Source organism: Coturnix japonica, chromosome 8, assembly GCF_054131305.1.
Source record: "Coturnix japonica strain WE chromosome 8, WE-NBRP24, whole genome shotgun sequence".
In the NCBI taxonomy this organism is placed as follows: Eukaryota; Metazoa; Chordata; class Aves; order Galliformes; family Phasianidae; genus Coturnix; species Coturnix japonica.
Window position 1 is genome coordinate 2,844,677 of NC_140670.1, and position 115,218 is coordinate 2,959,894.

Consider the following 115,218-nt stretch of genomic DNA (forward strand, 5'->3'; position numbering starts at 1 on the left):
CCCTCCTCCCTTGCCTTTCAGAAATGTCATCGCCTCTGCCCACACTGACAGCCTGTGGTAGCTTGGTCAGCACCCTAAACACGACAGCAGTACTTGATAGATACCCCAAACTGGTCATGAACCAATTCATCTGGTACATCCCTGAACAGGCAGGAAAGTCTCACTGGGTTGGGATGAGCCACTCACTCCATGAGTGATCTTGTCCCTTCTTAAACAGTCACCAAACACACATGCGTGGAAGAACACCTTTACTGTCACAGAGTGATGGAGCACTGGAACAGGCAGTCCAGAGAGGTGTGGAGTCTCCTCTACAGATACTTAAGGCCTGTGTGGATGCTCACCTGTGCGACCTGCTGTAGGGAACCTGCCTTAGCAAGGGGGTTAGACTCCATGATCTCTGGAATTTCCTTCCAACCCTGACAATTCCATGATTCTTCACTGTATTTCTCCATTATCTGTGGAACACACTTTTCCCAGCTGCGATGCTACGAAGAAGTGATATATACATAACCAGTTTTCCCTGTTAGATTTCACATAGCAATCTTTACCTTAGGATTTTTATTTTCCAATTCATCTGCAGCTTTGCAAATAACCCATTATGACTGAGGGGAAAAGAAAAACTCATTCTGTTTACCCTCTCTCACCATAAACACAGCTGAAGAGACCAGCTTTTTAATTACCTAGGAAGAGAGTCAGTAGAAAGTCCCAACCTCCTTAACAGGATCCTCAGGCTCCAAACTCATTATCAGATTGCTTTCCATCTGTAAGAGTCAGCAATTTAAATTCCCCCCAGTGTTATAACCACCACAGTCATCACTGCACCACAGCTCAGCAAAGTTTTACAGCACTACAGACCCGTAAGCACTACAGCCCAATGCCAAACCTGCCGCAAAACATCGTGCTGCACTGGGAAGCTCAATCTGCTTGTTGGAACAATCTTTAAATAGCATTAAGAGGCAGACAGCGTTTCTTCCAACTCATGCTACAGCAATGCCGGGGGTTGTAGAGGATCCTGAGGAGAGCACAGTATGCACTTTCTAAGCCATCCTGTAACTGGCTTGTAAGTTAGAAGCCCAACTCTCTAACGGAATAAAAAGGGCTGAAAAAAAGCAACAGAAACAACGTACATTTTTGAAACTATCGCTTAAAATATATTGTTGTTTGTTTTTTTCTCCATAGCAATTAATCCTCCCGATATGCAAAACATTTTAAGTACATCCTACTTGATTTAAAACAGCCTGAAATGGGGCAAATTCAGGTTCTAATATTATCTTCACAAAAGAGAAAAAAAATATTCCCATGTGCTTCTGTCACACAAACTTTAAAGCAGAATGTAAAACAGAAGTTATAATAAAAACATGTTTGGATCAGACTTTCTCGAACGATCAGCTCCCACCAGGTGAGTTTCACGTGTTGATACGGTTTGGCTGGACTTCAGAAACTGCTTCAGGGTACCAAACACTCGTTAAACTGGCCAGGGTTCTTAGATACCGATCAGGGGTCCAGGCCATCTTGAAAATCTGCCCCTTATTAGATTCAATAATCACTCTTCCTGAATGACAGCAAAGGGAAATTCACTATAAATTATTCTGAAAACCTGAAAGGTTATTTCCCAGCATGATAATTGCTGTGTTTCCATTTCTGTTAATGACATCTAAGAACTGGAAACAGAAGCGGTGGTGGAGGATTAAGTAATTATGGAGTATTAGATGCATTTGAAAAGCAGGGTCACAGAAAAGAGAAGGGGAAAAGAGCGAAGCGTGCTGTGGGCTGCTCATCAGCAGGAAAGCTATAAAATATCACCCTGATTCACAGCTTGCAGCTTGTAAAGGAGAAAGACTCACAGCACAGACCAGCTATTCTCTACTGTCCCCACTCTGGAGAGCTGCAGCTTTTATGGGTAAGTAAAGCTTTTGTTAACTATAGATAGATACGATCTCTAAAACATGATTAATTTTCTTTGTCATATAGGAATTGCAAATACATGTGCTAGAAATAGCAAACTAATTTAGGGTCATTTAAATATAGAAGTGCAGCTCGACAATAAATGCAGTGCTATAGGTGACCTGAAATCTTGTGTGTTCTATTTCAAACAATGCTTTGCACTTAAAGTCACATGAAAACTAAGGTTTGTTTAAACAGCACCAGAAAATCATGAGGCGGGTGATGAAAAACAAAAAAGGAACTGGAAAATTATGAGTTCTTATGAATGTAAGTATTTGGAGGGGAACTAAAATGTGTCATTCTCTATTGACAGTACAATGCATACCAAAGCAAACCTGGTCACAAGCCTCTTATTCCACTCTGTCAAGCAGTACTGAAAAAATAGATGTGTTTACGTGGTCAGACTATGAATGATTCTCTATGACTCAACTGTTAACCTAGATACAGTCTGAGTGTAAGCCTTTAAATATAATCATTGCAAGTAAAATGAATGACATTCAGGTTGAATTTAAAACACAGCTCTGAGATTTCAGTTTTCGTTGCTCTTCAGTCATCAAAAAGTACCAGGTAACTGGATCAAAGGGTTCAAGCCTTCCACACTCACTCACATGGTGGCACCTTACTCCACAATTAGATCCCATGACATCAGCGGAACTAATCTTAGTATTACTCAACATGTTTAAAGGTGAAATAATCTGCCTCTAAGTGGAGTATGACAACTGAGCAGCTTTCGATAATAACCATCTTCCTAGGCAATTAAGTAATTGGTCAACTGCAGTTAAAATCTCAGTGGTTCTGGGACACTGATCAAAGTCCCACCAACGTCCAGGCAAGGCTGACTTCTGTGCAGCCAATTTCAAACCATTCATACAACTGTAGGTAAACATATTTTAGTTTAAAACAAGAACAATTATCTAAATCAAAAGTGTTAGGACAGACAGCCATATCCACCTACATGCCTTTAAAATCTGACCCTTCTTGTTGCACTGGTAACAAGCAGTCTACTGTTGCACTGGTAACAAGCAAATTACTTTATAGGAACCAATCAAGCGATCTACAAATAAGCAGATTTTGCTGAGCAACTTGGGGTTTGGAGCAGAGGTCTGAAATTCAGGGCATGCATTACAGCAATGTGTTACTTGCATTAAGCACAAATAGGTTTTTAAGGCCATATTTTTTAAAAAGCATTATACCTTGGAATGCTCCTTTTTCATTATGGGGTATCTTACACTGCAAAAAAGAAAATGCCATCTTCTGTTACTAACTGGGAAAGAAACACTCCTAGCATATCCATCACACAATCAACCTCAAGCTTATCTTGCAAGGGTCTCCTTCACATCTCCATGTACAGCGGGGCCAGGTTCACGTAAGGGTTCACATTGCAATACTGAGTACTCCAAAAGCTTCAGATGATGCCCACAGGAAAAAGCTGACACAATTTACACAAGTTGCCACTTCTGTCTTTTTTTAATTCTGAGAACCTCTGAGACTGATAAGAAACTGTGGTAACTGCACTGTAGGACTCATTAGGTGCAACTCTGACCTTCCTGAGCAATGAGGAGAAAAGAGTTTCCTCTAACAATGGGATTTCGCAAGTCTTGGTGGAAGCCCATAGGCAACCAGCAAGGATGCACCAGGTGCAAATAAAGGATGAGGTGCAGGCAGTGGAGTGTGGGATCTTATTGTCCTGCACTTGTTTAGGTAGAGCCCATGCAGAGAAGCCCAATACTTGCATTTGCTTTGCTCCCAGCATATGCTCAGATGGCTCCCAGACTACTCAGTTTCCTGACTGGCCCCCCAGTGCTCCCACTATAGGCTTTTAACTAGACCCTGTGTGACCACACTGTATTCACTGCAGTGATACTTTCTAGCTTTAACTGCACCCCAACATGATCCAGCAATGCTCATATGCCAACCAAAACATCCACAGCCAAGCAGGTGGCTCTGAGACCAGTCCCAGCGGACACCTGGCCCATGTGCATTGCCAAGCCATGGAAGAAACTCTTCTACAAGTAGGGTAGGCAGGCAGCTGGAAGGCAGGGATGGCAAACCTTCTAAAATGCTCAGCCCTCCCGTCCAAAGTCACCTCCAGCACTGGCCAGAATCTTTACTCATGTCTACACATGTTGGGGTCTGAATAATACTGACTATTTGCCGCTGCTGTGCATCCGTGGTCTCTAACTCCACTTGCACCCCCAAAAGACTATATAGCAGGAATGGTTGTGAGCTGAGCTGATGCTTTGATATCGGTGCAAAGGCTTGTTTATTCACAGCTGTTCTTTTACCCAGCTGGAAGGGAAAAAAAAAGACTTGCAGGAGTTGTCAGCCAAAGGAAATTAGTGTTTTCTCTGCTGTGAAGTCTAATTGGTTTTTCCTCTACTGACAGCTCTTCAAGCTAAATTTAGGGAGCCAGGGAAATTAGACTGAATGCTATTTGGCTGAGATTATGGCCTACTTCCCATACACGTGTCGTGACCAACAGAAAGGGCTCCTTTAATTCACTTTGTGCTGCAAGACTACAGATGTGAACAAACAGCAAGCCCATAATGTAAAGTTAAGCCACTTAAGATTTATAGATACTGTGACCAACAGTACCTTTAGAGCCCAAAATCACTCATAACCAATTCAGAGAGCCAGGTTTCAGGGAGCTAGCAAGACAGAGCTGGAACTACATTCATTTCCATAAATGAAATCAGTCAATTTATATTCAGCTGTCACCATTTGTCCTATTACTTCTCAGCTCATACTGCTGCCGAGTCAACATGTAGATTTGTCAGCTCTGACAACTCAGCTCACATTTGACAGTATTTGGTGAAATCAGCACCTCCTAGAACTGAGCAACTAAGGAAAAAGCTGCATTTGGATTTAAACCAGCAAGCTTTCTGACCTTGTTTACAAAGAAAAATCTGAGAATGTGACCCAGGTGAAATATTTTTAGATGTATCAGTCACTGCTTTTTAGCTGCACTGCTCACCACTTTTGAGCGTAGTATATTTGCTCCCGCTCCTGCAAGTCTGACTAGTAAACCTGCACGCTAGCATTCCATGCCTGCTTTGTGTAAGGGGTCAGGATACTTGGAAGCTCGGGCTCAAGATTAGCTTACAAAGCCATCATAACAAGCAGACCTACTCTGTGAGCACTGTGTGACACAATTCAATTGTCAGGAATATTAAAAAGGCCATCTTTGTGCACAACTTCCAACATTTTTATTCTTTTGCATTCCAAGTAAATTTTCTTCCTGTTTTCCAGTCCTCAAAATAGGAATAAGTTTAGCAGACCTCAACTAAGAAGCTTTTCATACTGTGGGTCATCCCTTCGGCACATATGTTCGCCCTGACTGCACTTGGCTGGCTTTCTTCTGACTTACCTCACTGAGCTGTTTCAGGTTATCCTAGGATAAACATATTCTCCCTCTTAGCTGTTTTCAGACAGGGTTCTGAAGCCATTCTTCCTGATGGCTCCACAGTGCACAGCATCGGCCAGTAGGAGAGGTTACCAGCCCCTTGCCAGCTTCAGGCCACCCTCCCACGCTTCCTGCACTCCCTCCTGGGTAAAATTCCAAGAACTTTTCTTCCCTAGAAAGAAAGGTTGGATTTTTTCCTGTACAACTTCATTTCACAGTCAGTTGTCATTTCCCTCCACAACAATATATCATATTTGTTACCATGCACTGGCAGCTTTGTACTTCAGACACTGCACTGCGAAATTCTATGCTTTGTCTGTGTAATGTGCACGTAAATCATGCAACATTCATTCCTACATCTCTACTATAGACACTTTCAAGTTCTTCATTCAGGTTTTCCTTAAGTTAGAAACTACACTTCCTGGACAGACCATAGGCCCAACAGCAGATGAATAAAAGCAAACCCCTCAGATTAAAGGCTGAGTGGTAGTAATCAACAGCTTTCAGAGAGACAGAGAAATAGTTCAAGGCCAGCTGATGCTTTAGACGATACTGTAGACACACCAGCACTGCAATAAACCCCCTTCCGCCCCTCATCCCCTTGCAACGCTCTTTTGTCTAAGAGATTTGTGTTCAGGTGTTAAAAATCCAACACTCCAGACATTGCAACAAGACGCTGACCCACTTGTGTTCATTATCATGTTTTTTCCACTTTACTGCTAGGTGTTCATGCTATTCTTCACCTTAAGAAAAAAAAATTGGCTTCTTTCAGACAATCAAGGCTTGTGCCTGACCCAAATAGCTGTATTTAATGATGAAAACTGTATCTTCGGGGATTTCAATCAAGGCTGCTAAGGAGGATTTGGGCTTCTTGCTGTTAGGACTGGTCAGAAGGAGAGATTTATATTTCCAGTTCACAGCAGCACTCCTGCCCTCTAGCATAACCTGCACTAGTACATCCATTCCTACTCCTTTCATTCCTCTGGAGGATTGCTTAGGGATATAAGGGCAAGAAGGAAGGCTACGTGTGTCAGCTACAAAACTGCCCCGGCTCAATTAATTTTGAGGACTCTCGAGTGTCATCCCAAATGACACTTAGCTTACAGCCCCATGCTGCCACACACGCACTGGATCACACATTCAGCCCAGTTCAGCTTAATTAAAGCGAGGGCATTCCAGTCAACACCCACTGAGAGAACTGCAAATTAAAATGCTGCCTCAAGCTTCAAAATACTTAAAAAATCCTTTTTCTCCCTTTTCTTTCATCTATGCTAGTTTTAATAAAGCCAACGTGTCCACAATGCCAAAACTATTATCTATCCATAGACATTTCCTTCCAAGTAAATTCATATGGAAAACAAAAGCAGAGACTCAAAGCAATCCTTAAAATTTGCTTTCATTGCAAATTATTTATGACTACAAAATAGACCTGAGTAACCTAACACAAAATTATATAGAGAAATAAGAGTTGAAAAAAAGGCAGGTGAGGAGTTGCTCATAATTGTCAACCTTTGGATGCTGGTTTTAGATTCCCTCCCCAGCAGTGAGAGACAAATGCTATCTTCTATCATGGCTTCTCATGGAGAGACAGATAGAGACAAACCTTATGGGGAAGCAATCTTACCCTGCGTTTACAAGTCTGAAGAGATGGAGAGTTTGTTCCTCCCATACATTATGCATCAAGGAAAGAGGGTCTGACTGGAAATAATGTTAGTCAGTCTAATCCCTAAATGCTTGTACACCATTCCACTGCTGAAGAAATGCAAAACCCTTTCCTCAAACTGAACTGCAACTTCCTTGTTCTTGCCCCTCTTTTCCATACTTAACGGCAGTAGCTTTTCCTTCCCTCAGTTACAGCAAAATTGCTACGAAGGTACAGCTGCACTACTCACTGTGGGCAGTAAAGCAAATATTTGACCTCATGTACTCTATTTGCTGTTAAACACACTTCCCACTCCTTAGAGACTTCCTCATCTCCAATTAACATATCCTGTTTCTTTATCAAGTCAAAATAATATAACACTGACAGATAAAGAGACATGGAGCTCAACTTCTACTGCTACTTCTGTGTGATATACATTTACATTTATGGGAGATGTTGCATCTCCCACAGACCAGGCATTAATTTAATTGCTTCAGGAAAGACTTTCTAAGAAGTCACTGAGCAAAAATGGAGGTTTAAAGCTACATAATTTTTCAGGTAACCAGGAATGCAATTAAGTTTTCATTTCTTAATTATTCAACTGCTAGAGATACCCAACTGCTATTTAGTGGCTTTATTACTTGAAATCTCCATTTCTTCAGGACTCCTCTTGTGCCTTTCAGCTGCTCTTAACCTGCAGAGCTCTAGCAGCTTATTAACATCGACTCCTAGCTCGTATCTCTTACACTGGATACCATTTTAGTTCACCACAGAAGCTCATGTTCTCTGCACCAATGATAAAGTATATTTCCCCCCCTCCCCTCCCCTCCCCCCCCAAAAAAAAACCAAAACAACACAATTAAGAGGTCAAATGATGTCCTAAACAGAAGGAAAAGAGTGAAGCTCCCCCTCTCTCAAACCAGACTTACTGGGTGGAACTCACCACTGTTCTATATTCTGGCAGCAAAAGGTTGAATAAGTTTAAGCTAAAGACACTCGTGAGTTTTTTTCATTAATTATCTATTACCAGAGATAGACTGCATCGGGTGAAATGGACTCTTGCTGTACAAAATTACAAGGTCTTTATGTTAAAAGAAAAAGCCATTAACTTACTGCACAGAACTGAATAATAATCAAACCCAGTGGAAAAAATCTTCTATAATGTGTAGGTTGATCCAAAAGTAATTCCTCCTCTTAATTTCCATGGAAACAACAGATAGAAAAAGTACAATTAACACCATTTGATACGGCAAATTCTCAGATAGAAAACACAACTCTTCAGCACAGTCACTGCCACTAGCTAGGCATTTTTGACAGCAAGGAACAAAAGTCTGCATGCTGCGCTCATACAGAACCTGCATCAGCAGAAGTGACCCACTGTCATCACTATTGAAACGCACCACCCACCACCTCACTGTGCTCTCAGGCACTGTTTGGTCTCCATGTATGCTGTTGATGAATTGCCAGCGGGTGCCATTTTTTCCGCATGGAGGAATTCAAGGACATGCTTTTGTTTCACACACACTTCCACGTCAGACACCATTCTGTCAGACTGCCCCTCTGCTGCCATCTGTCACACAGCAACAACATGTAATATTGGCAGTAAGGTTCAGCCTTGACTGCCATACCACCAAGACCTGCCTTTGACAACGTGCACCAACATAATCACATAGGAGGTATTACTTTTGGAGCATTCTTTCTACATTGAAGGTAAGCAGCTAAAAAACTATTTGAACATATTAAATAACTGCAGTAGTAAGACATACACAGATGGCTAGGCATGTCATGGGAGTAAGTTACTTCAGATCCACTGAATCAAGCTGGCGTGTACAGACTTTACACTGCTCATGCTTCAGAGACAAATACTGCTAACCATTACAGAATAAGGTCCATCTACACTAGGATTAAAAAAAAAAAATAATAAAATAAAAAAAAAAAAAAGTAGAAGATAACGCCTACATATGTGACAAGCTATAAAAAGAGGGAAAAAAAACCCAACATATCCCCCCGCTAAAGCAGGTACCCTACAACAGATTAAACAGGTAGGCATCCAGGCAGGTCTTGAATATCTCCATGGAAGAAGACTCCAAAACCTCTCTGGGCAACCATCACCAAGTGCTCCATCACCCTTACCACAAAAAAGTTCTTCTGCATGTTAGCATGGAAATTCTTATGCTCAAATGTTAGGCCATAACTTCTAGTCCTCTGGATACACACCACTGAGAAGAGCCTGGCCCAACCCATTTGCCTCTCATCTCCCTTTAGATATTTATAAACATTCATCAAATCCCCTCTCAGCTTCTCCACAGGCTGACAGCCTCAGGTTACTCAGCCTTTCCTCATATGGAAAATGCTCCAGGCCCTCCATCATCTTTGTGACTCTCTGCTGGACTCCTTCTAGGAGATCCCTGTCTGTTTAGAACTGGGGAGCCCAGAACTGGATAAATGTGGCCTCACCAGGGCAAAACAGAGGGGAAGGATCACCTCCTTCGACCTGCTGGCCAGGATACCATTGGCATTTTTAGCCATAAGGGTGCACTGCTGGTTTACGGCAAACCTGTCATCCACCACGACCCTTCTCCTCAGAGCTCCTCCAGCAGGTCATCCCCCCTACCCTGTACTGATGCATGTAGTTATTCCTTCCCAGACGCAAGACTCTACAATTGCTCTTCTTACACCTCATCAGGTTTCTTTCTGTCTAACTCTCCAGTCTGTCCAGGTCTTATTGAATGGTAGCACAGCCTTCAGGTGTATCAGCCAAACCTCCCAGCTTGGTGTCACTGACAAACTTGCTGAGGATGGACTCTAACTCTTCATCCCACTGTCCATGTCACCCATAAAGATGTTAAAGTGCACCATCCTCAAAACAGACCCTCCAGGACACCACTAATCATTTCTCTCCACCTGGAGATTCCTCCTTTCTCACTAATTGAGGACTTCCCAAGTCAAATTTGTTTTGGGAACTGACTTAGCAGTCTGTCAGGGAACGTGAAGAGCTCACACCAGACCTCATAGCTCTAACACCATAGCAGAGGCCAGATAAAATTGCATGGATGCATTATGTTTTCTGCATTATTTTTTTTTTTCTCCATGATCAAAAAGCCAGTTCACACAGCAAAAGCATGAGTCCTATGCCTCTATTCAGTATCTGGTGCACTGATCTGTGTGAAGTAAACTAGACCATCAACTCAGAGGAAAAAAAGAAGCATAAGAAAAAAACAAAACAAAACACACCTTTTGTATTTCAGCCTCCAGAGACATTCAGATCCTACAGGTCATTGGCAATAAAGCAAGATTAGTGCTTTTCAAATCAGAGCTGGAGTGCATTTCCCCCCAGTGCAACCCAACATCAGCTAAGTCTGATCAATAGCATTTTAATGAAAAATGTCTATTCAAGAGAAGGAAGTGATTCCTCAAGAACACACATTTATTCTCCTGAAACCCTTCCCCAGAGATAATGTGGGCAAGCTCCCAGGGCCAGCCAGCCCAGCCAACCTTCTTCAGCCCACTGCCAGCTGGGGAAGAGGATTTGCAAAACTGAAACAAATTGTTCTCTTCTGCCTCAAGTTCCACAGTGTCAACATTCGGTTCCAGCAGGGGATGAAATGAAATGTCAGCAAGCCAGAATTTTCCACAGAACAGAAATACCCTTTTCTGGCCAGTTGTAGTTACAGCCTTCATGTGTGCTGCTATTATTGCCTCCCCACAGAACATCTGTGCTTCACAGCATCTGCCTCCTAATTCCACTTATGAACTAGAAGGCAATGAGAAAAGTGGAACCCTTCTCATGTTGATGAAACAAGGTTTGATATGTAGCATACAATATGAGGAAACTCTGAAAGCGTGAGGAGGCTTATTATTTAAGACTGCAAATAGTTAAATATGGCCTCCTGCAAGACTCCTATGAAAAAAAGCTACTGCGTATGGTACTGATTTTAACACACAACAGACAAACCAGATGGGTTATCTTTCAAGGACTTTGTCTGTCATCACGCACAAGGTGTCACTCTGTTGATCTGTTCTCTACAGGAATAACAAAGCACCTGGGTTTCTAATTACCATTATTCCAACCTAATGAGTGACAAGTGAGGTAGACTGTACCCTGCTATTTGTAAAACCACCCCTCACGTCAGAGATTTGGTTGACTTCTCATTTTTCTAAGTAACTTAGCTCCACTCAAAATTTAGTTGAAAATATCATTATTGCTCTCACTGGATGAATATTAGAACTTAAATATATCACCTCTTGCTAATGCATTCTGTGTCTTGATAAGGAGCAACTCATGCATTTCAGTAGACCACTTACTGTCACAGGGACCAGATTCATTTCATGCTGCGTTGTAGCCTCCTACTCAACAGAGATCCAGTTTAACACAAAAGCTGACTGAACTGTTAGGTTGCCCAGGTGGTATTACTTGATTTTATAAGAAAATGGCTTTCTATACATACTTGATTCACACAAAAACCTTTAATCAGCAAATGGTAGCAGCAGAAGCCAACTGTAACTGAAACCAGCAATTAACATGAATTTATAAAGTAGTTCAAAAGAAATGATACTTCTTGTACAGACATAAATTGTAGGTGTTTTTAAGTCACCAATGAAAAGGCAACTAACCCAAATACACCATTCCTTTAAAAAAACACACTGATCTCCCATCAGCTTTATGGCTGTATTGCCTTTTGCACACAACTTCGAAAAGGCCAAGAAAAGACAGAAAGATAGTTACCTTCAACTACAGCACCTTTCCAAGAGACATAAACACCTGTAGCCCCAGTTACTTACTCAGAATAACAATTATGAATTACCTTCCCCCACACAGATTTTTAACCTGATGAATGCAATCATTTTTCTGGAGATGGCAACTGTAAAGCTCAGGAAACTAAAACTGTTCAGAAACAACTGCTTTTAATTGAGCCGAAAGAATTTTACATCTCCAGGGATAACAAAAACATTCAGTAATGTTCCAGTTCCCTTCCCTTTCATTCCACCTCTTTTTCCAACAACTCAAGACGCTTCCGGCTCCTCAAAACAAGTCTGTTTCTACCTGTATTAAATCCACAAATCGTAATGAGAAACAAAACAAAAATCTTGCGTTAATTAATAAATGCATTGAGGAGATAGAGAATAGTGAACCTATTAAAAAAAAAAAAAAGATGGATTATTCACGCTATGAGTGCACTGAAGAATCTCCAACCCAAGTGTCACAATTCACCTCTTTCAGTTTGCAAGTCACTGTTTTATTAAAGCTGCTTCAAAAACAATGTCTCCTATTTTATGATGTTGGCCCACAACACCAAAGGCAGACATTGTTGGGATGGCAGTACATGTTGACCCTTCCTCCCAGAGTTTCATTACGTGTTGTTGTGTGACAGATGGCAGCCAAAATGCAGTAAGACAAAACCACATCTGACATGGAAGGTCACAGGAAGCAAAGGTGCGGCACTGAATTCATCCATGCATGAGAGATAGTATCCATTAATATTTAGAACTTTGCTGAACGTTTCTGGAGACCAAACAGTGGGTGTGAATACAGTGAGGCAGTGGGTGGTGCATTTCAAAGCAGTGGTGGCTGTGATTCAGATACAGATACGTGTTATTTTAATAAGCACAGGATGCAGGCTCTTGCCCATGGCTGGTGAAAATGCATGATTAAGGGTGGTGACTTTGTTAAAGGAAAACTGTTTTGTAGCATGTGCTATACCAGCAGTGTTGTCTTTCTATCTGATTTGCTTAGGGGAAAAATAAAATAAAATAAAATAAAATAAAATAAAATAAAATAAAATAAAATAAAATAAAATAAAATAAAATAAAATAAAATAAAATAAAATAAAATAAAATAAAATAAAATAAAATAAAATATGAGGCATTACTTTCGGAGCAGACAACTTACCGTAGTCCTGTTAACATTTACTTCTTAAGTAAATTCAGTGCTTCAGCTACTGGTTTTCCAGTGTAATTCCTCACATTAATTTCAACACATCAAGATCCTTTCGTTTCCAAGGAGTATTTAGAGAAATCTTCAGATTGGAAGGGCAGAAGACTATTCAGAAGTCATTAAAATAAATGGTAGCAAGTTGTTAGGACTGGATGTTGCGCCCTAGAATTTATAAGGAACTAAAAAATGAATTGTCAAATCATTAACTGTGATGTTCAGGATGGGATTTAAATCAACTGCAGAACTACTGAGCTCAAAAGCAAGAAGTGGCATGAATGTACAAAAGCACAAGGAATGGGGGAATTTATAGAAGTCTGATCTATCATCTCCTTGTGCAGAAAAGTACAGAAAAGCACAAAAACTACTCAAAAACATTAAAAGAGAGACTATATGCCAATTGCTCAACTTCCCTCTCTACACATTTTTAAGGAGGTGGTACAAAGATGAGTAGAGGAGATGCTGTTAACAATGCCTTTTCATCCCTACAAACCTTCCAATAAGGTCTCTCTCTCTCACCAAAGCTACCTTTGTATCTGAGATGTAAGCTGGTGAGGCCCAAAAGGTAGAATAAATATTGTTCTTACAACAGAAAGCCAATTATTAATAGAAGAAATTTCCATCATTATATGCAATAGAAGTTCATACAAATGTGGTAAGTAACCGATATAAATAGTAGGTAAGTTTTTGAAGCTCAAGGTTGCCAGTAACCAATGGAGATCTTGCGTTATTTTATGTCTGCTGCTGACCGCTATCAGAGAAATATATATAGTCAGTTGAACTGCAAGTGCTATTGTTATTATAACAAGATATTTTGAGGTGACACATTGGACTCTTCTGTGTCTCTCTCCCCCCTGCCCCAAACTGTGCCATTTATTATATATAAATTGATTTTGCCGGATGTAATCTTTGCATGCTGATGCTTGCATGAGAACTACATGTTATCTAAGAAGTGGAACAAGAACCTTGCCCACACACCTTTGGGTGAAATGAGTTATTTAAGGAGCACATTTAGGACATAAGCTTATAGTCATCCATAATAACTGAAATGTACTCCAAATATATTTTCATGCTGGCTCAGCACTTCTCCATCCTGTTCTGTTTAGAAAACCTGAGTCATCATCTGGACTACCTTGAACTCTGTGGAGATGACCTCGAAGCTGAAGAACAGATCACTGAAAGTTTAAATGGGATTCTCCAGGCTCTGACTGAAGACAGCTAAGTGTCACTCCTCATCACTTTATCTGTTGACTCAATATGAAAGCATTCATTAGAGCTTTTCATCTTTGCGATAGCCTGTATTACAAGCAATTGCCACTTGAACTATAGATCTTTCCAGTACATTTTGTTGTTTTCCTCTCTTTCAGCCTACTCTCTGAACTGTGACCTAATCAAGTCATGAAAATACTTTAAGCTGCAAAGAAATTCCAAATTTAGTGTTCAACTTATTACAAAACAAGCTCTCCTAGGATTAGAACTGGAGTGATCCTATCAGAATATACGCTTAATAGAAACTGACTACTGTGAAACATTAAGCTCTGATAGATATGGGTGCAGAACACACTGACCTCCAGAACATATTTCCAAGAGTTAATTAATGTGAATTTATAAGTAACAGATCTGGAAGAAAAATATTAAGTTGCTCCAATTGTGCAAATTACTTTATCTCTTAAATACAACGGGCTTCTCAGAAAAGAAAATCCATAACTTGTGCAATATAAAAAAGCTGTAACAGACTTAAAATGCAGTGAATTCATTACTGAACATATTTCAGTTTACCGCTAGTTATGCAGCACAGCAATCATTACGTAGATGACCAAAAAATGACTTCCAGAAGTAATTTTCATATGAACAAGCACAAAGGTTGATGTTCCTGAAAGATTATACAGATGACTTATTCAAATACAGTCAAAAATTCCCATAAATTAGAGCAAAACAGAATTGAGTCTATTCATTTCATCACCCTGCTAATAACACCAGTCATTTGTTTTTTGTACATCTGTTCATTCCTTCCTTAGACTTCCAGGGAAAAGAAAGGCTCCAGAAAACTATAAGTAAAAAAAACCCACCATAGACAAAATAGGCAGGAAAGAAATTATATTTGAATTCTATTTATTTCAGCGAAGGTGACAGAGGAAGCTTTGTCTGTCCCTTCACTCTTAATGAAGAATCCATTCACCATCAGCTCACTAAGAACCCAAATATGAAAAGCCCGGTGGTAGTAACCGCTTTTCACACGTCTCCGATCTCATCGTGCCTTCCATTCTGACACACCATCAGCTCACTAACGCTATTGCACAGAACTGCACAAAAAGATGGAACGAACCTGCTCAACCTAAAGGCCTCTTCAACATACCACAAATCTTATCTGCAGAGTCAAACTCAGCACTTGAGAGGCTAAGAATTGGGACAGCCAAGGGGGTAATGGCTTGTTAACTGAGATCAATTTATTGTATCCTTCAGTGAAGAAGGTAGCTTTACCTGTCAGCATCCACGTGGCAGCAGTCCTTCCTCCTTCCAAGTACAGGGACTTGACCAGTGGCCACGCTGGCATGGCCACACGCATCACACAGCATGCATCAACACCTCTCAGCTCACAGAAAACAAGTTCAAAAAATCTGAAGAATAAATACAGCATCAGCGTCTTTAAATATTTCAGAGGCATTTCAGGTGATGAGATGTGAATTTTCACAGGCATTCACAAATCATCATGGTCTTTCCTCATTAACCAGACTTCCTAAATGATTTTATTTGCGTCCAGATTAAAAGGTCTCCAGTGATATCCATGGACTGTTCAGTACTAAAGAGGATTTATTCCTCTAAGCAAGATACGTAAATTATTTGTGTATCTGTACTAGACCACATCTGTAGTTATGTCAAATGCTTGCAATATTATTCAGCATATTTTTAACATAGACAGATGTGCTCAGCATTCCAGGCCAAGAAAAGCACAGCAGCCAAATTCAGCAAAGATATTAATAATGCTAAGAAAAACTTCATGTACTGAATAGTATTTGATTGAGCAAATAAAGTAGGTAACCACAGCTATAACATACCTTGACAGTGACAGTTATGACAACTTGCACACACTAAGTCAGACCTGAACTCTCCTGTATTTATATGAGTTCCTAAGATGACTTAGCTCTGCTAAGAAAGCTTATTAACTTTTTGTTAAATTATTAAGTAATGATGATGCAAGTACATTTCCATATTATACTACTCCTTTATGTAACCACTTCAGAAGAAAACATTTCTAAAAAACTAATCCTAGCACCCCTTTATCTTTTATAAACAGGAAAATTAATAGGGACGTTATTCAGTGGTCTCCCAGGGATAGTTGGTTGAAAACCAATTAATTGACTGATCTACATCTCAAAACTACATCAGTGTGTCCGGGTTGCATAATAGTCACATTGTATGTGTAGCAGTCAAAGCAAAATAATGAGATGTACAGAAATGGATGGCACTGCAGTTTTATACAACTAATTACCGCTTCCTGTAGACCTTCTACAGTGATACAACTTCTCCCATATCTAAAGCGATCAAAGTCTGTTTGACCTAGGAAATATAGTATCTGCTCTAAAAGAGAAGCACATTAGATGGGGTCCTTCAGTAGGTTGCTACCTATGGTATCAGAAAGATTCTAATTCTCATATCAAGAAAGCTCATCAGCCACTTCATTGGTCAGACAGAAAGTCATCCATCACACACATACTGACAACAGAGGAAAAAACTCAATTTCATTTATGTTGTCTAGGGTCTGGGCTAAGACTTCCACCACTCAGACAAGAATTAAGTAATTAGTTTTTACTCTCCTTAGGAGAAAATCCTTAAGGACTCTGCATATTTTTCAGGTATGACAAACCTGCATTGATTTGAATGCTCTGGTGAATGGCTATTTACTACTTTTAAGGACAACTAGCCATGCTTTTGATGCAAAAAGCCTAATGGAACTGGCTGTTCTAATTGCTGGTCTAATAAAAGATAATGTGCATACCTACAAAATTAATGGCTAGGCCACGTATCAGGAATAGAATCTTAATCCACGACTTCCTATGTCTTACGCAAGCATCTTTTTATAGACAGAGAAGATGAAAATGCTTTCCTCTTTGCTTTGCCACCTGTGCTTCAATTCAGCACAAAACAGAATAATCAGCTGGATAGACACTGCAATTTAAGCAGACGGGCATTCCCATATATTTAGACTGGGGCAGACTAAGCACCTTGTTAAATCAAAACCTTGGCTCCCAAAGATATCCTCTCACGACTCCAGGAAACCAAGCAAAGCGTAAGCAGTTCCAAATCTATAACAAGTATTGTAAGCACTCTTATTGTTACAGAGCACAGAACCTTGAGCCTAATCAAAGAGAGCGGGATCTTCCTAACACTGGCAAAAATCCTGAAAAGCAAACCGCGATGTGCAGTAAAAGCAGCCCAGGTGCTTTCAGAGATAGCTAAGAATGGTAAGTTCCATTTTAGCACATACGTTACTGCAAGGCACAATACAGCATGTTAGCTGTGCTTTTCCACTGCTTCATTTAATGCTTGCCAGTTATTGGTCTAGCAATTACAATTCTTTTATTGGCAAAAACTACAGTCCCTCTCCTTTAACAATGCAGATGAAATGAAGAAACCATGTATTGAAGCAGATTTGGTTCTGACGTTGATACCTTTTCTGGAAAGCACAGACCAAGAAATGTTGCTTCACGCTGGGAGGGCTATTGGTCGTATCTGTTATGATAACCGTAAGTATGTACTTCAGAGAACCCTGTTTTTCCTATCTATTATTAAGAATGACAGGCTACAATTTTTTTACAAGACCGGAGCATGCCATATACTTCAACCTCCTCTTACACAGCTCACATATTGCCAGGCTGAATGCACCCCAAACAACTCATCAACTCTAAGTCTACCCATCTATTTTGACTGCATGGTGATACATTTTTGTCAGACCACAGACTGAATGCTCCTGATCTTCAATCAAACAGTAACAGATTCATAATATATCTTAATTAGATTTGTAGAACTGCCTTGAAGCCAAATCCTGAAGGTCACTGACTTCACCCAACGCAGTGTTTACAAGACAAAGCATTTCTTTAGAAGTGTGTCACTGTGAAAAACTAACAATGACATATCTACTTCCTCATTAAAGAGCATTCGTTGAATACTGAAAACCTCTGTGATGTAAAGCTTTCCATACAGTCAGTATACCAGCTAGCCTGCTGATCTAGAAGTTGATACTCTTTTCATTTAGTAGCTTTACCATGTAGCTTTACCTAGAAAACCACAGCTATGACTCCTGTTCTGTTACTATGAAATATAAACACATATATATGCATGTATATACACTGGTATATATATGCTACTGGTAAAGCATCTTGTTTCACAAAAGGCTTTGTCTTCCTCAGAAATAATTATCACTAACAAAGAGCAGGTGTGTCCCTGCCCCTCAAGATGAAAGAAGCAAATTGATCATACAGCACAGCCTCCTACTCCCTGAAAGAATTAATCCAATAAGTGGTCCTCACTCAATTTTAGGATAGTTATGAAGAAACAAGTCCATCAGAACTCACACCACAAGCTGTGGTACTAATCAGTATACTCATTCAACCACTTACACATTCAACCTATTTTTTTAACTACTCAGGTCCAAGTAAAACAGGGAGGCCTAGCAGAACTGTCCACAACCACTATTTTCCATGCACACATATTAGCCTGAACTCATGACATGAAAGCTGCCTGAAATCTTGCAGTGCAAGAATGAACTGGATTATCATGCTAGAAAGCAACTCAGTTGGATCCTCTTTACTTAATTAATTGGTATCTAATTAACCACCTTTAACTTCTGTACTTGCTATTACCAGGTGACCTTCAGGAAGAGCTGGTGAGGGTAGGAGTCATCCCATCACTGGTCCGAATATTGACCGATCATGCAGAGAGTGAACCACTTGTCCACGTAGACCTATTGGCCTTATGCAATCTTGCAGACCTTGGTAAGGAAATGCTTTTGCATCTTGCAGGAAACACCATCTGTGCACCATCGCTATCTCTCCTTTTAAGGGCAGAATGCCCACATAACTGGGAAGAGTTTTGTTTTGTTGGGCATTTGTTTGCTTCTTACCTTACACAAAGTAGTGACGGAGGAGAAAGATCAAACAGAAGTTACGTCGCTTTCTATTTGGTCTGATTCTACAGTTTCAACTGCTGCTTCCTACCTATAGTGGGAGATGCACAGAAGGGAGTTCAGTATTATACAGTCATGCCATCCTCCTGTCAGGTCTTTGCTTTCTGGATCTATTATATTACTTAATTGCATATTCCATTCAAATGCATTCTATGTCTATCATAAAGGAGCTTTGAAACGTTTGATTTTTGTTAACACATACCTTGCAGAAGTTTAGGAACTTATCCAGATTAAAATCATTCAACATAATCAAGGAAGAAAATATACTGCTAAATCAAACTGCCATGTGGCAAGAACCATTTTGATAAATGAAATAATCATATTATAGATTGATTTATAAGGGTAAGCAGAACTATGGTTAGGGTTAATTTTACAGCTATTATAAATCTTATCTACAGAAATAAAACAAAAACAGCATAAAGAAAGAAAAACAAATAAAAGAAGGTATGAACAAATGAGAATACAACAGTTTAGCTGTTGCCATGCTATCCAAAGTGATATAATCTAAAAGAAAAGATGAAAGGCTTTCGAAATCCAAGTCATTACTATCATTTCTGATTATAGGAAGACAACTTCAACATTTTATCATACATAGATTAAATTCCAATTCTGATTTTCTCACATGCACAGATACAGCTAAAGAAGCTCTAAGCAAGACAAAGGTCGCTGAACAGCTGGTGAAACAACTGAGAAGAGCAGAGAACCACGAGAGGTTAGAAATCATCTTTGAGGTCCTTCAAGCACTTGCAGAAAATGGTAAGGCTTCTATAGGTTTGGTGAAAGGAGGAGTGAAAGTGGTGCTTAGCTTCAGATCCCAGTTTGCTGCAGGATCTTACCAATGGAAATCAGTAACCCTTTCAGCAGAAATAAGCCAAAAAGATTAAGACTTGGAAGTTTAATAGTTAAGATAACCAAAAAATGCAGGTGAGAGCAGTCATTTCCACTCTACTGTGGCTAAGTATGAAGAGAATATCACTTCACAACAGAAAAACAGACTAAATTCTTTTCACTGACAAACTTTAACGCAGTCTGATAGCAATAGGACAAGGAGGAAAAGTTTTTAACTAAAAGAGAGGAGATGTAGATAAGGGATTAGGAGATCTTTCACTCAGATTGTGGTGAGACATTGAAACAGAGAAGCTGTGGGCACCCTATCCCCAAAGACATTCAAGGCCTGGTTGGATGGGGTGCTGGGCAGCCTGACCTGTTAAGTGGCAACCAGCCCACAGCAGGAGGTTGGAACTGGATGGGGGCTTTTAAACGGCATTCCAACCCCAGCCATCCAGTGATTCTACGATGATAAGCATTCAAAGGTATCTGTGGTGTCATCCCAGCACCAACATGTCTATTAAAAACAAAATAAGAAACAACCAACAGGAAAAGATCACAACTAGAGAGAGACAAGCTTAAGTCAAAGGATTTATCTTTCTAGTTTGAGACACTTGAGAAATGACCCAAATGACCCAATTCTTAGGGTGCTTTTCTGACACCTGCAGATGCTCTGAAAGTTCAGCTGGTGGAAGCAGGTGTGCAAGAGGTCCTGTCTGACATCCTGCTGAGGCTCCAGGGCAGTTCACAAGCTGAAGACACGTGCGTTGTGAAGGCTACATCCGATCTCATCGTCTCTCTGCTTCTTGGAGGTGAAACACACAGACAACTCACACAGTCCAGATACTTTAAAGAGCATCACCAAATCCCATTGGAATAGGAGTTGCCATCTGCTCATTTGCTTCCATTTCATTAACAGGGGCACATCTGCAACTTGTTTTGTAATTGCAATGCAATATTAAAGCATCACCTTATTCTTATTTAAAGCAGTTGAATGCTCACATTTCTATGTTTCTGTTCAAGTGTCACCCATATGCTGCCTCGAGCCATCTAATGCTACTGTGACTGCTTCTGTGCAGAAAATGAATGCAGGTAGAATTCCAGGCCATTGCAGCTGTACCCAAGGCTGGTCGGTCCACAAGTAGCTTCTAACACTGCTTTGCCTAACAGATTGCTTTAAATTTAAAGCCAATAGTCAAATTAAAACATTTGTGTGACCCACAGCTACTCCTTTTTTCCCCTCACTACTTCAAGCCCACGTATACACTTCAAGCATTTGGATTAACAAATCAAGGTAAAAATTTCTTTGTAATATAAACAGTGCATCTGTGAAGCAGAAAAAAACCCACCATCATTCCAGACCATACACACAGCTGACTTAGATTTTTTTTTGGCTACCTACAAACAGGCATAAGACGTACTTGATGTCTTCCATTGATTATGCCTCAGTTAAGTCCCTCGCTAATGGATGAGGCATTCTCTCTCAATGCTGGAACGTTCCTCATATCCAAACATGCAGATACCAAGTCAGGACCATCTGGTTATTGCCAGTTTTACACAAACAATGGTAAGGCTGATTGCTCTCTGCCCATCATACCTAAAAAGCCACTGTTTGTGACTAGAAAGATGAGAAACACTGTTAGATTTCATTTGCTGCATGCCTCTTAAACAATAACTTGCTTTTCTGCAGACTGGAGGCTTCAATACTTTTAATTAACAGAAGCTAGATGTTGAAATAATCTAAGGAACAATGGTCAAAAATAGGGAGATTGGGGTGCAAACATAAGTACTTAGTTTTACCTAAATCCCATATTAACAGAGGTGAGACTTTAGAACTGTTTCATAGTAAATTCATTTGTTAAAAAAAAAACACAGACAAAAATCAAGCAAGTGGTTTAGATTGCAAGTTCTTTTGGGGGAGGTGGGAGAGGATTACTCAGACGGATCAGGGGAAGATATACAGCAGTCTCAACCGAAGTCACCTTTATCTTCCATGCTTTCCTATTTTAGAGAGCTTTGAGCCTGAATACCATGCAGAGAGAAACAGAGAAACTCTTATGGACTCCTGGGAGGCCTTATTGCGCTGTATCAGTCAGATAATGTTTTCTTTCCATTCCTCTGCCACTGACAGCTGCCGTACTGGGATCAAATAGGGTTCAAACAAAAAGGAGCCTTTTCAGTACTGCTTGACTTTCTCCATTAATTTAATTATCATAAAGGATTCCCTCAGATCTCTGAATGCTCAGCAAGATAGCAAGCTTTAGAAAAAAATCTGTGACTGCCATGTGTGTTTCTCCCTACTTCTCTGCTACATCCTTCCTATACATCCTTAATCAGCCATTGTGTGTGGCTGACTATGAAGCCCTCTGTGCCTTTCAGCTCACTATCTTCCATTTGCTCAGCTGAATGGCTTGCTTTGTCACTCCCTTGTCCTCCTCCATCTCTCCCACAACCCCAGCAGATATTTCTTGGGGAAAAAGTGAATAATCCTTTCCAGATCCCAGTTTGTGCCAACAGTGTATGCAAAGCTTTAATCTATGAAAAGAAATCCCATGGAAACCCAATCTCAGATTCAAATGACTTGAAGGCAGTAAAAAATTACACCTTTTGCAGCAATCAAGGCAGTTGTTCCTAGCAACTTCAACCACTGAATGAGCCATTAAATTCTGCTATTATCCAAGCAAAAATCCATGAGAGACGGAACCATCAAAGCAAGGCAGTCACTACTGGGTTCTGCCTACCTGTACTTCACTACAAGAGCAAAAAGACGCTCAGCCATTCATTGATTTGAAAGGTTGGGGAAGTTAAGTGAAGGTTAGTCTGTATGGAAGCTAATGCATTTTTTGCCTATAGAATTCTGTGAGACTAAAACAGTCTAATTTCAGAGATCTTATTCCTAAAGAGGGCTAGGCAACTTTTCCTTTATACTGTAATCTCTTAAGATCAGGACCAGGCAAGAGAATGTGTTTTTACTCGTGGTTCTTCAAAGATCATTTTTACACAACATAGGCATCAAACTGTAATTAAAAACATTTTGCACGAGTAAAATTTGAAGTGCTTCTCTGACTAACAGTTTACTCATGAAAGTATCTACTTACATTCAAATACTTTACATTTTTCTTGAGCACACAGAAAATTCAGGGAGAAAAACATACCAGCAGCTGAAATGCAACAGCAGAAAAAACGCTAAAAGAAGAGTGGTGTTGGTTCAAAAGAGAACATGGAGTAGTTTCTACTATTTTGGGTTCAAAACAGCATTCAGACCAGCACAAGGGCTAAAAACTGTGTCCATTTAAGCAGTAAACACAAAAAAGAATTAGATCTTAGTATATCTTAGGCACGCATCTAGCAACATAAGAATGAACATAATCTACTTCTGGCCAAATATGTACTAAGACAGCATTAGCTCCATAGGTAATTCATTACCCCATGTGAAGATGTGATCTTCCTGAGTAGCACTGACAATTTTTTGCCATCTTTCAACAAAAAGCGTTCATACAGTGAGGACAGAGCAATAAAAGAACATTGACTGGCGTCAAGAAGATGCTTGCAATGTGATTAACTACACAGAATAATCAAATAGAGAAAAATATCTGCTGAACGGCATCTTCAAAACACTCCGTTCAGAAAAGACATGGAGGGTAGCAATTTCCTTCAGCTCTTTAAGAGAGCACAAAAACATATCATATCAAAGGGAGCTAAAGAACTTGTGATAATGAAAGGGCTGTCATCTCTGCAGAGCGAGTTCTCAAAGAGACAATACTGACATACAGATACTCACAAAGTACTGTGGAGCACACACTGCACAAAGTCATGGCTCTTTGGAAAGTACAAACCCACTCTTTCTCCAGCTCTGAACACATGAGAACTCTCTAAAATCAAGAGCTTTTTTTCTACTTTCATGAGCACAACAAAGACTTACTTCTCAAGCCACGTCGTAGTAGAGGGTGTATCTCATCATCAGTTCACAAGCAGCTTACATCCACTTTTCTCTTCAAATAGTTGAAGCTTGTAAAAACTACTGCCAAAAGCTTCTGTCTCAATCTTTTCACAAAGTTAGAAGAGCCCAGACAAAGACTCCCTGAATTCTCAGTTTATATTGTATAATTTCCATCACTGATTCTCATCTCTCACACCTGCCCGGTCTCTTCTCTTTCCTTAGATGGCAACTGTGTTCGAATGGTACAGGTGGGAGTCATACATCAGCTTCTGGATCTTTTGGAGAAACACGTGGAGAGCGAAGACATCTCTGTTCAACATGCAGCACTCAGTGCACTTCGAAACCTTGCTATCCCAGGTACAGTTTGCAGACAACTGATTTACTCTGATTCTTTGTAAAGCCAGGTCATTTAACGGAGATCTATGCAGATGACTTGGACAGAACAAGTCCAGTCCTATGTATTCTGAAGGACAATTGATTTTTTTCCCCCCTGCTGAAAGATTTCACATAGCTCATCAGGAGTTTCCAGATATACAAGGGATCTAAATATAATACAGTCTGATCTCACTGTCAGCTGCTAAAGTGATTTCATATTAAAAGCATAGAGATTAAAGACAAAAATGCCTAACAACGCCTGTAACTTCACCCTATGTTACGTATTACAAGCTGCCTCACCTCTCTTGGCAGATATTATTGTTATAAATTTGTTCTTCTACAAAGGCCATATCCGCTGAAAACATTGTGTGTTTGAGAGTTTTAGAACTCCACTCTCACAATCTTTAATAAATAAACCAGAAAATTGTGTTACCTCTAATCTCAAAACGGCAGGTTAATAACAAACAGAACAGCCCCCACATCACAGGCCTTGCACTGATGCAGAGCACTTCTCAGAAGAACATGACACCAACATTATTTTCTGAAAATAAAAGCATGGAGTTATCTGCCCATTTTATTATGTAAACTAGCCAGCATGCTTAGTTTAGTAAACATTTCTATGTATAGTCACTTCTTCGAATAAACAAGAGCCCCACAACATACTACTTGCTAGTTGGCTTCCGCTGCTTTCATGTTGGGATATACCTTTGTTTCTTCCCTCAGACACCTCTTCAGAACTTCACCTATTTATTTCAACCTGCTTTTGATATACTCTCAAGTAGCTTAGTTTGGCCTAACACTGCAGCATGATAGCCAGCCACGTCTGCCTATTTAGTCTTCTAATAAACTTATTTTATGCAATAAACCTTTCCCTACTTCTGCATGTATTCCTCTGTAAAGCGGTTTTCCAACATTTGTGTAGGCATAGAGGGGAAGTCTTACGTTAATTCAGACAGTTATCTTAAAACTATAAAATATGTCATTATGCTCTAGTAACTGGAATCTGTTTACCACTGAAACAGAAAGGCTACTAAGAACAAGTTATTCAAGTGTCTGCTTCTCAGCTTGCCCAGCTGAGAAGAAAGACAGAACACATATCTTCCTGATTTCACTGCTGCCTACATCTCATGCAAGGCATGTGTAAGACTGGAGGAGAACTGCTCTGGAGGAAGCAGCTTAGGTAGCACAGTTAAGAAGCATTAGGACTCTTTCCAGACAAGCTTCTGATTATTACCAGGGATTACTGCACTAACAAGGGGCAAAGACAAGATTTCAGAGAGGAAAGAAACAAAGGCATGGACAACAGAGGATCAGTGAGCTCAAATGAAGGAAACATCATACGCAAGAAATAAGGCTAGCAAGTCATTTTTGCCACTCAGTTTAGTTAACATAAGCGACAACAGGAAAAGCCTTGATCATGCAAGCGGGAGAGTGGATAGAAATCTATGACAAGAAACACAAAGAAAAACAAGAGCATTCTGTTTATCGTCTGTTTTTTACTGTATTCTGGGCAGGGTCGAGATCAAAAGATCCCCAAAGTCCTCCAACAGCAATTTCTTGAAAGCTTTTAGCTCAAAACACAGACCTAAATAGTCGGTCTGCCCTGACTTTATCTCCAACTTTCCTACCAAGTTGGACCTTTCTGCTGAAAGCATCATGGAACACTAGATTAAGAACAATGATAATATTATGTTGTAATTGTATTTTCAGATGTTTGTATAATGACTTAACTTCCCATTAATTCCTTTTTATTCACCAATTCCATTCATTAGTTGTAAACAAGGTTCAAATGCTGGAGGAAGGCGTGGCAGAACGGATTCAGGCACTCCTACGGTCAGAGATGCCTCCCGTGCAGTTCAAACTTCTTGGAACACTACGAATGTTAGCAGATGGCCAAGGTAGGGAACTGCTAATGTTTACTGATGTCAACTCTACATTCTTCTCCTTCCTGTGTCCCATAGGGTGTATACAGGGAGAAAACAGGCTCATCATCCAGCTAACCTAATTCCATAATTCCACTCCCTCTGGTGAGGTTCCCACGGAGACCACTGTTGAGGGCCGAAGAAGCCTTCCCATACCACTCTCAACCAACCTCAATAAATGAGAATTGTAACAAATACAACAATCTGTAGTAGTGAGAAATGCCAAAGGCCTAAAAGAAAATGTTTTCTTCATTTTCTTAGTCGAATATACACATATATAAAAACAAGCTGCTGCAGCTTTTTATAATAGAAGTACAAGAGCGGTCTGAAGCCACCAAAGAAGCTGCTCTAGAACACTGATCAATTTAGTTATCAAGGTAAGATAAAGCATTCATTAGTTTGCACCAATTCCAGCCCTTTTGAAGAGCTGCTTCCTCTTCATTTTCAACACAGCAACACATACAGGAGCTCAGCCTCTTCTTAGGTTCTGTAGGAAGTCAATGAAATGTCATTTCTCTGAAGTTGCATCTTGACTGTGAGAGGGGAGACCATTTATCTTTTTTAACCAAGTCCTAAGAATAATACAGATCTACATTATTAAATATTATATTATATATTAGTACTATTTTTTAAACTTAATGCTATTTACAAGCCCTAGTAAAAAAACATTTGGCACAAAGCTTCAGAATATGAAGCAGTACTGATACCATAATGAGTAGGACAAGATATGGAAGATTACTCAGTGTTTACCCATTTACGTCTATGAGCATACACTTCTCCCACCTTTAATTACTTTCTATTTTGTTTACCCAAGAGCAAACGGTGCCCTTAATTAACTCAGTCTGAGACACTTATGAATACGCATCTACTAACAAGTCCACACTAAATTAGTTAATTGCCTTATCTACGGTAAATTAATTACTGACAATCGTTGGGCATGCTGAGGCCTACAAAATAGAATAGAAAAGGGAAGTTTCTTTCCAGCTACAGAAAAATGCACTTCAAGGTGTCAGCTTTGTTACACTAAAAAGAACATAGCCATAATCTTTGCTTCAGAGCTGCAGAAGAATTTGTATACTTCGCTACACGGTGAAAGGACTTGCAGCTGAAATTATATGCACAGTTTATTGAAGTTTGGCCTTTTGTAAGCCAAGAGGTCCTTCTGTTCCTGTTAACGATGACTAATTGGTTTTTGTCTCAAGAAGATCTATCACTGGTAGACATCAGGAAATCCCTGACAAACTGGGTCAAGACCCCTTCTTTGAACAAACCTCTTACACCAGTTTCATTTGCCACCCTCTTACCTTTGTCAGCTTTCTCAACTAAACTGGATTACCGTGATCTGCTCAGACTAACATATAACATCTGACCTAGAAACAAAGCCTTTCCATTACTAGAGTTAATCATACAACATGCCACTTAGTTCAAAACAAACCTGTGCGTAATGGGGAAAGCTCAGAACAACCAATTTAAAGTCAAATATTAAATTCCTCAATCACAAGCAATAAAACCAGACACTTAAATTTGAACTATAAACTATAAGCACAAAGTATTCTTGAAAATAGAATACACCAAACGTAAGCATCAGTCCTAAGACTAGTATGTGTATTAAACTACATTAAGACTCAAATGGAACTGTATTAGATTGATGAAATACTGAAATGGAACCTTCAGCACTAATAAGGTTTCCTTTGCTACTGAACTTCAAGAGTTTGCGGTTTCGGTTGTTTGTTTTTTTTTTATTGGCACAAGCCTTAGCTCATAAGCTTCAAGAACTCCTCCAGTAAGTTTTTTCCAAGCATCAATCATACAGATTAATGCTTCTGGGCAGCCCTGAGACATGGCTGCCAAAACATAGGGAAAAGTAAATTAACAAGTTCCTCCAAACTTACGACAAGTTTTAGTGATGTCTAATACACAGTTCAACAACTCGAGAGTGTAACTAGAGACACGCTGCAATTCTGTATTAAGCCTAGGACTTTCCACATGATACCAACCATAATCGTCACCATTACTTAGAACAGTGAAATGGCAAAAACAGATTCCAAAAAGCTTGTGATGACATTCCTACAGGGCTCAAAGGGCAAACACAAGAAACAAAGAGAAACAGACAGCCCACATAATAAGTTTTCAATCGAGTACCTTAAGATTGGCTTTCTAAGATGGGAATTGATCATTTTAAGCCCTGCATCAGCACGCTATGAAAAGGTTATCTTTGCAAGAACAGCTTGATTTATGTTTTTACCTGCAAGAGGAAGGAGTTCTAGAACAACTGACATTCCATAAGCAAAGATGTCCAAGATCATTCAAGTCCAATGCTTTAGTTACAGCTTAAACCACAAGATGGAGCTTAGTATCCTTTGTAAATTTGGCATTCCTATTTCTGGGACAAAGACTGAGATTTTAAATGTCTGCTGCTGTTGTTTGTCTCTTCAGCTGATGCGGCTGAAATCTTGGGCCAAGACCCCATGCTGCTCAACAGACTGGTGCAGTGGTGTGACGTCAGTGACCACACTGACATTTGTGGAGAAGCAAATCGGCTCCTGGCATCGATCTTGCGTCACAACAGATCCCAAGTATGAGAGCTATTGGTTTCAACCTTGTCTTTCATACATTTGTTAAAGCTTGTCCATGTAGCTAGGAGTAAAATATTGAATGATATGTACAATTATATACTTAAAAAACATCCATTTTTTTAGTTCAACGTATCTCCAGTCAGCATCTGTACCAACTGGACAGATAGGAGCAAATAAGCAATGCACTGCATAGTTAGAAATCATGAACACAATGCTAATGACTGTCACTTGTTGACTTCTACCCTGATTAAATTAAGTCTTGACAGATGTTAAGTAGGTGACACCATTCTATTTACATAAACAAATTGTTTCAAATATCTATTTTAAATGGTGAAGATAAGCCAGTTATTTCCTGCACATCTTTCACAAGTTCCAGACAGCTTACTTGTCTATTGAAAAGACAAATCCAGTGTGAGCTGTATCTGCTGGCAAAATAGAACAAGCTTCTCTTCCTTGTAAATCACAGTATTATACACTGACATCCAAATGTGCTTTACTGTAAAGCTGTGGAAAAGAAAGTACAGACTAACTGCATAGGCTTTGAGTATAAATCAAACCACTACAAGTCTGAAGGCTTGAGAGAAAAATCCTAATAGATTTAAATTGAAACTCTTAGAGACCAAGCAAAGATACTTACGCACACATGTCCTCCCTACATACTTCCATATACCAAGATTTCAAGTTAGAGAAGCCTTAAGCAGACATGCACAACCAGTGCTGAAGAGTTCTCTAGTCTTATGATACATTCATTTTAATATCATCAGCTCATACTACAAAACATCTCCATCTCTTTGGAGACAGAAGAGTGCAACCTCTCTCCCCTTCCCATTCTAATCACAGCCCTGTGTCCTTTCACCTTTGCTCTAACAGGAAGTGGTCAAAGCAGTGCAGGAGGCACAAGGAGTGAAGCACCTGGTTTCCATGACCATGAGTGAACATCCTGCCATGCAGAACGAGGCTCTGAATGCCCTGGCAATAGCATCTGCTATTGATTTAGGTAGTGTTCTCCTAAAGTATTAATCTGTGCAGAAACCTAATTTTATTAAGCAACATTCTAGCTTTAGATTTTACTTGCAAGTAAAATAGATAGAACTCATCAGATAAAGCAGTTCCTCCACCTAGAAAATGACTAAGAACAGAATTCAGGAATTGTCTAGATTTTATTTTTTATTTTCCGCTGAATATAGAATTAAATAGTCAAATAATCAGGTTGTGTGGACAGGCACAACCTACTGAGTATCATCCTTTGTTAAAAACCCTATGAAAAACAAAGAAGAATACAGAAAGTAATGAGTAAAGGCCTAAGTGAAGACAGTTATACAGGGGGTGGTTACGGGCTTGAATGATCACTGAAACCTGTAAAAGGATGAAAATTTTCAGAAGATAGTTATCTGAATGCAGGAGTACAGGAAAAAGGCTCTGCATAATCTGAACATCAAAAACTGAAGAACTATAAATTCTGTGTAACTATTAGCAAGCTCAATTTTTTGAGAGACTGAACACGATAACTTCACAGGTTTACCCTGTATGATTGATCATATTTGAAAAATTGGGCTCTATGACAACAAAAATAGCCACCACAAACTTACATATATGTAAAGAAACTTAAGGCCAACTAAATTTAGAATTTTCTATACCAACAAGAAAAGCAAGATAGTAAAGAACCCATCTTCATGCTTAGTCTATCTCTAAGCATCTCCAACTCAATTTAATATATTATGTTGTCCTATAGAATCTATAGCATAAAGTTTCCATCGTCCAGCATGATGCCAGAGAAAAAATTCTACAGATCACACACACATTCCCCATAAAAGACAACGTGCTCTAGACATCTTAGTTTATGTAACTTGCTCCTATACGAAGCCAGTTAGTAGTCTTTTTTAGGAAACAGCAAGCATCTTCACATCCTATCATTTTATCACATAACAGCTCAGGTATTTGATCTCTTATTTTTCAGAAACCCTTGAAGAATCTTTCAAGGAATCCCAGCTAGTACAAAACTTACACAAACTTCTACAAGATGATAATACAAGTGCCGAGGTGAAATATAATTCAATGACTCTTTTGTGCAGTCTTCTTAATTCAGGTAACTTCATTTTAAGTAATCTTGTGATGCAAGGATGGGTGTTGACGATGAAAACATTTGTTGTTTCTGAAATGTACTTTCCTTGTGACGTTGCAATCAGTGAACAGTGAAGGATAAAGAGGTTCATTCTTCACTGAGCGCTAAAAATCCCACTCGTGGTTTTATTTCATGATAAACTGATTAAGCCATTAATTAAGCTAAAAAAAAGAGAACAGCTTTATTCCACTGTTTTTGACATAACCTATTCCTGAATAAGCAAAACCAGAGCCTTAGAATAAATTCACTGTGCACCAGTATCTGGCAGACTCAGGCCCTGCCTATATCATAAGATTTTGGTGTTCAAAGAAGGATGGCGTTAGCATCACTTCCCACAAGTCAACATACCTTTATTCTGCCAACACTGCAGGCAAACCAGAGGTTGAGATAAAACAGCATCTTTCTATCGGCCCTCGCTTGAACATACAAGAAATCTCATTAAAACAGATAAAGGGTATGATTTCAGTTTCTCTCTATCCACAGTCAGGGAAGATTTAAAAGGCTTCCAAGCAAGATAAAACTGATCCTGGAAGCATGGCGTCAACTGAAAACAATCATCTTGAAACCAGGAGTCTAAAGATCTCGTGCTACACTTTACTATGCCTCTATGTATAAATTATGGAAACTGAAAGCAGTTACCGTGCTTAGGCAAAGATCTGCCACAAGATGAGCTGCTTGTGGTCCTGGCATTGCCCTGTCCTTGGCAGACAAGCTGAATTTTGCAAAGCATTCATATTTCCCTGTAGTCACACATGGCTCAGGGCTATGTACCTGGATCTTTCAGTGTGACTATGCATCATTCACACAACAGATCTGAACTGCGAGGCTTTTTTCCAGAGATGCATTTCACTAACACTTTACAGACTTACCTGTAACAGTAAGAATTGTGTCTTACCAATATAAAAGGGCTAACAAGGCATACAGGCAAAGCCAATTGAATTATAGCCTGTATTATATTTTCAAAACACTTTTCTGCTGTTTAAGCTGTTCTTGGAAGAGAAAAACTGAGGAAAGCACTTTCAAAGGGCTACAAGATACCAATTGAGAAGAAGGTTTTTAATTAATGTTGGGAAAAACTGATTGGCTGCAAAGGTGGTCAAACACCTTCCTAGCAAGGCAGCTGATGGCCTGTGCCTGTGTTCAAGTGACATTTTGACAATGCCCTAAGTAATAGCATGCCTTAACTTTCCAACTCAATCATTTGTGAACGTCCATTCCAAGTGAACAATTCTATGCTAAAGCAGCTCATTTTTAAAAAGCAAATACTCCAAATTCATATGTTGCAACAGTTGGGAACCACTAATGCACATGGCTAAGTTAGCATTTGTTCTCCCATACAGGCCACCTGAGACAAGAAATAGAAGATAACAAGATCAAAGAAACACTTGAACAGCTCTGCAGTCACAGCAATGCAGATGTGGTCAAGGAAGCTCTTCTAACACTGCAGATTTTGAAAGGAGAGTCACCCTACTAGCCCCTTTCCTCTACAGAGCAATTCTGTGCTTCTGCTGAAGCAGATGCAATAAAATGCCAGCTCCGCCAATGCCACCTTGCATTTGTCATTCTGCTGCACGGATGCTATTAAAGACTAGGTACAACCCCTGCTTTTAAAACTGCACAAACAAAGATTTGGCCGAGATCTCTATTACTGCTATTCTTCACTGAGCTACCAACACATGCAGTAGGATAAATTCCATCAAACAAGAGTGTTTGTAAACATGATGTGAAAACAAGCAGGCAATTACCACTTCTGTATTTTAAGCTGCTTCATTTTCCCAACTCAGAGTCACACAATTTTTATTTGAATTATTTCAAAACCACTGTGATTTGAAAATGATTATAAAAATCTAAATCTTGGATGACACAACCCAAAACAATAAAGATTTAGTTTAGATGTGAGCCACTGATTAAACAAAGCAAAGGGCTAATTGGTACCAACTCAGCTCCTGCACACTGTGAGTATAACTGTGTACCCTGTTGTTAACTGGAAATCTCACAACCATCCAGAAGGCTGTACCTTCAAACCAAACCCCTCTCCTCTTCCTCCTTTTAATTTCTACATTAGAAATCATTTGAGCTTGTAGCTGCTAATATAACAAGCTTCACTGCTAAGCGCCTGAGGTCACCAGGTCATCCTGTGGTCAGAGATATGGTTGTTATAACCTGGAATTACATGCAGTCCAAACAGTACTTGGACAAGACTCAAATTAAATCCCAAGGAGGCTGTGGATGCCCCATCCCTGGAAGCATTCAAGGCCAGGTTGGATGTGGCTCTGGGCAGCCTGGTCTGGCGGTTGGTGACCCTGCACATAGCAGGGGTTTGAAAAGAGATGATCGCTGCGGTCCTTTTCAACCCAGGCCATTCTATGATGCTATGTTTTATGGGTTAAAGCACACAGCCATAAGGGCATCCTATAACTTTCCAGTGTCAAAATACAACAGTTTCAGCCAAGCTGAACATCAGAATGAGGTACGGACCTGTGTCTAAACCAGGCATTAAGATGGAATATATCAGGATTATTACAAGCTTTTTATATCTTCTATATACACACACCCCTCAAGTAGCCACACACAGGTTGCTGTTTTTAACAGAAGTGATCCAGCCTTAACATTCTACAGTATTTATCCTAGATGTATGAATGACAAAGCCATTATCTATTGGCTAAATGTTTCTGATACTTTGAAAATTCAAAGCATGTTTTTGTCTTATCGTATTCAAGTCAAAATAATCAACATAGATACACCAAAATATTAAGTAAACATTATGTTTAGACTTACTAGGTTACTTCCCTTCTGTACTCAGTAATCACAGGATCATTGCTCAGGCAGAACAAACAAGACTGTAAGTCACTGAGTGATACCTGGACTAGTGGCAGCCACAGTACAACCATCAGTTTCCATCTTAACATATGTCTGCAAATTGCATCACTGTTTCTCTGCAAACTGACTTTCAACTTATTGTTTTTTTGCATGGGTTTCTATTAGGAATGAAGAGAAAAGCACACAAGTTACCCATTATTCAGTCAAGACTGAATAAAAAAAAAAAGAAAGAAAGAAAGAAAAAAAATCAAGAATTAAGCTGATTAAAAAAAAACATATGCAAGTATTAGCACTCCTTACCCCCACAGAAGAAAATAGCAGTAGTGACTGCAAGCAATAAATGTTAGAAACCAAATTCCAGCAGTACAAAACATTTATTTTATTTAATCAAATGTAAGGCTTGAGGAAAAAATAATATTTATATATACCAAAAGTCACTCAGAAAAGCCATCTCAGAAGAGACAGAACCTCTCCTTCCACGGGATAAACATTCAAGCTGCAAGAAAACCCATAGGCATTATGGGAATGAAGAGGAAAGGGTAGAATGGAGAGACAAAAAGCAAGGCAATGCTATTTATAAACTAAGTGCCACATGAACCTCAATGTACTTGATGTACAAATCTATCCACGTGGCACTGCACAAGAGTTAATAGAAATAAAGACCCCTTGGAAAGTAATGTTCAGACTTTGAAGAGGTGACCGAAGCTCTCTCGGTCACTGCACTCTTATCTGTGCTCGTATTCATCCTCCTTTTTGTACACAAACCAACTGCGTTCAAACACACATAAGAAACAAGAGCAGTTGCACTGTCAGAACAAATTGAGAAATAAATACATTGCTTCACAGAAACATACTGTGCTCATTTCTGATAAATAAAAGTGATCACACATTGAAAAGTTCCCTTTGCTCAGTCCAGTTGTACAAGTCTGATCTCGTATGTGAAACCTTCATTAAATACCTTGTTTTCGTTGTAGTGTTTGTGGAGTCGTTCCAAATGCAACCAATAAAATCTCAACATCAACAATTTATCAAACCTCTTCTTGCCAAACTGTTGATTTGCTTCTCCTCCAGGGATTCAAAGCAGGCTCACACCCAACTTCTTATTCTGACAAGACTTGTTTGAACCATAAACTCAACTGTTAGGCATGAAGTCACTGTGGGTCCATATAAAAGGTGCTAAATAAAACTTTTAAGTACAAAATGGTAAGAAAGTATTCCAAGTCTGAAATTACAGTAGCCACATGTACCACCACCAAAGGGTGTACTTCAAATCACTTAGAACGTAAAACAGCCTACAGCCACGGGATTGTAAAAATTTTACTCCATAAATGCAGAGAAGTCTATCCACTGTGAAAAAAGAAGTGTTCATGAACGTAAAGAGCCTCAGATACATTGACTGAACTTGCCCTCCTGAATTCAGTTCTAAAAGATCCCAAAGAGTAATGATACAAAGCTGGTGTTAACATGGCCAAGGCCACTATGTACAAACTGTGTTAGGACAACACTGATACAAACCCAAAAACTGAAGAACCAAAAGAAGCCAAGTATCCATTTGTCTTCAGGCATCTTGGCAAGATATGCAGACAGGGAGATTCTGATTGATGGTGCAGGCCCTTGGTAGCAGCTAACTTCAGTGCATGAACTCCATTCTGATCTCACTGAAGACACAGTGAACTCTTGAAACAACCTCCCAGCGCTATGTGCTTTGTATCCAAAAAATGACCAAGTGAAATGTACTCCCATGACTCCATTTTCAACACGATGTTTACAAACAGAAAGCTACAACAGGAAGGATCCTTCTCTGATTTTACATACATCAGATTATTACACAGAATAAAGCAAGCTGGTTGACAAGGTGTTGTAATAGTTTTGAGCACCAGAGTTAAAAGCAAAGGTTACTCAACACTGCTTTGATGCTTGCAAAGAGGCAGTAAATGCAGCAAACATTTGGCTGCTCCTAATGAATTACATTCAACAAACGGGTAATAAAGACCACAATTTCAAGGCTCTGCAGAAGAAATGCATCTTGCTTCATCTCCCTTCATTGATCTACTGCTATTTTTCCCTTGTTGCATAAGGAAGCTAAAAAAGTATCACGGTGCACTTGAACAGATTTTACTTTCAGGTTTTTCAGACGAATAATGGTGGACTGTTCTCTGTACTAAGGAAATCAGCCATCCTTAGACAAGCTTCCTTTTCTTCTTCTGTCTCAATCACTGGCTGGAAAAAGAACTAACAAAGCTGCACTGAAATACACATGAGAAGCACAGCATTGCCTGTGAAGTGTTTCATGGGCTGAAGAGCTAGAAGGACATCTGGACAACTGACACAAAGCTTCTTACTGCAAGTCAGCTTCTGCCAGTAAAACGTTCATTAACACATGCACAATACGAAAATGGAAATGAAAGATTTAGGAGTCTGGTTTCCTTAGAAGGTCATGTACTTTGGAAATACAACAATCAAGTCCTTCACACAGACTGCACGTAGTAAAAAATCGTTAGAAAAATATATACTTCTCTAAAATTTACACTCTCAGGCACTGTAAAAAAAAACAAAAACAAACACACAACAACCTGCTCTCCCTGAAAAAATGGGTGCCACTGGAAGCAGTAAACAATAACAGTTAGACAGCCTACTGTAAAACCAACAACTACCTCCTAGAAGTTTCCATCCATATACATCCATCTTTGATAGATTAAAATAGTACGCCAGGCATGGCCGCGCTTTTGCAGCCACTGCAGTCCTAATCCAAAGACTTTCAGAGAATACTGGGCATCTTACTGAGCTCCAGATCAACCACCAGGAAAAAAGGATGGTAAGAAGAGTTCAGGTTTCTTCTGGTAAAAGCAAAAACAATAAAAACCCACAGAAGTTGCTCAAGCAGAAATAATTAAATTTGATATCATAACAAAAATCTGTGAAGAAATGGTTCTTGCCAGCACACTGTGATTGGCCTTTGAACCATGTATTAGAATACCAACTGAATTGATGATTTAGTAACTTCATAGAAGATTCATAAAAAAATTCAAAAGCTAGTGTTCTTCTAAATGCATACTTTCTGATTTAAAAAAAAAACAAACAGACTTCAGTAGTGATTAATGCTGAATCTGAATGTTTTCATCAACTTCAATACTAGCAATAAAGGGCTTCTAATGATCAGCAAAGCAAATGTGAAAGAAACCAGAAGAAAGGAAAACAAATCCAAAGCTAGCATTAGCATGCCTGCTAACTACTGGAACAAACAGCACTCGCCAATTTCTGTGGGCAGCGCTTAAAAAATAGCACTGAACAATAAAAAGCTACACATTTTTAAAGAGTTGTTTTTTTTTTTCTTTTTCTTTTTCTATAAATAAAGACTATTTACATTTTTTCCAGACAGGAAACGTCATTAGGGATTCACATTCCCTTGCCTGAAATGGAGATTGCTAACATATAATGCTATCGAGTCAAACTTTTCCCCTCATGCATTTTCATAACTGCTTGGGTTACTCAAGCTATCCGATGCTGAGCACAAGTTTCTGCTTCTGAGACTTCTACATCATTCTCAGTCAAACATATCACCTATTTCTGCACAACCGAGAACAAAAGAACTAGAAAATTCATCACATGTTGTTCAGTTTCCAATGCCATGATGATTATAGTCATTGGTCATCTTGCCCAGCTGACCGCATGAGTCTGCTGTAGAGATTAAAATAGCCTCAATATCCTTAAGAGATCAGTAGGCCTTCTGAAGAGATTACAACACTGAAAGTGATGACAGTTCGGAGTAAAATCAGAATGATCTTCGTTGTCATTCTTCACGGAAGGAGCTTCATTTCTCCTTCCTACACATTTAAAATCAGTTCTTCCAGCTTGGGAAACTCCATTTCTTCCTCATCAGAGTTCAATTCTGACGCACTGAGGTGTCTCATTAGAAAAAAGGCAGACAGATGCGCTGGAGATTCTTTTTTGTACCAGCTTGTAGCAAAACTCATGAGCAGGTAAGATCCACATAAGGCATTCAATACCAGGAGTATTTCATGGTCTGCGCATTTCTTTCCACTTTCATGTCTGATCAAGAATAGTAAGACATACTTTTTGCAACGCACGTTTGATTTTATATTCAGAAGGCATTGCCTGCCTTTACAGCTTCAATATCAGAAATCAATGTCCTGGCTAGGAAAATTCCAAAAATCTAAAAAGAAAAAAAGAACAAAACAAAACAAAGAAAAACAAATGTGAAATGTAATACACGCTATGTACCAGTCTGCAAGTAGACTCTGAGACACAGAGCCTATTACCATTATTCATCATTGCAGAATGAGAACCAGCTCATGTGTGCAGTGCACTTCACTCAACACAACTACTCTATTGTGATTAACAATGCATTGATAAGGCATTTGCAGGCTCAGAAACCATTTCGTAGCCAGGATCGTCTGTTACAGCATGGCTACTGCTAAACAGTAATGAAGCAACAGAATTTAGTGGAAGATGTAACTGACGAGAAAAAGATGACTTCATGTAATGGTTAAGAAGTGCTCAAAATAATATTCAATCTCTACATGTCCAACAGCTGGAAGGAATTAACTTAGCCAAGTTTAGTTGGGTCTCACAACATTCAGGTTTAGCAACAGGTAAATTTCAAGTATGTCAAATCATTCCATAACTTTGGTTAATCCAGTCAGTTTTCTGATTTGTTCTTTTAGTAGTTATGGAATGTGCAATTACCTGTACTGAAGTTAAACTCTTGTCTAACAACAACTAGAGAAGTAAGAGATCATTGGGACATTTATCAACTTGGAAAATACCATTCATTTAAGTTTCCTGGGAAACTTCCCTTTAAAAATCGTAGAACAATTCATACCTCAGCAAATATCCTGAACCATTCTTAGAAAAATAACAACATATTTTGGTGAAGTTTTGGAAAAGCGAGAAGGTTTGTTTTGGAAGCAGACATTATGTCTAACCTTCAGTCCCGCTATGAAATAACTTAATGCACAAGACAGATCCCATTTGAAAATTGTAACATGAAGGCAGTGTCACAGACTCTCAATATGAATAAGAACACCATCGAATTCAACACACTGTCAAAAGGTAACACATCATACCTTAAACATCCTAACTAATGGGAGTACTCTCAGGTCAGGATTGCTCTATAAGGGCACGGAAAGATATACAGATATAGATACCTATGAAATATCAGTATTTTTATGGGTGGAAAAAGGTATTTTGCTAGAATTATACTCGAATTTTCAGTTAAATGGAAAACATTTTGTAGCAGATTCACAACTTTGTTAAGTCCCACTGAAGTGAAGTGGAAAGCAATTAAGTACAAACAACTGACACCGTGAAAGCGACATCTACCCTGAAACTAATTTGATACACTCTACTGAGAATTTTGATTCATTTTCTTTGTTGCAGCAAGGTTGCATAAGGTACTGTGAGAAGTCTGAGGAAGTCTATCTAGTTCTGCCAATACAACATTTGCAACTTCTTCACCAGCTTCCCCGCTCTTCTATTCTTGATCAGCATGCTATGTATTTGTTCGGGATACTCAAATATGCTGAAAGGCAGCCATAGCATAAGAAATAAAATTGGGTTTTAAGTATTTTTTTTTTCATATTTGCAATAGAAGGCCATAGCAATGTTGAACAGATTACCTGATCTCCTCTCTCTTCTGATATATTGAACTATTAAAATTAAATCAATTTTACACAAAAATAGAATAGTATGTTCTTATGTTAGTACACAGTAAAACACATAATTATAATGTATCATCGTATATGTATTATTGTCTATTTAATATGACCTTCATTTCTTTGAGTATAGTTTTGGCATAAGGAAATCAACTGACCTCAACTTCAACTTAAGTCTCTACAAACGCTTTCTTACCCTGCTGTCTCACCTTAAAAAAAGAAAACCATAACAAAAACAACTAACCTGTAGCAGTGAGATAGCTATGAAGACACCTGCAACAACGTAGATATTCCGGGGCAACCAAGCTTCCAGAGCAACAATACAACCTTTGATGAAAATCTGATCATCCCACTGACTCTTGCTCTGAACGAGAAGAATTCAATAACATTAACTTCTCTGCTCAAGTTTTCTGTTACAGTCAGTTACATGTGAAGAGATACAGTAAAAGTGACGCAATAATATTATAAACCGAATTACAAAAATACACAGAGATGCCCAAATTAACTCAAAGGATGTCAGGACAACAATATTAGTATCTCCCCACAAATCCTATTACTAGAATACTTCAGAATCAGTAGAGAGTGGAATTCAGAATTAGAATAACAGAACTAATAACAGACATTCAAAACGGAAGTCACATCCCCTTTTTAAATGGGATTTTGTTATGTTTTTCTACTTTCTGAGCTCTGAATAGAAGAAAAACTCTACCATTCTCTACTAGTAGCAGCATGTAGGGCTGTCTGTGCTGACTTGAGTATCAGCAATTACCATTTTTATTAATAACATCTCTGTAGAGAGCAGGACAGACAGAAAGATTCCAGCACCATACCTTTTTTCTGACATCATAGCCACACTGTGTATTCACAACTTTTTGCTGAAAAACAAGGAATGAATATATATCAATTGAATTCTACTTGTTTCTTTTCACAGTAAAAGTTAATAGTAAAGCAGCAAAACACTGGAAGGGTGTAACATGCAAGTGGACAGAATGTAAACTGGGAAGTAAGCACCCTCCACTAGAATTTCCAGCTTCTCCCATTGGTTTTAGCAAGGACTACTGAACATGACATTTAACAGCTGTACTGACAGCCTTCAGATAAAACATCTGTACTTCCAATATCATTTTATCTCTTCCACATAACACCTAAACACTGAGACAACAAAGGTACTACGATGATTTATTTACTTGTGTAGTAGAAAAGAGTATTCCTTACAATCCTACCATTTCACGTGGCTATCCTCTTTAGTGAATAGTGACTAGCTACCTGAGTGCCTTCATAGTTGATAAATCAGTCTCAGGTGACTAAGCTACAAGATAAAACTACCGTAGACAAAAAGAAACGCTCCGTTGTAAATCTCAAAACAACACCACTAACACCTTCCAGATTCCAATTCCACAAAACCCAACAATGGTATTAAGCTTCAAAGATGCTTCTTTTATGATACTTCTGTTTGTCTTCCACATGAGACTAGTAAAACCTACTGACTACACAACTACATAACTATTTACACAATACGTAGTAAATTATATCATAATGCTTGGAGGAGCAAGTCAAATTAAAGAAGCTTATGCCTAACTACGTCTCTTTCAATGCAACACCAGCAAGAGGAAAGGCCACAGTGCAATAGCACTATCCTGAAGTAGAATAAGGGAAGAGTAACCCGAGAATCTGAACTTGGAAAAGTTTCCTGACAAAAATCTTTCCATGGCCGATTCCAAGACAATCAAAAGCTTTAGCATAACCTACCCATGATTATCTCCTTTATGTGAGGACTGCTGAGTTGACCTAAGCCACAAGTACTACCAAGCATTAGTGAGCACCTATCTCTTTCTGCTTCCATTGAAGGGATCAGATTCCTAAAGGTTAATAAGCAGATCCAACCAATGAGTACCTAAGAATTGCCAAAAGCAAAGAATTAACTCACTTCAAACTCAGTTTGTGCATGAGCACTTTACCAGTTCTGACAGGCACAAAGCAAACAAAGTTACTCCTACTAGTCAGGCAGAGGGGTGCTGTACAGCAACTCTAAGATGGGGCAAATGTGCTGCTTTGACAGTAGATGACAAGAGTTTATGAAATCAAGGCCTTTGGAATAAAACAACGTCAATAGCCAACATTCACAGACTTCAACGACATAAAAACAGCTGTTCTATCCTCTGGAAAGGATAAAGTAGAAACAAAATTAATATTAAAATAATAACAAAATTAATATATATTTCTTATATATTCAGAAGACTTATTTAAGCCCCAGGCATCATAACATATTCAGGAAGTACTTCCTCTCATAACTCTTTAATAAGATAATGATATTAAACAAGGAAACAACTTACAGCAGGATCGGGTATACAACAGGAGAATGGAACACCACATTTTTCACGACTTTTGCTTTCACTGCTGCAGTTGAAGTATATGTTGAAATCCCAGTCATCCGGACCTTGGGCACCACAGCAGTGGTTCTGGAAGACATAAACAAACACTTGCTATTGAGGAGATATTTTATAGATAATGTATCCATCGAATAGCTCTTTGGAATAATATTCAGTCAACTCCGAATGGCAGTAAGGAATCAATGGCAATGCAAGAGTATAAATAGAATAATCAACACAGCGTCTCTATGAAACAAACAAACAAAAAACCATTTGGCACAATGTTCTTGGAAATAGTTGCTAACAAGACTAGAAGCATCATAAAAATTGTCACTTGAAATGTCATTGTCCAACGTAATCCACATCAACCAAATCCAAAAGAAATACGAGAAAGAACTATTTCTTTAAGTTTGCGATTTGATTTCTAAGTCTTCACGAATCAACGAGTTTTTCCCCATTTACTCAGAAAAATGGATCAAAATGTTTGTGAATACACTTACCGTCTTCTAAATTTTCATACCCATGTGAGTTAAATGACAGAGCCTTATTCATCTGAAGGACAGACAGCTCTGTAATAGTCTCACAATAAGTTCCTTGACCTAAACAGCATAACGCAAATCCCATAATTACAGATCAGGAAAATCCAAACATTTCAAAAAGCTTCCAAGTTCTGGAACGGGTAAAAGTTGGTTTCCAATTGAGTTATGCTTCACAGTTCATTGACTTGTGTCATAATTTGCGTACTTGAAATGTGTTACTACACATTTTCCTAGTACCTCTTGAAGTTTCCTACTCTCTTAAGACATTGCTAGCATCTCTACCATCTTTCCTCTGCTCCTACTCATCCATTATCCTGTACTGACTTATCTGTGAGACTGCCAAAACTTGGATGAGTCAGTAAATGGATTCAGAATTTAATCAAATGATGACAGGTAAGTGTTAACGCAGAAGACTACTGACACCTAGTTTTCACTGTAAATATGATAAATAAGACAAGAACAGTGTAGTCATATTGGAAAAAAAATCACAAAGAAAAAGTGATTTTATACCACGCATATTTACAGTGAAGTGAGCAAAACAGATTAACTTCTGGTTTTCTAATCCCCCCACTTCTTTGTGCGTCTGCACCCCTGTAAAATGTCACAGAAAACTGTGTTTTGAGGCTACGAAGTCGCTTCCAGGCCTGAAAATAACATAATTAGCCAGGGCAAAGAGTTGCCTACAAATAGCTCTCTGGCACCTCAACCACAGGCCACGACTCGCTAACAAGATGGATGTCAGTGAGGCACATAAACATACTGTTGCACCTTGCTGTTCAACTCCTGAAGAACTATGCCTAGGAACCAGTATTGCGTACCTTGTCTATTTCCTCAGTGCTTTCAGATACAGGTTAGTAACAGGCTGACTTAAAGATTTTTCTGCTCTTAGATTTTTTCAGTTTTCTTAGTTAAGTACTGTTAGTGCAATCAATTAATGAGGCTAGCATATCCCCTTCACAATGCTTAGCCTTCTCTTTTTTGTTGGATATTAGGTAGGTGGTGCCTGCGTGCACCTGGGGTGGAGTCAGGGAGGTCACGAGTGTCTGCCAGGGGCAGTCACCTGTACACCTATATAGGGTTTGTTGCAAGGCATTAAACTTGTACTTTTGGCGTTACGCACTGTGTGTGAGTCCCGTCTGTTCCCCGTGCGTGGAGGCACGGTACAGTCACTAGGCAGCCTTGATTTGTCGCTGGATTGGGAGGCAACATTTTTATTGGAAAAGTACTTAGCTGAAGTTTAACCATAGATTAGCTTAACACATGAGCCTGGTTGAATGTTGGAAGCGGCCAGGAGAAGCATCACATTCCAAGAAGGTGCCCTTAGTACCTAACCCCAAAAAAAGCACTACTGAAAACCATCCAGGCAGCTCAAGTCAGAAGACTGTTTGACATACCACGTTAACACATGCAAGACAAAAATGACTAAATATATACAGCTGCTGGTAATATACAAGAGTCCATACTAGTGTACAGACTAAAAACATGTTTTGCTATCCAAGTGAGCTGCTAACACAGATTTTAAAGAATGATCTCCTAAAATAAGTAAGACAGACAAAAAAGCAACATTCCTTTACATGAGAAACAAATTAGAGAAGAAACAACAATTATTACCTCTTTGTGAAGTACTTCCTTAATTTCTCTCCATATATGCAGGCATAAATTAAACATCAGAAGAATCACCCTCACTGACTGTTTTTTGAGCATGACTGCAAGTGAACATGACCGAAAGCCAGCAAGCCCTTAGCAGCACAGCTCTTGCCATCTCTTCTCCTAACAATTAAGTAATTTAGGACAAAAAGAGCATACAACTATTTCAGGCTTCTTTGAGTACCTACGGAATAGCTTTCCACAGTTAAAAATCTTTTTTGCTTTAAGATGTGATGCTTCTCGTAAGTGATAGCCAGCATGGCTTCATCAAGGGCAGGTCCTGCCTGGAATAATCGCACAAGTGGACAAGGGAAGAACCACTGATGTCATCTGTCTGGCCTCTAGTAAGGCCTTTGACACAGTCCCCCATAATAGTAATAGTAATAGTCTCGTGCGGGTTGGAAGGGACCTTAGAGATCATCGAGTCCAACCCCCAGGATTCGAGCCTCTGTGTAGCAGAGCGGCACTTCTACCACTTGCGCTGCAGAGGGGATTCGAACCCCGGGCCCTGGTGTTGCAAGGCGGCGTTCCTACCACTTGCGCCACCGGGGCACACACAATATCCTTCTCTCCCAATTGGAAAGACACATATTTGATGGGTAGACTGTTAGATGTATGAAGAAATGGTTGCAAGATTTTACCCAGAGAGAGATGATCAATGGCTTAATGTTCAGACAAAGATCAGTGAGGAACCGTCGTCCCTCAGAAGTCAGTACTAAGACTGGTGATCTTAAACACCTTCATTAATGCCACTGAGTGGGATTGAGTGCATCCTCATCACGTTTATAGATGACACTAAGCTGTGTGGTGCTGTCAACACACCTGAGGGATGGGATGCCATTCAGAGACACCCAGACAGGTTGAGCAGTGAGCCCAGGCGAACCTTGCGAGGCTCAACAAAACCAAGTGCAAGGCCTTGCACCCAAGTCAAAGGCAAACCCCAGTACAGGCCAAAAAATTTAAAGATGGAGCACAGCCCTGCAGAAAAGGACCTGGGGGTATCTATGAATGGTAATAGCTGGACCTAAGCCCGCAACGTGCCCTTGTAGCCCAGAAAAGCAACTTGACCCTGGGCTGCATCAAAAGAAGTGTGGTCAGCAGGTTGAGGGAGGTGATCCTGCCCCTCTACTCTGCACAGGTGAGACCTCACCTGGAGTACTCTGCATCCAGATATGGAGTCCTACATACAGAAACTATGTGGATCTATAAGACCACATCCCACAAGAACCACGTAGAAGAGAAAGTTTCTGGAAAACCTGATAGCAGCCTTTCAGTATTTAAAGGGGGCGCTATAAGAAAGAATAGTTCAGACTCTTTAGCAGAGTCTGCTGCAAAAGGACATGGGGAAACAACTTTAAATTCAAAGAGGAGAGTTTAAAATTGGACACAAGGAAGAAGGTTTTTGTTTGTCTGTTTAAACAGTAAGAGTAGTGAGGCACTGGAACAGGTTGCCCAGGGAGGTGGTAGAAACCCTGGCCTCAGACACATTCAAGGTCAGGCTGGCCCAGGCTCTAAGCAACCTGAATGAGATGCAGATCTGGAGTTGAACTTGAGTATCTTAAAGGCTCTTTCCAACTCAAAAAGGTTCTACAATTGTATAAAGACAAAAGGCCCTCTACTGTAACTCCATGAAAGAACGCAGCATCTCCTAAAGAAGTGCAGACAACTAAGTTCTTGTTTTACTGCATAATGATTTTTTATTATTTTGTACTTTTGTTTTAAGATCGAGTTACTTCGCTCGCTTTTAACTGGACGTGGTGCAACACTGATCAGAACAAGGAGCAAAAATCAAGACATCTGCAGTTAGAACACCACTGTATCTCTGATGTCTCACATACCTAATGCTCTCAATAAACAGCAGAACAGCAAACCTATCCAATGGCACTACTAGCTAAAGTCGTGACAAATCTGTAACACAACTGAGGGAAACTGCCTTAACTACATATTCTCCTAGAAAACAAAAGAAAAGCGACAGGTAATGAACTTACAATTTTCTGTAGCGAATCAATGAGGTTCTGGAGGTCAATATCATCTCGGTAGGACTTAATGTTATTCTCAAAGAACTCCTTGACTTTGTCCCTCACCCAGTCCTGGAACAAGACAGCCAGAACTGCCACTGCCAGCTCCAACAGAAATATGAACACGATTGTTCCACAGAACTGTAAAAGAAAAAGTCATGAATTAGAAGGTATTTATCCCCTTTGAATGCATCCTTATTCTATTAGGAAAAGACTAAGACATGCTAAATCTCTTGCTCAGTATAGATACCATAAAAAGAATGGACTAAGTGAGAATTTAATGCAAAACTAACAAACAAACACCCTAGAAATAAGGTTATCTTTTCATTTTGGTTGTGTGAAGTCAAGAGTGAAAATAAGCACTAATCCACAGTCATTACACATGGCAGTTGAATTATTATTACATAAGAAGCTGCAAAACACAAGGCTTTGTGGGCTCGTCTCATTTGTATTTGCTCTTGTGCCCTGTTTAACTGTTTCTAATTTTCAAGAAAGGAAATCTCAATACAAAAACATGTTTCAGATTATTTATGTTAGTCACATAAGCCCCCAGTTTGTGCCCACTAAAACCTTAGAAGAGATTAAGCTCTTCAACAATTTTGTTTGCCCAAAGCCACAACATGATCTCCCTTCACTAACTTCCAGCTATGTTTCAGAACATCATTTCATGCTTTTATATATCAAATATGTTACAATCTGAAATACATAAAAACATGGATGTGCTAGCACAACGAATGAAAAAAAGCAAGAAACATTCCCTAGGGGCAGGAGTAAAACACTTAGGTTTAAATCTTTTATACTGTCCCTTAAAAAAGTTTGTCAGGGACTGAGTTCACCATACGCACTGAAATAAACCAAATATCAAGAATTACTTTTTCCTTCACCCATGGTTTCACACTTCCACATACACCTTGATTCACATGTATGACAATGTTACTCACAAATTTCAGCAGGCAGATGTTTTCTCTCAAGGCTCCCACACAACCAGCAAATCCCAAAGTAAACATCACGACTCCCACGACTAAGACAAGCACCACTGGATCAAGACCATGAAGACCAGTCACCTTCGTTAGGTCAGATAACACACCCTGGAAAACAGAATGACAGAAACATGATCACTACAGTCATTTCTTATTTCATATTTGTCATTGTGTTGATTTTTACAAGACTCCAAATTCATTGGCTGCAAATCCTTGAGCTTGCAAACTGAGAAGCACTTGGAAAGGTTTGATCACAGAAGGGCTGTTGATGAGATGGGTTTTCTTTATTGCACAAAGTACTAACACAAAGTCAAAGACATAAATTCTCTTAATAAGTAATGTAGCGCAGCCTAAACGTTTCAGACTATGTCTATTTGTCAAACAAGCTTCCACCAGGTGGTGCCAAAAGCTCAATGCTCTGAGCATCCTCATAATTTGGAGACAACAGAACTAACAATTGATATTAATTTAAAATGTATCTACCAGGAAAAGAGCAAAGTCATCAAGTAAAATAATACCTTTCCAACCTTGAAGCTTGGGTGGTAGAAACAAAGAACACTAACCATGTGGAAAGGTATGGGTGATGCCAGGTAGAACTTCCAAGTCTACATTAATGTACGATAATACAATGAATTCATCACCCTCTCAAGATTATTTCACACAAATAGCATTTATACCAGCTACTATTAAAATCTCATCAAATATATGACACAATATTTTCAAGTCATGTGCAAGAAAAATGAGATGTAGATGTGAAAAAAAACCAATAGACTAACAGCTGAAACTGTTTAAGTTAACAAGAATACTCTGTAGGGACATTGAAGCAGCCTTGCATGGTCTGAATGTATCCTCACAGGCTGAATGTTTTAAATAAACACATTCCCTTTAAAAGAGGAAAACAATGAAAATCCCCTTTGTTTGATTTATAAGATATATATGCTCGCACTAACTACATTTAGCATAAGATATTGAATAGACTTCTGAAGGCTTACAGTTTGTAGAGGTAGTCCAACAAAGTACTTCAAATCCTCATTGTGCTATTCAGCTATTTGTACTAGAGGCAAATGCAAAGAAAATACATTCCAAGAGGACCTTTCCAAGGTATTCCCTCACTCTGTATCTGCATACTTAGCTAACAAAAATCGCATAGTGGACATAAAGCATTAAAAGAAAAAGTTAACACTGAAAAACTTCATCAGCTGATGAAAAGATTCTGGCTAACAGTATTCTCGTGATAGTCATGATATATTCTCACGATACATATGAGTTGATCTTCTTCCACAACACGTTCCACAACAAATCTTGTCAGAGCCATTAATTTGGTTATAGCAAGACAGCAGAGATGTGGTGTTCCTGTTCTGTTTGTTTTTAGATCAAAACTGACTGAAGGGACAAAAACCATAATTGAACAGCAGAATTCAGTATTGCCTTGCCACTGCTGGTGACTAAGAGTTGAAATAGCCTATTAAAAAGTGGTCACGGTTTAGAGATTACCCATCATTTGAAAAGTCCTGGGAAGCAAAGACTTCTAGTTAGTATAATCAGCAACATTATTATCCTTAGGAACTGTGAAGCCTCAAAGCTAACTATCATATCTGTCTACTGTTGAAATGGAGTCCCACCTAATCAATCACATCCATGCCTCAGAAGTGCTTGTCTCAGATGTCATGAACAGGGAAGACGTGTCAAGACTAAGCGTCTTCATGCAAGCAATAAGAAATGAAACTAATCACAGTATAAACAGGATGCCAAATGTTTCAGAGCCGTTTCCAGCTTCCCACATCCAAACTCAAGTTTTTCTCAGAGGTCTTTTGGAAGAAAACTTCCTCTGATCAAAGCACACTGTGAAAAAAAGGAGACAGGAACTAGGGTCTATTATTCACCCTGGGTTCAAGACAATCTCTTCAAGTTCACATTTGAAATTTACACTGTTCTCTTGTTAGAGTGGAGTTTCTTGGTCTAATAAAAATACACATAGTACAAAATCCTGAAGGAAGTCAGTCAGTCAATAAGCAGTTCAATTCAAGGGACTATCTTCATCCCACCTTACTCACCAAAGGACGCTTCTGCCAGTGACAACTGAAGGATGGTATTAAGACTCTCCCTCTCCCCCCACCAATAATTAGGCATTTAAAATATCACTAATGAGCAAATAAATGCCATTGAATTGGACTTGGGGAATTGTTTTTTGTTTGAAGACATAAGGGAAATTCTTTCAATAAGCAGGTAGCTCTACGTTCTCTTCATCCCTGCCCCAGATAAAGCCTCCAGAGTAAACAACATAGTTGGAATAATCTTCTTCCCCAACCACTGGCCACACAAGTGCTAAGACAGCCCAGTAGGTGGATGGCTGCCTCTGACCTGAAGGTATGCTGCTGATATTCAGTTTAATAACAGACAGGAAGCCAGGATTTTTACTCCCAAACCTGCTTTCTACACAGTGAGCCCCCATCTATCTTGTACTGATTCCAGAGGTTGCTCCATCTCAGGGGCAGGATTTCAAACTAACAGAAAAAATGCTTTAATGAGGTTCCTATGAGTCAACTTCTCCAGGCTCTGAAAGTCACTATAACAGCCCTGCTTTGAAGAAGACTGCTTTTTCTCCATTGGTGAGGCTAGGCTGACCAGCCTCTAGTTAACCAGACAGACACTCATGTGTCCTTCCTGAAATGGTTTAAAGACAAACAAATGAACAAATTGATGGCTCAGGCTTATCTTGCTTCTAATAACAGAATCCTATAGTCATACTCATTTTCTCTTCATAACTTCTGCAAATATCCCTCAGGCTACATGCTAACATCAACCCAGCTTTTATGGATGTAAACTTAAAACATTATGCAACAACTTTTATGTGACCATTTGAAATAACAAGAGCCACTTAAGAGTTCATAAGCATAGCCCAATTAGATTTAAAAAATAAAAAGGCTGCATTTGACTCATAAACCTGATAATGAATACCAGGGTGGCTAGCTTCTATTTTTTATTTGCAACTTCCAATACTTGACAACATGTTCCTTTCGATATGTTATCAGCTCAAAGAGATACACAGCATTTACCTCCAGATAAAAAGAATACTCAGGAGTCAATCTGAAGTCATAATGGAAAAGATGATGACAAAAAAAGCCAACACATTAAAGAAGTTAAAGAGATCCACGTATTTGGCCCTACACTAAGAGACAGGATGTTTAAAACTCTTCCGTACTGCATTCAGTTTCCCCTTGGGTTCATCACTGCAGCTTTTAGAATGTTTTTCTTTTACTTCCCTTCTATTGTTCGCTGAAGCTTATCTGTAAACAGACAGGTCCACACAGACACATACATCCACTATTGCTAAAGAACAGCACTAATATCTAAGGGTCCACACAGGGCAACTGACGTGAAAAAGTAATGTACAGATTTCAAGAGCCATTCAGAAGTTTAAGAAGACAGGAAAAGCTTTCAAGTTCTTAGTTGTAGAACAGACAGTAGAAACAGTTCAGGCAAAATTCAAGAAATAAAGACAGGAAAAGTCAACAATTATAGCAACGCTTTCATTTTCAGTAATGTTAGTGTACCATAAAGGTCATTTGGCAAACTGAGCTAGTCATTTCCAACCGCAGAGATCATATGTGCTTCATACAACAGCTGGAAGCAGAGGAGAGTGTATGAACATTACAGAATACAAATGCAAGGCACGTTGGACACCTTCTGAACACAACTTCCATAAAGGATTAGAAAGAAAGTTTCTTTTATAGTGGGAGATAAACACCATTTGCGCATGGAGTTAAGCTACTTCCTAAACATCTGTGATACCACTAACCTAGATGAGATTAGGAAAAGGGAGGAGAGTAAGCCTCAGCATTTAAATAATCATAAGACACCCCCACTTCTTAAATGCTAATAAATCCCAGAACCTTACTATGTGGTCAGTTTACTGATGCAAAGGCTCTATGGAAACATTACACAACGTTGGCAATGAAAATGTACCCACTCAGTAACATGCCAATTAAAAAGTAGATATGTCTGACAGCCACCGTCACTTCTTCCTTACTGCCTACATTCAAATGCAAGCCATGCTCACCATGGGACAAACTAGTCATTTCCACACCTATAAGGCCTCTTGTAAGACATGAATTACACAGATACCTGCCCACAGCCCTCCCTCCATTGAGGAAGTTACTCAGCTAAAAGAAACTTCAGCAAAACAAAAGGAAGAATTACCGCGTTGGACCATGCTCCCCCATTTTCTTCCTCTCTATGGTCACATAATCAAGTCTGTAACACCACAGGAAGTTAAGTGGACAACAGATGGTCTTAAAATGAAAACGCTACATAAAGATGATCTTGCAGACGCACACTAATTTTTTCTTATTACAAAGAACTTTATTGTCCCTTCCAAATGCTCATTATCTTCCCCAATCCTTTTATTAGAATTAAGTACATGTTTAGATGAAAAGCTTTCAAATAAGAGACAACCCATAAGGACTGTACATAAAGATTAAATGTGCTCTTTAATTCTCTGAAACCCAGCTCTTCCAAATCCACAAAGCCTAAACTTAAAGGGCCTCAGCCTTATACCCAATGACAGGCAAGAATAAAACAAGCGCTACCTTCCATTAAGAAGACTTGACTGCACCATCAGAGCTCAGGTTCACAATTAAACCTCACTACTTCCAGAGAAAATCAACTGTTTTACTGGGGCAGTAGAGGGCAGCCATCAAACAATGCAATATAATTTTATCCTTACCTTTTCACTCCATGCCCACAGTCCAGCTGCAAGGAATGCCATGCCAGCTAGCTAAAGCAAAGAAGGAAAAAAAAAAAAAATAAAGAGAAAAAATAAATTAGATTTAGTTATCAGTGAGAAAATGCATTCTCAAACACTTAGCCAGTAGCACTATGATTGAGTAAATATTGTCCGCTGTCCCGGATAACAGTAATGGAACATTCCTCCTCACGAGTCAAGCTCATTCAAAGAGGATCTACACCACTTTTATTCTATTCAATTTCTGCATTGTAAGAACTACTTTTAGCAGTACTTAAAACTTCATTACTTATATTTATTTCACTAGTTCACTTTCAAGCTATTACCTACTACCAACCCCAGACAGTAGCCAAGATTAACTTCTCATAACTTAAGTGGCAAGGTTCAGATGAGTTTCTTCCCTAATTAGATACAACTTCTCTTCTAACACTTCACCTTTTTTAACTCCTCTAAATTTAGCGAGTCTGTCTTCTAACTTTCGATATGCAGCAAACACAACGGACAACAGACAAACTCCACACCAATTCGAATACCAGCATATTAAATACTTCTCAACTGCATTCATACGAAGTATGAGACCCTCTGCCTTCCTTCCCACCTTCTGTTGCTTCCCTCCCACCCACCCAAGCCCACATACACATGGAAAAGTCAATTTCAACACTCCAAAAAACCCTCAAACAGGGATCCTTCCTTCCAGGAAATGCAGCGCCTTCCAATAAACGGGCATTAGAGGCAATTCCCTGCAGCGCAGGCAAGAAGCAAAAATGAGACTTTGTTGCATTCACCCAAGGAAATAGGTGTAGATTGGAAGTGTTGCTGGGTTCCTGGTCTTCAGGCTTTGAAACTGCACTCAGACAAAGCCAGAAGGGCTACAACTGTCATTCCTGCCACTAAACCAAAATCACTTGGGCAATGAAAGAGCTGTGCCCACGCATGCACTATGTCATATGTTGGCACTTAAGAAGAGAGGTGAACTAACCAAATCCACCACTAATACAGGAAGAGTTACAAATAAGCAAAGTAGCACTAAGCAGGTTAAATTCCTTTATGTTGTTTAACAAGTGTCCTTTTCAGACTGGCTGTCTTTCATTATAACTACCATCCTAATTCAACTGGAATAGGTGCTTATCTATCGCTTAAAGTATATTCTGATCCGCTTGCTTCTTTTTCATCTTTCAAGCTCTTATTTCTTTATACAGAATGTTCAGTTCCACAAACCACTATTTTTGCAAAATTATTTCTGTCAGCACCTATGCAAATTAGTTGCAAGAAAAGTTGAGTTTACTGGCAAAAAAATAACCTCTGCAGATTCTAAATAGATAAATCTAAAACAGAAACATCAGTCTTCAAGACTGTTCAGCTCCCTTTGGATGCTACTTCTGTGGTGTCAACTGCATCCTCAGTTGGTGCCCTCTGCAAACTTGCTCAATCTCTTAAGCTATTTCACTGATAAATATGTTGAAAAGCATTGATTCCAAGACAGACCAGTTCCTCAGCGTAAGCAGTGCCTGCCCCAAAGCAGTGGGATTCCTTACACTATGCTAAGAGGATCGCCCTATGAACTGAGACATGGTACCAGCCTTGCCATTTCAGGTGTTCCTAGAATGCAACCCAAGTAGCAAAAGCTAAGCCCAATACTAATCTGGTTCTTTTACTTCTCAAAACTGAGCTTGGAAAAGTATTCCAGAACTTATGAGAATTTTTGCCCATCATCATTATGTTCAAGGCAAAACCACTAGCCTCCTACAGTAGGAGTCAAAATCGCTTTTTTTTCCCCCCTGTCACTAAAAACCCTTAAGAAGCACAGAAGCTAGAAGCTATTTTACTCTCTCCTATCAATTTGAGATGGTGAACTTGCATACAGCCTGGAAGGTTTTGGCAGACAACACATGCAATCCTTCACTTAAATAGGCACATCCTAGCTGTGGTATAACTCTTGGACTACCTTGAAAGCTTCAACTAGAGACAGAAAAGCAAACAAAGTAGATAGGTGACTGAAGTGCTTCCTTTTAGTCCATAGGTTTTATAAAGCAGAAGCTGAAGGCTCAGATCAGAGCAGAACTGTACAACACAGGGCACTGTCATGCTCCACCCATCCCGCTGACTACTCCGGGGCTTTCACAGCATGATTAACCCGACTGCAAAATGAATCAGCATAGAAAGGTGCCAGAACCAAGCCCTTGCTCTGATGTTATCGCAACTTCTTAATTTCATTACACCAGATGAAGCTATCAAAGTGGGAGGACAAGAGAGGTAGACCCAAAAAGCCACTCTGAAACTCAACACAAGATCCAGTCTTTCTGTACAGGTGATTTCACTTCTCAGCGCTCACTGCAGGATGCTGTCCTGATGGTTTCATTACTGCCTCCTCACTGCTCATTAAATGAGTATACCTGGAGTATAGTCATTTATAAGTAAATGAGTATACCTACCTTGGTCTTACTAGTATGATTTAAAGGTAAGAAAACAAAGGAAATGCACATTAAAATTGTGCCTAAGACAAGCCTTCCCGTAACCTCCTTTTCATTTCTTACAAGGAAAAGCCAAGCACAAAGAACAGAAAAATGACTCTGCAAGTTAGTCATACACAACTACGTTTATCAGAGATCAGTTTCCTAAGGTTTTCATCAATTTTCCTAAAGGTTTCACAGCACCCTCAGTTCTCCTTCGACATCTATCTTTTTTTACTTAGTTACGCACAGCACTGATTTGTTCAGTTGAAGAAACATTAGACTAGTCATTTCGACCAGCTTGATACATCACAGGCTCTTGAACCACTGTGTCAGTCAGAAGTCACGCATTTGCTTATAGGAGCGTCTACTCTCCCACTCAACTTTTTTACATATCCTGTTCTACAACCAAAGCTGTTTTACCAAAAGCGTTGTAATTACACCACATCAGCATGGTAACTTCTCAGCAGAAGCCTCAGACCATACACTGGGTGAGCTACCGCGACTATTAACACTCACTCAGAAAACGAGCTCTCAGTCAAAAAACTCAGCCAAAACCTACAAATGGTATCTCAAGCTCTCCTCAGTATTCCCAAATGTCTAACAAAGAACCTTTATGAGAAAGAAAAATTTCTGGACCTTCATCAGTAACTTTGAAGGATTATAAAGAATACATAAAATTAAATGAGAAGTAACAACTATTCCAGGAATTCAAAGAAAACAGGAGGAAAAAACATGAATTATCATGAAATTGCAGAGAATGCCATTGATAGTCTATCCAAGACACAAAAACAGTATTTGTTTTGAGCACTGTTTACCTAACAAGCAGTACTTTGTGATGCATTCACTAGAAAGGCAGAGTAACAACAAGTAATTCTGTTCATTTCTTCACATATCCCCCACGCTATCCGCTTTGGAGCATCCACTCAGTAATGATTTCCCTGAAAATCGGAGCTATAAAGAATACTGCCAAATAAGGCTCCTTATCACACTACATATCGTTATAGGTACACAGGAGTCATAATAGACAAAGAAGGAAAAAACAAGTACAGAGTCATCCGAGGACCTGAGTTATGATGCATGGTAATTGTAACCATTAAAATAGCAACCCTTAAATGCTAGGGGAGGGAGAAAATAGCACTGATGTTCTACAAACTCTGGCTGTATAGCAATACTGTGGCCAATTAACATTCCCTGGAAAAACAGCTCTGCACAAACATATACCCGTTAGCTTAAAGCAACAGGATCAGGCTAAAACAGTTCAATAGTAAGCAGGAGGTGGTGACAACAGCAAAAGATTCTGTGGTACTTAACAGCATCCAGACACTGCTGTCTCAGTTTTTCCTCAGCTCTCTAACAATTTCAGGCTGACTGAGGACAGCAGAAAAGGAGCTCATGAGCTTTCTGGCTCTCCACTTGGAGCAGTGGTCCCCTACACATACATAGCATCTTGCTTTGAACAGCAAACAGAGCCAGATGATTTCCGTAAGTTCGACGTTTTTCTATCATTCTCTCTCAACTTAGCTTTGCCCATCACTCATGCATTTTCCAAAGAGACTATTCTTTACCTTGCACACTGCAAAAGCAGTCAAAAGACACAGGAACGCTAATCCAGTTTATCAGAGCATCACGTGGGTTAATCAAGCAAAATACCAAGTCAATGTTAACAAACACAAATAAGAACCTACAGCCTGCAGCTTACATTCAGACTTACATTTCTTTTGGCTGAAGTTAATACAGATTTAGGTTATAATTATCTAAACCTTAAACTTACAGCCTAGGAAAATGAGTTGACTTAATGAATAGTGACAGTGAACAAAAAGAATTAATGCAGTCTTTACAGATCTCAGACAGCCAGGATCAAGGAAATCAATTTTTACTTTCAACTTACACAAGCTGTTCCAACAGCACACCATTCTTTCATTATTACTATCTGACCCTTCTGGCTTGGAAAAAAAAAAAAAACCTTAAGTATTTCAAAGAAGCCATCCAGACTACAGATGGATGTCAACTCTGAATAAGAACATTAACCCAAGCTTCTAGCATTGTGCCATCAAGTTGGCACATCTGCTCTTCATCATAACTACCTACGCCTTTCCACGAATTCAACTTCCATTACCTCAGACACGAACTCCTCATGTTTGACCCACAAGTTCTGAGAAGAATTATCAGGTTTAACTGATCGGTACCTTTGCCTTCACCTCCCTTCAAATCAACATTAATTATTTCTAATGCACTCCTATGCATTTATCTTTGAATAGACATCTCTCCTGAAGTAGCTGGGTACTTCAGTCATCTTGATCATCGTATTCATCTAAATCCACACCTGATATTGCACTCCCTTCTAGTTCAGGAAAGCAAAGATACGCCTACTTGACAGGCATGCTACTCCCTAACTTTTTCAAGGCAAGTAGAGGCAGTTTTGTTGCCCTTGGAGCACAGCCTTCAGGACTTTGACTACACTGAAATTCCTGACAAGACTCCAATGTAACACCAGCTGTTGACACATTTATATGCTGCACACATTGAAGTAATGCTCCAAAACTAGGATTGAAGAAGACCTAAGGATACATTCAAAGACAATTTAAAAGGGAAGCAACCTAACATAGCACTTCAGTGCACTTAACAGCAAACAAAACATTTCCCCACACACCACCTGTGTCTAGGGCTCTCCATCATTAAAAAGATTTCACCAGCAACAGCTGAAACTATGTTCTTTCAACAATGTCTTAAAGCAGCTCTTGCCTTTTCTCATTAAAATAAATAAACAAATACTCTGCTTCACTCATTTACCTTCACCCACAAGGTAGGATAGGAGGAAGGGGCAAGGAAGACTAAGATGGGGGGAGTTATTATCCAAATCATCTTCAAGAGAAATCAATCTCTCATATGGGCTAGGCTTCCACCCTTACAAGACATACACTACAGATCATTCTCCTGGTTTCAATTAATGATTTTAATCTGTTCTTGAACAAACATGGAGGAAACTAAAGAAAACAAAGCACTCCCAAACTATTCCAATCTGGACCTTTTGTACTCACCCAGAAGACAATGTTGTAGCTGAAGAGCAGATATTTGTACCAGCAGCTGACTTCTGCATTAGAATATCGGTAATAGTGCATCTTCTATAACGCAGCGTCTGCAGACAAGAAGAAATCAAAATAAACAATGAAAAAATTTTAAGAATAAAAGATGATTTTTCTCCTGCTCTTTCACTCTGTGAAGAACAACCTGTACCGTACATTGTTCAGGAACTTACAGACTTCTGCTTCCCTCAAACTCCTTCTAAGTATTTGTTGCTTAATAACCTTATCTTCTTTAAGCACACTTACAGAAACATCCAAGAAGGAAACCAGCTAAGCAACCAGCCTAATATCTGCATCAGCAACTTCACATTCATCAACCTTGTCACTCCCTCAAAGCCACTGCATTTACATGGACAGCTACTTGGACTTCTGCAGAAATCTAAACACACACCAACAACCCAGCTAACAGGATGTTCCAAGCACTTATCTGCAAAATCTCAGCGTCTATACTACTAAATGCAACAGGCACTCAGACTTCTCTGTACTTAAACGTTTCTTTACCAAAACAGCACACGGTAAAAGGATATATTTTCAAGAATAAAAGCAACACAATTAAGCAGCTCATCTGCTCCACAGAGTTCTGCTTTCACGCTCCTTAGTGTACACTGGAGAGATAAGGCTGAATCACAGTTGTTGCTCAAACACTTCGGAGAACTGAGGCTTTTCAGAGCACTGTAAGTAACCCACCTCTGCAGACAGGCCACGTACAGAAAACAGAGGGCAAGCTCTTAATATGAAAGCTAAAGCTGTAAAGATGTAAAGACAAAGCATGCACCAACCCAGCCAAGTTTCAGAGGACTGACTGCACAACATGTACTGTCCACAACAGACAGCAAGCAGCAGCTCCACATTTCAGTCCTCCACGCGCTGTTTTCTTCCCTTACAATGTTTGGGAAGCACCTGCAACAAAAGCAGAGAGTTTTCCCAACATGTCCTATTTAACAGATTTCAAGGACTAAGTTGACCTGGGCATTCACAGGTTAGCTACAGCAATGAGAAGGGAAACTTGCTTCTTTCAGACGGCCACCTGTAGTTGAATGTATAAAAACTCCACTGAAAGAGAAAGGACAGATCTACAGACAGACATTTTCAGCCCAAAAGACTTCAGACAGAGATCTCAAGTAGGTTTCAGTTTTCATTCTAGAGGCCTCCCAATGCCAGCTTGGATCTCCCCCTTCATAGTCCAGACACATACGCTTCCTCAACAAAAAATACTGGAAGGCCATATGACTTGGTGCACCAAATATGACTGAAAGACTTAAAATTTCTGTTTTTTCCAAGCTAATATGGATTAAACTTAAAAAAAAAAAAAAAAACGGGGGGGGGGGGTTCTCAGAACTTGGTGACATTCAATTTTTGTGCTAAATGCCATGGGTCAAAAACAAAAAAACAACATAGATGATGTGCACCACTACCAGAAGTAGCTGCACTGAGCACAGGTGCCACAGCGCTGGTTCGTCAGGCCTTTAGCCAGCCAACATCCACACCAGAGACAAGTGAGAGCACACACAGCCAGCATGTGCTACAGTTCAGGTGTGAGACATTCACAGACTTGAATCCTGCTTTTATGACATCAGTTCTGTCTTGAGAAAGCTACAGAGCTTCTGTACCAGTATCTAAGGAAGGGTGCTTCCTTAAGATAAAACTGATGCCACTAATCCCAGTTCCTACTTCTTCCCTAAATCAATGCTGCATTCACAGTATCAGCCAGCCCTCACATCTTATCAACAGGGCAGGATGCAAGGAAACAGATGCCTATGTTCCACATGCTATGACACTCAGAGACTCCACACATTCTTCAGGACAATTAGCAGCCACACCTTCAAAAGCCTGCTATTGGTTTTGCTACCATTAGTAAGAAGTTAGAGGCACAAACACAGAAGAGGAAGGGCATTTTGTTAGCACTACATTTTGATATCAATACGTAAAGGACTACTGGACAAACACTATTAACCAGAAACCTTGCTTAAACACTGCTAGGAGAAACTGAGAAAATGCCACAAGAAACGGAGTAAATTTGAGGTAAAGCCAAAACAGAAACATTTTCCCCTTCAGTAGCTCCTGAAGAGACAGTGGCTGCACACTATGAACTATTTCACTGGTTTCAGAGAAACAACAGAGTCAGCAGCAAGATGAAAGGAGCTACTGGACCTTCTTACAGAAAGAAAACCAGCAAAATATCTCATGGCAGAGCCTGGATATGCATCACTAACACCTGAGCTTGGTATTTCCACAGTACAAAAGTTTCATCTCATTTAGTTTTAACCAGATACTGAAAACAAGTTTTGCCTTCTGAGGTTCACCCTGAAACTAATGTTAATGCTCACACTTCACTGATAACAAACTAAAAACTGTACAAACACCATGCCACACCAAGTATGCACAGCCTTTCTGTTTTAACAATGGAAGTCCTACTTTATGGCAGCGTGGGCCATGATTGGCCACGACTTCTTAAGAAGTAATCCAGGCATTCACGTAAGCCGAGTTTTGCAAGACATGTTCCCAAGACGTAGACAGTTCTGCTTCCTCATGCCCTGCTGCAGCTTCACAGCCATTTTCAGCCCACCCAGTTTCACAGACCACATTTAGCAATCTTACACTCGCAAGATGAAGTGAAGAAAATTGGTTTGAATACCACTTTACTGGCATTCTTTTCTAAACCTGTAGCTAAAGAAGGAACAAGTGTTTAATTTTCCCAGCTTGAACTCATCTCCAGCGCATACAGCTAAGTCTCTAACTCCAAGTGGCAATTTACATTTCAACAACCAAGGTTCACGCAACTCTCTAAGTCAGCAAGTCTGGTGGACACAGGGAAGGGAGGGAAAAGATTCTAGGAAACAACAGCAGCCTCTCAATATGCAGCACAACAACTACCAGTACAAACAAGTTCATCTGTCACAGGCACGGCAAGGCCTCCACTGTTGCTTGTCTTTACTCCCCTAAGAAAATGAGAATCTTGCAAGGGACGAAAGCTGCAACCTTAAGCTGCACATAGTACAACTAAGAAATGTTACTTTTGCTGCTGCAGGTGGCATTCAGCCAGCAAAGTGCCTCACACCCATTTCGTAAATACTGGGGTCTGCTAGACAGACCTCAAAAACACAGTCTGAGGTAGAAAGGAAAGCAAACAATTTCAGGAACCAAAATACAGAGACTGAAGTACTGCTTTTTGTTGGGTTGCCCTCTCTGACATCAGTTCAAAAGCTCACCAATTGCTCAAATTTCAACTTCAAAGAAAGTAGTAAGGAACAACAGCATCGGAAGTGTTCTTACTGATAAGCACCTTAGCCTGCTTAAGTCATCAACTGAACCAACAGCTTGCGCCAAATATATTTCTCCTCACTTCCCCATACAACTGGCAGGAGGACCCAGCCAACATCAGCCACAGGACTGCTGCACAACTACCAAACACTTAGAAGCTTATTGTAGCACAAAGGCAGCACTCATTGGTACCTTTCTCTGCTGTATTTCTTACAAAGCAAGTCATGTTGTCTCAGCTGACAGTCATCACCCACTCACAACAAAACCAATTGCTCAAAGTTACACAGAGCTCAGCTGCTTTGGTAGAATTTATAACTTATTGTTTAGAGCTTTCATGAGGAAAACGTGTTGTTTAAGAGACTGCTGCCATTTCAAAAACATTTCTATACCTACCAATTTCACTTTTAGGTTTCAAACACAACAGCAGTGATACTGACTCTACAGATTAACTATTATCAAAACAGCTGTGATTTATTAATCTCACCTGGATACATAAGGAAATCCTCAAAGATAAAGTGTCAATCTAGAACTGGACCAACTGGAACACACATCTCTAAATCCAAGCCCACAAACTTTGGAACATCAAGAAGCATTGGCTTCACTGGGAAGACCTAAGCCAATATTCATGCTTGGCAATTTATGCCAGCATTGCCACTGTGTGAAGTCCCTTGCCCTGTCCTCTCCTAAAATCCACAGCCGTTCATCAGCATATGGGAACAATCATACATCGAACCATTAAGCAAACATTCAAATCAATCCTGCAACATACTGTGAAATACGCTAAGAGTGCGGCGTTAAGTCTTCTGATTCATCTTGCCAGATCACACTAATGGCAGCAGTGGACAAGGCTGGGAGCCCAGAGCTGTGCCAGCTTATCCAGGGTGTTCAAGGAAACGCGGTACCACTGTGATGTGTGCCTACACCAGCATTGTAGGCACAATGTTAACATGCTGAAGCAGACAAAGCAAGGGGACAGGGGACAAAACTAAGACAAAAAAATTCACTTCGTAAGCCAGTGGCTGTCCCACATCAATCATCAAACCAAAGCATTAAGCCCACATGAAGATGATGAAGCAAATGAACAGAAACAAGAATAGAGCACAGAGGATTGAAGAGAACTTAACAATGCAATAAGAGATGCACTGGGACCTGCTCCTTTGTTTGCATCTGCCTACTCGATGCCATTCTGCTATCGACGCCAACTCCATACTGAAGGCATCAGTTGACTGATTTGAAATACTGTCATTGGAAATTAAAAAAAGCATTTTTCTTTCGGAGGAGTTCCATCAATAGAGTTTGGGATTCTCTATTAATTAGTTTTGTGTGTCAAACTGAAAGATGGACATAGCCCCGACCTGGACCTTCTTAGCTCCAGCCCAGATTTTCTTAGTAGTTCTCGTTTCAGATAGCACTAAAAGGCACATGTAGGCCGCTCTTCCCTCATCCCAGAGATAAGCTGACCACAGTCACAATGTTCAGTAGAACATTCAGTAGGGCATCAACTCTTCACATACAAAGACTGAGCCCGGAGGACAAGGAAAAGAACGGACAGGACTTCAAGCTCTTACAACTTATCTGTTCCCAAAATCAGAGACAGTAACACTTGTTATGATTCAGAATGCTCTACAAGAATGTGTCATCTTCATTTCTGTAACATTCTATCCCAGGAACTCTTACAGAGGTCCCTAAAGAAGCAGAAGTTTGTCTTAATGAAATAAGGGTACAGTAATTTCACTTCAACTGCAATCCAGAAGAGCAGAATCATGTTTGCTCATTGTTAGGGGAAATGTGAAGATTGCTCAACGAAATGGTTGCTTTCATTGTTTAAATCTGAAAGATTCCAGATGCACGATGGACACTGTGAATATGTTACCTCTATCATGCTAGAGAAATAATGGCTGGTAACAACCTTCTGAAATTAATGGGAAACATGACTAAAACCAGACAGATTTCTTAAAGCATTACCCTGAAGGCTTTTATATCTGTACTGTGCTGAAGATTCCAAGCCCTCAAACTGTTTGAAGAATGTTAGTAACACAATTTGCTCCAACACAAACTCTACAAGACGATCCTTAGATCAGAAACAATTTGCCAGCTCACACTGGTGGCACTGTCATGTCTTCTACCTGGACTTGTGCAAAGCCTTCCATGTGGCCATGCACCACAGCCTTATCTCCAAACCGAGGCTGGTCACAAATGATATTCCCAATGAGTTCCACCTTGGGACCTGTGCTCTTTAACATCTTAATGACACAGTACAACTGAGTGTGCTCTCAGTATGTTTGCAGATGACAGTAAGCTCAGAGGTGCAGCTGACATCACAGAAGGAAGAGACGCCACCCAAAGGGCCCTAGATAGGCTCAAGAAGCAGGTCTAGGTCTAAGAGAACTTTGTGAAGTTCAACAAAGCCAAGTGCAAGTCGTTATAGTTTGGTCAAGGCAACCCCAGAGATGCTGAAAGACTGAAAGGAGAACTCACTGAGAGCAGCCCTGAGGGGAAATACTCAGGGGTCCTGACGGATGAAAAACTGGACATGAGCCATCAGCACAAGCTTGCAGCTAGGTAGGCCAACTGCATCATGGCCAGCATTAAAAGAGAGGTGAAAGCAGAGTAAGGGAGGGTACTGTCACTTTCTACTCTTCCTCTTTAAACAGTACTTAACACCTGTATTCCATTACATTTTGTTGCTGTGTGGTAGATGGCAGCGGAGGAGCAGCCTGCCAAAAGGGTGCTTGACATGGAAATGCACAGGAAGGAAAGGTGTGGAAATGAATTCCTCAACACAGGAAAAAAATGACCCCAACACTTGCTGAACAACTATGGAGACCAAAACAGTGGACATCAGCACAGTGAGCAGTGCATTACAGCAGTGGCAACAGCAGGGCACCAGCAGTGGCGCAGATTTCTATAGGCATGGCACATAGGCTTTTGTTCAGTGCTGGTGAAAACCCATAACTGATGGCAGAAACTACACTAAAAAACATTGTTTTGTAGCTGAGAATTTGGTCTCTCACATAGTACTACTGTATTCTGTGCATCTAGTGTAACTTCCATGGAAAAAAAATGCATTCACCAGGCAGCCCACGGAAGCGCCATTCACTGTCCCTGGAAGCTTCCAAGGAAGATGCAGATGTGGCACTCAGGGACGTGGTGGTGATGGGCTGATGGCTGACCCTGATCACAGGAAGACAGATCTTACAAAAGACTAATAAAGAAACACGACCAAGTTTTTCTTTCAGTTGAATGTCTGATTACAACTCCATACATCCCATTTGAAAATGCGTATGTAAAGTAATTAAGTCAAATGAAAATGGTGGCGTGAGTATATAAAAAAAAGAGGGTGACTTCTCTAGAAATCTAGAAACTTGTTCTCAAATTCCTTTACCAAAATGGAAAGCAATGAAGCACAGATTTTACTGTTTACAGGTCTGAGTTCAGTCAACACATCAAAGTACATGAGATTATTTTCCGTAACTTGAGCTGGTTTGCTGGGTTGTCTTCAGCAGCTACACCAAATATGTTGACAAGGGATAAAGAAAATGACTTGATTATCATTTTCACAGCTTCTTATGAATCAAGAGATTTAGCTGTGCCTTTCAGTGGCACCAAGCAGCCATTTATTCAGTGACATTACATTTATTATCAAGATCTCCAATGAAAATGGCAAGTTGAGCCTTATCTGTAGTGCCAGCACTTTCAGCTATTGTCAAAGCACAACATTTGCAATACACGGGGAGGCGGGGGAATGGTTTTCTGCATATTCGTTCTTCATTTTTAAACCAGGGTACATTGCATCTACCACGCTTTCCAAATGCTGCTTAATAAACTCACCATCAGGAAATGGTTTTGATTTTCTTTTCTTTTTTTCTGCAATCAGATTTGCAACTATGTCACAAGCTTTCCTAACAGTCCATTTGAGTTCTAACTTATCACCACAAAAGATTTCGTTGAGATGACAACCATTTTTTTTCTGTTCTATCTTGTCTTTACAAAGCATTCCACAATGCGCCTGATTTAGCAGCGTGCTTTTACAGTTGGAAAAGATAGGATCTGCAATCTTTGAGAACTGATACAGTTTACTCACAACACGAGCATAGAGTCATACTGTTTGTCTTGACAAAGAGTACTCATCTGCCTATTTCTAACTGGACACCCTTCCTTGACCTGGGATTTTTCCTTTTCTGGGTTCTGCTTTTATCTGAGACACCAAGAGGTAGGTTGTAATACCAGCATTTGCAACCACTGCATTATTCTCCAGTAGAACAGTAGAAAAGGGAAGCTGTTTGGCTCTGTATTAGTATTAAAGAATGGCACACAGGAAGAATACAAGATATAAAGCCTTTACTGATCCTGCCTTCTAAAGCAATACAGAATAACCCCTGTCCCTGCAAGTTAAAAATCACACTGACTACACTAAGAAAAATAAAGTCAACACTACACACTTAGTGCAGTTCAATGAGTGTCTCCTTAATCCCTTGGAAATGCTTGGAATCATGTTTCATGACTATGAGAAGCTTTCATTGAAGCTATTACATTTTCCCCTAATTAGAAGGTTACCTACACGTAGTAACTTATTTAGTAGAGACACAAACCACAAGCTATATTTGCCTTTTTTCCTTCACAGAAAACTCAGATAGTGTCCAACAGAAGTGTGTCAGTCATGCTCACCAGGAGCTGATTCACTTCAGGGAGCAAAGCCTGTTAGAACAAGCAGCTGACCAGAACTCCTCAGCTACTTCCTACTGCCTCTCTTGAGAGCAGACACACATCCACTCGCTATATATAACATGAACAGCAGCAGGGCAAAACTTCTAGTCCCAGATTGAAGTCATTACGCAATTGGATTTATTTTTTTTACTTGCCTTGCAATAGAAAGTATTGGAATTCTCATCAAAACAAGTGTTTAAGAATCCAGGAATTACAGTTTGGGCAATCTAGAAAGAAGGACGTGGTGAGGGACCCTGTCAAAGGTTTTGCAGAGGTTCAGGTAGATGACATCCATCACCCTTCCCCTGTCCACCAAAGCCATCACTCCACCACAGAAGGCCTCCCCCATGTATTTTTTTCCACAGAGACAAACAGGAGGTTGATTACAGTAATGCACGCTGAAAGAATGACTAACGTATAATTTGTTTGGTCGCTGTTCTATTGCCTTTTTTTGCTTAAGCGTCCCTCGCTTTGGGTACAACATGTAGTCTGTCTGTACTTGCATGACCTTTTTTAGGCTTTATGCTGAATGTCTCAATCAATTTAAACAAGATAAAAGTATCCCCATTAAAAGTAACAAGTGTGTTGAACAGCAAAGTTACTTACCTGCAAAACTAATTATGGTCACCATTTGTTCTGCTTTAACAATGCTGTGTCCACATCACAGACATGACACAGAGCAGCATCCATAAGAGATTCAATCCTGCCCTTCACACCCCCTCACCTCCCTTAAGTACCAGGACTTGTGTCATTCCTAAACCATCCCTCCCCACACACCACAAAAATCAACTTATGGGGGTGGTTAAAAAAAATACTTTAGAACCTGTATTGTGTTTGGAGTCCTCATGCAAAGCCTGTCCCCCATTGCAGCCCTGACCAACACCCAGGAGCACCTCGCTCTACGTGCGGGTAAAGCGAACCTTGAGCCCACAGGCCACAGGAGAAAATAGCTCTTTGTGGCTGCATAGACAGCTCAGACATGGTATGACAACCACGCTTCCTACCAACTGACTTCCTAGAAATAAAAAAAAGGCACTTGTTCGACTTGCAGAAAAAGGAGCAGCACGCAAACCTCCAACACACAACACTGGATAACATTAGAGAAGGGACAAAAGAGCACTCATGGAACACCTCCCACACCCACCCACTAGCAGCTCTATGGGAGACTACCTGTCTGGGCTCAAAGAGGTAGAAAACGGTGAAGGCTTCAGGAGATGCAGCAGGTAGGTTTGTGCAGCACCCTGCCCACACTACCACAAGGTGAGGAGAAAGAAACCAGCTGCTCTCGGCTTCAAAACACTCCAGTCCTTCCTCCAGTTCCAGCTATCAGACAGGGTCATGAAAAACCTTCAATTGTTTTGCTGGAACACTCACATCCTCCCCAGGGGAAAGAGGAAAAACGAGCTGTCCACCTCACACAGGGCACACCAACAACAACACAGTGCAGCCAATCACAGCAGTGTGGACCAGGCAGCAATGCTGTATGCAAACATGTTGGGCTCTGTGACAGCAACCAGCAGAGGCACCAGGAGAACCCACAGGCACCAAGGTGGGACAAAAACAGTCCCATCTGCACCTTTAAACAGAGGAGAAAAATAACTGTGGGGATAGAAAAAACTTCGTAACACAGGAAACTGCCATTGTAACACACTGACAGTGTTACACTGGCTACACAAGCAGCGCAGCCCAGAAGGGGAAGAAAAAGCAAACAAACCAGAGCTCAAAGACACCTTCCCTGCCCATTCGTCCCAGATTAACAAATCTTACAGCTGAACTCCCTCCTGCTCTGCAGAATCAGACCACTGCTATGACCACACTGTCAAAACAGCCCACATAATCTCAGCATGCTGCTACACATTTTGCAGCCCCCTCACTGTCTTCTGCATGTCCTCTGGCTAACTGCCTACCCATTCGTTTCCAATCACCCCACTTTTTAAGTGAACCTTCTTCCTCTCCAGGCTGGCCATGCACTTATTAGATGAACTTAATGGGCAGGAAAGAAAGCTATTCTCTCTCTCTCTTTTTTTTAATCCTTTATTAAATTCAGTTTTCTATCACTGCATGTCCTTCTCATATAACACTAATAACATTTAATAACAAATGACAGAGAGGAAAAGAGCATCAAGAGAATCAGCTCCATATCCCAACCACCAGAAGCTTGCTCTCATGTCACATTTTGGTTGCTCACATCTCTGATGCCTTTCTTCAGAAGGAAGTTACTTGAGGCTACTCCATTTATCCTCTACTCAAGAGGTTCCCAGATGTCAACATTCATGCAGCAGCACTGGTTTTATACCCCAAAGCAAGAGCAGACAGCTCTTGCTAAGCAGAACAAAAGTCTGCCTTTCAGAAATACTCACACAGCATCCAGCTGCCTCTGAACACCATACCTCAGCCTGCTTCCTGCAGCTGCATCTTACCAGAGAGAAAGAGATATCAAGCATTTGGTCTTTAAGGAACACAACAGAAGCCTTTAAAACAGTGAAGAGATTACTGGAAAGGGACTCAGAGCCACAGTGATACGTGAGGTTTTACACACTACTAAGCTGTCTGAAAAAACTAAGGAAAAAAAAAAAAAAAGAAAGAAAGGAAGAAAAAGAACAGCCCACAAAATTGATCCAAAAGCTCACCAGCATCCTCAGAAAACGCCTGAACTTATTAGGGCCAAAGGAAGAGACCCAGCTCCCTTGGTGAGCTTCAGTACAGGTCTTCAGAGGGACAACCATCAGCTCAGTGATCCTGACTGAGAGTGCACAGCTCATGCCAAAACCAGGACAACACTTAACACTTGTATGTACTACACCCTTCACCTTGACAAAGGCTGCCCTAAAGCTTTCTCACAGCTTTTGTACAGACTTAAGACAATGACGCAGAAACAGTTCTCAGGAAGAAAAACATGTAAGCAGACACTCTGAGTGGAAATTCACTCATCATATCTAAGTCTCACTACAAGGAAAGAGAAAAAAACTACCGTTCTCTTGCTCCCCAAAAGGACAAGAGACAGGAAACACTAAAGGAAAAGCAAGTGCTGGTGCCCCATCACCAACAGGTGCTGAGGCAACATTTGAACCACACAGGAAAACAAACTATTTTCTACATCCTGCAAAGAGGCCCGAGTATGGATGCATTTCCTCACATACTCTGCCTATTAGATTTTCCACCACTCTAAGCTCTCTGCACCATATAAGAACAGAAGTGTGAAAAACCACGCAGAACAACAGCTCTGTTTCCTCAAAGACAGGCTTCATTTCCAAGAGTCAGGTCAGACCTGTAAGCACGGCCATTCCAACCAGTGCTTTCAGCTGCTAACGGCAGCATCTCTTATCCTGACAGCTTCTGAGGATCACTACTTACCACAAGTCAAATCTGCTGCTGTCATTCTCACCTGTATCACACAAACCAGAATTAACAATGATTTTTCATCTCACTGGCCATACTGAAGTTTTACTCAGGCATCCAGTGAAGCTCACTTAGAAAGCAAAAGAATTAAAATACAAGACCTGCAATCACAATTAATACTGTTTCAAAATGAAGCTGTGCAAAGCCAGAACGTTTTAGGTTTTTTTCCCCTCCATTTCCATTAAAGTAATTTTATGAGACCCCAATTATTAAACTTAAATCCATACATAACAAACCTTGACCAGCTTCACTCCAGTCGAGTGAAGTACGAGTACAAGTCAGAGGGACAAGGAGAAAGATGCTGTTCAGAACTAAGGACTGTAAAGCTGCACAGGTCCCCTCAAGCAAGCTAATAACAACACCTCTAGCAGAGCCCTAAGCTTTAGGGCTTTTAACACTAGGCAAAGAAGACGCCTGCTTTGGATTCTTTTAGTTGCTGCTCCCACAGCAACTTTCTGCAATACCTGCTCCAAACTAAATACTTGTTTGGGTGTTTATTTCCTTATTTCAGCAAAAAAACCTTCACAGAGGGACACAACAATCATGGTTCCCTCATGCATTTTGTGGACTACAGCCTCTCCTCTCAAGACCTCTCTTTCAAACCCCACCCCTCCCCTCCTCTCCTCTCCCAACCTCTATTCTCCTCTCCTCTCACTACCTCTCCTCTCCTCACTTAAAGAGAGGATCTCTAAAAGCAGCTTTGACAATAGCTCTGGGAACTCCACTTCCCCCCCCACACACACAGGAATGGAATTTCTAATCTAACAGTGAGATTAGAACAAGAACACCATTTATTCATGTTCAGCATTGCTCAAACCACACCTAATACACAATGAGAAACTTGTCCAGTTGACACTGTTACTCTTCTCACAAGTCTGTCAGTGCAACACCCACTTAATGCTAACAAATGACTTGCAGCTACACAGCAGAACTTCATAAACCAGACCATACACCAAACAAGTGCCCTCATCTGACTGAATTTCAGAGCTAAAGAGAGAGAATTGACGATCATCATACACACCGTGCCTACATCTGGCAAAAGATAGCTCAAAGCGTAACATATTTCAGTTATGCAAGAACTTATCTGACAGCTACATCGCTCCTAACACAGCACTCACAAGATATTTTCTTCTAAGGGGACAGGGAGGGAAGGAAAGAGGTTTGAAACAGGAAAGCACTGTAAGATAAATTACTTCACACTGCACTAAATGCCAAGTAAGACTTGTACTAATGCCCAAAGATAAGAATTGAGGCTCCTTCTGATTTCATCTCCTCACTTTACCAGGGGAGTAGAGACAACACTTGAACACAGAAGATCCCAACTACACCAGTTTACACTGAGTAAAGATCATACAGAACACAGACTAGACAAAGAATATCAGCTTTCAGTGACTTAGATTTAGTTCTAGATCCCATCCTCTAGCAAGGCCTTGCCAACCAAAGAGTAAAGCCACTGACTAATTCAAGCAATAGCAAAAAGTAACCAACACGCACATTGTCTTTCAGCAAATGCAATTCCAAACTTGGGATGTTACTTCTAAAATCTGCTGTTTTCATGGTAGTGTAATTTTGATCATAAAAATCTACTAAAAATAAACAACTTCACCACGCTCATATTCACATGTTCAACTCCTTATCCCCAAGCACTGCCTTCCTGTGTCAAAGACGAGTGGAGAAAGAGTCCCATTCAACACAGGTGACCTGAAATAGTTTAAGAAACACACAAAAGCTACAAAATAGCTTCCCCCCATAGCTTATTTCTACTTCACACCAATCCATATCCCAGAAATCCTGCTTGACCTCCCTTCCACACAAAACCTCTGCCAAGAAGATAAGTGCTGCTATCTCCAATCATCATCCCTACCTCACTTATCTACTGTCTCACAAATACGTTGTTAGCATAAAGTTGCTCAGAAAGTCACGTGCTTCACTCACTGATAAAGGAAAGAAAATCATCACCCCACTGAGCCCCTTATCAGCAAGATACGGGGCATATCTTCTCATCCCCCATGGGCTTGCGCTTTGTCCAAGGGGTCACAAGTGTTATGACCTTTGGGGAAAGGTGGAAACCAAAACGAAACACAACACTGGAAAAATCTGATAGTGCCAAATCACAGAATTATCTGGATTGAAAAAGACCACAATGTTCATCCAGTTCCAACCCCCTGCTGTGTGTAGGGCCAACCAGCAGACCAGGCTGCCCAGAGCCACATCCAGCCTGGCCCTGAATGCCTGCAGGGATCCCCGCCTCCTTGGGCAACCTGTTCAGTGCGTCACCACCCTCTGAGTGAAAAACTTCCTCCTAATGCCTAACCTAAACCTCCCGTCTCAGTTTAAAACCACTTCCCCTTATCCTGTCACTATCCAAATATCTTAAAACACCCTCCCCAACACCTGCTATGGAAGGAAAACCCAACAAAAATAATGTACATGCTCACACTGCTCAAATGATGACTCAGAAAGGTTATAAACGGAGCTAAGAAGTATACATGAGGTGCACTCGGCTATATGCTTAGCAGCTGCAGGCAGATACTCCGAAAGCACACAGTTGTAGCATATACAGAGAAGAAAGATCAGTACGGAAGTCAAGCAGGCAGCACAGCATGGGTTTTGCTTTCTATATAGCGCTCAACCAGCCCGGCTCGGAGCCTCTCCCTCGAACGGCAGGTAACTGCCCTACACCGGTTCTCTCGCACCGGGGCGGCCGGAACACGGCAGCAGTGACCTTGAGGCCGCCCGGCTCAGCACCGACCCGGCCCCAACCGCAGCCCCGCGGACACCTGCGAGGCCCGGCCCCGCTCACAGCAGCCCGCCCGCACCGACAGCCCCGTGCGTCCCAAGGGAACCCAGCGGTACGGGAAGTAGTGGCAGCGCTCCTGAACCCCCCGCCCCGCGCACGCCCGGGGAAATGGCTGCCCGCTCCCGGAGGCGGAGGAACCGCGCTCTCGAGACACAAAATGCCGGAATTCTAAGGCAAAACAGGGAAAGGGCGGCGGCCACGGAACACGGCGCTGCCCCGGCCGGGACTCGGACTCACCCGGGCGGCAACCGCTCGCCAAGTTTCAGCAAGTTATAAGGAGAACGAGGGGACGCTCAGCACGCTCCGGATTCCCTCCGCCGCCTCCGCTAGTCCATGAGCACAGCCGAGCCGCCAACAGCACGCAGCCCTACGACCACCCGCACCCCGCGAAGCTCCAACTCCCCGCGAGCAGCCGGGCGCCGAGCAGCGCGGAAATGCACCGCCAGGCCACGCCTCGCGCCCGGGCACGCAGCCGCTCACACAAAGGAGCCGCACAGCTGCACGTTCACCGCCCACCTCAGCGCTGCCCCCGGCTCCCTGACCTCCACAGCCGGCCCTGCGCTGCCGAGAGCCCCCGGGGCCGGGCGGGGCGCTGAGTTCCGGCAGCCCCACCCCGGAGCGGAGAACGGCCTGTCCGCAGCCCTCGTGCGCGCCTCAGCTGGCGGAAACCCGTGCTTAGCTTAACTATGGCTGTTATTAGTGCTTCCAACGGGTTTTTGGCTGAGGTAACTGTGCTCACACCCTACAGAGATACGGTTCAGGTCGCGGGTGGCAGCTGACAGGGTGGGTAGCTGAGCAGCCTCGCTTCCTCCGCAGTCTTGCAGACTTTCATAGCGAGAACGAGCATAAAACAATTCCAAGGTAACCTCCAAGGCACAACCTGAGTGTTTCCTAGAAAACCTGGAGATGAAGGGAGAAAATCAATAAATAACAGTCTAAATTGCACTTTGAGCCTCCAAGTAAACCAGGGTTTTCACATCTCAGGTGAGGCCCTCGTAAGGTCTGTGTGAGGGGAGGAAGTGGCTGCCTCATGGTTTCTCACTGTGCACTGAGCACACAGCTGAAGCAATCACCCCCTGGGCTTTGTGAGCCTGTCCTCTAGTGCAGCCCTTCCTGGGCAACACAGCTGCTTATCTCAGCTTTTCCACACTCTGTCTGCATTTTCCATCCTTTCCTCCCAAATTATGAGAGATAAGGCACTTCTGACCTCCATATCACTCCCACATAGATGAAAAACACTAAGGCCTGCTTTGTAAAAGGGCTTCAGGAAGTGAGCTGGATGTGATGGAGGGCATGTGCTGAATAACAGCCGGAAAGCTGAGGACGGGGACGGGAAGGAAAGGCTTTCCTCTGCAGCAGCTCTTTATACCCCAGCTTCTAGCTTAGCTCCTGACTTCCACACACTTCTGCTGTTCTCTTCTTCAACAGGTTTCATCTGTGAACGTCTTAGTTGCCAACACTCTGACTGCTGGCTTAAGCCAAAGGTAGGAAAGGCTGAGCACCTTGAGAGCCTTGGCTAGGCCCAGCTGCCCTGGCCTTCAGGTATATCACGTTTGGGAATGGATAAATACTTTTCTAATTCTGCAGATTCACCTACAGAATGTTGCATGACAGTGGCTTCACTGTTGCTTTGCAGACCTACCCAAGCTTGCTCGAGGATGCTTAGGCTAGAAAGCAGAGTAAAACTGAATTGGCTGGTAAAGCTGAAAGAAGATGCTTGAAGAAGGATGTAAGGTGGAATGATACAAAGATGATGACACAAAGATATTCAAAAGGTTGTTTATAGAGGAAAGCTCACTGATATGGATGCCTTCACTGGGAAATGCTGATGCAATCTCCACCAGGGAGTGATCTCCAAGAGACGCTGCCTTAGTGGTGGTCAGCCCTTAAATGAGGTCTAGGGGAGGTGGAGTCAAGCTCCACCCCTTCCAGGAGTACAGCTAAATTACCTTCACCTGTGCTCCCTCAGCTGACCTGACACTTGCCTCAGCTGATTAATCAGAGCATACCCCAAAATTAATGCATTAGGAGTAGCTGGTGGAAAATGGTAAGACCAGAGCTATTCACCAGTTCCACTGTATCTGATCGGCTTTAGCATGACCAGCGTCTGCAATTTGCAGTGGAATCTATTTCTGTTTTTATCGGAGATCATTTATCCAGCGTATAAAACTACAGAGGGTCGGACCAAACTGGCGGCTTCATTTCATTCACCATTCCGCCACAGCGCCCTCTGCTGGTACCAGCTGGTATTGCAGCTGCCTACTCCTGCACCACCGAGATGCCATTTGCGCACCGGCGGTAACTAGAATTAATATTACTAAAACATGAAACGTTGGTGAAGATTACAACGAGTCAGTTAATAATCCATCCCCTCCGCACTCATTTAGAAACATTTATACGCCGCAAACCCCATCATAGCTTTCCTTTATCATTTTAAGAAGGTTAAAAGGTCCGTACAAGGAAAAAGACTGCAGAATAAATGTCTTTCCTTACAGCTTTCTTCTAGACTAATCCGGACCAACAGAGCCCTGTTGCTGGCGTCTTTGTTATGCAAATCTTCTACTGCAGAAAAAAATCGAGTCTTCTGCTGACCTTCACTTCGGCTTAGGGAAGCAGTGACACCCAGCGGCTAGGGAATAAAAAGAGCTTTCTCGTTCTCTTATTTCTTACACAGCGCATCTCAGGAAACACATCAGGGGGAAAAAAAATGGCAGGGATCCTTCGGCGTTCCCTTCTGGTTGTGCATATTTGCATATGGCACCCGTTACGGGCAGCCTGACAGCCTGGGAACGGATACCCCAGCAGGGAAAATAAAATGCAGAACAGGAAACAAACAGAAAACACCCTATGAGGCAGCTCATGGTTCTCATGCATTTAAAAGGACACCGCAGACAGGAAACATCATTGGTATTTTTCAAGTATTACAAAGGCCTTTTAGTCAGTAAAAAGCACTTTCCTGTATCACACCTCGGGCCCTGGCTTCACAAAATATTCCTTCTTAAAAAGGTTTTTTTTTCCTAACCTTATTTCTCTACCAAAGACAAATGAAAAAATGAATGGCAGGCCTTTGAAGAAACAAGGGCAAGGTGACTGAAAAGGAATAGCTAGAGGGGAGCCTCCTTGTTCAGTATTTTCATTTATTAGTGTTCCCAGCATCAGAGGCAACAGAGAGTTCCTTTGTGAAGTCCTATTCGGTGCACTAACTTAGTGCTCTTGTGTTCAATGAACAAAACATCAAAGCATTAGATATGAGTAAGGAACTGGGCCAGCAGAGGTAGCTGTTGACGCAACAAAACCAACTACCATTATAAATAGTTTTGTCAGTGAAGACATATAGAAGAAAACATTCTTAAACCAGGTATGCAGACCTTGTACAGTAGCTGCCACTGGGAATTCACCTGCGATTGAATGGCTCCTCCCTCGCTTTCTGCCCCTTGGATTTCCTTGAGACTGCCCTTTTCATAGCCTTACTAACTGCTCCTATCTTCCCACCTCTCCATTTGTACTCTGTCAACGTGGAGTTCAGAAAGAATGAAGCAACCCCAAATAAACCTGAAGCTGGCTTATTAAAAGAAGTTTATTGAGTACTGATTCTTCCCAGCATTTGCAGACATCATTTGTACTTTCTGTGTCTCCAAATTTACACTGACCTCTGAAAGGAGGAGAAAGTTAAAGGATTTTTACACTTGAGTAGATGTACATACCTTCCAAATCCAGAAGCGCGCTGTTTACACTAACTGTTGCTGTTAACAGTGACAAAAGGCACGTTCCCATATCTGGAGGTCTCATGTGATTGCTGTACGTGTGCCTTGGCTGATGCCGATGGAGCAAAGAGAACTTGCAGTCTCTGTCAGCATTTTAATAATGATCTCCATCCAAGGGACTTCATGTGTCTTACTAGAAACATTTCTGTGCTAAAGGGTATGCTTTGCCATGTTATAGCATTAACGATGTACATAGTTAACAGCCATTATACTTTGGCTAGATGTCCTAAATGCTAGACCTAGCAGTTTCCTGACTATTTCCAGGACCACAAAACAATAGCCTTTTTGTTGGAACACCAGCAGGGCTGCAAAACAGTGGCATCCATCTCATAACGGAGGACCTTTTGGGGTCAGACTGAAAGAACCATGGGCAAACTCTGCCACAGAGGGTGAGATTCAATTGCACGGCCAACAAAACTTAAAGCACATTTAGCAAGTTCTAAAGTACTTGACATTATCTTATGTTTCTCAGAATGTATCTGTCTTCCAGCCCATACTCCAAGGACTGCTTATGTATTTCACATTTCATGTTTATGTAAAATGTGTAAACACAGTGGAACAAGGCCTGAAATCCAGATCTCTCTGAGCTCAGTACCTTCTTGCCTGTCTTCTGGCAGTATCTCTGTGAAAGACAAAGCCTACCAGTTCCCACTGCAAGGAAAGCATAACTCAAAACTTAACAAAAGTTGTGATACAGAAGTCTGCTCCTGTTGTTTGTTCCTATTAGAAGCATCTTGAAAGGTAAAAAACAGGAGCTCCCAGCCATTTCTTCCACCATCTCTTTTGCATTTCCTACCACCTGCACTCCAAAGTGACAATATGCCTATTGAAGACAACTGTTAGGCAAGCACTCATGCTATGGAGTACTCCCTTTGAGCAATGACAAGCCTTCAGATACAATTCTTACTTCCTGAGGCAAACTCTTGGCAGTTGGTCTGGCTGCTCTGAACTCCAGCAGAGCCCATCTCCACTCTGTCACTCAGTGTCTCAATTTTTAGGCACCATCACAAGCATCAGGTACTAAAAAAACTAAGAACCTCATACGAATGCTTTTTGCTCCTAACCTCAACACCTTTATTCGACACCAGGGCACTTATTTTATCCAAGCTCCTCAACTAACCAAGACAGTCAGCCTACCTGAGAACATGCACATAAAACTAACTAAATTCTGTGAGACAAATGTGGTAGAAGACACAGACGAATGCAGATTTTGTCCCCAGATCTTCACTGCTAGTGCTGTATTAGGCAACAGCAAACAATAAACTCTGAAGGGTGCGTATAGTTAAAATTAGGTCAGTTTGGCATTCTTTTAAGTCAGGATTTTACCCATAATGATGCAATTATGCAATTGCAAAATTTGTGCAATTGATTTTATACATAACAATACCAATCCTTAGTGTTTGTGTAGTTTAGGCTTTTAGTTTTGATACAGTCAGCATCAGGCATGACCACACATACAAGGTAGGCAAAAGCACACACAGAAACAGGCTTATTACCAAAGTTTCAGAGCTACAAAGAACCCCTGTCCTCAGTATCAATGATGCAGCGAAGTTTGATACATTTTAAGGTCAGAAGAGAGTAGAATGACAAGAGTTGTATCCTGCCAGGACAAAACATTAATTAGTTAATTCTTCTGCTATCTCAATAAGTTTTAGCCCACATTTTTTTTCTCCTCCCCCCCCCCCCCCCCAAGGTTATCTAATACATATACCAGCTAATTAAGGATATCCTGTGACACTTGATTCAGCACATTTGGAAAATCCACGCTGTCCTGTTCACGCTTCAATCTAAGTACATATAGACATGATTATGTATGGTAATGGCTCCTATGGATCATACTGTGGAACACTACATCTATTGCTAGATGCCATTTCTACTGTAGTACTCAAACTGAGATGGAAACTCTACATAATCTGTTTCTTCATACTGTTACCCATTTTTTAGAAAAACAAACACAAAATGGAACTTGCTTTCCTATCACAGTCATCTTCTGGAGTGAACACTAGACGTCTTCTATCTTCTTTGCAGGCCATCACACAACGAGCTGGCATTTTCAGAGCCTTTAATTAACAAGAAACTTACTTGTGTAGATGTAGCAGTACTTAAAAATGCAGCAGAATGCCTTGAATGCAGAATCTCTGACTAATCTAGACTAACAGGATTTAATCAGGACTGACTAATCTAGATCGACAAGATGAAGGACCTGAGGGAATGGCATGAAGCTGCACCAGGGGAGGCTCAAGTTGCTTCTGGGAAGCAGTTCTTCACCAAGAGGGTGGTCACAAACTGGAACGGGCTCCCAGGGCAGTGATCACGGCACCAAACTGCTGGAGATCAAGAAGCGTTTGGATGATGCCCTCAGACTTAGGGTTTGAATTTTGGGTGGTTCTGTATAGAGCCAGGAATTGGACTTGATGATCTCTTAGAAATACAGACGTATTTATGCAGTCAGGAAAAAAAAAAAAGTGAAGACATATCATCTACATAAAATTTTATTACCCTTCAACCTTAGGCTAACACTCAGTTTCTCCAGGTTTAAAAGGTTTTGCTCCCCTAGGTAGACAGGATTTCAACTGACTGTCTCTGACTGAAAACATCCAGGCTACGTCAGACTTTAGACCCAGCCTTTCATTAATACAGTCAGACACAAAAAGTCAGCTGAAATTCTGACCACCTAAAAGACAGCAAAGCCATAAAAAAATCCAGGAGGGTTTTCATCAGTATTACATTTGAAAAGAGAATCTTTCCTCGGCACTGGTCACTAAGTAGTTAAAAAGCAATTAAATTGCACATTCAAGAAACAGATGTGTTCTACACTGCAATCTGCCATCAGAAAAACGTGCAACTATTCTTCAGCTTCCGAAGCCTGAGGCTTTATCTTCTTGGCAGCTTCAAGGACAGATGGAAGGCTGACTTTGTCACCAAATTCTTTCTCGCGATGCTCCAATAGAACACCCTATATAAAACACACACACACAAAAGTCATACACTAATCCCAGGCTGCTCAGAGGAGATCAGCTGATAAGCAACTGAGTAATTCCAAAGGAGAAGCCTGCAGGTAGGTTTGTAGTTACCTGTCTTCCCGCTCCAATCACATATACTCCTCCCAGGGTGAACCCTTCTCCTTCCAGGTTACCACTAAAACCATTTTTCCAAGCACGGAAGAAATTTAGCCAGACTCCGATGCGGAAGAAGCCCGACAGCATCATTTTTCGCTTGCGTGGGCCGTAGAAGCTTCTCTGCAATGAAACAGAAAATATCTCAGCAAACAGAAAAGGACTTCTCCTCCCAGGTTAAATTCAGGAAACATTACAACCCTGTACCCTTTTCTGCCAAACAGAAAAGCCAAACAGGCAGAGCTGTAAAGAAATTGCACCTCAACTAATTTCTAACTCACTACATGGCCATTTACTTCCACACAGCCAACTATGATTACTGCCACCCTTCACGTGTCTTTTCAAATATGATCCACAGCTATTTAATGATCTACATGACCATCAACATTGTTGAGAACAAAGAGTGCTTTGTGATAAGTGCCTTTTATTTCATTTTGGAACTATGGTAATAAAACTGCTGGTCGAAGGGGTGCTGAAGTCCTAAAATTTCATCAGCCATTTTTTTTGCTTAAAAATCAACGTGTTTACTCTAAACAGCCAGAGTGGGGATGGTAAATAAAAGCATCTTTTCTTTGATTCCGAATATTAGGCATTCTTTTTCTTCCAGAAGCCAAACGCTTTCTAAATGTGTCCTCTGTGTTAGCAAATAAGCAGATCTGTAGTTTCATAGGACATCAGACTGTCTACACACTTTATCTATGTACTGGGACAAGCCACAATGTAATTCAGGCTGTATATGCTGAACTAATTGTCTTCTACCTTCAGACTTTGATTCATGCATTGTTAACAGCAGCAAGTCACAAGGACAGTGAAGAAAAGAATAAATATGAACAGGCTGTATAAAATGAAGCGGAGGGGAAAAAAAAATCCTCCAGGAACATGCTATCAGTGCATACCACAGGGCAGTCTGTAAGCTGTGCAGGATATAGGTAGAAAAGCAAAGCCAATTAACTGCTTCAACTAACAATGTTTCTAAACCCCTTATCATTTGGAACACATTTTATCTATACCATACAGGCTCTTCAAAGAGGACATCCATACGCTCGCTATTATAGGGGAAAAAAAAGGAAAAGAACACCGACTTCATGATACCTTTTCATCCAGAAAGATTTCTCCTTTGAAATAATGCTGAAAATCCTCCACTTCGGTCCCTATCTTCTCTTTCACAACAGCATAGAGAGGAACACCCAGCTGGGACAGCTGAGGTTTCAGAGAGGAAAGCTCAGAAGCCTCCTAAGGAACAGAAAAATAGGTACATTTCAGGTGATAGATGGAAGTTAAAAAGCTTCACCTTGAATTCTGGAGGATCTGAAACACGTTAAAGATCCACTCATAGGCCAGTCTTTGTTATGTTCACTGAAATTTTATTCACTAAGCAAGAAAGAAAACTTTTGGAGCATTCACTGGAAAAAATAATAATAATATCTTGGAGAAAACACAGCGTTAATTCAAAGTTTTATGTGTTTGCTTTGCTTCTGACAGAGCTTCAACTATTTTTTTTAAGCATCTATCGGACAGTGAAAAGGTTCAGCCTGCACATCGCTTAGCTTTTCCAGGCCTGAATATCACAACGTTTCTTTTTCCCCAAAAAGAAACACACCATAATGATGCCAGCCATTGTGTGAAGCACCTGAGAGCTCAATGCAGGAACATCGTATCAGTCTACAGTAAGTAATGGAGTGAACACGCTCTCCCCTCCTTAGATTTCCCAGTGAAAACGAACAAGGAATTTCTTCATACACTTCCAGTAGCTCAGAAGCAATATTGCTTTATTGCTTTTTGTGGTGTATAAATACATATGGTATCATCACTCATCTGCTTGCCTTTTTGTTCTGCTGAAGAAACCCCTGTTCCTACAGCTCATACAGAGGTGGTCTCCAAGGCTTCTCCAATTGAGATAATTCATTTTTATTGGGCCTCAAAAGAAATCTACACTTGTTACAAAAAAAAGCAAGGGTGGGGGGGCTGGAGGGGACATGTGCTTGAACACCCTCAGTCAGCTAAGTGATATGCCTTAACTCCAAGGTCTGCAGGTTATGTTATCCAGAATTTAGGGGCTGTAAGTACATAGACAGGGCAAACAGACAAAAGACATGAGAGAAAGATATCAGTAGCTGAAAGGGTAAGTGTGGCACTCCACTAATGACTCGATCTTCTTGAGATGAAATGAAAAGGATGAATCAGCATCAAAAGGAAACAGTGAGTAGGAAAGTGTGAGACTCAAAACATCATTGTTTGGGCTTGTCTCACCTTTCTCTTTATTGATCAGAAATATCTACTAATTACTTTCTGTTTTTCTTTGAACAAACTGCCTTATTGTTCTTCCTAACAACAACTATGGAGAGGTGAGAGGGATGGCTAATAGCCCTTTTAAGTGGATATTTTTAATACCATTCAGAACTCAAATAATCAAGAAAACAAAACAAGTTTGTACTGGGAATTAACAGCCTACGTGTCTGAGAAATGATGTTCCCATCTAGAACAAAAGACTCCTCTGTAACATAAGTTCTGAGTTCAGAAATCTGATGGATTTCTGCCAGTCCAATCTTTGATTGCTTTTGACCAGGGAGTACCTGGCTCAATGAGATTTATTTTGGACATAGGGAACATGACTAGCTCCTGGGACTCATTATTAACTGAGTTTTGGGTAGTCTCCATTTCTAATTACTGTCTGCTAGATCTCTGGCAGATGTAAAAATGAAGCATTAATCTCCTTCAGAAGGAAAATACTCAAGACACAATCTGTATAAACCTGCTGCAAGGAAAACCAAAACTAATATATTGTTATCCAGTAACCAGTTAGTGCTAGGATCATGTCTTCCAGACACTTCAGGTGTATATGATAACTCCTGTTCACCTCTTCCCTTTATTCAATGTGAATCTACACAAGCAAAGCTTAACTCTTCCTAATTAGCCCCCGAACTCAGCAAGTACCTCTCTGCACAAAAATCATCCAGGTCTTCGCACAGCCATGATCACTGCACCATTCCTCTGCCACAATTCACCTGCTTTGAATTTTCTTGGTTCTGTTTAGACAGGAAAAACAGCATCAACAATAATATCAGCCATCCTTAGCTACCATGGTTAATCCTTTAAGGAGCTACTCAAAGCATTGCAGAGAATTCCACATGCAAATACAATTATAAACCTACAATTCAGACAAGTTTTCCATGTGTAAAAGAGTATTATTTGCTTTACTGATTTTATTCCATTTTATTCCTGTGTCTTCACATACACTGAAAATTATACACATCAACTGTATTACAATTTGAAATAGACCTTCCAGAAACACCAGCTGAAGTTGGTTTTCCTTCACCAGAATCATCTGCTATCGAGGACACTCAACTACTTCCTCTAACTAGGAAAGACTAAGAGAAACTCTTTAGACACCTCACGTGGTCTGCATGAAATCTTGTATCCCCTACAGATAATCTTTGACGAAGGAAAATTTAACCTTCTACGCGCACTTCACTGTTCTTCAGCATTTCCCAGCCTTGGTCATACAGAGGTCCTTTCCTTAGACCGCAGACCAAAGAACAATAGCTCAAACATCCAGAATCTTACCTGATCCCAAAGTTTTTAGCTCTATCCCCTCCAAAAAGTCCAGTGTTGCTTTTTCTGGCTTAGGCAAAAATAAGTCAGTGTTGGCGAGGACAATCCCTGTTATGGCTGCACCAACGGCTCCGAGACCAACCGACCACATGCCCATTGTGAACATCCCAAAGTCCGGTAGCAAGGACATTTCTGGAAAGAGAAAGAAAAAAATCAGCTCTAGCACTGAATACTGATGATACCACACCAGGAGGAACTGGTAATCTTTCCTGTTCCCTACAGCTCAATGTTAGAACCAAAGCAAACACAGAGCCAAGGTCAGAAGAGCTCAGCAGTCATTCCTACAGAAAGAACTATGTAGACTTGCAACTCATTTCAAACCAACATGCCCTGGACAGCACCTTCTGCATGCTGACCAACTACCACTTACAACCACAGATCACATCTGGAACTAACAACCTGACTTCACACCCACTGATCAGAACAGATAACGCTCCAGTGGAAGCCATTACATATGCTGGCTCACATCTTAAAAGCACTAACTGCTTATTGTTATCAGTGACTCTGGTTTCATGGCAGTTTCATGACCCAGTAGTCATGCTCCCTGCTGAGGACTCCAATACCCCATCCTGACCTTTGCATATGTTTCACAAGACTGGGGAGGGCTGACAGCCACCTTCCAGAGAGGGGAGAAGGAAGCTTAGCCCAGGACAAAACTCAAGATCCAGCTGTGAGCAAGAACTGGTACAAAAGTCACTGAGTTTTAGCAGGGTGAAAAGTCACTGCTCATTTACATCACAGCAGTTCGGTGTTACAAAATTTCATCAGTCATTCAACTTTAGTTTGACTCTATGTATTGCGTGAAACATTTCCAACAGCCATCTGCAAGACCCCATTCCCTGATCCGCTCTCTTGGTGACTAGTGCTGCCTGTATATACAGCTCGATGCAGAAAAGATTTCTTTTTCCCCTATAAACATAGGAAAAATGTTACTGTTTTGAACTGTGACTGGCAACAGACCAGAAACACACACCATGTTTGCTGTAGAGATAAATGGCAGCTATAATTCCTAAAGCATAAAGCAGGAGTTGGTCCCACTTTTTGGGTCAGACACAATACCCAGAATTTTCCAGGAGAAAATGTCTATTTCCACCCTAAGAACTAGTTCCAGAAAGCCTCTGACCATCAAACACAATGAACTGCCTGCCTACCTGTAGAGATGGTTAGAAAAACACTGAAGAGATCTTATTTCCCCTTGTAGCACCATATAACACCATACTTGGTGCTGAGGAAGACAGGACCACAGTACCTAGAAACACGAGAAACCCAGACCTGAGATAGGCTGGGATTTCAGATGATAAGCCTAAGCAGGAAACAAGGGCAGTTTACACAAACATAGTGCAGATAAGTGAACCTAATTTCATGGCTTATTTTTAACACAGGGAAACTTTCCTTGTCCTTATCTGCTTTGTCTACATACTTTTTCAAGTGCATAAAATCATACTTGTAAGGACAACTTTTGATTTGTGCATCCAACTCGTATCAGAGACTATCCTGACCCCAGCTCTTAGTGCAACCAAAACACAATTCAAAGTGTCGCCCTGATGCTCCATCTGCATGGCACACCAAAAGGCCACAGCCCCTCTCTGCTCCCTCCCAGACTCTGCAGATCCAGATATAGTTTCCAGACTTGTCTGGTGGAGATATTCTTCTCGTAACTCTTAGTTACAAGAAGGGACGGTGATAAAACCAAGCTGTATTCCCTCGTGCATTTCATTTGTGTACAGAAGGGCTGCCAAGTTTGTGACAACTACTAAACAAGCAACTTCCCGCATAGCTTTTCTTTTTATCAGCATTATCATCAGTGTTGGCACCATTAGCACTGCCAAAAGCCAGCTTCCCTCCACTATTTCACATCCACCCAGCTGTAGCCCCGATATAGAGATCATGATCTCAGCCAACACACCTCTTCAATCGAACGGTGCTCCTCGGGCTCAGCTAACTGAACGAGATACTCATCCAGACGCGTGACCCTTCGCTATTTGAACAAACAGGGAGATGGAAGAAGCGGCCCGGCACAGCAGCACCGACTTGCCTCCCCTACCAACCAACACCGCAACCCTCCACCACCCCAAACGCGCCGCCCATCCATCCTCTGCGACCACCCGCAGCCAGCACGGGGCACCCGAACGGCTCCAACGCCCGCGGGCGCTCACTCACCCGAAGCAGCCCGCAGAGCCCCGGGCAGCAGCCGGAGCCGGCGCAGCGCAGCGCAGCGCAGTGCGGGACGGGCGGGCAGCGCCGGGCTCAGCCCCGCCGCCTCCTCGGAGCGATGCGCTCCGCGGCGGCACGACAGCGGTGACGCCACAAGGGCTGTCCAATCCCCGGCCAGCCGCGCTTAACGCTTCCATCGCTCCGCTCCCGGGACGCTGAGAACGCAGCTGCGCTCAGGTTTGTTTTTAGAGCCACGCAGTTTTACAATAAGCGTCTTTCTTCTGTATCAGCCCCTTCTACTTCTAACAGCGCCGCTCCGCACGTCCAAACAACATTAACAACCGTGGCAACAACGAAGGAGACACAGCTAACAGCCCTTCGCTGAACAGCCTCCCTTTCTCAGAGCTATCAGGGCTCTCTCCAGCCCTCAAAGCCTCCACGAGTGCTGGAGCACTATGCTCAGCAGAGAGAAGCCAAAGAAAAAACTACCTTTATTTTTTTTTGGTGTGGTTTTGTGGTGGCAGTCAGAGATTCCCAAGATACCAGCGAGTCGTTTTCTGGTCTGTCAGTACTTAGCTAACCCAAATTTCAACAAGCCAAGTCTCAGCCCTGCTGTCAGAGCTGGTTGATGGTCTTCACCTCGTGTCAAGAAGACCAATTGAAACACGGTTCTCTCGATGTCTCATTTCCCTGCCACCCACAAGTGGAGAAGAAATGGGTCATTAAGAGGATAGCTATCCTTAAACATTTATTTTAGCTGCATAAACATGACCTGCTGCAGCTGTGTCAAAAAACACTGGAAAATTTGTGTATTCCAGTTATCAGTCATGGCAGCACACACATTTACTTGCATACTTTTCCTAAGAACAAGGAGGAGTGGAAACACTCAGCCAGCGCTGCAACATCACCTCTCATCTCTGAAGGGGTAGATAACAGCAGGACAAGGGGAAATGGTTCTAAGTTGAAGGAGGGAAGACTGAGCTTGGGTGTCAAGGGAAAGTTCTTTACTATGAGAGTGGTGAGGTGCTGAAACAGCTGCCCAGAGAGGCTGTGGATGCCCCGTCCACCCCTAGAGGTGTTCAAAGCCAGGTTGGGGTCCTGGGCTGGTATTCGATATGGAGGTTGGTGGCCCTGCCTGTGGTGGGTTTGAGGTTGGAGATTGGTGATTCCTTGAGGTCCCTTCCAACCCAGGCCAGTCTGTGATTCTGTAATCTCTCTTCTCACAAGCTGGTTCTGACCACTGCTGCTTCATCCCTTCTCTTCCCTCCCATCCTGAGCCTAATCGTCTTTCCCAGAGCTTTGTCACAACTTGCATATCCCAAACACAGGTCTGAGCTGATTACTTTTTATGAGACATACCGCCAGAAGTGAGTCACCAGATTACAAATATCTCAGTAATTAGCTCCTTTTAAAGAAAATTTACAACTCACAATAACCCAGTGACAAGCTCATCAGGATTTGATGAGCTTTTAAATACCTTTAGGGATTGCAAAATACACCGACCTATCCAACTCCAAAAGCAGCCCTGCTTTAAGCAAGGGTTGAACCAGAGGTCCCTGCCAACCTGCATTGTCCTTTAAAGGCCAAATTCAACACACACAGCACCCTCCTAACGTTCTGAAGGTATGAATTTAGGTGTGTTTTTTTTTTTTATAATCTCAGTGACTCTTTTTCTTTCTTTCACTGCAAAGACCCTGCTACAAATCACTCCCCAGATCAAAAGCAACAGCCATCTTTCCAGGTTTCTTCCCAACCTGCACATTTCACTGCTCTACTCAGATGGGTTGGGTTTTAAGTCTAAGTTGTATCAAGCAAGAGAACCATCCTCCTTCCTTGGAAAGGAAGACCACCATCAGGCCATGTAATCTGCCCCCTTTGGAGACCGCTCTCAAGACATGCCACATCTCGACTACTCTGTCCTTTCAAGCAGCTCTTACACTTGGAAGAGCTTCCAATTTTCCACCTTCTAGCGGTATTCAGAGGGAATGGGCTGCTCAATACTGTGCCTAGGAGAACTCCAAACTCTGCTCAGCCAGCACGTACAGCTGCTGTGCAGGTGGAACAAAGCACTGAAGCACAGAACTGCAACAAGTGCTTATGTGCAGACATTACAGACTGAGCTCACAGCTGGGTCTGCTGGGGTCCGCAGTTACAAAGCCAAGCACTGCAGAGGTCTGCATAGGAGCAGAAAGTAGGGGAACACCAATAGATTCACAATGGAGCCAACCTGTGCTCAGCAAAACACAGCAAACACATCATTCTCTCCTGGTTGAACCCTGCAGGAACTGCATAACCGAGCTCAAATTAAGACTTGTTTCACCCACCCACCCAGCCCACCCCCACTTTTATTTTTGCTTTCCTTGTACTTCAGTTTCCACATTCCTCATATCACACTGTTCCAACAGCAGATCACTGCTAAAAGCACAAACACAGGATAATCAATACAAGTTTCTATCCCACCCAGCAGGGCAGCAGCAGCACAAGGCTCCGGGCAGACCCCCATTCAGAACCCAACGCCAGCTTCTGCTTCCTGCCCCCGGCTATAAAGAGCCCAGCGGTCGCTGCACTCGGAGCAGCACAAGGGGCACTCAGCGGCTTTCCGAGGCTGGGCAGCCCGAGCGCCCCGGGCAGCGCACCAAGGCGCTGGGAACAGCGCTAAGAACAAAGCACAGGATCCCTTTGTCTCTCGCTGCACCTACTCATGCACAGTCTCAACGACGCAACACAGCAGGGATCAGACCAAACATTACACCGCAAGGACAAGCAAATCAGCCCCGCAGGCGCAACCTCCCGCAGGGCAGCACCGATGAGACAGCAAGGTCAGAGGGCCGCGGTGGCCGCGTCCCGCGGGGTACGGCCGGGCTGACAGCCGGCACCACCCGCACCGCTCGCCTCGGCCCCGCCGCCGGACGCCCGCACCGCCGCCCTGGGCCGCCCCCGGCCCCGCACTCACGCAGCCGCCGCCGCTCCGTGCCGCCGCCTGGCACCGCCCCCGGTCGCCCAGGGGCCACGTGCTTCGGGGTTCGCCCTCCTCAGGCCGCCAGCGAAAGCGAGGAGAGCTCCGTCTCCATCCCTAATCCCTTCTTATCCTCGTTAGGACTTTAATAGCTTGTGACGAACCAACGGGAAAGCCCCAAATGTGTACTGTATAAATACGTTTAAGGCAGAGAGGAAAAAAAAAAACCAAAAAAAAAAACCCATGAGCAAAGTCCAAGAATGCAGTGACCTTATCATTCCAGCAGTTTGATTAACGGGGCACTTAAAATGCTTGCATATACATTGCATTCAAGAACGTACTTGCCCAGATAAGCCTGCCAATAACATGTCACAACAGCATCTAATGAGCAAGCTGCTCCTCAGTCGCTCGTGGTCACCGGGCAGCTCTCCAGTCAGCAGCTCTATAAGGGACTATCTCCTCATGGCTCCAGTACTGGCAGCCATTTACCAAAAAGTAAAGAGGAAAAGCATTAGGCCCCGGATCATGCTGTGTCTGAAGGGTGCTGCACTGTTTGTATGCAAGGCAGCCCTGGACAGCAGCATCACAGGAACAGAACGGCCTGGGTTGAAAAGAACTATAATGACCATCCAGCTCCAACCCCCTGCTGTGTGCAGGGTCACCAACCAGCAGCCCAGGCCCAAAGCCACATCCAGCCTGGCCTTGGATGCCTGCAGGGATGGGGCATCCACAGCCTCCTTGGGCAGCCTGTTCCAGTGCGTCACCACGCTCTGGGTGAAAAACTTCTTCCAAAGATCCAACCTAACCCTCCACCTGTAATGGTTTAGTTTGTCCATACAGACCTTATATGCACATTGTTCCCGTTCAACAAGAAGACAATAAAATCCCTAATATAAAATAACATTACACAGAGTGACAGGCACCAACAACGTCTAGTTCCTGAGAATTGAATGACGATTTTTAAAACCACACTGAGTTCTCCTCTTCCTGCTTTCATAATCAGATGGCATAGGAGTGTCACAGAATCACAGACTGGCCTGAGTTGGAAGGGACCTCAAGGATAATGAAGCTCCAACACCCCTCCACAGACAGGGCCACCAACCTCCACATTTAACACCAGCCCAGGCTGCCCAGGGCCCCATCCAACCTGGCCTTGAACACCTCCAAGGATGGATGGGAACCCACAGCCTCTCTAGGCAGCTGTTCCAGCACCACCCCGTTCTCCTAGTAAAGAAACAGCAGAATTAAGAGTGTAGTTCTGCCAACTGTCCATCAGCCAATTAAATCTCCCCAGCATGCCAGCACATAAGCCACCTTGGCATGCACTGTATCAGTATCTATGCTAAAACATGACCGTAGCATTACAAAATGTTCAATTTATGCACAGAATGACAGAGCTCTGTGTTACTTCAGAAGTTAATTATTTGTTTCTTGTTGGATCATGCTTCTATAGATCAGCTTTAGATGAAGGGTGTTCCAAGACAAAGGGCTTACATAACGCCTGTCTTTTTTACCAAGAAATAGAGGATCTCAGGAGCAACGTGGCAACACAGTGGTAGGCTAGGGCAGAATCTAGGGCCCACCTCTGTAGAGGGATTTACAGGTTAATTAAGTTTGGACTAATTAAGATGCACATGTACAAACATATGGTCTATAAAGGTTTGAACTTTTCACCTCTGTCCTTCTGAGTGCCTATTTACACAGACGCAGAGCGACCAAGTTTTCAGACAGAGCAGGCAGAAGTCATCTTGTTTGGAGGCTGTACAGTCTGGAAACAAAAACACCCATCTGTTTATAGACAGAGTGGACACAGGCTTATCTCAAGTTAAAGCAGGGCACTGTAGTCAATGAATAAAGCAAAGGACCTACAGGTATTCAGAAATGTTTTACCCAGATGAGCAGTTCACAGTGAAAGATGAGGCAGAGATTGGTGCAACACCAGCCATCTGGTCAAGAACATGAATTACTAAGTCTTGATGGATATACAGATATTTACACAAATCTCTTTCTGGCAATAGCTTAATAAACATCCTGAATCACAGAAGAGCCTATCAGTTCCTGTAATACAACAGGTATCTTTTGGAAAGAGCTGATGAGGTCATCAGTCCTTCTATGTGTTCCTCAGTCCAGCATCTTGATGCCAGATGGGCTTTGCTTTGAGCCCCATTTTCTATCACCTTTCTTCCATAGGAAGTTTTCTTCAAGGTATCTGATGTTTTACCACCCATCCTCTATTTTCTATTCATTTTTTACTGTTTTGGCTCCAGCTGACTTTATGAATACTAATACTCTCTAGGGGTGTCTTCCTAAATGAATGTTAATGTGTCAAACACAGGCTCAGAAGCAAGAGATAAAGGAATCAGCTCCCACAAAAGCAGGCACTCATAGGTACAAGTAGGAACATACAATCAATTCATTAAGTCTGGCACTGTAAAGCACACAGTTGAAAGTCAAATACAGTAATAAGGAATTAAGGAATTTAGGACAGAGAAAAGTAATACACCATCTCAAGAGATGCCAGCTCACCTACTAAGTTCATAATGCTAAGTTCACCTATTAAGGAAATAAACCTCCAAACCTAAAGCATTGCAGAACACGTGAAGATGTGGTGAAAGACACAAAGTCAGTACTAGTCTTTGAATGTCTTCCCACATCAGGTAGGACATTAAGGTCAAGTAATAGGAGTTACTATTAACAACTCATCAAGCCACAAGAACGATGATCAAGCTGCAGCCCTTTAGACAAAATCAAGTTCTTGAGCATCCCCAAACACCCCTGCTGATATAATGAAAGAGGCAGTAACTCCATACTTCTCAAAGATCGAGGTAGTGGGAAAAACAGCCATTTCACACCAGTCCGGGTTAACTGCCCACAGCTACTACATATCTTCTATTTAAATCTCAACACTCAAAGTGTTTCCGCATTATTTCCCTTTTCAGTTGATGGGGCAGCACTGACAGGTTTAATTCCTCACTATAGAGCCCAGCAGTAAGTCAACGTATTGCAATCCATACAAGTCATTAGTAAGGATAAGTCAGCTTGTATTATCAATACAAATCAAGTGTCCTACACTGACTGATTAGCTGGGCAAGCTGTCTAAGGACAAATAATTAATCTTAACAATTTGGTTCCATGAAACTAGCAATACTAGTATAATATATATAAATACACACACACTAGTATAATATATATATATACACTAGTATTATATGTATATAACATATTATACTAGTATATATATATTATACTATATATATATATATACACTATATGTATATATATAATATATATGTATGTATATATATACATATATGTATATATATATAATATATATATACACTAGTATTATATGTATATAACATATTATACTAGTATATATATAATATATAACTAGCAGTACTAGTATAAATGTTTATATAAATATATATGTGTTTTATATACATATATATATACACACACACACATATATATATGCATGTAAAACTTGGAGGTGGCCTATTTGTAAGGTTTAAAATCATCTGTTGATTTAGCAGTTTGTTACTGAAAATTAATGGTTCAAGCACTAAAGGAACGGGGCTTTCTCTAGCAAATTGATGCTATGAGCAGAACTTGGTTTATAAAAGCTCAGAGAAAAATTCCATGACCTCTTTTGCTAAAGATCAGTGTTAGAAAAACAAAAGGCCACCGCTATGAAAAGAATCTGGGTCATTCCAACAAAGCTTGGCCAAGCATCAAATACACATCCCAGAAAACTACTGTTGGTAAGGTGGTAATGAGTAGTTGGGCACAGTAAACCTCTCATCCAGAAGAGGTACAGCCACACACTAACTACAGCCTTAGAATTAAGCTCCTAATCCTCTTATTACACTGAACTACTTGCACATGCAACTTTCATCTGCTAAAGTAAAACAAGTATGTTTTACCAGCACACTGAATTTCAACATCACACACCTAAAGCTTGTATTAGCACTTACTCTTGGCCTCTGTGCAACACATCAACCCAGACAGAGCCACCTATTTCTATCGCACAATTTTAATTCCATTCCTTAAGAAGCAGTTGTGCTCATCTTTGGAACATGTACCGCATCCATACTGGCTTCTAACTGGTGTCGTCTTTGGTAACTTGCATCCCCTGTACTCTGCACTGGTGAGACCTCAGCTGGAGTACTGCATCCAGATGTGGATTCCTCAGTACAGGAGAGACACACATCTGTTGGGGCATATCCAGAGGAAGATCACAAGAATGATCCAAGGGATGGAACATCTTCCCTATGAGGACAGGCTGGGAGAGTTGGAGTTACTCAGCCTGGAGAAGGCTCCAGAAGACCTGATAGCAGCCTTTGAGTTTTAAGACCTCACACCCCAACCTTTAGATACTGAAGAATTAAGATAAAAGAAAGATTTAAGACAGAAGAAAGAAGCAGACGCTCTTTAGCAGGGCCTGTTGTGACACAACAAAGGGAAATGTTTTCAAATTTAAGGGGAGATCTAGGTTGAAATAAGGAAGAAATATTTTCTATGTAAGGGTGATGAGGCACTGAAGAGGATGCCCAGATAGGTGGTGGATGCCTCATCCTTGGAGAAGTGCAGGTAACCAAGTAACCTGATTGAGCTGTAGGTGACCTTTAAGGGTCCCTTCCAACTCAAACTATTCTATAACTGCCAGTAGAACATGATAAGGGGCGCTTTCAAACAGAGCCGTAATAATGTAGAAAAATTCCAAAGTTACCAGCTGCTCCCTTGCACCACGAAAAGCAGACTTGTAAAATCAATGAATGCTCATTTATCAAACAGATTAGGCTTAAAACTCCAAACTACTGGAAGGGAGGTTGATTGAACAAGCAAAAGGGGGAAGATAAGGCTAATTTCATTTCAAGCCACAACTCTTCAGGAAATGATCCATGCCATTCCCATTTCCTGTGGTTTTACCATTACGATTCAGGAACATTCACAAACCCCATTAGAATTAGCTCCCTGATACGATTTGTCAAATGCTTCTATTATGACTCCTTCTTTTCCTAATAACAAAAAACCTCCACAGATTCAGGCCAGTTTGAGGAGACTACAAAGAATAACAGACTTAGCGAAGTCCTTATTATGGTGTTGTTACATTCACTCGAGACATTAAAAGCTTATAAGTATTTACAGCATGTGAGTGCAAGTCACTTCAATTAGGAGCAAAGGAGACAGGCAAAGGTAAAAGATTTCTAAAAAGAACTACCAAGCAGATGAACAGTACCCTAAATGCTAAAGAAGGGCAGTGAAACAAAACCACTATGAATCTAATGGCTACAATTCAGAAGGAAACCGTTATCTGAGTTATTATTGAATCAGGGGAAGCCCCAAGTAAGCATATTAAAGATGAGTCAGACATGGCTATGAATAGAAGCAACTTCTAAATGAGTAAATGCATTTCCTAGTCATCTTAATTAAATACCATGGACTCAACTTTGGACAAAAGACTGAGCAAGTAGGAAAGATTTCATTTCTATTTGGAATTAAGAAACATTTTCAGGCTTACGTCAATTATACCATTTTCGTAGTTTATTGGATATTGTTTATCAAGCGACTCAGCTTAAGAACCACAAGATATATTCAGCTAATTGCTTAAAACAGCTAACTTGGCTGTTGGAGTCCTTTAGATGGATACGTCTAAGTATTACTCCTGGCTGTCAAAGAACTCTACCACCTCTTCTGGGAACTTCCTTAAAACATCAGAAACAATCTATTCATACAATAAAATGACAGCATATCCTCCCAACCCCACGATTGCATTTCCTTTATATGAATGCAAATAACTACTACACAATGAAGTCCAACAACTTATTTTCTGGAGATGTTTATTTTGTTAAACATGAAGCAAAAATGTATTGAGTCTTTATGATGTATACTAAGAAATGGAAACTGCCTACAGCTGAGAAGGACACAGCTATTGCTGCAGTGGTCTTTATCTCATCTCCAGTTAAAATGCACTTGAGGAGTCACAAGTGACTTCAAATATCACTGCTGTTAAGTCAACTACATAGGTCACTCCAAAAGTAACGCTTCTTATTCGTTCTCATGGTAACTACAACAAAGAGCACAATAACACAACATAGAGCAAAATCACAACAGATACAAAACACTGTTTTTCAACATAGTGCCACCATTACCTGTGTTTTTTCCAGGCATGAACTGCAGACTGGGCCTTACAATCACCTCCCTCTCTCCACTGGCCACCCCTTTTTTAACGCAGCCCAGAACACAGTTGGCCTTCCTGGCTGCAAGTGCACATCCACTGTCTGGTTTGCATAAACATTCAGCAAGCATCAACAAACAGCAATGAGTGCAAACTCTTTTGCATGGAGGAGCTCAATTCCAAATCTTTGTTTCATAAGCACTTCCACGTCAGACACCACTTAGTCAGACTGCCCCTATACTGCCATCTGTTACATGGCAACAATGTGTAGCGGAATATTAGAGCAAAGATTCAACTTGTACTGCCATACCATCACTGACCTCTGACATGGTGGGCCAACATAACAGAACAGGAGGCATTACTTTCCAAGCAGCTCTCAACATACCTCCATTTCACCATCAAGGTTCCCGAATGTTCATACTGAAGTTATATTTTGAGCTCTGCTTCATCGATACTATTAGCCAGGTTATCTTTCAGGGAAAGTTTTAATGCCACTGGGATGATGCGTTCAGACTTACCTGAAGCACACTGTAATTACTTGCAGGTACACCCTGCAATTACTTCCTTGTATTTCTCCACCTGGGTCTCTATTCTCAAATATTGAAAAGATTCATCACTAATTATACAGAACACCTGACCAAAATAGATGATTCACAGTTACCCCAAGTAAACATGTACCATTGGAAGCTCTACTATTAACTAGTAAAAACAAATATACCCAGCTTATAAACTGTCCAGTTTTGTTCTGGAAAAACTTCATGTCAAAACTCACCATTAATTGAAGCTTTTCAAGCCCATCTCCACACCAGTCAAAATCCACAACGATGGACAGTATTTCATAACCACAAGGCATCCTAAATACGGTAGGACCAGCTGAGTGCATAAAGGGAACAGAAGAACCACCAAAAACATCTAGGACTTCATTTAGTGTGACTTTTAATATAAATCTGAATACAAAAATAAGCAGAACATCCTACAGCAACCGCAAACCTTCAGACTTTCTTTTACTCAATTCCCCGACAGTTTGGCGAGTGCTTGTTTCCTCTGCTCTGCAGTCATATGCTCACAAGCTTCTAAAATATTGACTATAATTAAAGTCTGTTGAACTGTTTTTGCTTTTACCCATATTCTTCCATTCATTCCCAGCACCAGCTCAAACGGGTACAGCTGTGACAGCTCCTGGATTATTTCACATTTGGGAGCCAAGAGTCTGTAAAATAAGATTAGAAAGGGTTGGAGGAAAAAGTGAATGCTCACGTTTGCTAAGTATTACAACATTATCAGCCAGCAGGTAAACAGTAGCACTGGAGTTACAAAAGCAACTCCAAAAGTTAAGACGATTCAAATTGCATATCCAGCCATATCAGAATTGAAGTTCTCCTCCCAAAACACATGCACCTAAAGAGAGCACCTGTGCACTGTAGCTGTTTTCCTAATTAGGCAGAAGAGTTACCAAGAACAAGGCTGAAAAACAACTTAGCTGTTCACACTGATAAGACACATAAACCAAATTACTTACTAAACCCAGGTATGACATAGCTACTTGTTATCTCCAAGAACAGATGCTCACCTCTCCTCCCTCAACATCAAAGCAACAACTAGTCTGACCATCTCTTATCACTATCAGCTGGTATTTTATGATAGTCACACACTGTTTCTAGTTCAATGTACACGCATCCTTTCCCCAGTAAAACTGGCATAAATGCAGCACAACAGCCACATAGCAGTTACTGGCTAGTTCACACTACTTGAATTGGAGACAGCTGTGCATATCCTACCTAAAAACAAAATGTTACTCTTCCAGTTTCAGCTGCACACAATTGTCTCTCCTTCAGTGCCTGCTAAGATGCTGTTCTGGTTTTAGGAGAAAAACAATGATAATACACCTGTATTTCCAGCTGTTGCTGAACACTGCTGTACAGAGCCAAGCATACTTCATTTTTCCCCACTCTCTCTTACCGTCCTACCAACTGGGGGATGGGGAACTAACAAGGAGCTCGGAAGCACAGGGCAGGGCACCCAAGCAGCTGGGAAGGGATAGAAATAAGACAGCTGACTTTAAGTGGCCAAAGGGATATTCCATACCATATAACATTACGCAAAAGGAAAGTTTCGAATGGGACATGAGTCCTTTTTTCTCTCTCTCCTGCTGCTTGGGGCCTAGCTGGGCATCAGTCAGTGGGTAACTTCCTATATACATTCACATATATGTATTTCTCTTAAGTAGTATCGTGTTTTCTTTTCTCTTTGTAAACAGTTTTATCTCAACCCATGAATTCTACTTTGTGTCTGTTTTTTAATCGATTCTATTCCCAAGCCTATAGGGAAAAGCAGGACAGGGTCTGGAGGGAGAGGAGCTAATGACTGTGTGTTGTTTAGACACATGCTAAGTTTAACAACCCCAACACTTTAGTACAACTGGCTTTCTTAGTACTTACTTTCTTATCAGACCTAAGGAAACTTTAAAGAGGAAGCCGTCTTGTCCAATTACTCCCATTCCACTTGCTCTTCCACTGCTGTCTATACAGACCATCTCTGGTTCCATGTCTTTATTTGCTACAAGGAATTGACCATAAACAAGGTCTCCCACCTAAAGCAAGCAGTGCCAGAAAACAACAAAAAAAAAGAATCATTAGAGAAGATAACACTTCACATTTGTAAGAAACATTCAGTCCATAAAGAGACAACAAAACAGTTGTAAACTGGATGAACACTTGGACAAGAACCAGCAGCGTACACTTGCTGCTCAGAAGGCCAATGGGATCCCAGGCTGGATCCAAAGAAAGATAGCTAGAAGGGTGAGTGAGGTAACTGACCCCTTTATTCTGCCATTGTGAGGCCCCACCTGGGGTACTCTGTCCAAGCCTGTGGCCCCTGACACAAGACCATTGGAATGGGTCAGAAGAGGGCCAGAGCGCCTCTTGTGTGAAGAAAAGTTGAGAGAGTTAGGCTTGTTGAGCCTGGAAAAGGCTCTGGATAGACCCCATCGAAGCCTTCCAGTGCTTATAGGGAGTGACTTTTTATATAGCCTAGTAGTGACAGGACAAGGGGGAATGGCTTTGAATTAACAGAGGGGAGATAAAGGTTACATGTTAGGAAACGATTCTTTACTCAGAAGGCGCACCAGAAGCCATACCAGTCTATTCCATTTAAAATCACAGCCCATTTTACACCATGCTGACAGTGTTTCTGGTGAACGCACATATCACAAAACAACTTGTAAACGCTACAAAGCAAACCCTCCTCTACCAGCACCAGCGTTCAGAGGATGCTTTAAAGCCTCAGGGTGGCCCCTTGGGACCCACGTTACTGCACGAGTAGCACCTGCCACTATTAACCGATGGGAAAGGTGTAAGGTCAGAAGTGAAGAAGCACAAAAAGCTCTGGAGAAAACAGAAAAAACTCACGGCCTCATCGGGACACCCCGTACAGGCCATGATAAAAGCTCTGTGAAAAAAGTCACGTTCCTCGTTTATATGGTCCGAGTGGTAAAAACACCGTTTACAAAGGCAAGCTCCCGGCGGGCAGCGTTACCTGCACGTTGGGCCTGTTCCTCTTGGTCGCGCCCTCGAAGGCCAGGTATGACAGCGAGGCCTGCTCGCTACCACCGACGTCCAGCCGGAACACGTCCCCCACCTTGCCCGTCACGATGCCGATAACGTGGTCTCCCTTCACCGGCACGTACTACAAGCGGGTACAAGCGATCAGCGGGCTCGTCCCGCACATCACCGCCCCCCGCCCGCTGCCGCCGTACCCGCTTCTGCTGCGAGTCCACCCAGTAGGCGCCGCCCGCCGCCGCTCCGCCGCCCGCCTGCCGGTGCCGCAGCAGCCCGCACTTGGTGACCAGCAGCCCGCCCGCACAGCGCCGCAGCCCCGGCCCGCACAGCAGCCTCCCCCGCGGGGCCGCGCTGGTGCCCAGCGGCAGCTTGTCGAGGTCGGGCTCTCCGTGCTCGGGCAGCAGCAGCACATCGCCGGGCAGCACCACTTGTCCCACACGGGACTCCGCCGGCACGCCGCCTCCGCCCGCCATCGCGTGCGGCCCTTCCGGCGGAAGCAGACGCAAAATGGCGGCGGCGATGGAAGGGCCGAGAGCGCAACGACAGCGACACCGCCCGGCCGCCTGACGCAGGATCCAGCCGGGAGCGCGGTTGCCCGGTAACGCGGTTGGACGCGCTGTGCGATCGGGCCGGTAGGAGCGAAGCGGTAGGGAACGGGAGACAGCACCGCTACCACCTTCTCATATTAATTGCCTGATGAAATGAGCTCTGATAAAACCACCAACATCACACTGGGGATGTGATGCAGTCAACACTTCCTCGAACTGCTGTCTGAATTCCGATATCGGTGACTAATATCTGTCGGTTTGTCAGTAGGTGAGAATGGAGTCTCAATACCTGAGGAGATGCCTGGGAAGCTGCTTGAAAAAGGGTCTGGCGGAGGTTGTGGAGCGTCGGCCCGCTGACCCAATAGAGTACCTGGCACACTGGATCTACAACTACAAGAAAACACTAGAAGAAGAAAAGAAGGTGGGTCTACCTCGGGCAAAGCATTTCATGTCAGTCTAACTGATGCTGTATAATCTCTCTTTGTGTTTTGTTTCCTTTTTTTTTCATTGATTTCTTGTTACCTCTGAAATAGAGAACGTTGGAAAGGGCCAAACTGGAAAAAGAACGGCAGGCAGCCCTGGAAGAACTTGAAATGTTAAGAAAAATGAAGGAAGAAGAGCTACTGATACAACAGAAACTTGAAGAACAACGGCAGGTTAATAGTTGTTCATAATTATAGTAGCGTGTGATGCTGGGGCAACTTGTAGCTCTCACTACAATATTAGTCATTATCAACATAGAATCATAAGAGAATCAGAATGTTGGAAAGTACCTACAATTGTATTCTGATCTTGAAAGGGAAAAGATAACAAAAAGTGTTTAAACATTGCGTTTTGAAAATATCATTATTTCAAAAGGAATTAGAAAGGACAGTTGAGCAGCTGGGGAGAAAAACTGCTACATGACAAGATGTTACCAAAAATGAAGAGACTAAGCTAAAGAGAAACTAACTAAAGATACGTTAGAAAATTAGATTAGGATAAGTAGACTGTCTTCTGCAGTTAACTATCTTAGCTATTTTTTCCTCCCATAGAATCTATATGGATTAGTCTGTCTATAATAGATGCTGTGCAAAGCTTCAAAGAGCCTAATCCAAAGTATAGGAGATATAAATATTAACTACTAAAGAGCACGAGGAACTGAGTATCAAAAGCATATACGCTATCTTCAGCTGTCTTCTCTTTACAATAGGAACAAGAACGTGAGAGGATGGAACAGCAGAATAAAGAAGAGAACACGCAGGAGCAGCAGAAAGATCCAGAGGTTTAAGCCAAAGCTTAGTCAAGATAAAGAAATATTGTTAATCATCTCTCTTATTCAGATCCAGTCCCTAAATACAGAACACAAGGCAGAAACCTTGAACACAACAAAACAGAAAGCTAACATTAGGGAAGAACGTTTAATGCTTCTTTCCAGCCTAGGTTTTAGACTTGAATTCTCGTCTGTTCTATTGGGTTTCTTTAGCTTTTATTCAGAACAGAGCATAAAGTTATTATAAAATGTAGCTTAAGTTCAGCTTTTTTTTTAATTAATAAAATACTAGAACTTGAACGTGTCTAACATGAATGCTTAGATACTTACATTTTACTGCCTGGCAACGTGAAGCCCATTTGCCACACCTGGAAAAGGAACCAACACTTGGAGGTGGGATGCCTCTTGATTTTGTGGTCTTCCATATAAATACATAGTCATATGATGCTGTTTTGGTAAAACTGATTGATCATTGACACTTAGACGTGAAACATTTCCTAACTTTACTTGGAGCAGAATAGAGATATTTTTAGAGCACTGTGTTGAGATATTGATAGCACATAGCTAGAAGAATGACTGTAAATGTAACAGAAGTATGCACGTTTATAAACTGAAGCAAAAAAGAACCCTGAAACCTTTGTAAAAACAGTCTTTACATGCACAAAGACCCCATTTGCACACTAACACATTTGTGTAGCAAGCATCTGAAGTATTGTCTTTACATTCATACTTAAACTACATTTTCAAAGCATGTTCAAAGTATCCACTGTAGACGATTGCTCATGACACGGAATACTTCTAATTGAAAATGAATTTCCACTACAGGAAGATGAGAAGACAATAGCTGAACTTACAGATAGAGCAGGAGCACCTAATTTGCCCACAGTTGAGGAAGTAGATGAGAGTGGAGTGTCTGAGGTAAGTGTTTGGAAAGAAAAAGGTTACATGGAATTAATGCTCAAACATTTTCTTGCTGACAAATGGAAGACTAAGACTGTTCTAGTTAACCCTATACCGGTTCTTTACTACAATCTGAAGGGATATTATTTGGGCCACAGTCTTCATGCTGTCCTTAGGCTGTACATTCTGAAAGGCTGCTTATGTGGTGCTGAGTGAATAAAGTGCCAAAGATTTAAAATGCCCCTTTATAGTCATGTGTGTTATGAATGGATGTATTAATATTCTCAGACAAGAAGCAGCCTTCCTTCGCCTTTTGAGCAGGTGTCAAACAGGACACAGACTCAATCACAAACACTGTCTTGCTTCTGAATGAAATGACTTACATTATTCTGATTGGTCTGAAGTACATTGTTCATGCAGCAGAACGCAGAGATATCTGAACAATTATTTAATGTAAAAGACCAGGTACCAAGCGCACAGTGCTCAGTGCAGCAAAGACCTGCTAAGAATCAGGTTATCCAAACCCTGTGCCAGCATGACAGTACTTATTCCAAAACTACAACTATCAATCTAAATTGTGATATGCAGCCATCTTCTACACCCCTATTTTTTTATTCACTTTGTGCTTGACAATCCTAGTACATGAGAGGGTATAAATCAACTGTCATTGACTGTAAAGCATGGCAGTACATTAAACAGATGATGCTGCTTTATGCACATCACTGGAGATAAATATCAGTGTGTTTAGCTTTTTTCAGCTATGATATTCTAGGTAGTGTGACTTGGAATTTGGCTGGACTGGTTTTAGTACTGAAGCTGAGCCCTTTTTCCTTTGTTAGCCTCAGTCATTTGCTCACTTGTTTTCTGATACTGGTAGTATAATCCCAGCTCAGAACTGAAATTTGTGGTATTAGCACACTTTTGCTTTAGTAACAACCTGTTTTATAAAAGCCCTGCAAATACATTTGTGAATGTATTTATGACTAGGGCCAAGTTTCCTCAATTATTTGGATTTTGCCAAGTGGTAAATGTGACAGGATCTCAAGGCCTTGCTTAGTCCTGTTTTTTATTATCATTTTCTGGCAACCGAGTATTAAAAGCCATATATGAGGCTCTGGGTGTATTTTACACATCCTTAATGAAATGAATTGCAAAACCAGAAGTGCAAATGAATCAAAGTGTGCCCCGGTGGCGCAGTGGTAGGAATGCGGCCTTGCAACATCAGGGCCCGGGGTTCGAATCCCCCCTGTGGCGCAAGTGGTAGAAGTGCCGCTCTGCAGCACAGAGGCTCGAATCCCGGGAGTTGGACTCGATGATCTCTAAGGTCCCTTCCAACCCACACGAGACTATTACTATTACTATTGAACCATAGAATGGCTTGAGTTGGAAGGAACCTTAAAACTAGTTTAAACAACCCTGCCACAGGTGTAGTACTGCAGATTACGCCTACAAGGGCAGAGTAGAGGGGGACAGTAATCTCCTCCACCCTCATTCCTCTTTCAATGCAGCTCATGACACATTTGGCCTTCTGATCAGCAAACAGACTGGTCCCAAGATGAACCTCTGGGGTCCTCCACTTGTACAGAGAACGGTCAACCACAATCTTCTGCCGGTGGCCAGCTGACCAAATCCTTATCCACTGAACAGTCCACTGATCCATTTCATATCTTTCCCATTTAGAGACAGGAATGTGATGTAGGACCATATCAAAGGCCTTGCAGCAGTCCAGGTGTATGACGTATCTATTACCTTTCCTTTATCCGCTTGTCATAGAAGGCCACCAGACGGGTGAGGCACAATCTGCCCCTGGTGAAGTCACGCTGACTGTCTCAAATTACCTTCACGTATGTCTTCCACATCACCCACAAAGATTTCATGCCTAACGTTGTTTAAAGTTGGATTACATAAACCCTTTCATGATGTCATCGCAGGTTTTGCAGTGCTACAATTTTCATATGAAATCACAAATTAAGATCAATAAAAAGAAACTATAATCACCTTTAGCATTGAAACTATTCTGTTCTCGGAGTCATATCACATCATCCAAACTTACTGGATCTTAGATCAAGTCTGCTGATAAAACTTTGTCATATTTAACTGAATGGAAGGATACATATTTCTATTTATGAACAGACTCATCTACCATACGTGATTTTTCCTTCTTTGTACAATGTAAATGCTAACAATTGATATATATATATTTTGTCTTTAGACTGCAACTGATTGATTTAACACCAGAGTTTGAACAAGAAATTTCCAGCTGATCTGAAAGCAGTAAAAATAAATTCTACACGTTACCAGCTGACCCTGAAGGGCAATGCATTAATCTGTGTACTTGATATAGAGAACTGATTACATATATACCTGTTATTTTGGTTTCTTTGCTTTCTGGGTGTTCCTATAAAGCCTGTTAATTTTGGCATGCTGTGCTTCCTTTCTGTTCTTTAACCACAGTAGCTGGCATGGCTGACCTGGAGGAAGGAAACTGGAAATGGGATAAAAGAAATAAATGTATTTTTCGTTGATTACCTGTTGATTCTTGAAGTGGAAAATATATATATATATATATATATATATATATATATATATATATATATGACCATCTGCTTTCAAGCCCCTGCTACAGCATGCAGGGTTGCCAACCAGCAGAACAGGCTGCCCAGAGCCACATCCAGCCTGGCCTTGGATGCCTCCATGGATGGGGCATCCACAGCCTCCTTGGGCAACCTGTTCCAGCGTGTCACCACCCTCTGGGTGAAAAACTTCCTCCTAAGATCTCAGTTTAAGGGTCTAAGTTTGAAACCATTCCCCCTTGTCTTAACACCATCCACCCTCATAAACAGCTCCCCTTCCTGTTCATATGCTCCCTTCACATATTGGAAGGATGTAGTACAAAGCTGTACTAGAAGATGTCAGTCCATCAGAAACCATGAGGTACTTGTTATGACTCCAGTTGTTTGCTCTACAGTTTAAAACCTTCACTGATTACTGTGCGATTGCAGGTGAGCTACAAGCACCAGCACATTCATTCTGTTCAGTCAATTCTTAAAATAATCTCTCCTGCATTTGCATGTTAACAAACTGTGTCAATTATCTGTACTAAAGATCATTAAATTAATCTAATTAAAGTATATTATTAACGAATACACAACAGCTTCTTGTGCCAGTCTTGAATGGACTAATGGGATAAAGAGATGAAGGTTTTCATTTGAAGCTGTATTTATACTGCAGTCCTTTTATTTAGCTATGTTTACCAGACAAACTTCAGCCTTCACATATATAATTAGGCAACACGTTTAAGTTCTAAGACATGATTTTAAACACTCCAGTAAGTACTTCTCATCACCTATTCCAACAAGTTACCTATATTTCCATAAGGTTTGCATCCTCATTCCATTTTGCTAAGTGTCCACTAGAGTGCATCCTAAAAAAAAGTAACAGTGGTTGCATCAGATACAAACCCTTCCTCATTTTGTTTCAGCTCTTTTTAGCTGCCTTTTCTTGTCGACTTTGAGTTGCTTTTTCTCGTTCTCTTCCTAGATACAAACTTGAGTTTCCCAACAGAAGGTTTTACCAGAAAATTCCTTTAATGACTATCAAAACTCAGTGGCAGATTCTAGCTTACCCATTCTTTTGCTGTAGTATTCATCTGACGGTATATAAAGACATAAAGTATCCAGATATCATTTGAAGGAATTCCAGTCCTCCCTAATTTGACACGCACAGTTGTAGTGCTCAGTTTGCCTCTCGTAGCTTTACAAGAACTCTTCTCTTAGATATAGGAGCAGTTTGTGTCAGAGCTGTAGGTGCAAAACAGCTGTAGGTAATGGAAACATCACTGTTGTTCACAACTAAGATAATTTGGCATCTGAGTCTGGAAGTAAATGAAGACAGCTTAAAGCTGTTACCTTCTCCTGCTGATCTCTATCATTGGACAGGTTCAGAACAATGGAGAAGGCACTATTTCATCTTTATTACAGGTTATGTGACAGTTCAACCCTTGCATACTATCTAAAAAATACCCCAACAAAATGCAATTACCTAATGGGAGTTAATGGACAGTTTGCTTTTCCACTAAAAACACTTATGTGAAAAGGATAAGATGGAATTCAGAGGTAGAAGACAGGAAGCGTTGCTGAAAATATTAAATACTGGCAGAAAACTTCTGGATTTATAGTTTTCCTTCAGAACAGGAGCAGACTTGCTTAGGTTATTATAAGACCCCAAGCACAGACCCTCCAGAGAACGTGCTGATAGTGACATGCCCAATCACAGCTGTTCTCATTCCAGCAATACTGGAGCATAAGGATGAAAACAGATATGAAGCCCAAAATAGGACAAAATGAATCAGTTTAACTACCAGTCGGTTCACAAAGAGGCTCTGCAATGTGAAAAATACTTCTCTTGGGAGGAGAAATACACATTGCAGCAAGCACATTTTTATGCTATCATTTAAAAGAGTAGGTTTTATTAAGCATGAAGTCCCTTACAGTGGTGATTCTTATTCATAGCCGAAAGAAACATTTTTCTGTAAGCAAAAGCTGTACACAGTGACTTGCTAATGGCAGTGAGAGTTGGATGAATTAGTCCAGATTAACAGTAAAATTGATTTCCTTGGGACTTTGCTAAGACAGTTACATGTATTTAAAGCCAGCTATTATTTGCTTTACTTCTTGGAAGTTGTTCCTGTTCTTGGGTTAGATAAAAAGCAGTTTTGTCTATCAGCTACAGCTAGAAGAGAGACTAATCCTGCTTTTTGCTGATAAGGCCCAAAGTACATTATAAAATACCCTGTTAGATTTTGGTTTACTTACTAGATTTCATTGGTTTGTGGCATAGCCATTATAAATGTTCATGAAATCTTTGAGCTTTACACTTGTGCGTTTCCATTGAAATGAAGGTAAAAACTAGACTGTCATAAACATTTATATGGCTATTATGGGGCTAACAGTGGTGGAAAAAAAGGCAAGATTAGAGGGAAAAAGTCATTCAATTGAGCTGTCACTGCATAGGAAACTTTTAAAGCAGAGGACTCTGATTCACAGGATTAGGGGTTACTACCTTAAACAACAGTGTATACCATAGATCTGAATTGCTGGTGTTGATACCAAGTTTTCTTTCAAGTACTTCATTCCAGAAGAGGCTTTGTCATGAAAAATGATGTCCATTAAGGAGACTCTGAGTGCTTCCAATTTAGCTTCATATGTAGGGCACCCAAAGCCAATGGCTGTTTCAGGAACAATTTGAGACCACTAGTTTGTCAGATTACTCTGATTTGCTCAAAATGAATTAAATTTGACTGTTTGAATGAGAGTTAATTGAAGGCAAGGTTCAAAAAAACCCAAAGTGTCTTAGTGAAGCCATTTTATTATTAATACCAAGAGTAGCTGTATTACTACAGGAAAGTTAAGCATCAGGGAAGTGCTGATGTTACAAGTAGAAAAGGCTCACCGCTGCTGTCTTGGTAGTTAATCGTAAACAAGCTGTTATTTATTAAAAGATTGTATGGATGTTTCCGTACTGACAGACAACCACATACTACACTAACAAGTCAAAACCCTTCCTCCCCATTGTTTTGCATCTGGTATATGTTAAAATCCCAGCTGTACTTCAAAACCTACATGAAGCCTGAGTCTGCCTTAGAATGAACACAGTTAGGAATATCATAACCAAACTCACCTCAATTATTGTAACCTCCCTGAAGGCTATTAAGAAGTTTTAAGAGTCCGTCCACAAACTCACCAAGGAGATTTTGCCACTTCTTGAGGAGTCACTCTTGGGTCTAATAAGAGGATATACTGTTAAGACATTTTTTCCATTTAATTTTGGCAAAGCAATAGTGAAAAATAGTGTATTTTAGTTGAATGCAAAGCCCGCTGGTGTTTGAGTTGAGCAAAACTGGTTTTGGACAAAGTAAATGATTTCAGTGAGTGGTTTGTACACAAATGCAACATCATCTTGCAGATTCTAGATGATGTTCACTTCTTTTCTGAAGGAGGAGGAATTGTGTCTAAACTCAATCAAGTTATCTTAATTAGTTTGCCTTTTTTTTTTTTTTTTTTTCCTCCTTTCTTGGTGCAGAGAGAAAGTGACCCACTTGATTCTCCCTGAAACTTCTGCAGCAATCAGTAAGAGGATTGATCTCTACCTGCATAAGCATAAGCTCTGAGAGCTCATCTCTTATTTACTCAACTTGTAACGCACTTAAAACAGCTGATTCAAACTACTTGTAGGGAAAGATCCTGCAGAAGGAAGAGGATTCATTATGCTGAAAAGGGTGGGGGAGAGAGGGAACATTGCAATAAATGATAGCTGAGGCAGCAGCAGGGCACTGCAGCTCCCCTTCGCTCAGTTTCAAGTCGCATTCCTGGGAGTGTGTTGGGCTTCTCCAATCATTCTGCTTGGTTTCTACCCCACCTCCTGACTGTACTTTCTTCTAGAAATGACTGGCTGCACGCAGACACACCTGTATTTGGTTCATTGTTATCTTGAGCAATTTTGGTTTTGCCACTGATGTGTTTAGAAGATAAGTTTAAAAAATGCTATTTACCTAACTGATAATTGTAACCCTGGAGACAGGATTTGCTGTTTGTTTCGTTGTAAACTTAGCTGCACTGAAAAGCTACCCTTAGGCACTGACAGCTGAAAATTTCTGGAGCTGGGATTGCTGTGAAGCTCTGAGGCAGCTGTTCTTCAACATTTTTCAGTGTTTGTATGTGTCTACATAAGCACAGCCTATAGGAAAAAACACATTATTTTTCTCTCTTGGGCTACAGTTAAGTTGTTGCAATACTTTAAAACTACACAGGCAGGTTTCTTAACAAAAATACTATGATAAGCAATTGCCCTTCTACTCTCTTGATAGAGCTTGTTTATATAGACACTGATTTCTTAATATGTTTAGAAATAAGTTTCTACCATTTTTCAGGCCTACGCCATTGTTAACTTAGGCACATATTCCCCTTACCTTTCTTATGCGCATCTTTTAAGGGTTTTTGTTTGTGAAATTCAATGTATTTACACAATATATGCATTTGTTTCAGAATTTGTCCAAGTGTTGCATAATAGAAAAAGAAAACCAACCAACCAGCAAAGGAGAGTACAAACATATCGGTATATTATTACATATTTGGTCTGACTGCGGACCCACAGCATAGCACTGTTTCCCATTATTTGCTACAGATTCTTTCTATGTCAACACAGCACCTACAACTGTTGTCCTGCTGTTCTCAGCATATAGAAGCTCTTGCACCTGGGGCCAACACACCAGTATTATTTCCCATACTTCCTATCGTAAAAAGAACATCTAACTCTTAAAACAACTAAAGATCAGTTGACTGGCCTATATTATGCTTTGCATAGGAAGACAAGAAACTTCTTGATATAACATTTTATTATTCCGGTTTTGTAGACTGCAAAAGTCCTTCCGTTTTGAATAGGTTCAAATACTTGTGAATTTGAAATCTGGAAGTTAACTTCTTATTCTAGTTCCATTCTTTCTAGAGAATATTTATTTTCTGTGGAGATCGGCTCCGTGCTTACTGAAGTTACTGGCAGGGCTCACACTAGAGTCCTAGTAAAACATTTATGCCATTTGTGGGAATCTATGCATGTGCCTTAAAAATAATTACACACTGCAATCTCTTTGCTGACCTCGCGTCTAAGGATTCACAGAAGCCCAGAAACACTACTTTGTGCTACTGCAGGTGGGGAGAGGTGATGAAATAGAACTGATCATCCAGCATCTGAATACTTCATGCTTCGACCATTGTTATTGGAATGCTAAGGCATACACAGCAATCTGAAATGGTGAATAGAGATGAACTGGAGACATGGTGCTTGTTTCATTAATAGCTTTTAGTTCCAGAGGTAAAAACAAAAGAACACCTTAGAGGAGTTGATTTATGGTAGGTGCTACTTCAGTATTTTGAAAAGAAAGTACCTTGTGCCTAGGAGACAGAATTAATGACTTTATTATTATTATAATTTAGGAAATTAAGCACCTCTAGAACAAATCCATCCATAGTAAGAATTAGAAAGGGTAGAAAGTGAAGGAATGAGAAAATATTAGAGTAGAATAAGAAGCAGATACACCAAAAAAGAGCACTTGTTTAACCTTGCAAATATCTACCCATGTAGGGTAGCGTTCAGGATGTAAGAGAGTAGCTGCTTCTTTAGCCCTTCTCTGATTCTGCCTAGTAGAACTACAGGCTTCAGCTTCCCTTAAAAGGACCAAAACAAGTTAACTTCCTTGAGAAGATCTAACGTCAGTCACATTGAGCAATAACATTTTGCAAAGAGCCTAAGCTGAGGACTCAATCAAAAAAGAAACAACGAACGAACACTCCTAACCCTAGAATTTGTAGTCAGACTAAATCATGAATAATGATACTAGGTCACATTGGGGTTCACTTTTGTTTGTTTTATTACTTATAGTATGGTTTGATACAAAAGGAACAACACTGTAATGTAAAAAATCCCTAAACAAAGTAAAGACCTAGGCTGCTGCAGATGATGATATACTCAAACAAAACAGCCACAGACACCAAAACAAAAGAAAGAGTTTGCTTACCCTTACAAGGCCTTAAGTAGGCAAGGATCTCCAGGAAGAAACCTTTGCCTCCCCCCTTCTAACCATTAAATGAGGTCTGTGAGGGGTGGATCCTGGCTCCAGCCCTTGCAGTCACTCAGCTGCATTGCGTGCACCTGAGCTCCCCTGGGTTGGCCCTGCCTTCCTACAGGGTGCTCCATCACTGCTTCAGGCTGTGACTCAGCATTTCCACTACAGCAGGAAAGGTGTGACGTTCTTAATCCTGACATTCCCCTTCATTAAAAACATTCCTATTGTTAAGGGTCACCTCACAATTCCCACTTTAGTTTTTAGGTAGACTTAGTGCCATTTGGCAGAAGGTTAAATATTTGCTCATACAGAAAGACAAAACTGTTATGCATCTCGAAGGAGTGTCTGGGCAGACACAGAGGACATACAGAGTAAGAAACCAGTCCATACATGCTCTTTAACAACCAATCGTTTTGAAAGGATCAGTAAAAGATTATCTTTTTTTTTTTTTTTTTTAAATTGTTTTTATACTTCCCAACTTCGATAATTTTATGTTTGTCTTTTTAAACATTCCTTTCCAGAAGGCTGTTATTTGCATTTCATTCTCATGATATGCATTCAGTTGCAAAAACAATGGCATGGAGAATATGACTCTGTTGAGTGCTCGGCATAACTGTAATTTAGTGCCTAATTATTCTAAACACCTGCAACTCACACATGTCATTTCAGCATGTGTTCATGATTAGGTGCTTTCAAGCAGCCTGTGATGTCAAAACACTTGTGTCAAAGTGAAAACAAAGGAAAAAAATTCTTCATGCTGTAGAAAAAAACCCGCGAATGTATGTAATTACATCAATGTGAATATAAAAAAAAAAAAAAGATGAATATAAAAAAAGAGACCTTTTACCTCTTTTCTTTCTGGTTGGCTATGGAAAGATTTTTAGCCTCATAATAGTATTAATTTTTGGAAGCAATAATGGGGGGAGGAGGCTGATCTCGCCTTGTGGATACTGTGAGCTTTTGCCCCAGAGTTTCATCTCCATGATGTATTTCAAAGCTAATGAAAAAATTCCAGCCAGCCTTTGTGGAACATGATTTAAAATGTCAATAACGCACTGTGAAAAAATCATTGCTTTAATTTTTATTTATAAAATCTGACTGTATTGAAAAAAAAAATATCATCCTGAGTCTTAGTTTCAGGGCAGAGGGTTTGTAAAACTCTGAGAAGCAAAATAAACAACATGACAACTATGTCTAGAAACCTGACAATCTTTTTGGTGGTATTGAATGTTTCCATTCTATATTCTGTCTACAAACAGGAATATGTAGAAGTATTCATCGGCATCAGTTACTGTTTGCATTTTTGCTGGGTACCATTTATGCCCCTGCGCTGATTGATGCCACATGCCCTTCATCCATTATCTATCTGGTTAAGTAGGCATCTAGGCATGTTTTGGCTGTGTTTTATTTAAGACTTGTTTATTTGCAACTGCTAAATGACTAGGTGTGGTGAAATCTTTCAGACATAGATGAAAGATAATGATGTTTGTTGTTTGCTAATATATTTGCCCAGCTCAAGTATGTGAAAATAGTACTTGAATGGCAACCTAGCTGAACCAACTTTGGTGACAAGGTCAGGCTGAGTGGGTTTCTGAAATACATGACCAGTGAGGTTGTATACTCAGGAGTTTCCTGCACATCTCAGGGCACTTGTAGCTCTTTTGAGCTCCATTGCAATGATGATGGCAGCATCCTTCTATATTATATTGGCCCACAAAGTCAGAGGTAGATACCGATGGTATGGCAGTAGAGGTTGAACCTTCCCACCAATACCCCATTGCATTTTGTTGCCGTGTGACAGATGGCAGCAGAAGGGCAATCTGACAAAGTCATCTGACATGGAAGTGCACATGAAGCAGAGATGTATCATTAAATTACTCCATGCAGAAAAAAAATGGCACACTGACATTCTTTGGCACCTTCTGGATGCTTCTGGAGACCAAACAGTGGATATGAGCATGGTAAGGCAGTGTGTGGTGCATTTCAGCAGTGGTGACAGGGGGTCACCTACGCCAGTGCAGATTTTTACACATGTGGCATGTAAATCTTGTTCATCCCTAGCAAAAATGCCTAGCTAATGGCGGTGACTATGTTAGAAAATAGTGTTTTGTAGCTGAGAATGTGCTCTCTCAAATAGTGTTATTGTGCCCTTTGTATCTGTTCTGATTTCCTTGGAAATAAATAGGAGACATTACTTCCAGAGTGGCTTATGTAATACACGTCAAGGCAGTGAAGAAACAACTTTAATGTGATCCTTAGGAAATAACTGAAGTTACCTTGATGACTAAATTTTGCTTTCATTAAAGCTAAATGCAATCTTGATTCTAATTTCATTGGGAGCGTTATTTCCTCAGACCTGTCCCACAAGGCAGAATTTAATAGTCCTTTATTTTCTGTTTTCTTTGTGTTAAATTCAATAAATTAACCCATTAGTTGTTGAAATTATACCCTGGACAGGACTGAAAAAAAAAAGTTCAATTACAAATGGTCTCCCTTTTACCCTACAGAAAGCATCTACGTATCCTACGTTTTTTCAGTTGTCACGGTCAGTTGTTTGGTTTGGGTGACTGTCATCCGACATGAAACAGAGCCCAACCCTTAATTTTTGTTGCACGGGGTGTGATCATACATTGGACAGACACAAAGCTACAGTTCCTCTCTGAGTAAATAGTTAGGACTCCCTGTTGTTAATTGCATGGCTAATCACCTGTCCAGACTAAATCCCACTACGGTCATAGATATGTATCTCAAAAACAATTTGGCTAGGGAAACAGCTGCAGCTTGGCATCTGTACAATCTTCTGCATTTACATGTCTAGTGACATTATTAGTGTATATATGTCAACCATTAGTATTTCCTCAGTACTTTAGGGAATAGACTGATGCACTCAGTTAGCCCTTACCCAAGAGTTTTTGCAGTGGAGGTTCATAGGTGTTTACAGAACAGGTGGTCTTCGGACTTTGAAACAAATATTGACTCTAGTACACGAAGTCATGTTGCAGAAACCTATCTGCAGGAACACAGTTGTGGAATCCATTCTGGCTTCCTGACAAGGAACATTAGGTTAAACTCAGACACTTTTAACTTATTCTGGCTAAATACTGCCAGAAAATACTTCTGTTTCTTTTGATATAGGACTCCTTCATCATTTACGCTTGATCACTCTGGAAGTAATATCTCCTATTCATTTCTGTGGAAAATACAACACATGCAAAGAGCACATTAACATTATTTGAGAGAGCAAACTCTCAACTACAAAACATTGTTTTTCAAAATAGTCACCACTATTAGCAATGCATTTTCACAAGTGATGAGCAAGAGCCTGCATGCTGCACTCTTAAAATTATCTGTATGGCCATCTGGGATGTGACTTGTCTTTCACTTTGCTGTCACCGCTGCTGAAACGCAACACCTCACCGTGCTCACATTCACTGTTTGGTCTCTATAAATGTTCAGCAAGCACTGATGAATGTGAGCAGATGTAATTTTTTTTTTTTTCTGCTTGGAGAAACACAATTGTGTGCCTTTTCTTCATATGCACTTGCATGCCGGATGCCATTTTGTCAGGCTGCTTTTCTGCTGCTGTGTGTCATGCAGCAACAAATATTGGTGAGAAGTTTCAACCTCTACTGCCATACAACCAACATACGTTGGTGGGCCAACATAAAATAGGAGGCATTACTTTTGGAGCAGCCTTCATATATAGTAACACTGCACTGAGGAACCTGCTAAAGCATGCTCTGCTTTGGGAAGAGGATTGTATTAGAAACTTCAACTGTTCTGTGAATCAGGGTTGTATCAGAGTAGAGAATTTGAGGTCAAAGAGGTCTGAAGAAGGAATATATGGAGCAGGTAGAAAATTCTTTCCTTTGCTATTTGTTGTGGAAGAACCTGGAAAGCCTTATTAGAGCACAGAGAGGAATGCAGATGTGAGATGTTGTAGAGAATGACTGATAAATTAAAGCAGCTTTGGGCTACGATAGATAAAATGAACACTAACAAATTGCTGTAACTGGCATTGATATTCACAAAGAAGAAGAAAACTCAATGAGATAATAGCTGAATTGCTTATACTGATGTGCAGAGGTGACAAGAGATCCCGTGTTCTACTGTGTAAAAAGGAGGTGATAAACACCCAAATCAGAACACAGGTTGCCTCCTATTCTTCTATAGTAACCATCTGTGTTTTTTCTGTCCAATAATATTTGACTTTGTCCTGAATGTCCATGGGCCAGTGAAATTCTACACCTGCATGTCTGAGAGGCCTTGAACAACATTCATTTTCAGAAAGTAATAGACAGAGGTGGGAGTTTTGAAGCAGGTGTGAGTTCTGTGCTGAGATCCTGCTATACCAGCTCTACTGCTCTGCTTGTTGTTTTTCATGGAGAAGAAATAAACCCAAATAAACAAATCTTCCATATGCTAGCTCTGAAAACAAAACACCCACCTCCCTCAGTGCAAACATACTGAACAACTCAAGTATTTTCACCTACAAATAAAAGGCCCTCAGAGTCATCCCAGTGAGCTGCTTTTGCAATTTAGAGCATGTTTCTATGAGGAAAAGAAGATGGACTGCCGTAACTTATTGAAAATGCACCATTTGTATTTTAAGAACTACTCCTTGTTAACAGCACTGATAAAATTAGCATTGGAGTTCTTTACTCATAGGGTTGGAAAACTCTTCTTTCTACATATCCCATGTAAGTTCCTTGCATAATTTTGTCAAGTGAGAGCAAAATGGCAAGATGAGAAACTGACACTGTTAGCTTGTTAGACAGGTAATTTTAGTACAGGAGTATCTGATGATAAAGTTAAGAGAACAAAAGTACTTGGAAGAACACTTTAAGTGGGCTCTATTTGCATGAGTGAAGTATTTCTGTGTATTTTTAAATCTAAGTGTGGTTGGATCCTTTAATGATCCTGGAATGTTATTTATGAAGTCTATGCCCTCAATAAATCAATTTGTTTTTCTACGCTTTCGAAAGCTGTGGTGAGAGAACTAAATTACAGACTTTAAGGAATGGTATTACCATGACTGATTCTAATAATGTGGAAGATCTTCTGAGTCCTTGATATGGTTTCCTCATAACTCAAAAGAAGTCACTTCAAAGTGACTGCTGCAATGAAGCAGTGTGAGCGAATGGAGTCTAAACATGTATTGCTTCCAGAGAAAATATGGTTCTTTAGTAGGTGAAGTGAGGATGCCTAGATCTGGAGGATCTTCCTTCTTCTTCTGCAGTCGTAGTTTTACATGTAAGCTATTTGACTCAAGCTCATTTGATTTCATTTCTATGGAATATAATACATCCATTTAGGCTCTGTTCTCAGAGGTTTATAATGAAAATAAGACATTGGTAAAAAAGTGTAAGGAGAAAGTAAGGAGTAAAAAGAGTAAGTAAAATGGAAAAAGAAAGAAGAAAGGGAACACATCTTAAACAAACAAAAGAATATAAGCAAGGCAAAGAGAAGGGGGGCTATGAGGGGTGGAGGAGAAAAGCTGATAAGGGCATGAAAGAGGAAGGCAAGCAAATGAAGTGAACTGATGAGCCTATGTCATTGATAGTTCTAGGGTCAAAGCAATTAATCAGTCATATCTACCTAGAGAATCAGCAGCATCAATTGTAGTCAGCTGTAATTTTCTAAGTTAAATCTTGTTCACTTATCTCCCAGGCTTTCTCAAGGCTGCAGTAAAACCACGCATGCCTTCTCACAGGTGACAAATGTTACATGGATCTAGGAAGTAGTTAGAGGAGAAGTAGTTTCGCTGAACTGCTACAAATAAAAGTAACAAGAGTGTGGAATGATACCAGATAGAAAGCATCTTAAAATGAGCAGGAAGAGCTGCCTTGCTATTCCAGTGGTTCTTGATAACATGAATAAATATGTACAGCAATACAGAGGACAGTGCTATTTTTGCCTTTGTTTTCCTATCTCTATCCTCATTTCATAGCACTGAAGTTACACAGCTTGAGAAAATTCTGCCATTAGATCTTCTGAGTAAATGTCATGAAATATAGTTTAAAGATAATGCAATGATGAGCCATATAGGATTTATGAAGAGATCTGCAGAGAAACTCACTGTGTTAGAGCTTGGCACCACAAAACTGTTGTCTATTGCAGGACAATTAAAAGAAACGTTGGAAGCCACTTGCACTGGTAGCATTGATCGGTGAGTCTCTATCTGTAAAATGCAATGGGGAAAAATGCTTATATCCATCTTTTGTTTACTATAAACTTTTTTTTTTTTTTCCATAGGCAGAAGATCTGTGCCAAAACTGTCTGATGTTAGAGCTCTATCTTAGCTTTTCACAAATATTTATCAAGTCAAATTGTCTGGGAAGTGAAGCCAAATTAAACATTACCTAACCCTACACTCTTTTAGAGTCCTGGAAGATGTCCTGGAAAAGAGCATGCTGAGATGCTTCATGGCCATATAGCAAATGTGTTGCCCTCAATAGTAAAATTGCAACTGGAAGCAGTTCCAACTGAAGGTTTTACACAAGCTACGTAAAATGCAGCTGTGCAGTGCTTCTAAAAAGCACTATTAGTGGAGAGACTATTAAATGAAGGCTGACCCCCCAAAGGTCTCACGGACCAACGTGTTTAACGAGACAGAAATGAGTTCAAAAGGAGAAACTGAAAAGGCAGAAGAAACAATGGACCCGCAAATGCACTACTTGTGTGTCCAATTAATTGCACTAATTAACATTGTAAGAGCTTGTGATCCTTATTTTCATATGGGATAAGAGGATTGCAGGTTGAGAATAATCAGTCTTGTCTGCTTTTGCTGGAGGACTGACTACAGAATCAGAATGAAAACTCTCATGTTAATGTTTTTTTGGTCAGAGGCATTTCATCCATTCTGTACTTCCATAGGAAAAAACATTTCCATTTAAGAACACAAGCACGTTGCTGACATTGTTTTACTTTAGTAGTTAATACAATTTTTGAATGTTAGCCATTAACTACAGTTAACATAATTAGTTACTCTTTGATTTTCATTTCTTTCCTTTTTTTTAATTATTTATTTATTTATTTATTTATTTTAAATAATTCCATCTTTCTATGCAATATCAATGCAGGATTTATTCAGGCTGGGATGGAATCTTAGTGTCAGCAGAATGATGACAGTTGACTGCAGTGCAAGATATGGCTCATGTTATCTGGTGTGTGAATTCTGCATTACTAAGAGCAACCG

The 115,218-nt window shown here is 40.9% G+C and overlaps 5 protein-coding genes and 1 long non-coding RNA gene across 21 annotated transcripts; 3 read left to right on the plus strand and 3 right to left on the minus strand.

The window, feature by feature from the left end:
- The first annotated feature begins 17,156 nt into the window (after positions 1–17,156).
- Positions 17,157–32,411, plus strand: LOC107315585 (rap1 GTPase-GDP dissociation stimulator 1-like). The gene is made up of 11 exons (XM_015866077.3): positions 17,157–17,384; positions 17,541–17,666; positions 18,786–18,914; positions 19,736–19,861; positions 20,602–20,745; positions 24,096–24,230; positions 26,021–26,146; positions 28,607–28,746; positions 29,617–29,743; positions 30,704–30,832; positions 32,209–32,411. Exons 2-11 carry the CDS (start codon positions 17,546–17,548, stop codon positions 32,340–32,342), a joined length of 1,311 nt encoding a protein of 436 aa, XP_015721563.1. The 5' UTR covers positions 17,157–17,384; positions 17,541–17,545; the 3' UTR covers positions 32,343–32,411.
- A 1,632-nt stretch (positions 32,412–34,043) lies between these two features.
- On the minus strand, positions 34,044–72,045 carry TSPAN14 (tetraspanin 14). 3 transcript variants are annotated; one of them, XM_015866082.3, is made up of 9 exons: positions 71,880–72,045; positions 57,152–57,249; positions 51,643–51,693; positions 46,878–47,024; positions 45,907–46,077; positions 41,697–41,822; positions 40,194–40,238; positions 39,608–39,727; positions 34,044–37,862 (listed from the first exon to the last, which is right to left on the minus strand). In XM_015866082.3, exons 2-9 carry the CDS (start codon positions 57,230–57,232, stop codon positions 37,791–37,793), a joined length of 813 nt encoding a protein of 270 aa, XP_015721568.1. In that variant the 5' UTR covers positions 57,233–57,249; positions 71,880–72,045; the 3' UTR covers positions 34,044–37,790. The 3 variants fall into 3 exon arrangements, with proteins under 3 accessions (XP_015721568.1, XP_015721565.1, XP_015721566.1); XM_015866079.3 differs by lacking the exon at positions 71,880–72,045 and adding an exon at positions 71,601–71,814; XM_015866080.3 differs by lacking the exon at positions 71,880–72,045 and adding an exon at positions 71,002–71,471.
- Positions 71,955–73,998, plus strand: LOC107315592 (uncharacterized). The gene is made up of 4 exons (XR_001555976.3): positions 71,955–72,088; positions 72,792–72,905; positions 73,000–73,092; positions 73,859–73,998. It is a non-coding gene; the product is annotated as an uncharacterized LOC107315592 (long non-coding RNA).
- A 3,605-nt stretch (positions 73,999–77,603) lies between these two features.
- On the minus strand, positions 77,604–114,202 carry PRXL2A (peroxiredoxin like 2A). 9 transcript variants are annotated; one of them, XM_085553806.1, is made up of 6 exons: positions 114,100–114,202; positions 81,808–81,987; positions 81,178–81,269; positions 79,336–79,476; positions 78,202–78,366; positions 77,604–78,083 (listed from the first exon to the last, which is right to left on the minus strand). In XM_085553806.1, exons 2-6 carry the CDS (start codon positions 81,983–81,985, stop codon positions 77,973–77,975), a joined length of 687 nt encoding a protein of 228 aa, XP_085409932.1. In that variant the 5' UTR covers positions 81,986–81,987; positions 114,100–114,202; the 3' UTR covers positions 77,604–77,972. The 9 variants fall into 9 exon arrangements, with proteins under 9 accessions (XP_085409932.1, XP_085409927.1, XP_085409928.1 ...); XM_085553801.1 differs by lacking the exon at positions 114,100–114,202 and adding an exon at positions 94,266–94,341; XM_085553802.1 differs by lacking the exon at positions 114,100–114,202 and adding an exon at positions 93,916–93,992.
- EXOSC3 (exosome component 3) lies at positions 94,063–97,186 on the minus strand. The gene is made up of 4 exons (XM_015866083.3): positions 96,898–97,186; positions 96,678–96,827; positions 95,582–95,733; positions 94,063–94,353 (listed from the first exon to the last, which is right to left on the minus strand). Exons 1-4 carry the CDS (start codon positions 97,171–97,173, stop codon positions 94,152–94,154), a joined length of 780 nt encoding a protein of 259 aa, XP_015721569.2. The 5' UTR covers positions 97,174–97,186; the 3' UTR covers positions 94,063–94,151.
- DYDC1 (DPY30 domain containing 1) lies at positions 97,228–114,391 on the plus strand. Of its 6 annotated transcripts, XM_015866092.3 has the most exons (7): positions 97,306–97,346; positions 97,517–97,669; positions 97,782–97,904; positions 98,441–98,512; positions 99,326–99,418; positions 114,141–114,189; positions 114,276–114,391. In XM_015866092.3, the coding sequence occupies exons 2-6, from the start codon at positions 97,523–97,525 to the stop codon at positions 114,147–114,149; spliced, it is 444 nt and encodes a 147-aa protein (XP_015721578.2). In that variant the 5' UTR covers positions 97,306–97,346; positions 97,517–97,522; the 3' UTR covers positions 114,150–114,189; positions 114,276–114,391. The 6 variants fall into 6 exon arrangements, with proteins under 6 accessions (XP_032301413.2, XP_015721578.2, XP_015721575.2 ...); XM_015866089.2 differs by lacking the exons at positions 114,141–114,189; positions 114,276–114,391 and adding an exon at positions 105,482–105,978; XM_015866090.3 differs by lacking the exons at positions 114,141–114,189; positions 114,276–114,391 and adding an exon at positions 101,613–101,822.
- The last annotated feature ends 827 nt before the right edge of the window (positions 114,392–115,218 follow it).

Excerpts from the sequence above, each read along its gene's own strand:
- TSPAN14 (XM_015866082.3), bottom strand. The coding sequence starts at position 57,232 with ATGCACTATTACCGATATTCTAATGCAGAAGTCAGCTGCTGGTACAAA. Across the intron at positions 51,694-57,151 it reads GCTACAACATTGTCTTCTGG|CTAGCTGGCATGGCATTCCT; the intron begins GTGAGTACAAAA and ends TCTTTGCTTTAG. Across the intron at positions 39,728-40,193 it reads GCTATGATGTCAGAAAAAAG|AGCAAGAGTCAGTGGGATGA; the intron begins GTATGGTGCTGG and ends CTTCTCGTTCAG.
- EXOSC3 (XM_015866083.3), bottom strand. The coding sequence starts at position 97,173 with ATGGCGGGCGGAGGCGGCGTGCCGGCGGAGTCCCGTGTGGGACAAGTG. Across the intron at positions 96,828-96,897 it reads TGGACTCGCAGCAGAAGCGG|TACGTGCCGGTGAAGGGAGA; the intron begins GTACGGCGGCAG and ends ACCCGCTTGTAG. Across the intron at positions 95,734-96,677 it reads GGAACAGGCCCAACGTGCAG|GTGGGAGACCTTGTTTATGG; the intron begins GTAACGCTGCCC and ends TGCTTGCTTTAG.
- DYDC1 (XM_032445522.2), top strand. The coding sequence starts at position 97,523 with ATGGAGTCTCAATACCTGAGGAGATGCCTGGGAAGCTGCTTGAAAAAG. Across the intron at positions 97,670-97,781 it reads CACTAGAAGAAGAAAAGAAG|AGAACGTTGGAAAGGGCCAA; the intron begins GTGGGTCTACCT and ends CCTCTGAAATAG. Across the intron at positions 98,513-99,325 it reads AGCAGCAGAAAGATCCAGAG|GAAGATGAGAAGACAATAGC; the intron begins GTTTAAGCCAAA and ends TTTCCACTACAG.
- LOC107315585 (XM_015866077.3), top strand. The coding sequence starts at position 17,546 with ATGAAGAAACCATGTATTGAAGCAGATTTGGTTCTGACGTTGATACCT. Across the intron at positions 28,747-29,616 it reads TGCGTCACAACAGATCCCAA|GAAGTGGTCAAAGCAGTGCA; the intron begins GTATGAGAGCTA and ends TTGCTCTAACAG. Across the intron at positions 29,744-30,703 it reads AGCATCTGCTATTGATTTAG|AAACCCTTGAAGAATCTTTC; the intron begins GTAGTGTTCTCC and ends CTTATTTTTCAG.